Here is a 121,896-nt window from a genome sequence, read left to right as displayed (position 1 = left end):
AGATCAAATCGAGAGCTGCATGTGCACATTTGTTTAAATCCTTCACTAGTTTGAGTAATCAGCCCAGTTATAGCTAATTTCTTGTCCTTAAAGTGCAAGTGTTGTATTTTGAGACTTAGCTTAAGTACCCAATTGGCGGAGGGTAGCATGTCTGATTCGCTAATGGTATGGGAATAATGCATTTCATTTCGTAAAGTGGTTGCTTGTTTTCAAGTCTCATGGAATGTTGACCTACAGAGCATCACATTTTCTGCTACCGTTGGCTGAATGATAGAACAGCTATTTCCATGTGAAAGACCTACGTTATGATCACATAGTTTTAAGTGGCCATGTAGGCTAACTTAAAGTGGGTACAGACTCTCTTCACATTAAACGTGAGCCAGAATATACTTTTTTTTTTTTTGCACTCAGGAGATGTGAAATTTATTCAGTTTCGAAAACAATTAAAGGGAACTTTGGTCATGACTGAAGCCAAGCGTGAGCTGGCTTGGGTGTGTCCTTATCACCAAGCTGTGCCATCTGTTAAAACCTTGCCCAACAGCAGTTTCCTCCCACTTAAACTTCCTGTTGGTTGAGATGAATTACAGGAAGATGTGTGGCGAGATGCAGGTGTAAGCTTTCAAGAAGTTCCATCGTAATATGAGAATACAATTGTTGAATTTATGTAGATATTATGAACAGTTTTGATAACTTCCAAATGTAACTGGTCCATGTAGAATAAGCCCTTTACACAATACCAAATAAGTAGTGTTCTGCCAAATAAACCATTTTCACCTTGTCATTCCCAGCCTCTACTGATACTGTGCTACCTTAGCAAACATGTCAGTGGTCATACCTTCCTGTGTGGTGTCCCGTATACAACAGTAGTTCCCTGATCCTGGTGCAGAATACACAGGGTTTCAGAATACACAGGGTTTATCCCTCCAGTTTGCCAGATACAATTCAATAATAAAACACTACACGTAAAAGTTGTCTAAAAATGTTTGACACAGTGCCAGGTCTCTCTCCATTCAAAGATAACGGTATCAAGCTTGTCAGTCAGGCCACCCAGACTATTTACGTTGACCCCCCCCCTTTGTTTTTACACCGCTGTTGCTCCGTGTTTATCTATGCATAGTCACTTCACCCCTACTGTACAAACTACCTTGACTAACCTGTAGCCCCGTACATAGCCCCGACTCGGTACTGGTATATAGCTTCGTTATTGTATGTAATTTTATTGTGTTACTTTTTATTTTTACTTTAATTTATTTAGTAAATTTATTTAGTAAATATTTTCTTAACTCTATTTCTTAAACTGCATTGTTGGTTAAGGGCTTGTAAGTAAGCATTTCACGTTAAGGTGGTATTCGGCGCATGTGACAAATAAAATGTATATTCATTTGTTTTGCTTAGCTGGGTACTTAACCTACTAGTTTATCAAACCGGATATTTTTAATGCAACTTTACACATAAGACATTAGCGTTGATGAAGCCGTCAGGGCAGAAACTCAGTTAAAGCTCATTTTAGGTCTTCACTAGTTACCACAGCCTTAAAGTCATAAACCCTGCCTATTTCTACAATTTATCTTCTTAAAATGTGATTTTTAAACCTAACCACACTGCTAACCTTATTCCTAACCTTCAATGAAGACCAACAATTACGTTTTTGTTTTTGTTCATTTTTACGGTAAAGCCATTTTGACTTTGTGGCTGTTGTAACTAGTGGAAACTGTAATTCAATGCTTTACAGGTGTAGACTGGTGACGGTGTTATCATTGACTGGGTTAGACCTGGGACACCAGGTGAGTGCAATTAATTATCAGGTAGAACAAAAAAACAGCAGGCTCCGGACCTCATAGGGTAAGAGTTGAATACCCCTGTCCTAGACAATACAGAATACATTTGCTACAAACTAATTAGCAAATCCGATTTGTAACTTTGGCTAGTAAAGTTAGATACCTAGCTAAGGTTAGCTAGCCTGCAGCTAGCATTTTCAAATGACAACATTACATAACCAGAAGTATCTAGACAATACACAATAAACTTGTATAAGCTATGACCTAACTAAGTTGTAATGAGGTAGCTAGCTAGAGTTAGCTAACGACAGTGGTGGAAAAAGTACCCAATTGTCATAATTTAGTAAAAGTAAAGATAACTTAATATAAAATAACTCAAGTAAAATACTGCTTGAGTAAAAGTCTAAAAGTATTTGGTTTTAAATATATTTAAGTACCAAAAGTAAATGTAATTTCTAAAATATACTCAAGTATCAAAAATGTAAAATTACTTATATTAAGCAAACCAGGCGACACAATTTAAATAAATGTATTTATCGATAGCCAGAGAGATGCTCTAACACTCAGACGTCATTTACAAACTAAGCATTTGTGTTTAGTGAGCCCGCCAGATCAGAGGCAGTAGGGATGACCAGGGATGTTCTCTGTTTAGTGAGTCATCCAGATCAGAGATGCAGTAGGGATGACCAGGGATGTTCTCTGTTTAGTGAGTCCTCCAGATCAGAGATGCAGTAGGGATGACCAGGGATGTTCTCTGTTTAGTGAGTCCTCCAGATCAGAGATGCAGTAGGGATGACCAGGGATGTTCTCTGTTTAGTGAGCCCGCCAGATCAGAGGCAGTAGGGATGACCAGGGATGTTCTCTGTTTAATGAGTCCTCCAGATCAGAGATGCAGTAGGGATGACCAGGGATGTTCTCTGTTTAGTGAGCCCGCCAGATCAGAGGCAGTAGAGATGACCAGGGATGTTCTCTGTTTAGTGAGTCTGCCAGATCAGAGGCAGTAGGGATGACCAGGGATGTTCTGTTTAGTGAGTCATCCAGATCAGATGCAGTAGGGATGACCATGGATGTTCTCTGTTTAGTGAGTCCGCCAGATCAGAGGCAGTAGAGATGACCAGGGATGTTTTCTTGATAAGTGTGTGAATTGGACCATATTCCTGTCTTGTTAAGCATTCAAAGTGTAACGAGTACTTTTGGGTTTCAGTAAAAGTAAAATTTGTCAAATAAATAGTGAAGTAAAGTACAGATACCACAAAAAAAATGACTTAAGTAGTACTTTAAAGTATTTTACTTAATTACTTTACAATACTGGCTAGCGAAGCAGTCTAGCTAACGTTAGCTAGCGAGGTAGGCTAGCTAAGCTGTACTTTCCTTGCTAAAAATGTTATCTAGCCTGCCTCGCTAGCTAAAGTTAGCTAACCTGCCTTGCTTTATCAAAAGATAGCTACCTACATAACCAGCTAAATGTGATCTAGTGTCGTTAGCTAAATTACACAAGAGAGGTCATTATATTCCAGTATCTCTGGTTATACCCACCACCCCCGGCCATTGCACACCAAGCTAGTGTTACTGGTGCACACTTTGGGACCAACGAACTCCAACCACCTATTCCACAAACTAAGGTCCTTCAGCAGGGCATTCAAAGGATATAACTTTGGTTGTGGAGACATGGTCGCAGCAGCGCTTTTCAACCTCAGGAGGCTGAAGAAATTCGGCTTGTCACCAAAAACACTCACAAACTTTTACAGATGCACAATCGAGAGCATCCTGTCGGGCTGTATCACCGCCTGGTACGGCAACTGCTCCGCCAACAACCGTAAGGCTCTCCAGAGGGTAGTGAGGTCTGCACAACGCATCACCGGGGACAAACTACCTGCCCTCCAGGACACCTACACCACCCGATGTCACAGGAAGGACAAAAAGATCATCAAGGAGAACAACCACCCGAGCCACTGCCTGTTCACCCCGCTATCATCCAGAAGGCGAGGTCAGTACAGGTGCATCAAAGCTGGGACCGAGAGACTGAAAAACAGCTTCTATCTCAAGGCCATCAGACTGTTAAACAGTCACCACTAACATTGAGTGGCTGCTGCCAACATACTGACTCAAATCTCTAGCCACTTTAATAATAAAAAAATGGATGTAATAAATATATCACTAGTCACTTTAAACAATGCCACTTTATATAATGTTTACATATCCTACATTACTCATCTCATATGTATATACTGCACTCTATACCATCTACTGCATCTTGCCTATGCCGTTCGGCCATCGCTCATCCATATATTTATATGTACATATTCTTATTCTTTGTTGTTGTGAAATTGTTTGAATACTTGTTAGATATTACTGCATGGTCGGAACTAGAAGCACAAGCATTTGACTACACTCGCATTAACATCTGCTAACCGTGTGTATGTGACCAATGAAACTTGATTTCATTAGATTTGGTCAATCAATATAGGTCTGCCTTCCTTTGAATGCATTGGGGGCAATGACACAACAGAGCCCCCCATTCAATGAAGGGAAGCGAAGTGGGCGGAGGGGCGTTTTGAAGATGGAGTTTGTCAATATGATTTGTTAACATAATTGTAATCCAAGCCTTACTTTAATTTACTCATTGTAATGCACTGAGGTTTCAAACGTTGTTTTAGACGAGACCAAAATTGTCCTATTAACACTCTGTAGCGAATTTTTTTTGACACGAGAATACGTGTTTCTGACTCATATCGATGCCACATCAAAGGGATTAGTTGCTTTTCAGCAGCATTTACTCTTTTAAGCAAAATATTGCAAATTGCAACAGTTTTGACGCTCTTCAAGTTGTTCTTCTCCCTCAGTGTTGCCAAAATACAAATGTTTAGGCTACAGTTGAAGATCATTTATTTGCCATTTTAAAGCATGCTGACTGATAACAATAGAAAACCGAAGAATGACAAACCAATCAAAACGGTTGCTTTTATATAACTGTCAATAAGTTTAACATTTTTATTTTTTTACAAACAAAAAATATTGTAACTTTTTTTTGCAGTTTTTACTTTCCAAAAAAATAAAGATAACTATGATAAATATAAAGATTATGTTTGACTGCTGCAATGAAAAGCATTCAGCTGGATTACAGGAAACAGGACTTTGGGATTGAGGAAAGTCGTTTTAATTACTATGGTGCTCAAGCACAAAACAAGTAGTGCTGTGTGTGTACACTGATGTCTATGGCTGTACATGTAGAATGGTTATGATTTTATGGTGTATAATTTACCTATGCAATTCTCCTGATAGTTGTTGTATCCCAATTTTGTCCTGTTTCTAATGACTGTTTTACAAAATGCACCATAGAGTCTGACAGTGAACTTAAACCAGCGGAGGCTGCTGAGGGGAGCACGGCTCATAATAATGGCCAGAACGGAGCAAAATGGAATGGCATCAAACACATGGAAACCATGGAAACCACGTGTTAGATGTATTTGATACCATTCCACGGATTCCGCTCCAGTCATTACCTGGAGCCTGTCCTCACCAATTAAGGTGCCACCAACCTCCTGTGAATGAGGCCCTCTTCATTCAATGTTCTGTAATTCCATTACAGACCAAGGCACATGGTTGCTACAGAGTAAATACAGAGGCCAAAGACAAATTAACATCAAAATATGAAATGACTGATTAGACTTATAATAGAGAAGAAAACGCTAACATTTACTCATTTTTCAAATTATACATTTCTATTGCTGCTTTTCTATTTTTTTTTAACAAGAATAACTAATACTGAGTACTTAAGTGCATGGCATCTCATAAACAAGTGAGTAACAAGTCAAACAGTATCTAAATAAATTCACAACAAGTAATCTAACAAAGCAAAAGTTCAGCTACTTTTGTTTGGCATATCATATTAATACGAACAGTCAGCTGGGTTACAAAGTAATGCATCAATAGTTAAGCTCAGAGCACTGAAATGGGATCTGACGCGTTGATTTCAACATTGAGGTGTCAGACTAGCCTGATTGCCATGTTTGTTGGCGCTACCATGCCAACTCCTTGTCACTCATTGTCATGTTCTTTTTTTTTTTTTTGCTAGGGCAAGAACACAAACACATTGGCACTCTGGCTACGTTCAGACAGTCATTACGGTACAATAATCATTCAAGCAAGTCCTGTAGAATCTTCAATTTCAACAATTAACCAAGCATTACTACGCCATAGAACTACAGCAGTTAAGCAGTTGCACAAGGGCTATTATAGACATAACACAAATGTATATATTGTCATTAGGAGATGCCATAGAAATAAACATATCTAGATATCCAAGGAGCCCTTTCTCTCAATACATTTTCTAGAGAGACAGTCTGCTAATGTGCTCCTATTAATGTCTCACAATACAAAGCAATACACAATTTGGCTTTTAACATCACTGCAAAATGTCTACAATTCCAGTAGTTTGGTATACGATTTAAATGTTTATCTTTGATCCCAAAATGTTTGCCATTAGGAAGACAACCTTGCATCAAAACCTGAAGTTATGGTTTCGTCAGCAGCTATGGTAATGCAGAGATAATGTAGAGATAATATAGTGATGATAATACATTTAGATCATTCAGAACCTGATACATGAGTTAAACGTTTCAGTCCATTTTTTTCTGTCAAAAAATATCAACCAAAAAAACACGACGACATATGGACTTCCCTGTATAACAGAAATTCACATTAGTACGCACTCTATTCTATTAGTAAAAACAAAAACACTATTCTGTAAATACATTCTAAAGGGATCTGATCTTCAAATTACACATATACATTGCCTTTATTTGTTTGTTTCAGACAAGAAGCTCTCCCCCCCCCCCCCCCCCCCCCACTATAGGGCACAGGAGAATTGTCTCACGTGTCAAAAAGCCTCAGGAACAATTCAGTCAAAAAAACCTGTCCTTGTTTTACGCAGTATACAGAGCGCCATAGGTCTGTTGGCTCGTTCACAATGGCAGCAATAAGCCAATGATGTGGTATTCTTTTAATAGATCTGCCCAATACAGACCAACTGGGCACAGGAGTCTCACCTAATGAATGTACCAACTGGGCACAGGAGTCTCACCTAATGAATGTACCAACTGGGCACAGGATTCTCACCTAATGAATGTGCCAACTGGGCACAGGAGTCTCACCTAATGAATGTACCAACTGGGCACAGGCGTCTCACCTAATGAATGTGCCAACTGGGCACAGGAGTCTCACCTAATGAATGTACCAACTGGGGCACAGGAGTCTCACCTAATGAATGTACCAACTGGGGCACAGGAGTCTCACCTAATGAATGTACCAACTGGGGCACAGGAGTCTCACCTAATGAATGTACCAACTGGGGCACAGACGTCTCACCTAAGGAATGTAGGCAGATGTCACATTTGGAATATCAGATAAGTAACACTTAAAAATGCTCACTTGCAAAATGTCACCACATGCAAGTTCAAAGTGAAGGTGATCCATGAATTAGGTATGGATGGTATTGTGGATATGTTCAATAACATAAACATAGTCAGATGGCATTTTTGTTCACTAATTTGAACATATTCAACCAATCAACTAAGTTTGAAAATAAATTTAAACAGTGTATGAACAAATAAAATACGTAGAAATTTAACGATTATAGCTAATGTTACAAATATATATTTTTTTGTTGTTAGTTTTAATATGAATCCAAATTCATTAAGAAGACACACTCATTACATTAAATATTTAGCCTTCGTTGGTCAGTAGAGCATCTCACCACTTCCTTGACCTTCTTTGACACGTTACGGTTTTATAATAATAATCACTTTTGAAGCCATCTCGTGATGCACAAGGTGTGTAGTTTCTAGCATAGTGCCCCTGAGAATGGAATGATACCTGAATAATGTACACACGTCTTAAGGACACATCTTTAGGGCACATCTTTAGGGCACATCTTTAGGACACATCTTTAGGGCACATCTTTAGGACACATCTTTAGGGCACATCTTTAGGACACATCTTTAGGACACATCTTTAGGACACATTTTAAGGACACATCTTTAGGACACATCTTTAGGACACATCTTTAGGGCACATCTTTAGGACACATCTTTAGGACACATCTTTAGGACACATTTTAAGGACACATCTTTAGGACACATCTTTAGGACACATTTTAAGGACACATTTTAAGGACACATCTTTAGGGCACATCTTTAGGGCACATCTTTAGGGCACATCTTTAGGACACACACCCAGGGGTGGTTTCCCAGATACAGATTAAGGGTTCAATTCAATCAGCTCCACTTTAGGCAACATCCTAATAGCAGTTGTTTTGAGGGTGTCGGGGGTGGAACTGCATTAGATCTGTCAATCAATCAATCAATCAAATGTATTTATAAAGCCTTTTGTTTTTACAAAATGTTGAATAACAGGTATCAAACAGTTTATATTTTATAGAATGTTTGAAACAGCTGGTCAAATTGGCCATGTACTGTATGTCAACACTTCTGGAAGATTAGCCCCATTTTGTGGGTTAACAGGGACTTCGGGAAGATTAGCCCCGTTTTGTGGGTTAACAGGGACTTCGGGAAGATTAGCCCTGTTTTGTGGGTTAACAGGGACTTCGGACAGATTAGCCCCGTTTTGTGGGTTAACAGGGACTTCTGGAAGATTAGCCCCGTTTTGTGGGTTAACAGGGACTTCGGGAAGATTAGCCCCGTTTTGTGGGTTTAACAGGGACTTCGGGAAGATTAGCCCCGTTTTGTGGGTTAACAGGGACTTCGGGAAGATTAGCCCCATTTTGTGGGTAAACAGGGACTTCGGGAAGATTAGCCCCGTTTTGTGGGTTAACAGGGACTTTGGGAAGATTAGCCCCGTTTTGTGGGTTAACAGGGACTTCGGGAAGATTAGCCCCGTTTTGTGGGTTAACAGGGACTTCGGGAAGATTAGCCCCGTTTTGTGGGTTAACAGGGACTTCGGGAAGAAAAGCCCCGTTTTGTGGGTTAACAGGGACTTCTGGAAGATTAGCCCCATTTTGTGGGTTAACAGGGACTTCGGGAAGATTAGCCCCATTTTGTGGGTCAACAGGGACTTCGGGAAGATTAGCCCTGTTTTGTGGGTTAACAGGGACTTCGGGAAGAAAAGCCCCGTTTTGTGGGTTAACAGGGACTTCGGGAAGATTAGCCCCATTTTGTGGGTTAACAGGGACTTCGGGAAGATTAGCCCTGTTTTGTGGGTTGAACCAGATCCAAATAAACAAAGTAACGAAACAAAAAAACGGAGACAGATCAAAGTAGTCTAACTAGTGCCACAATGATTTACAACGATCCAGCCCTGAACAGCAACTCACACTGATATATATGATATACAGATGTAGGATCGTAATTTGATCACTCTTTTGTTTCTGAGAATTGCAAACTTGCAGTGTTTTTGACTTTTAAAAACCCTACAAAAATGTCCATTAATTATAATCCACATAATTCACATTTCCTGTTGCAGCAGGATTATTTTACTGCTGTAGCAAACTGGTTCATATTAAGATCCTACATCTGTCTCTCCATAAACCTTTTCCCATTCCCTCCTCAAGACTTGTCAATAACGGGAGTCAAGGCAACGTAGCTGCTGCCATTTTTTTCGTCACCCTCCTTGTTGCTCACGGGGGAATAAGATGTGTCTTCCTTTGTTGACTTCTATAGATGAAGACAGCGGAGGGATGGAGAGAATGGAGGATGGAGTAGAGAGCAAGAGTGGAGTGAGAGAGTAGAATGAGAGAGAGTGGAGAGAGAGAGAAGGTGGAGTGAGAGCGAGAGAGGAGAGAGTGGAGTGAGAGGGAGAGTGGAGGGAGAGAGAGAGAGTGGAGGGAGAGAAAGAGAGAGAGTGGCAAAAGATAGAGAGTGGAGAGAGAAAGGGAGAGCGATATTGGAGAAAGAGAGTGGAGGGAGAGAGAGTGGAGGGAGAAAGAGAGAGAGGAGAGAGAGAGAGAGAGAGAGAGAGAGTTTGTAGCGGGAAGGAGGGAGTGGAGTGAGAGAGTAGAGAGAGAGGGGAGAGATAGTAGAGTGAGAGAGGGATGGAGACAGTGGAGGGAGAGAGGGATGGAGACAGTGGAGGGAGAGAGGGATGGAGACAGTGGAGGGAGAGAGGGATGGAGACAGTGGAGGGAGAGAGGGATGGAGACAGTGGAGGGAGAGAGGGATGGAGACAGTGGAGGGAGGGAGAGAGGGATGGAGACAGTGGAGGGATAGAGACAGTGGAGGGAGAGAGGGATGGAGACAGTGGAGGGATAGAGACAGTGGAGGGAGAGAGGGATGGAGACAGTGGAGGGAGAGAGGGATGGAGACAGTGGAGGGAGAGAGGGATAGAGACAGTGGAGGGAGAGAGGGATGGAGACAGTGGAGGGAGACAGTGGAGTGAGACAGATGGGAGAGAGGTAGAGAGTGGTTAGTTATAGTACCAATCTAGCGAACAAAACATTGAACAGCTTGTCAGGATCATAATCTTTCAGATACAGTGTTTGTTGTACAGCCATGCATGTCCTATCAGCGGGGACATTTGGACTGTATACAGGAACAGTTGGACACAGATTCAGTTTAGTCCTGGAGAATTTCCATTGAGCATGTTTTTTTCTTTCTCTTCAGGACTAGGCTTAAAGAACACGTTAACCTTACTTCTGAACAGAAACATAAAGTGCAGACTGTTAGAATGGGTTAAAATGCACTGGTTAATACAGTCACTATATCATGGTCTTATCAGAGTTAAGAAAATAGTTAAATTACACAAACACGTCAGTACCTTGGAGTCAATTTGAGACCAAATATTAGATATGAGTTTAATGTTATGATGCAGAACCTTTATAAAAAAAAATATGTTGTGAAAGAAAGATGTTAACAACTGGTCAGAAAGAGAACAGTAAAGAACAACGTAGCCGCACCATGTTGTCTTCATGTTGTCTTCATGTTGTCACCATGTTGTCTTCATGTTGTCTTCATGTTGTCATCATGTTGTCACCATGTTGTCTTCATGTTGTCATCATGTTGTCATCATGTTGTCTTCATGTTGTCACCATGTTGTCACCATGTTGTCATCATGTTGTCTTCATGTTGTCTTCATGTTGTCACCATGTTGTCTTCATGTTGTCTTCATGTTGTCATCATGTTGTCACCATGTTGTCTTCATGTTGTCTTCATGTTGTCATCATGTTGTCTTCATGTTGTCTTCATGTTGTCATCATGTTGTCATCATGTTGTCTTCATGTTGTCATCATGTTGTCACCATGTTGTCACCATGTTGTCATCATGTTGTCACCATGTTGTCATCATGTTGTCATCATGTTGTCTTCATGTTGTCACCATGTTGTCATCATGTTGTCATCATGTTGTCACCATGTTGTCACCATGTTGTCATCATGTTGTCTTCATGTTGTCTTCATGTTGTCTTCATGTTGTCATCATGTTGACAACATGATGACAACATGATGACAACATGAAGACAACATGATGACAACATGAAGACAACATGACGATTGCGCAACCAGGGGAGGAAAGACCTTGGATCATTGTTACTCTAACTTCCGCGACGCATATAAGGCCCTGCCCCGCCCCCCTTTCGGAAAAGCTGACCACGACTCCATTTTGTTGATCCCTGCCTACAGACAGAAACTAAAACAAGAGGCTCCCACGCTGAGGTCTGTCCAACGCTGGTCCGACCAAGCTGACTCCACACTCCAAGACTGCTTCCATCACGTGGACTGGGAGATGTTTCGTATTGCGTCAGATAACAACATTGACGAATACGCTGATTCGGTGTGCGAGTTCATTAGAACGTGCGTTGAAGATGTCGTTCCCATAGCAACGATTAAAACATTCCCTAACCAGAAACCGTGGATTGATGGCAGCATTCGTGTGAAACTGAAAGCGCGAACCACTGCTTTTAATCAGGGCAAGGTGTCTGGTAACATGACCGAATACAAACAGTGCAGCTATTCCCTCCGCAAGGCTATCAAACAAGCTAAGCGCCAGTACAGAGACAAAGTAGAATCTCAATTCAACGGCTCAGACACAAGAGGCATGTGGCAGGGTCTACAGTCAATCACGGACTACAGGAAGAAATCCAGCCCAGTCACGGACCAGGATGTCTTGCTCCCAGGCAGACTAAATAACTTTTTTGCCCGCTTTGAGGACAATACAGTGCCACTGACACGGCCTGCAACGAAAACATGCGGCCTTTCCTTCACTGCAGCCGAGGTGAGTAAGACATTTAAACGTGTTAACCCTCGCAAGGCTGCAGGCCCAGACGGCATCCCCAGCCGCGCCCTCAGAGCATGCGCAGACCAGCTGGCCGGTGTGTTTACGGACATATTCAATCAATCCCTATACCAGTCTGCTGTTCCCACATGCTTCAAGAGGGCCACCATTGTTCCTGTTCCCAAGAAAGCTAAGGTAACTGAGCTAAACGACTACCGCCCCGTAGCACTCACATCCGTCATCATGAAGTGCTTTGAGAGACTAGTCAAGGACCATATCACCTCCACCCTACCTGACACCCTAGACCCACTCCAATTTGCTTACCGCCCAAATAGGTCCACAGACGATGCAATCTCAACCACACTGCACACTGCCCTAACCCATCTGGACAAGAGGAATACCTATGTGAGAATGCTGTTCATCGACTACAGCTTGGCATTCAACACCATAGTACCCTCCAAGCTCGTCATCAAGCTCGAGACCCTGGGTCTCGACCCCGCCCTGTGCAACTGGGTACTGGACTTCCTGACGGGCCGCCCCCAGGTGGTGAGGGTAGGCAACAACATCTCCTCCCCGCTGATCCTCAACACTGGGGCCCCACAAGGGTGCGTTCTGAGCCCTCTCCTGTACTCCCTGTTCACCCACGACTGCGTGGCCACGCACGCCTCCAACTCAATCATCAAGTTTGCGGACGACACAACAGTGGTAGGCTTGATTACCAACAACGACGAGACGGCCTACAGGGAGGAGGTGAGGGCCCTCGGAGTGTGGTGTCAGGAAAATAACCTCACACTCAACGTCAACAAAACTAAGGAGATGATTGTGGACTTCAGGAAACAGCAGAGGGAACACCCCCCTATCCACATCGATGGAACAGTAGTGGAGAGGGTAGCAAGTTTTAAGTTCCTCGGCATACACATCACAGACAAACTGAATTGGTCCACTCACACAGACAGCATCGTGAAGAAGGCGCAGCAGCGCCTCTCCAACCTCAGGAGGCTGAAGAAATTCGGCTTGTCACCAAAAGCACTCACAAACTTCTACAGATGCACAATCTAGAGCATCCTGGCGGGCTGTATCACCGCCTGGTATGGCAACTGCACCGCCCTCAACCGTAAGGCTCTCCAGAGGGTAGTGAGGTCTGCACAACGCATCACCGGGGGCAAACTACCTGCCCTCCAGGACACCTACACCACCCGATGTCACAGGAAGGCCATAAAGATCATCAAGGACATCAACCACCCGAGCCACTGCCTGTTCACCCCGCTATCATCCAGAAGGCGAGGTTAGTACAGGTGCATCAAAGCTGGGACCGAGAGACTGAAAAACAGCTTCTATCTCAAGGCCATCAGACTGTTAAACAGCCACCACTAACACTGAGTGGCTGCTGCCAACACACTGACACTGACTCAACTCCAGCCACTTTAATAATGGGAATTGATGGGAAATGATGTAAATATATCACTAGCCACTTTAAACAATGCTACCTTATATAAATGTTACTTACCCTACATTATTCATCTCATATGCATACGTATATACTGTACTCTATATCATCGACGGTATCCTTATGTAATACATGTATCACTAGCCACTTTATACTATGCCACTTTGTTTACATACTCATCTCATTTGTACATACTGTACTCGATACCATCTACTGTATCTTGCCTATGCTGCTCTGTACCATCACTCATTCATATATCCTTATGTACATATTCTTTATCCCCTTACACTGTGTACAAGACAGTAGTTTTGGAATTGTTAGTTAGATTACTTGTTATTACTGCATTGTCGGAACTAGAAGCACAAGCATTTCGCTACACTCGCATTAACATCTGCTAACCATGTGTATGTGACAAATAAAATTTGATTTGATTTGATGTTGTCATCATGTTGCCTTCATGTTGTCACCATGTTGTCATCATGTTGTCTTCATGTTGTCATCATGTTGTCATCATGTTGTCTTCATGTTGTCATCATGTTGTCATCATGTTGTCTTCATGTTGTCTTCATGTTGTCACCATGTTGTCATCATGTTGTCTTCATGTTGTCATCATGTTGTCATCATGTTGTCATCATGTTGTCACCATGTTGTCATCATGTTGTCATCATGTTGTCTTCATGTTGTCATCATGTTGTCTTCATGTTGTCATCATGTTGTCTTCATGTTGTCACCATGTTGTCACCATGTTGTCTTCATGTTGTCACCATGTTGTCATCATGTTGTCACCATGTTGTCTTCATGTTGTCACCATGTTGTCATCATGTTGTCACCATGTTGTCTTCATGTTGTCATCATGTTGTCTTCATGTTGTCTTCATGTTGTCTTCATGTTGTCATCATGTTGTCATCATGTTGTCATCATGTTGTCATCATGTTGTCTTCATGTTGTCACCATGTTGTCACCATGTTGTCTTCATGTTGTCACCATGTTGTCATCATGTTGTCACCATGTTGTCTTCATGTTGTCACCATGTTGTCATCATGTTGTCACCATGTTGTCTTCATGTTGTCACCATGTTGTCATCATGTTGTCATCATGTTGTCTTCATGTTGTCATCATGTTGTCATCATGTTGTCTTCATGTTGTCTTCTTGTTGTCATCATGTTGTCATCATGTTGTCTTCATGTTGTCATCATGTTGTCACCATGTTGTCATCATGTTGTCACCATGTTGCCACCATGGTGTCATCATGTTGTCACCATGGTGTCATCATGTTGTCTTCATGTTGTCATCATGTTGTCATCATGTTGTCATCATGGTGTCATCATGTTGTCATCATGTTGTCATTATGTTGTCACCATGTTGTCATCATGTTGTCATCATGTTGTCATCATGTCACCATGGTGTCATCATGTTGTCACCATGTTGTCATCATGTTGTCATCATGTTGTCATCATGTTGTCACCATGGTGTCATCATGTTGTCATCATGTTGTCATCATGTTGTCATCATGTTGTCATCATGTTGTCATGCCCTGACCTTAGTTATCTTTGTTTTCTTTATTATTTGGTTAGGTCAGGGTGTGACAAGGGTGGTGTGTTTGGTTTTTTGAATTGTCTAGGGGTTTATATGTGTCTAGGGGTTTTCTAGTGTAGGGGTTTATATATGTCTAGGGGTTTTCTAGTCTAGGGGTTTATATATGTCTATTGGTTTTCTAGTCTAGGGGTTTATATATGTCTAGTGTTTATATGTGTCTAGGGGTTTATATCTGTCTAGGGGTTTATATATGTCTAGGGGTTTATATATGTCTAGGGGTTTTCTAGTCTAGGGGTTTATATATGTCTAGGGTTTTCTAGTCTAGGGGTTTATATATGTCTAGGGGTTTATATATGTCATGGGGTTTATATATGTCTAGGGGTTTATATGTGTCTAGGGGTTTATATATGTCTAGTGTTTATATGTGTCTAGGGGTTTATATATGTCTAGGGGTTTATATATGTCTAGGGGTTTTCTAGTCTAGGGGGTTATATATGTCTAGTGTTTATATGTGTCTAAGAGGTTTTCTAGTCTAGGGGTTATATGTGTCTAGGGGTTTATATATGTCTAGGGGGTTATATATGTCTAGGGGGTTTTCTAGTCTAGGGGTTTTTCTAGTCTAGGGGTTTATATGTCTATGGTTGCCTAGATTGGTTCTCAATCAGAGGCAGCTGTTTATCGTTGTCTCTGATTGGGGACCATATTTAGGTAGCCATATTCCTTGGGTATTTTGTGGGTTAGTGTCTATGTAAAGTTGCCTGTGTCAGCACCAGTGGTTATAGCGTCTCAGTCGTTTTGTTAGTTTGTTTCAGTGGTCTTCCTTTAACAAAGAGGAAATTATTCTCATCACGCTGCGCCTTGGTCTCCTCGTTACAACGAACGTGACGCATGTTGAGAGAAGAAGTGTCTTGTGACCAACCAAACCACAGCCTTAATGTCACACCCTGACCATAGTTTGCTTTGTATGTTTCTATGTTTTGTTTGGTCAGGGTGTGATCTGAGTGGGCATTCTATGTTGTGTGTCTAGTTTGTCTGTTTCTATGTTTGGCCTGATATGGTTCTCAATCAGAGGCAGGTGTTAGTAATTGTCTCTGATTGGGAACCATATTTAGGTAGCCTGTTTGGTGTTGGGGTTTGTTGGGTGATTGTTCCTGTCTTTGTGTTTGTTACACCAGATAGGGCTGTTTTCGGTTTTTCACGTTTTTGTATATTGTTCTATTTTCATCTTTATTAAAGATGTATCTAAATAACCACGCTGCGTTTTGGTCCGCCTCTCCTTCAACAGAAGAATCCCGTTACACTTAAGTTCTACAGTATTCTCTATTCTTCTGTGTCTCCTCATAGAAAAAGATATAGGAACACTGGAATGGACATGGGGTAACCTAGTAACAGCCATCTTTTACGGTTAATGACCTAGCCTCGTCTTTTAATAGGATCTCTATACATTTAGTTGGCGTACCTATTCTGTCTACAACATGACTTTTAGGTTCCCCATTTGTGACATTTCTTGCTGCCTTTTTAAAGTACTTTATAGTTGAGGGCCAGGCCAGGACTTATTCTTGACTTGACCAGGAACCGCTCTGGGCTCTAACTATAGTTTATTGAAAAAGAGAAAAACACTGTTGTCCTGCTCCTCCCTGACACAGGCCCTCAACACTCTATCTTCCCAGAGAAACACAGGTCAGTATCCTGGGGAGGTCTAATCCACTGCCAACAGAATATATCTGCCTGTGTGAGCGTGGGTTTGATTAAGTCCCACTGTTATTCTAACACACCCGCTCCCCTCCCTGCCGAACTTTCCCACCAGTCTTTCACTGTTCTATATAAACAAAATATATATATATACAAAAGCAAGGGGAACTAAGAAAAGGGTGGCAGGTAGTCTAGTGGTTAGAGTGTAGAGGTGGCAGGTAGCCTAGTGGTTAGAGTGTAGAGGTGGCAGGGTAGCCTAGTGGTTAGAGTGTAGAGGTGGCAGGGTAGCCTAGTGGTTAGAGTGTAGAGGCGGCAGGTAGCCTAGTGGTTAGAGTGTAGAGGTGGCAGGGTAGACTAGTGGTTAGAGTGTAGAGGAGGCAGGTAGACTAGTGGTTAGAGTGTAGAGGTGGTAGGTAGCCTAGTGGTTAGAGTGTAGAGGTGGTAGGTAGCCTAGTGGTTAGAGTGTAGAGGTGGCAGGGTAGCCTAGTGGTTAGAGTGTAGAGGCGGCAGGTAGACTAGTGGTTAGAGTGTAGAGGCGGCAGGTAGCCTAGTGGTTAGAGTGTAGAGGCGGCAGGTAGCCTAGTGGTTAGAGTGTAGAGGCGGCAGGTAGCCTAGTGGTTAGAGTGTAGAGGTGGCAGGTAGCCTAGTTGTTAGAGTGTAGAGGTGGCAGGGTAGACTAGTGGTTAGAGTGTAGAGGTGGTAGGTAGCCTAGTGGTTAGAGTGTAGAGGTGGTAGGTAGCCTAGTGGTTAGAGTGTAGAGGTGGCAGGTAGACTAGTGGTTAGAGTGTAGAGGCGGCAGGTAGCCTAGTGGTTAGAGTGTAGAGGAGGCAGGTAGTCTAGTGGTTAGAGTGTAGAGGAGGCAGGGTAGACTAGTGGTTAGAGTGTAGAGGCGGCAGGTAGCCTAGTGGTTAGAGTGTAGAGGAGGCAGGTAGTCTAGTGGTTAGAGCGTAGAGGTGGCAGGTAGACTAGTGGTTAGAGTGTAGAGGCGGCAGGGTAGACTAGTGGTTAGAGTGTAGAGGAGGCAGGTAGTCTAGTGGTTAGAGCGTAGAGGTGGCAGGTAGACTAGTGGTTAGAGTGTAGAGGCGGCAGGTAGCCTAGTGGTTAGAGTGTAGAGGTGGCAGGTAGACTAGTGGTTAGAGTGTAGAGGTGGCAGGGTAGACTAGTGGTTAGAGTGTAGAGGAGGCAGGTAGTCTAGTGGTTAGAGTGTAGAGGTGGCAGGTAGTCTAGTGGTTAGAGTGTAGAGGAGGCAGGTAGACTAGTGGTTAGAGTGTAGAGGAGGCAGGTAGTCTAGTGGTTAGAGTGTAGAGGCGGCAGGTAGACTAGTGGTTAGAGTGTAGAGGCGGCAGGTAAGCTAGTGGTTAGAGTGTAGAGGCGGCAGGTAGTCTAGTGGTTAGAGTGTAGAGGCGGCAGGTAGACTAGTGGTTAGAGTGTAGAGGCGGCAGGTAGCCTAGTGGTTAGAGTGTAGAGGCGGCAGGTAGCCTAGTGGTTAGAGTGTAGAGGCGGCAGGTAGCCTAGTGGTTAGAGTGTAGAGGTGGCAGGTAGCCTAGTGGTTAGAGTGTAGAGGTGGCAGGGTAGACTAGTTGTTAGAGTGTAGAGGCGGCAGGTAGCCTAGTGGTTAGAGTGTAGAGGCGGCAGGTAGACTAGTGGTTAGAGTGTAGAGGCGGCAGGTAGCCTAGTGGTTAGAGTGTAGAGGCGGCAGGTAGTCTAGTGGTTAGAGTGTAGAGGCGGCAGGTAGACTAGTGGTTAGAGTGTAGAGGCGGCAGGTAGTCTAGTGGTTAGAGTGTAGAGGCGGCAGGTAGACTAGTGGTTAGAGTGTAGAGGCGGCAGGTAGACTAGTGGTTAGAGTGTAGAGGCGGCAGGTAGCCTAGTGGTTAGAGTGTAGAGGCGGCAGGTAGTCTAGTGGTTAGAGTGTAGAGGCGGCAGGTAGTCTAGTGGTTAGAGTGTAGAGGCGGCAGGTAGCCTAGTGGTTAGAGTGTAGAGGCGGCAGGTAGCCTAGTGGTTAGAGTGTAGAGGCGGCAGGTAGTCTAGTGGTTAGAGTGTAGAGGCGGCAGGGTAGCCTAGTGGTTAGAGTGTAGAGGCGGCAGGGTAGCCTAGTGGTTAGAGTGTAGAGGCGGCAGGGTAGCCTAGTGGTTAGAGTGTAGAGGTGGCAGGTAGTCTAGTGGTTAGAGTGTAGAGGCGGCAGGTAGCCTAGTGGTTAGAGTGTAGAGGCGGCAGGGTAGCCTAGTGGTTAGAGTGTAGAGGCGGCAGGGTAGCCTAGTGGTTAGAGTGTAGAGGCGGCAGGGTAGCCTAGTGGTTAGAGTGTAGAGGCGGCAGGGTAGCCTAGTGGTTAGAGTGTAGAGGCGGCAGGTAACCTAGTAGTTAGAGTGTAGAGGCGGCAGGGTAGCCTAGTGGTTAGCGTGTAGGACCAGTAACCGAAAGGTTGCTAGATCGAATCCCCGAGCTGACAAGGTACAAATCTGTCGTTCTGCCCCCTGAACAAGGCAGTTAACCCACTGTTACTAGGATGTAATTGTAAATAAGAATTTGTTCTTAACTGACTTGCCTAGTTAAATAAAGGTAAAATAAAAACGGGAAGAAACATGGTCGTGGTCTTACCTTCTGTTTGTATTCGCAGACGATGAGGCCGATGAACACCGGCAGCAGGATGGCCCCCAGACCAACCAGGACGAGAGGGGCGTTGGACACCAGCATCACCATCAGCAACAGTTTGTGGAGCTTCGCTGCCGACACATCGTCGATCACTACCGTCTGAACAAAACACACGCTCGGATTTAAATGAACATTTTCTGAATTGAAATGTCATATTCTACAAAAGTTGTATATTTTTGTGGAGTCAAATGAAATGGTGATTATCTCACCTCATTGATAAACATGACAGGGAAGATAGTCTCGTTCAGGGATTTGGTTTTCCTGTGAAGGAAAATAGATTGTAAGAAAATCATTAAACAATGGAAGGAAATAATATAGATATCATAAAGATTATGAGCTTTATTATTGCTACTTGAACTTGGGTGTTGGTTGTGAGACGGAAATAATTGAACAAAAGAAGGAAATCATTCAGAAACAGAAACTATATGTCTTTAGCTAGCTGGACTTGAGTGGTGGTTGTGAGATGGAAATCATTCAGAAACGGAAACTATATGTCTTTAGCTAGCTGGACTTGAGTGGTGGTTGTGAGATGGAAATCATTCAGAAACGGAAACTATATGTCTTTAGCTAGCTGAACTTGAGTGGTGGTTGTGAGATGGAAATCATTCAGAAACAATAGACTGTATGTACTCACGGAAAGCCACCGATTCTGTTGATGAGGATGTTGATCTGAGCTCTCTTACTGGCCCGGATAGGAACACCAGTGGTCTGGAAGTGTAGAACAACACAGGCACAGTTTTGATGAGCCATGTGAACTGCAGGTGTAACGCTCAATGTACTGGATATTTGATTCATGTCTAGGTTAAACATCTATAATTATAACCTGGTAATGTCTAGGTTAAACATCTATAATTATAACCTGGTAATGTCTAGGTTAAACATCTATAACTATAACCTGGTAATGTCTAGGTTAAACATCTATAATTATAACCTGGTAATGTCTAGGTTAAACATCAATAACTATAACCTGGTAATGTCTAGGTTAAACATCAATAACTATAACCTGGTAATGTCTAGGTTAAACATCTATAACTATAACCTGGTAATGTCTAGGTTAAACATCTATAACTATAACCTGGTAATGTCTAGGTTAAACATCTATAACTATAACCTGGTAATGTCTAGGCTAAACATCTATAACTATAACCTGGTAATGTCTAGGTTAAACATCAATAACTATAACCTGGTAATGTCTAGGTTAAACATCAATAATTATAACCTGGTAATGTCTAGGTTAAACATCTATAATTATAACCTGGTAATGTCTAGGTTAAACATCTATAACTATAACCTGGTAATGTCTAGGTTAAACATCTATAACTATAACCTGGTAATGTCTAGGTTAAACATCTATAACTATAACCTGGTAATGTCTAGGTTAAACATCAATAACTATAACCTGGTAATGTCTAGGTTAAACATCTATAACTATAACCTGGTAATGTCTAGGTTAAACATCTATAATTATAACCTGGTAATGTCTAGGTTAAACATCAATAACTATAACCTGGTAATGTCTAGGTTAAACATCAATAATTATAACCTGGTAATGTCTAGGTTAAACATCAATAATTATAACCTGGTAATGTCTAGGTTAAACATCTATAACTATAACCTGGTAATGTCTAGGTTAAACATCAATAATTATAACCTGGTAATTGTAATTATAATCCTTCGCAGTTGGTGCAATTCCCATTTACACAAATGTAACACTATTGGAATATTAAAGTGGATGATCTATTGGGCCGGAGAAGTGAACACTACAGGGTTGGGTACCGGGTTCAGGTCCAGGTAGGTCTGGTGATGCTCTCTGACAGGATCCAGTCCTTCAATGGCGTTAGAGTACTTCTCATCTCCCAGGTAGAAATGAGGAAAGGACGTCACGACTGGAGCACCTGGAGAGACAGGGAGGAGAAGTGAATGTGACTGGAACTCTGTGAAGACGGGGAAAGACGAGAGGCTAAGGGATTTGAACTCTGTTCAAAGCTAAGAGAGGAAGAAATGGATTGTGATTGGATGATCTTGTTTGCAAAATATGAGCTGAGTATGTCAAATGTGAACGGGCAGAAACAGAAAGGAACAACCCCTTGAGGATTAGCTAATACTACAAGAACACACCGGTGACTCCTGGGTAGTTCTCAGCAAATGGTAGAACACTATAATCACAGCAGTGTTGATTCACTAGAGGTACTCACAGCAGTGTTTATTCACTAGAGGTACTCACAGCAGTGTTGGTTCACTAGAGGTACCCACAGCAGTGTTGATTCACTAGAGGTACCCACAGCAGTGTTGATTCACTAGAGGTACTCACAGCAGTGTTGATTCACTAGAGGTACTCACAGCAGTGTTGATTCACTAGAGGTACTCACAGCAGTGTTGATTCACTAGAGGTACTCACAGCAGTGTTTATTCACTAGAGGTACTCACAGCAGTGTTGATTCACTAGAGGTACTCACAACAGTGTTGATTCACTAGAGGTACTCACAGCAGTGTTGGTTCACTAGAGGTACCCACAGCAGTGTTGATTCACTAGAGGTACCCACAGCAGTGTTGATTCACTAGAGGTACTCACAGCAGTGTTGATTCACTAGAGGTACCCACAGCAGTGTTGATTCACTAGAGGTACTCACAGCAGTGTTTATTCACTAGAGGTACTCACAGCAGTGTTGATTCACTAGAGGTACTCACAACAGTGTTGATTCACTAGAGGTACCCACAGCAGTGTTGGTTCACTAGAGGTACCCACAGCAGTGTTGATTCACTAGAGGTACCCACAGCAGTGTTGATTCACTAGAGGTACTCACAGCAGTGTTGGTTCACTAGAGGTACCCACAGCAGTGTTGATTCACTAGAGGTACCCACAGCAGTGTTGATTCACTAGAGGTACCCACAGCAGTGTTGATTCACTAGAGGTACTCACAGCAGTGTTGATTCACTAGAGGTACTCACAGCAGTGTTGATTCACTAGAGGTACCCACAGCAGTGTTGATTCACTAGAGGTACCCACAGCAATGTTGATTCACTAGAGGTACTCACAGCAGTGTTGGTTCACTAGAGGTACCCACAGCAGTGTTGATTCACTAGAGGTACCCACAGCAATGTTGATTCACTAGAGGTACTCACAGCAGTGTTGGTTCACTAGAGGTACCCACAGCAGTGTTGATTCACTAGAGGTACCCACAGCAATGTTGATTCACTAGAGGTACCCACAGCAGTGTTGGTTCACTAGAGGTACCCACAGCAGTGTTGATTCACTAGAGGTACCCACAGCAATGTTGATTCACTAGAGGTACCCACAGCAGTGTTGGTTCACTAGAGGTACTCACAGCAGTGTTGATTCACTAGAGGTACTCACAGCAGTGTTGATTCACTAGAGGTACCCACAGCAGTGTTGATTCACTAGAGGTACTCACAGCAGTGTTGGTTCACTAGAGGTACCCACAGCAGTGTTGATTCACTAGAGGTACTCACAGCAGTGTTGATTCACTAGAGGTACTCACAGCAGTGTTGATTCACTAGAGGTACCCACAGCAGTGTTGATTCACTAGAGGTACTCACAGCAGTGTTGATTCACTAGAGGTACCCACAGCAGTGTTGATTCACTAGAGGTACCCACAGCAGTGTTGATTCACTAGAGGTGAAGGATTGATTGAATATGTCCGTAAACACACCAGCCAGATGGTCTGCGCATGCTCTGAGGACGCGGCTGGGGATGCCGTCTGGGCCTGCAGCCTTGCGAGGGTTAACACGTTTAAATGTGAAGGACAGCCCGCAGGTTTTGGTAGCGGGCCGTGTCAGTGGCACTGTATTGTCCTCAAAGCGAGCAAAGAAGTTGTTTAGTCTGTCTGGGAGCAAGACATCCTGGTCCGCGATGGGGCTGGTTTTCTTTTTGTAATCCGTGATTGACTGTAGACCCTGCCACATACCTCTTGTGTCTGAGCCATTGAATTGCGACTCTACTTTGTCTCTATACTGACGCTTAGCTTGTTTGATTGCTTTGCAGAGGGAATGGCTACACTGTTTGTATTCGGTCATGTTTCCGGTCACCTTGCCCTGATTAAAAGCAGTGGTTTGCGCTTTCAGTTTCGTGCGAATGCTGCCATCAGTCCACGGTTTCTGGTTTGGAAATGTTTTAATCGTTGCTGTGGGTACGACATCGCTGATGCACTTGCTAATAAACTCGCTCACCGAATCAGCGTATTTGTCAATGTTGTTGTTTGACGCAGTGCGGAACATATCCCAATCCACGTGATCGAAACAGTCTTGAAGCGTGGAATCAGATTGGTCGGACCAGCGTTGAACAGACCTGAGCGCGCGAGCTTCCTGTTTTAGTCTTAGCGAGCAACAAAATGGAGTCATGGTCAGCTTTTCCAAAAGGAGGGCAGGGGAGGGCCTTATATGCGTTGTGGAAGTTAGAATAACAATGATCCAGGGTTTTACCAGCCCTGGCAGCACAATCAATATGCTGATAGAATTTAGGGAGTCTTGTTTTCAGATTAGCCTTGTTAAAATCCCCAGCTACAATGAATGCAGCCTCAGGATATGTGGTTTCCAGTTTACATAGAGTCAAATAAAGTTCGTTCAGGGCCGTCGATATGTCTGCTTGGGGGGGAATATATGCGGCTATGATTATAATCGGAGATAATTCTCTTGGTAGATAATGCAGTCAGCATTTGATTGTGAGGAATTATAAGTCAGGTGAACAGAATGACTTGAGTTCCTGTATGTTGTTATGATCACACCACGTCTCGTTAATCATAAGGCATACCCCCCCGCCTCTTCTTACCAGAAAGATGCATGTTTCTGTCGGCGCGATGTGTGAAGAAAGCAGCTGGCTGTACCGACTCCGATAGTGAGTCTCGAGTGAGCCATGTTTCCGTGAAGTAAAGAACGTTACAGTCTCTTATGTCTCTCTGGAATGCTACCCTTGCTCGGATTTCATCAAACTTGTTGTCAAGAGACTGGACATTGGCGAGTAGTATGCTCAGGAGCGGTGTGCTATGTGCCCGTCTACGGAGCCTGACCAGAAGACCGCTTCGTCTGCCCATTTTACGGCAACTTTGTTTTGGTTTGCCGGCTGGGATCCGATCCATTGTCCTGGGTGGTGGATCAAACACAGGATCCGCTTCGGGAAAGTCGTATTCCTGGTCGTAATGATGGTAATGTTGACGTTGCTCTTATATTCAGTAGTTCCTCCCGACTGTATGTAATGAAACCTAAGATTACCTGGGGTACCAATGTAAGAAACACGTAAAAAAACCAAATACTGCATAGTTTCCTAGGAACGCGAAGAGAGGCGGCCATCTCTGTCGGCGCCGGAAGTTATAATCCCTATGCCCTCAGAGGACTAGTCCCTCTCCCCTCAGAAGACAGCTAGTCCCTCTCCCCTCAGAAGACAGCTAGTCCCTCTCCCCTCAGAAGACAGCTAGTCCCTCTCCCCTCAGAAGACAGCTAGTCCCTCTCCCCTCAGAAGACAGCTAGTCCCTCTCCCCTCAGAAGACAGCTAGTCCCTCTCCCCTCAGAGGACAGCTAGTCCCTCTCCCCTCAGAAGACAGCTAGTCCCTCTCCCCTCAGAAGACAGCTAGTCCCTCTCCCCTCAGAAGACAGCTAGTCCCTCTCCCCTCAGGGGACAGCTAGTTCCTCTAGTCTACTTTCCCTCCAATGAGTCCACTGTGTGGTACTATAGGACTGCCTCCCAAATGGCACCCTATTCCCTATATAGTGTACTACTTTAGACCACAGCCCTATGGAACCCTATTCCCTATATAGTGCACTACTTTTAACCAGAGTCCTATGCCACAATATAGGGAATAGGAGGCCACTTGTAGAGTCCAGGTGGATTGTGTGTTTACGTTACAGTACGTGTGGGGGAAGTAGAACAAAGTTGATGTTTTGGTAAGCTGTGGCAACAGTCACCTGACGGAGATGGCATTAGCACAGCAACACACATTCAACCTCATAATACAACCTGGGTCCCAAATGACACTCTATTCAACTTTATAGTGCACGACGTTGTACCAGAGCCCTATGGGTGGTGGTCAAAAGTAGTGCACTACATACAGAATAGGGTGCCATTTGGGACGCAGCCAAGGTCAAATACCTATGCCCCCCTCACTTCCCCTGTCCTTGCCCGGTGATCATGATATGAACTAAACACAAGTAGGGGAAAGCTGACAGACTTGGTGGACAGACCTGGGTTCAAATACGGTTTGAAATCGTTCAAATACTTGACCGTTCGCTCTAGCTTGCCTGATCAGCAATTGAGACTATTCTATTGGTCCCATTAAAGAGATACTTCGGGATTTTGCCAACGAGGCCCATTATCTACTTACCCAGAGTCAGATGAAATTGTAGATACCCTTTTCATGTCTCTGAAGGAAGTTGCTAGCAAATTCCATAGACTTCCAGTCAGTGCTCTAACGCTAGTTAGCATTGACTCGCAAAACTACCTTCAACTTCCTTTATTTATTTTTATTTTTTACCTTTATTTAACTAGTTAAAAACAAATTCTTATTTTTAATGACGGCCTAGGAACAGTGGGTTAACTGCCTTGTTCAGGGGCAGAACGACAGATTTTTCCCTTGTCAGCTCGGGGATTTGAACTTGCAACCTTTCGGTTACTAGTCCAACACTCCAACCACTAGGCTATGCTGCCGCTCCTTCAAATTCCATGCAGTGACATAAAAATTGTAACCACGAGTTCATCTGACTCTGGGGAAGTAGATCAAATCTGAGGTGTCCCTTTAAGCCAGGCAAGCTCAATCAAGCTCAGATAAAGTATTTAGAAATGTTTGAACCCAGGCCTGATGGTGAACGGACGCCGATCCACACACGGCTCAATTAAAGGATATGCTCTCTTAAACGTGGATGAGTGAGTGAGTGTGTTTGTTTCCTTTGGCATGTTAACCTTGGCAACGCACTAATGCATCCAGTCAATCACCTGCGAGACACTTACTGGGCAGACATAACCGTGGACACGAGGCCTGTGTCTGACACCCTAGTCCCTACATAGTGCACTACTATTGGCTCTGATCTAAAGTAATGCATTATATAGGGAATAGGGTTCCATTGGGCTCTGGTCTAAAGTAGTGCACCCTAGGAGATTAGAAGGGCTAACTGCTCCTTCCCGAACCACAGTCAGGTGACAGGACTTACCGCCGTCCCGCCCAGCAACCAGCCTACTCAGTTAGTGGGTCAGGCCTGGTCAGGTGGTTTTGGGGGGGTAGAGTCAGAGGGGAGCTGAATCACGTGTGTGTGTGTGTGTGTGTGTGTGTGTGTGTGTGTGTGTGTGTGTGTGTGTGTGTGTGTGTGTGTGTGTGTGTGTGTGTGTTCTGGGGTTTGGGAGGACAACAGAAGACATTGGGGGAGATATGAGTGAGATTGTAATGTTACATCATATTTATACGTATGAAATATTAAACCAATCCATTTATTGATCATATTTAAATTTGTCTCCTGAACTGACCTGGAGTAAAATGAAAAGGCCCTACTACACCTGGTGGAGAGGAGAGGAGAGGAGAGGAGAGGGGGGAAGAGGAGAGGAGGACCCTACTACACCTGGATGAGAGGAGAGGAGGACCCTACTACACCTGGAGGAGAGGAGAGAGGAGGAGGTAGACCCTACTACACCTGGTGGAGAGGAGAGGAGAGGAGAGGGGGGAAGAGGAGAGGAGGACCCTACTACACCTGGATGAGAGGAGAGGAGAGGAGAGGAGAGGAGAGGAGAGGAGAGGAGAGGAGGACCCTACTACACCTGGAGGAGAGGAGAGAGGAGGAGGTAGACCCTATGGCTCAGAACAGGGCAGCACGGCTGGTTCAGAACAGGGCAGCACGGCTGGCTCAGAACAGGGCAGCACGGCTGGCTCAGAACAGGGCAGCACGGCTGGCTCAGAACAGGGCAGCACGGCTGGCTCAGAACAGGGCAGCACGGCTGGCTCAGAACAGGGCAGCACGGCTGGTTCAGAACAGGGCAGCACGGCTGGCTCAGAACAGGGCAGCACGGCTGGCTCAGAACAGGGCAGCACGGCTGGCTCAGAACAGGGCAGCATGGCTGGCTCAGAACAGGGCACCACGGCTGGCTCAGAACAGGGCAGCACGGCTGGCTCAGAACAGGGCAGCACGGCTGGCTCAGAACAGGGCACCACGGCTGGCTCAGAACAGGGCAGCACGGCTGGCTCAGAACAGGGCAGCACGGCTGGCTCAGAACAGGGCAGCACGGCTGGTTCAGAACAGGGCAGCACGGCTGGTTCAGAACAGGGCAGCACTGCTGGTTCAGAACAGGGCAGCACGGCTGGCCCTCGGATGTACACAGACAGCTAACATTAATAATATGCATATCAACGTCTCCTGGCTCAAAGTGGAGGAGAGATTAACTTCATCACTACTTGTATTTATGAGAGGTATTGACATGTTGAATACGCCGAGCTGTCTTGTCTAAACTACTGGCACACAGCTCAGACACCAATGCATACCCCACAAGACATGCCACAAGAGGTCTCTTCCCAGTCCCCAAGTCCAGAACAGACTGTGGGAAGCATACAGTACTACATAGAGCCATGACTACATGGAACTCTATTCCACAGTACTACACAGAGCCATGACTACATGGAACTCTATTCCACAGTACTACATAGAGCCATGACTACATGGAACTCTATTCCACAGTACTACACAGAGCCATGACTACATACATGGAACTCTATTTCCACATCAAGTGACTGATGCAGCAGTCAAATTTGATTTAAAAAAACAGATTAAAAAAAACCTTATGGAACAGTGGGGACTGTGAAGCAACACCAACATTGGCACAGACACACACACACACACACACACACACACACACACACACACGGATTTAGCACTGTAGATATGTGGTAGTGGTGGAGTAGGGGCCTGAGGGCAAACAGTGTGTTGTGAAATCTGTGAATGTATTGTAACGTTTTTAAACTGTATAAACTGCCTTTATTTTGATGGACCCCAGGAAGAGTAGCTGCTGCTTTGTCAGGAACTAATGGGGATCCATAATAAATACAAATACACCTGGAGGAGAGGAGAGGAGAGGAGAGGAGAGGAGAGGAGGAGGTAGACCCTACTACCCCTGGAGGAGAGGAGAGGAGGAGGTAGACCTTACTACCCCTGGAGGAGAGGAGAGGAGGAGGTAGACCTTACTACCCCTGGAGGAGAGGAGAGGAGGAGGTAGACCTTACTACCCCTGGAGGAGAGGAGCGAGGAGGAGGTAGACCTTACTACCCCTGGATGAGAGGAGAGAGGAGGAGGTAGACCTTACTACCCCTGGAGGAGAGGAGAGAGGAGGAGGTAGACCTTACTACCCCTGGAGGAGAGGAGGATGTAGACCCTACTACACCTGGAGGAGAGGAGAGAGGAGGAGGTAGACCCTACTACCCCTGGAGGAGAGGGGAGAGGAGGTAGACCCTACTACACTTGGAGGAGAGGAGAGAGGAGGAGGTAGACCCTAATACCCCTGGAGGAGAGGAGAGAGGAGGTATACCCTACTACACCTGGAGGAGAGGAGAGAGGAGGTAGACCCTACTACACCTGGAGGAGAAGAGAGAGGAGGAGGTAGACCCTACTACACCTGGAGGAGAGGAGAGAGGAGGAGGTAGACCCTACTACCCCTGGAGGGGAGGAGAGAGGAGGTAGACCCTACTACCCCTGGAGGGGAGGAGAGAGGAGGAGGTAGACCCTACTACACCTGGAGGAGAGGAGAGAGGAGGAGGTAGACCCTACTACCCCTGGAGGAGAGGAGAGAGGAGGAGGTAGACCCTACTACACCTGGAGGTAGGCAGTTAGATAGGGGTGTAGTGGAGGTGCACCTACCTTTTCGGCATACGCTGACTTTGAGCAAGCCGGTGCCCAGGCACTCTTTGGGGGAGACACAGAATCCTTCGTTGGCTGGGTTCTCCTCCTTGCTTGCCAGGACATCACGAGGAGGGGTGAAACGATACGCTGGGAGCCCCTTCACCTTCACATCTTTCTCAAACTCCATGAAGATGGACCTGAGGATCACAACAAACAATCAATTAAATAATCCACCAACCAACCAATTAACCAAACCATGATGTTACTGTCTGAAAAGAAACAAAGAACGGAGAAATATTACAGTTTTTAGATTCATATTTCACATACTTTATACAGTTCCTACTTCTTTGCATTTCAATTCAGGAAGGACACTGAAATTCTGAATGGAACTGACCCAAACCCTGCTGGTACCTCCAGTTGATCATTATGTCATTTCACAACCCATAATCTCCTAATCTCACAACCCAGAATCCCCTAATCTCACAACCCAGAATCCCCTAATCTCACAACCCAGAATCCCCTATTCTCACAACCCAGAATCCCCTATTCTCACAACCCAGAATCCCCTGTTCTCACAACCCGGAATCCCCTATTCTCACAAGCCGGAATCCCTTATTCTCACAACCCAGAATCCCCTAATCTCACAACCCAGAATCCCCTATTCTCACAACCCAGAATCCCCTAATCTCACCACCCAGAATCCCCTAATCTCACCACCCACCATCTCAAATTGTGCACTAGCTAGCTATTTAAGTAAATTGACATATGTTTACACCTTTTTCATGAGATTAACATTCCCCCAGTGGAACATAGTGCATACATTTTGGAAGTTAAGTGAAATTGCAAAAGGAATTGACACCAAAACTGGTACCTCCAGTTGACTTGCCCCTTGGATCATTGCCAAAGGTCTTTCTGCCGATGTGCATCAGCTCTTCTGTAATACTCAAAACAATGTATGTATAAACAACGTATGTATAAACAATGTGCGTATAAACAATGTGTGTATAAAGGTTGTTGGACATGAATAATGACTGGAACAACAACTTCCTATTTTAAATATGATACAAAGAACAGGAAGTGGGCTGGGAGCCGTGGGCTGGGAGCCGTGGGCTGGGAGCCGTGGGCTGCTTCCCAAAGGTCAAATAGTGCACTATGTAGGAAATAGGATACCATTTTGGATGTAACCAGTGGAAGGTGGGATGTCCCCTTCGGCTACAATAACACAGATGACCAGTCGTTCGGTCACTGCTACTTATGTGTGTGTAAGAAGGTGAAAGTTTTTTTTCCAAACATTCCATTGGATGTTTTGACGAGTTAAACCTGTTGCTCCTGATGAAAATGGCAGATGCACATGCCAATCTAGCAGATTATTTCCGCCTGTCCTGAACAAAGGGGGGAGGAAGTTCGCAAGTAGTCACCATGTCCCTGTTTTTTTAGGTCAAGGTTCCCAGCTAAAATAGACCGACCCCCCCCCCCCCCCACCCACCCACATACTCCACCAATCAACAACAAGGGGAGAGTCTCATATATTTAGGTGAAAAGTCATATAGAGATACAAAGAGGTTAATTGGGTGTGTCAAAATACACTCAGGGATGGTAGATGGTAAATACAGATCAAAAATACCATAAAGATCAATGTATCAAAATAATATTAATTAAATAATATATTGAATTAAAATACACGTATTTTGTATTTTAAAATACAAAAAATACATTTGTAAGTAGCTGGCCCAACAGCGTTCTCAGTAACAGTTACAGAAACATTTGACTTGCTGTGACTGTGATATGTTGTTGTTTAACACCTTAGTTGATGCAAGTCACTCTGGATAAGAATGTCTACTAAATTAACAAAATAGTAGATGTGAAATGGAACAGAGCTCACTAGAATAAATACTCATCCTACAAATTTATATTAGACCATAGTGAGGTAAAGTTTAGCTGGACGAGGGCCGTAGGGAGGTAATGCTAGCTGGACGAGGGCCCGTAGGGAGGTAATGCTAGCTGGACGAGGGCCCGTAGGGAGGTAATGCTAGCTGGACGAGGGTTGTAGGGAGGTAATGCTAGCTAGACGAGGGCCCGTAGGGAGGTAATGCTAGCTGGACGAGGGCCCGTAGGGAGGTAATGCTAGCTGGACGAGGGTTGTAGGGAGGTAATGCTAGCTGGACGAGGGCCCGTAGGGAGGTAATGCTAGCTGGATGTGGGCCGTAGGGAGATAATGCTAGCTGAACGAGGGCCGTAGGGAGGTAAAGCTAGCTGGACGAGGGCCGTAGGGAGGTAAAGCTAGCTGGACGAGGGCTGTAAGGGAGGTAATGCTAGCTGGATGTGGGCCGTAGGGAGATAATGCTAGCTGAACGAGGGCCGTAGGGAGGTAAAGCTAGCTGGACGAGGGCCGTAGGGAGGTAATGCTAGCTGGACGAGGACCATAGGTAGGTAAAGTTTAGCTGGACGAGGGCCATAGGTAGGTACAGTTTAGCTGGACGAGGGCCGTAGGGAGGTAAAGCTAGCTGGATGAGGGCCATAGGTAGGTAATGCTAGATGGACGAGGGCCGTAGGGAGGTAATGCTAGCCTTTACGAGGGCCATAGGTAGGTAAAGTTTAGCTGGACGAAGGCCAAAGGGAGGTAAAGATAGCTGTAGCAGTGTGCAAGTTACCAGGATGTTATGATGATAACCATCTCACAAGATCCCTGTCATGTGAGACACATTATTCCCCTGACACTAATAAAATATTACTTCCCCTTATGCTGAGGCGAGGTTGTAGGGGCCCAGAATAACCCGCTACCTCATCAGCACTCGCATCCTAACTATGTGAAAGGTCAGAAGAACACAGGCCATTTGCTCAATATGAAACGTCGCTGTTCTAGAGATCCTTTTAACACAGCGAAACTGTACTGAACAGGAAACTTAAAAGTGGTACATTTGTTTTCAGTGGTCTTTGGTATTCAGTTGTTTTGGGGTCAATAACATTTCAATGAATGAAGTATAAGCTTTTGATTGTTTTTATTCAATCGGGAAATTTGAATTTATCCAAATCCTAACGTTTAAGGAAAGCATCTGTTCTTGTTCAGACATAATCTGAATTGTGTACTTTGTACTGTTCCTGCAGAGGTAAGTGGTGAAGACTCGTTCCCTCTTGGAACAGCAGGAGATGGAAGGCACTGGTTACTCTGCTCTGATGTCCCACTAACCTTATCAGCACTCACATCCTCCTAACCAGCTGAAAAGTCAACCATGAGAAGAGTCTCTATCAGGCCATTGGACTGAGAGACAACATTCATCGTGGGATCCTTCTACCACAGGGAGACTGTGTGTCGTGGAAGTTCCAGTGACCTATGATATTATTTAGCAGAGTTTGGGGGGGGGGGGGGGGCAATTCTACTTCCTTGTATCAAAGCAGTATTTCCTGTATTGACTTGAATTGAAATGGAATCGACTCCCAAAAACTGGAATCGACTCCTGTTTTAAAAGGGTGCGTTTTAGTGACCTTTCACATAGTGTTTTCACCTGTTTCGTTCTGACATGATGCGTACTCAGTTTTCTGCGCTGTAGCCTACCTGCACAGGTCAGGACTGAAGATGTACAGTCTCTCCGTCTTGGACAACAGGGGGTGGAAGGCACTGCCGTCTGTGCCGTTGATCATGTTACTCTGCTCAGACGTCCACAGGCTCAGTTTACTGAAACACAATATTTATTTCTAAATGTTACTCAATTAAAGGAAGAATCTAATGCCGTCTAAGCACCGTCTAGCCCCATGTTTGATTGTTTAGGTTTATGTGACTTATCCAACAATGTATTGAATCAAATCAAATGTTATTGGTCACATACACATATTTATCAGATGTTATTGCAGGTGTAGCGAAATGCTTGTGTTCCTAGCTCCAACAGTGCAGTAATATCTAACAATACACAACAATACACACAAATCTAAAAGTAAAAGAATGAAATATAATAAATATATAAATATTAAGACGAACAATGTCGGAGTGGCATTACAGGCACACAGTAGAATATAATACAGTATATACATATGAAATGAGTAAAGCAGTATATGTAAACATTGTTAAAGTGACTAGTGTTCCCATTATTAAAGTGGCCAGTGTTTCCATGTCTATGTATATAGGGCAGCAGCCTCTGAGTAGCTGGGTGGTAGTCGGCTAGCGATGGCTATGGAACAGTCTGATGGCTATTGAACAGTCTGATGGCTATGGAACAGTCTGATGGCTATGGAACAGTCTGATGGCTGTTGAACAGTCCGATGGCTATTGAACAGTCTGATGGCTATTGAACAGTCTGATGGCTATTGAACAGTCTGATGGCTATTGAACAGTCTGATGGCTATGGAACAGTCTGATGGCTATTGAACAGTCTGATGGCTATGGAACAGTCTGATGGCTATTGAACAGTCTGATGGCTATGGAACAGTCCGATGGCTATTGAACAGTCTGATGGCTATTGAACAGTCTGATGGCTATGGAACAGTCTGATGGCTATTGAACAGTCAGTCTGATGGCTATTGAACAGTCAGTCTGATGGCTATTGAACAGTCTGATGGCTATGGAACAGTCTGATGGCTATTGAACAGTCAGTCTTTATGGCTATTGAACAGTCTGATGGCTATTGAACAGTCAGTCTTTATGGCTATTGAACAGTCAGTCTGATGGCTATTGAACAGTCAGTCTGATGGCTATTGAACAGTCTGATGGCTATTGAACAGTCTGATGGCTATTGAACAGTCCGATGGCTATTGAACAGTCCGATGGCTATTGAACAGTCTGATGGCTATTGAACAGTCTGATGGCTATTGAACAGTCCGATGGCTATTGAACAGTCTGATGGCTATTGAACAGTCTGATGGCTATTGAACAGTCTGATGGCTATTGAACAGTCCGATGGCTATTGAACAGTCCGATGGCTATTGAACAGTCAGTCTGATGGCTATTGAACAGTCTGATGGCTATTGAACAGTCTGATGGCTATTGAACAGTCTGATGGCTATTGAACAGTCTGATGGCTATTGAACAGTCTGATGGCTATTGAACAGTCTGATGGCTATTGAACAGTCTGATGGCTATTGAACAGTCTGATGGCTATTGAACAGTCTGATGGCTATTGAACAGTCTGATGGCTATTGAACAGTCCGATGGCTATTGAACAGTCTGATGGCTATTGAACAGTCTGATGGCTATTGAACAGTCCGATGGCTATTGAACAGTCTGATGGCTATTGAACAGTCTGATGGCTATTGAACAGTCTGATGGCTATTGAACAGTCCGATGGCTATTGAACAGTCCGATGGCTATTGAACAGTCAGTCTGATGGCTATTGAACAGTCTGATGGCTATTGAACAGTCTGATGGCTATTGAACAGTCTGATGGCTATTGAACAGTCTGATGGCTATTGAACAGTCTGATGGCTATTGAACAGTCTGATGGCTATTGAACAGTCTGATGGCTATTGAACAGTCTGATGGCTATTGAACAGTCTGATGGCTATTGAACAGTCTGATGGCTATTGAACAGTCTGATGGCCTTGAGATAGAATGTTAATACGCATTTGTGCTTTATCTTGTTAGTTTTTTAAAACTCTGTAATAGAAACGGTCAACTAGGGAAAGCTTGAACCAAGTTTATTCACCCAATGGGTCAGACAGCTGAACAGACAAAGACATGTTTCCACCAGCACAACTATATATACCCCACTTTAGGTGTGGTATATATAGGCAGGATGTTAAGTGATGTGAACTATTCCTTCTCTCTTAATGTGACCTGACCTGACCTGACCTGACCTGACCTGACCTCGTGCCTCATTCCTCACTACTCCACAGCTCTCCACCATTATCGGTGGCCGCAACCATGCGACCTGACCTGACCTCGTGCCTCATTCCTCACTACTCCACAGCTCTCCACCATTATCGGTGGCCGCAACCATGTGACCTGACCTGACCTCGTGCCTCACTACTCTACAGCTCTCCACCATTATCGGTGACCGCAACCATGTGACCTGACCTGACCTCGTGCCTCACTACTCTACAGCTCTCCACCATTATCGGTGACCGCAACCATGTGACCTGACCTGACCTCGTGCCTCACTACTCTACAGCTCTCCACCATTATCGGTGGCCGCAACCATGTGACCTGACCTGACCTGACCTAGTGCCTCACTACTCTACAGCTCTCCACCATTATCAGTGACCGCAACCATGTGACCTGACCTGACCTCGTGCCTCATTCCTCACTACTCCACAGCTCTCCACCATTATGAGTGGCCGCAACCATGTGACCTGACCTGACCTCGTGCCTCATTCCTCACTACTCCACAGCTCTCCACCATTATCGGTGGCCGCAACCATGTGACCTGACCTGACCTCGTGCCTCATTCCTCACTACTCCACAGCTCTCCACCATTATGAGTGGCCGCAACCATGTGACCTGACCTGACCTCGTGCCTCATTCCTCACTACTCCACAGCTCTCCACCATTATGAGTGGCCGCAACCATGTGAATGCTTTTCCTTTACTCAGTACATTCCCTTGGTTCATATCCAACCTGAATTGACCTCACGATATACAAACATCCTACAGATAGTCTGGTTTCTACACCAGAAGTTAATCGCTGTGTTCCCTTTTTCCTTTCCATACGATACCCGATGTCTAACAATAACATGTTCCGACAGAGTGTAAAAGTTCTGCATTCCCTTCTCTCTCTCTCTCCCTCCGTACCATGAACAAGGATATTTCACATTTCAAGTTTAGAAGTCTGAAGCCAACAATCTAATCAAAGGCGAGGTATGGAAAAGATGCTGCCTGCGTAGATACGGACACTCTAGCAGGACGTGAGAAGATAGCTAACGAGGAGTTCTCATTGAGTCTTTTCTAACGGGGGGCCAAATATCAGAATGTGGCAGTCACATGGCTCTGTGTTCTGGCTAGGGGCCTCTGGGGAGTCTCTCTCTCTCTCTCTCTCTCTGGTGCTGCAGACTCCTGGTCCACATTCCAAATGGAACCCAATTTCCTATACAGGGCACTACTTTGAACCAGGGCCAATAGGGGGCTCCGGTCAAAAGTAGTGCACTACATAGAGAATAGGGTGCCATTTGGGATGCAAGCCCTGTCCTCTGTTACTCTCTCGCAGTATGTAGAAGGTCTTAGGAAACCGGTGGACTGTTCTGTTCCAGTCTTTTACACAAGAGGGTTACTCAATCATGGGTTTCTCATCATCAAATACAAGTGTTAATCTAGGGTGTGTTCTGGTGTGCAGGTACAGTATGTAATGTAGCAGACAGTTAGTGCTGTGTTGTAACCTGCACATCCTCTATCTTTTGGAGTCACTTCCTTAAGAGGATCCAGCTCTCCACTTTTTTTTAAAGAATGATCTGTGAGTGAGCGTCACGTTGTCTATTATCTAAGTTACAACACAGAAACGTGTGTGTCATCGTGGGCCAATATATTCCGGTACCTTTCTCCTTTAAACGTGGCTACCCTGCCGTAGTTCATGAAGTCCTCCTCCCCGGTATGATAAACAAATTCACCATCATTGCTTCCATTTTTCTGCAGAGTGGGAAAAGAATGGAAATCCTTTTAAAGCGCATATTTTATTTTCTCAAATTATTATTTAATCACCACACAGAACTTTATGTGGCCATGGCAACCCCCAGCAGACACAACAGGTTGCAGTGACCATTGACAATATATCATGTTCTGTAAGTCCAACAACTCCTTTTTATTTGACCTTTATTTAACCAGGTAAGAACAGATTCTTATTTTCAATGACGGCCTAGGAACTGAACTGTCTGTTCAGGGGCAGAACGACAGATTTGTACCTTGTCAGTTTGGGTGTTTGAACTTGCAACCTTCTGGTTACTGGTCCAACGCTCTAACCACTAGGCTACCCTGCCGCCCCAAGGCTACAGTAGGTGAAAACTTAACCAAAAACTTATTTACAGACCTTAGTGAGGAACTGAGTAGGTCAAATTCTTCATTTTGTATTGACTCCGTGGACACCTACCTTGTACATGAGGCCAAAGTACTCGTCGATCTCTGGGTTCATGGGATGGATGCGGGACAGCAGAGGGTCCTTGAAGCCCCACAGCAGCTCGTTGACGGAGCGCGTCATGAACATGCCGACATGAAGTGAATTCATCCAGATAGATACCATCGAACTCTTCCAAAAACTATCCTTCACCTTGTTCATCACCGCCTGAGGGAGGGAGAGGGGGGGGAGATTTGAACCTGAAAACCCTGTTTACTCAGCACAACGTGAAAACACTGAAAACCCGGTTACTCACCACAGCTGGGATATTGATGGTTGTGATCATGTCATCATCAGGATCACCTACAGAGCGCTCTGGCAGGAACACAAATGTCTTGGGTTGGTAGGCAGACACTCTGGTCCCATTATCTACAAACGTCACATTTTCTTTGGGCCTGTACTCCCTGGAACAGAGCAGAAAAGAGCAGACAAGAGGAAAGTCAGTCTCTACGAACGTCACATTTTCTTTGGGCCTGTACTCCCTGGAACAGAGCAGACAAGAGCAGACAAGGGGAAAGTCAGTCTCTACAAACGTCACATTTTCTTTGGGCCTGGACAATTTGACAAAGCAACTGCCAAATTTACCCAACATCCACTTTTTGCAATATAATGCTTACTTATTTCAACATATTCCATCACAAATCGAATAAACCAGACTAGGTAATTAGGTTAGGTTAAGAACCCAGATTATCCTGACTAGGTAATTAGGTTAGGTTAAGAACCCAGATTATCCTGACTAGGTAATTAGGTTAGGTTAAGAACCCAGATTATCCTGACTAGGTAATTAGGTTAGGTTAAGAACCCAGATTATCCTGACTAGGTAATTAGGTTAGGTTAAGAAGCCAGATTATCCTGACTAGGTAATTAGGTTAGGTTAAGAACCCAGATTATCCTGACTAGGCAATTAGGTTAGGTTAAGAACCCAGATGATCCTGACCAGGTAATTAGGTTAGGTTAAGAACCCAGATTATCCAGACTAGGTAATTAGGTTAGGTTAAGAAGCCAGATTATCCAGACTAGGTAATTAGGTTAGGTTAAGAACCCAGATTATCCAGACTAGGTAATTAGGTTAGGTTAAGAACCCAGATTATCCAGACTAGGTCATTAGGTTAGGTTAAGAACCCAGATTATCCTGACTAGGTAATTAGGTTAGGTTAAGAACCCAGATTATCCAGACTAGGTAATTAGGTTAGGTTAAGAAACCAGATTATCCAGACTAGGTAATTAGGTTAGGTTAAGAAGCCAGATTATCCAGACTAGGTAATTAGGTTAGGTTAAGAACCCAGATTATCCAGACTAGGTAATTAGGTTAGGTTAAGAAGCCAGATTATCCTGACTAGGTAATTAGGTTAGGTTAAGAAGCCAGATTATCCAGACTAGGTAATTAGGTTAGGTTAAGAAGCCAGATTATCCAGACTAGGTAATTAGGTTAGGTTAAGAACCCAGATTATCCAGACTAGGTAATTAGGTTAGGTTAAGAACCCAGATTATCCAGACTAGGTAATTAGGTTAGGTTAAGAAGCCAGATTATCCAGACTAGGTAATTAGGTTAGGTTAAGAAGCCAGATTATCCAGACTAGGTAATTAGGTTAGGTTAAGAAGCCAGATTATCCTGACTAGGTAATTAGGTTAGCTTAAGAACCCAGATTATCCAGACTAGGTAATTAGGTTAGGTTAAGAAACCAGATTATCCAGACTAGGTAATTAGGTTAGGTTAAGAAGCCAGATTATCCTGACTAGGTAATTAGGTTAGGTTAAGAACCCAGATTTTCCTGACCAGGTAATTAGGTTAGGTTAAGAACCCAGATTATCCAGACTAGGTAATTAGGTTAGGTTAAGAACCCAGATTATCCAGACTAGGTAATTAGGTTAGGTCAAGAAGACAGATTATCCTGACTAGGTAATTAGGTTAGGTTAAGAAACCAGATTATCCTGAAATCAAGTGTGCCTGCTGTAAAACTGATGTTTTTTGCTCTAGCCATGGACGTTGGCATTTGTTTAAGAGAGCGTCCTTTGGTGCATTAACAGCAGTAACCCACTTCTCTCATCATTGACGATGAAATGGCGATCTACTTTAAAAAATGGACTAAATAGAGACTATTGTGTTATGGGTTAGATGGAATGCTATATGTGCAAATGTATTTGTAGCAGGAGACGAGGTACATACGAGGCCTGTCTTTGAGACAGAATGTTTACATAAGACTCATAAATTAAGGTTGGGGTGATAGTCTCTGGGGGATGATAGTCTCTGGGGGATGATACCTCTGGGGGACCTCTCTGGGGGACACCTACAACACCCGATGTCACAGGTAGGAAAAAAGATCAATAACCACCCGAGCCACTGCCTGTTCACCCCTCTTCCATCCAGAAGGCGAGGTCAGTACAGGTGCATCAAAGCTGGGACAGAGAGATTGAAAAACAGCTTCTATCTCAAGGCCATCAGATTGTTATACAGCCATCACTAGCACAGAGAGGCGGCTGCCTATCTACAGACTTGATATCATCGGCCACTTTAATAAATGGAACACTAGTCACTTTAATAATGCCACTTTAAGAATGTTTGCATATCTTGCATTACTCATCTCATATGTATGTACTGTATACTGTATCCTCCACTATCTATTCTTTACTATTGCATCTTAGCCGCTCTGTCACTGCTCATCCATATATTTTATACTTATATATTCTTATCGCATTCCTTTACTAGATTGTGTGTATTAGGTTTTGTTGTGTAATTGTTAGATATTAGGTTTTGTTGTGGATTTGTTAGATATTACCTGTTAGATAATGCTACACTGTTAGATCTAGAAGCTACACTCGCAATAACATCTGCTAACCATGTGTATGTGTCACGCCCTGGCCATAGAGAGGCTTTTATTCTCTATTTTGGTTAGGCCAGGGTGTGACTAGGGTGGGCGTTCTATGTTATTTTTTCTATGTTTTTGTATTTCTTTGTTTTTGGCCGGGTATGGTTCTCAATCAGGGACAGCTGTCTATCATTGTCTCTGATTGAGAACCATACTTAGGTAGCTTTTCCCCACAGGGTTTTTGTGGGTAGTTGCTTTCTGTTTTTGTGTCTGCACTAGACAGAACTGTTTTGGTTGTTCTCTTTGTTATTCAGTGTTCAGTTCGACTAATAAATCATGAACACTTACCACGCTGCACCTTGGTCCTCACCTTCTTCCACCAACAGCCGTTACCAATAAAATGACCAATAAAATTGGATTTGATGATACCATTCCTCTATGTACAGTGGGGCAAAAAAGTATTTAGTCAGCCACCAATTGTGCAAGTTCTCCCACTTAAAATGATGAGAGAGGCCCGTAATTTTCATCATAGGTACACTTCAACTATGACAGACAAAATGAGAAAAAAAAATCCAGAAAATCACATTGTAGGATTTTTTTGCACAATTGGTGGCTGACTAAATACTTTTTTGCCCCACTGTATATTTTTACAGGAGATAGCTTGTAGGAGAGGGAGGACAGCTAACTGTGCACAATATAGAGACTATTATGAACGTTACGTTGAACGTTAACACAGGCCCAGATCATGGTGAGAGAGATAGAGAGAGATAGGGTTGGCATAGCAGATACTAATGTCAACTTTCAAGAAACCTGTGACTCAAGAGTTTTATTCGATTGGATACTCTTGGCAACAATGCAAAACGTTATGTTTGGCGTAAAAGCAACACAGCTGAACACACCATCCCCACTGTCAAACATGGTGGTGGCAGCATCATGGTTTGGGCCTGCTTTTCTTCAGCAGGGACAGGGAAGATGGTTACAATTGATGGGAAGATGGATGGAGCCAAATACAGGACCATTCTGGAAGAAAACCTGATGGAGTCTGCAAAAGACCTGAGACTGGGACGGAGATTTGTCTTCCAACAAGACAATGATCCAAAACATAAAGCAAAATCTACAATGGAATGGTTCAAAAATAAACATATCCAGGTGTTAGAATGGCCAAGTCAAAGACCAGACCTGAATCCAATCGAGAATCTGTGGAAAGAACTGAAAACTGCTGTTCACAAATGTTCTCCATCCAACCTCACTGAGCTCGAGCTGTTTTGCAAGGAGGAATGGGAAAAAATGTCAGTCTCTCGATGTGCAAAACTGATAGAGACATACCCCAAGCGACTTACAGCTGTAATCGCAGCAAAAGGTGGCGCTACAAAGTATTAACTTAAGGGGGCTGAATAATTTTGCACGCCCAATTTTTCAGTTTTTGATTTGTTAAAAAAGTTTGAAATATCCAATAAATGTCGTTCCACTTCATGATTGTGTCCCACTTGTTGTTGATTCTTCACAAAAAAATACAGTTTTATATCTTTATGTTTGAAGCCTGAAATGTGTCAAAAGGTCGCAAAGGTCGCAAAGGTCGCAAAGGTTCGCAAGACACTGTAGACAATCACCCACAAACCAACAGTGAAACCCAGGCTACCTAAGTATGATTCTCAATCAGAGACAACTAATGACACCTGCCTCTGATTGAGAACCATACGAGGCCGAAACATAGAAATACTCATCAGTTACAGTAGAGGCATGAGAAGTGCATTAGTCTGGTTTAATGGGAGGAATGTCCATTGGCAAGGAAAAGTATGTGGACCCTTTGGAATGACCTGTGAGTCCTGCATAAATTGGTCATCGTATTTGATCTGATCTTCATCTAAGTCACAACAATAGACACTTCCGCCGAACGTCGGTCCCTCTCCTTGTTCGGGCGGCGTTTGGCCTTCGGCGTTCGGCGGTCGACGGTCGTTGACCTTCTAGCCATCGCCCGATCCACTTTTCATTTTCCATTGGTTTTTGTCTTGTCTTCCATCACAACCTGGTTCCAATTCCATCAATTACACGTTGTGTATTTAACCCTCTGTCCCCCCCCCATGTCCTTGGCCGTAATTGTTTGTTGTAGTGCTTGTGCACGGTATGCTGGTATTTACTGGCTTTTATTTGACCCGTTTATTGTATTGATTCTGTTGACGGTGGTTTATGGATATTAAACACAGCGGTTGTAAATTAGTTTCTGCTCTCCTTCGCCTGACTTCTCTGCCACCAGTAGCATCGCATTACAGACACAGTCGGCTTAAACTAATAACACACAAACAATTATCCGTTTTCATGTCTTTATTGAACACACCGTGTAAACAATCACAGTGCGGGGTGGGAAAAGTATGTGAACCCTTGGATTTAATAACTGGTCGACCCTCCTTTGGCAGTAAGTAATAACCTCAACCAAACGTTTTCTGTAGTTACGGATCAGGCCATTAGATTTGCAATAACGCCTGGGAAAGGAACGCCTGGGGAAGGAACGCCTGGGGAAGGAACGCCTGGGGAAGGAACCAAAGGGAGTGACAAACTCAGAAAAAAAAGAAATGTCCCTTTTTCAGGACCCTGTCTTTCAAAGATAATTCGTAAAAATCCAAACAACTTCACAGACCTTCATTGTAAAGGGTGTGAACACTGTTTCCCATGCTTGTTCAATGAACCATAAAGAATGAATTAACATGCATCTGTGGAACGGTCGTTAAGACACTAACAGCTTACAGACGGTAGGTAATTAAGGTCACAGTTATGAAAACTTAGGACACTAAAGAGGCCTTTCTACTGACTCTGAAAAACACCAAAAGAAAGGTGCCCAGGGTCCCTGCTCATCTGCGTGATCGTGCCTTAGGCATGCTGCAAGGAGGCATGAGGACTGCAGATGTGGCCAGGGCAATAAATTGCAATGTCCGTACTGTGAGACGCCTAAGACAGCGCTAGAGGGAGACAGGACGGACAGCTGATCATCCTCGCAGTGGCAGACCACGTGTAACAACACCTGCACAGGATCGGTACATCCGAACATCACACCTGCAGGACAGGAACAGGATGGCAACAACAACAGCCCGAGTTACACCAGGAATGCACAATCCCTCCATCAGTGCTCAGACTGTCCGCAATAGGCTGAGAGAGGCTGGACTGAGGGCTTGGAGGCCTGTTGTAAGGCAGGTCCTCACCAGACATCACCGGCAACAACATCGCCTATGGGCACAAACCCACCGTCGCTGGACCAGACAGGACTGGCAAAAAGTGCTCTTCACTGACGAGTCGCGGTTTTGTCTCACCAGGGGTGATGGTCAGATTCGCGTTTATCGTCGAAGGAATGAGCGTTACACCGAGGCCTGTACTCTGCATCGGGATCGATATGGAGGTTCCGTCATGGTCTGGGGCGGTGTGTCACAGCATCATCGGGCTGAGCTTGTTGTCATTGCAGGCAATCTCAACGCTGTGCGTTACAGGGACGACATCCTCCTCCCTCATGTGGTACCCTTCCTGCAGGCTCATCCTGATATGACCCTCCAGCATGACAATGCCACCAGCCATACTGCTCGTTCTGTGTGTGATTTCCTGCAAGACAGGAATGTCAGTGTTCTGCCATGGCCAGCGAAGAGCCCAGATCTCAATCCCATTGAGCACGTCTGGGACCTGTTGGATCGGAGGGTACCCAGAAATGTCCGGGAACTTGCAGGTGCCTTGGTGGAAGAGTTGGGTAACATCTCACAGCAAGAACTGGAAAATCTGATGCAGTCAATGAGGAGGAGATGCACTGCAGTACTTAATGCAGCTGGTGGCCACACCAGATACTGACTGTTACTTTTGATTTTGACCAGGGACACATTTTTCCATTTCTGTTAGTCACATGTCTGTGGAACTTGTTCAGTTTATGTCTCAGTTGTTGAATCTTGTTATGTTCATACAAATATTTACACATGTTAAGTTTGCGGAAAATAAACACAGTTGACAGTGAGAGGACGTTTCTTTTTTTGCTGAGTTTACATAGGGCAGGTAATCAAGAAGGTGATGGAGTCCAGGTTAGTGTCATAATGCGCTGATGCGCGTAACGATGGTGACAGGTGTGCGCCATAACGAGCAGCCTGGTGACCTAGAGGGAACACACGTGACACATAGGCCTCACTCCCCCCTGTCTGAGATATCTACTGCAGCCCTCATCCTCCACATACAACACCCATTCTGCCAGTCACATTCTGTTGAAGGTCCACAAAGCACACACATCCCTGGGTCGCTCCTCTTTTCAGTTAGGTCGGGTCACCCAAAAAATGACATATTGCAGCTTAAAAGGAATTTGAAAGGATTTACTTTTACTTTTGATACTTAAGTATATTTAAAAACAGGTAGAGAGTAAAAGTAGTATTTCACTTTTACTTGAGTCATTTTCTATTAAGGCATCTTTACTTTTACTCAAGTATGACAATTGGGTACTATTTTCACCTGATATGACAGGCTTGGCTCCATCCAGGAACTACCTGTTAGGTGCGTAGTCCTACCTGTATGTGTAAGGGCCGACCTGAGAGACGACAGGCTTGGCTCCATCCAGGAACTACCTGTTAGGTGCGTAGTCCTACCTGTATGTGTAAGGGCCGACCTGAGAGACGACAGGCTTGGCTCCATCCAGGAACTACCTGTTAGGTGCGTAGTCCTACCTGTATGTGTAAGGGCCGACCTGAGAGACGACAGGCTTGGCTCCATCCAGGAACTCATCTGGGTTGGTGACGTTGAAGAAGAAGTATTGCATGAAGACGGGAGGAGGAGGGTTTTTCCACGTCTCAAACACACGACTACCCTCTGTCAGAGTTATCTCCTAGAAACAGAACCACATCAGTTAGTATTCTCTTCACCTTGCCCCCCCCCCCCCCCCCCCCCCCCCCCCCCAAATCTATAGACAGATGCTGGACAGAGAGAGACGGCTGGTGGACGACATTAGTGTTCTTTATGATATCATTCAGGTTGATTAGAATTGTTTGGTTGATCAGGTTTCTGTTCTAAATTCCATTTCTCTTGATCTCGGACACCAGAACCAAATCTTGTGTGTGCTCGGCATTTACAAGAGACATTCACTCAAAAAGAATACTATAGAAAATAGTGAATGAGGGTTTAGGATTGCATGCAATTAATTCTCACAGGAGAACAAAAACATGCTTGCCTGGGGAGTTGGGGATGTGGGATGGAGGGGGGGGGGGGATGGATAGAGGGAGAGGGAAGGATGGGGGGGGCTACCATAAGGCGTAGATGAATAGGAAAGACCCTCTCTTTGTCTATGGCAAGGCTCTCCAACCCTGTTGAGACAATAACAGTGTGTGTGTGTGTGTGTGTGTGTGTGTGTGTGTGTGTGTGTGTGTGTGTGTGTGTGTGTGTGTGTGTGTGTGTGTGTGTGTGTGTGTGTGTGTGTTTGTGTGTGTGTGTGTGTGTGTGTAGAGACTGATCATGTGATTGATTAGTGAGTTTATTGGCCACCCCGTTATTCATGGCACTGATCTTCATGATCAGAACACATTCCTCAGGGCTGAGCACATAGAGAGAGGGGAGAGAGAGAGAGAGCTAGCGAGAGAGCGAGAGAGAGAGAGAGAGAGAGAGAGAGAGAGAGAGAGAGAGAGAGAGAGAGAGAGAGAGAGAAGGGGTGGGGAGAAAGAGGGACAAAGACCCCAGCACAGGGACAAAGACCCAAGCCACCAGGGGGCCTGAGGAAGGGGTGGCGTGTGAGGGGTTAAGAGATCAGTCTCTCAGCCTCTCCAACGACAAAATGTCCAGCTGAGTAGCTTGGGACAATGTGCCTGTCATCTTAAATAGAAGGAGAACAGAGACTGGAGGCTTCCAGCGTGGAAGATGAGAAGTTAACTCTCCACCTATAGCATACCAGTATGCTTACAGTTTTGTTATTTCTAAGCCACTTTCCACAACAACAAAGACACAGCATTTGCTGGGGCAGGAGGAAACATGTAGGCGTTGATGTTTTCATTAGCGAGGACATACAGCGAGGACATACTTATTCTACACAGGCATGTTGCTAGAGGTGGAAACCAAGGTTGTTCATATCATACGCCAGTCCTGCTGCTACACAGCCGTCTCTAAAGTGTTGGAAGGCATTGTTCTGGTCTGGCCAAGGTCACCTGTGGTGACCCTCTACTACAGTGACCCAGATAGAAGCTGTGGAGTTGCAAAACACTTCAGGCCTGCATTCCAAATGGATCCCTATTCCCTATATAGTACATTACTTTTGACCAGATGCCCTATGGACCACTGGTTCCTATGAGCGACGGTCAAAAGTAATGTACTACATAGGGAATAGGGATCCATTTGGAATGCAGACCAGCTCTCGCTGTTACCCAATAAGCCTGCCTGCCATGCTCAGAGGCTTACCACACAAAGAGGGCCTGCTGCTGAGTTCTGTGGTTTCAGTAATGAGCTTGAATCTGTCCCAAATGGCAAACTATTCCCTTGACAGTGGGCTATGGTCAAATGTAGTACACTATACAGTATAAGGGATAGGAGGCCATTTGAGAGACAACCCTCTGTCCTGCCATGAGGTGATGTGAGGAATGGTCTGACTCTGCTATGCCGAGAGGTCAGAGACAATAACAAAAGTGTGTGTGTGTGTGTGTGTGTGTGTGTGTGTGTGTGTGTGTGTGTGTGTGTGTGTGTGTGTGTGTGTGTGTGTGTGTGTGTGTGTGTGTGTGTGTGTGCGCACCTGTTGAATGTTTTCCAGCATGTTGTCATGGCTATCACTCGCCTTATCTTAACCCACACCAACAGATAAAGAGGATGAAATGGCGGCAAGTTAAAACCAAGTTACTACCTGGCTACTACCTGGTTACAACCAAGTTAGTACCTGGTTACTACCTGGTTACAACCAAGTTACTACCTGGTTACAACCAAGTTACTACCTGGTTACTACCTGGTTACAACCTGGTTACAACCAAGTTACTACCTGGTTTCTACCTGGTTACTACCTGGTTACTACCTGGTTACAACCAAGTTACTACCCGGTTACTACCTGGTTACAACCAAGTTACTACCTGGTTACTACCTGGTTACAACCAAGTTACTACCTGGTTACTACCTGGTTACTACCTGGTTACAACCAAGTTACTACCCGGTTACTACCTGGTTACAACCAAGTTACTACCTGGTTACAACCAAGTTACTACCTGGTTACTACCAAGTTACTACCTGGTTACTACCTGGTTACAACCAAGTTACTACCTGGTTACTACCTGGTTACAACCAAGTTACTACCTGGTTACAACCAAGTTACTACCCGGTTACTACCTGGTTACAACCAAGTTACTACCTGGTTACAACCAAGTTACTACCTGGTTACTACCTGGTTACAACCAAGTTACTACCTGGTCACTACCTGGTTACAACCAAGTTACTACCTGGTTACTACCAGCTCTGGTTGTAAACTAACTGGTTTTAATGATGTTTCCACCAGTTTTGCACGCTGAGAATAATCTTGTGTTAATCTATATTCTACACATTTAGGGCCAGTTTCCCGGAACACACACTAAGCCTAGTCCAGGACCACAAAGCAAGCTCAACAGAGAATCTCCATTGAAAGTCCTTTTTAGTCCAAAACTATGCTTATCTGTGTCCAGGAAACTGGCCCTGAAAGTTGGTATTACTATATGATTAACAACTATCTATATATATATATATATATATACAGTTGAAGTCTGAAGTTTACATCCACCTTAGGCAAGTACATTTAAACTCAGTTTTTCACAATTCCTGACATTTAATCCTAGTAAAAAATCCCTTTCTTATTTTATTTATTTAATTTCACCTTTATTTAACCAGTCTTAGGTCAGTTAGGATCACCACTTTATTTTCAGAATGTGAAATGTCAGAATAATAGTAGAGAGAATGATTTATTTCAGCTTTTATTTCTTTCATCACATTCCCAGTGGATCAGAAGTTTACACACACTCAATTAGTATTTGGTAGCATTGCCTTTAAATGGTTGAATTTGGGTCAAACGTTTCGGGTAGCCTTCCACAAGTATCCCACAATAAGTTGGGTGAATTTTGGGCCATTCCTCCTGACAGAGCTGGTATAACTGAGTCAGGTTTGTAGGCCTCCTTGCTTGCACACGCTTTTTCAGTTCTGCCCACACATTTTCTATAGGTTTGAGGTCAGGGCTTTGTGATGGCCACTCCAATTCTTTGACTTTGTTGTCCTTAAGCCATTTTGCCACAACTTTGGAAGTATGCTTGGGGTCAATGTCCATTTGGAAGACCCATTTGCGACCAAGCTTAACTTCCTGACTGATGTCTTGAAATGTTGCTTCAATATATCCACATAATTTTCCGTCCTCATGATGCCATCAGGGGTTTGGAAATTGCTCAAAATGATGAACCAGACTTGTGGAGGTTTATAATTTTGTTGGCTGATTTCTTGTCATTTTCCCATGATGTCAAGCAAGCAAAGAGGCACTGAGTTTGAAGGTAGGCCTTGAAATACATCCACAGGTACACCGCCAATTGACTCAAATTATGTCAATTAGCCTATCAGAAGCTTCTAAAGCCATGACATCATTTTCTGGAATTTTCTAAGGTGTTTAAAAACACAGTCAGCTTAGTGTATGTAAACTTCTGACCCACTGGAATTGTGATACAGTGAATTATAAGTGAAATAATCTGTCTGGAAACAATTGTTGGAAATATTATATATTTGTGTCATGCACAAAGTAGATGTCCTAACCGACTTGCCAAAACTATAGTTTGTTAACAAGAAATGTGTGGAGTGGTTGAAAAACGTTTTAATGACTCCAACCTAAGTGTATGTAAACTTCCGACTTAAACTGTATATCTATCTATCTATCTATCTATCTATCTATCTATATATATATATATATATATATATATATATATATATCTACATCTATCTATATCTATATATTTAAATATACAGTAAAAAAAAGCATTTAGTCAGCCACCAATTGTGCAAGTTCTCCCACTTAAAAAGATGAGAGAGGCCTGTCATTTTCATCATAGGTACCCTTCAACTATGACAGACAAAATGAGAAATAAAATCCAGAAAATCACTTTGTAGGATTTTTAATGAATTTATTTGCAAATTATGGTGGAAAGCAAACTTTGCATGTCCACTCTTCTTCAAGTCAATGTGTCTTTATAACATTTTCTGTGTAAATAGTTGAAAGTAGTCATTGTGCATAGAGTTGTACCGTTTGTTTAACTTTGCGATAATTGTTTTTTTTGTTGGTTTGACAGACATTTTAAAGCGAGAGATATGAGTCTCAGTGTCATTCTGTTACCATGGAATTGCCCGCTTCACTTTATGGCCACATTAACCCTGATGCGAGGCCTTGTCACCGTAATGGCAGACAACTCATTCAAATCAAGTTGACTCAGGGTCTTTCATCAGTTCAAACCCCATGTTAGGTAATACATGTCCAACAAATGGGACAAGGGGGCCCCACAGTTACAAGATACACTGACTGCATTCCAAATGGTACCCTATTCCCTTTATAGTGCACTTTTAGTGCATAAACACAGGGCTCTGGTCAAAAGTAGTGTGCTATATAGGGAATAGGGTGCCATTTGGGATGAAACCGCGTTTAATAAGTAACCTAATTAAACAAATACTAAAACTAGGCTAAATAAAGATCAGTTGTTTCAACATCTATATTTTGTAAGATACTGTCATGACATATAAGTCCTGATTTGTGTGTTATATTTTTGGACTGGGTCAGTCACATCAGGATTGTCTGTGTGTGTGTGTGTGTGTGTGTCTCTATGTACAGTGCCTTGCGAAAGTATTCGCCCCCCTTGAACTTTGCGACCTTTTGCCACATTTCAGGCTTCAAACATAAAGATATAAAACTGTGAAGTGGAACGACATTTATTGGATATTTCAAACTTTTTTAACAAATCAAAAACTGAAAAATTGGGCGTGCAAAATTATTCAGCCCCCTTAAGTTAATACTTTGTAGCGCCACCTTTTGCTGCGATTACAGCTGTAAGTCGCTTGGGGTATGTCTCTATCAGTTTTGCACATCGAGAGACTGACATTTTTTCCCATTCCTCCTTGCAAAACAGCTCGAGCTCAGTGAGGTTGGATGGAGAGCATTTGTGAACAGCAGTTTTCAGTTCTTTCCACAGATTCTCGATTGGATTCAGGTCTGGACTTTGACTTGGCCATTCTAACACCTGGATATGTTTATTTTTGAACCATTCCATTGTAGATTTTGCTTTATGTTTTGGATCATTGTCTTGTTGGAAGACAAATCTCCGTCCCAGTCTCAGGTCTTTTGCAGACTCCATCAGGTTTTCTTCCAGAATGGTCCTGTATTTGGCTCCATCCATCTTCCCATCAATTTTAACCATCTTCCCTGTCCCTGCTGAAGAAAAGCAGGCCCAAACCATGATGCTGCCACCACCATGTTTGACAGTGGGCATGGTGTGTTCAGGGTGATGAGCTGTGTTGCTTTTACGCCAAACATAACGTTTTGCATTGTTGCCAAAAAGTTCAATTTTGGTTTCATCTGACCAGAGCACCTTCTTCCACATGTTTGGTGTGTCTCCCAGGTGGCTTGTGGCAAACTTTAAATGACACTTTTTATGGATATCTTTAAGAAATGGCTTTCTTCTTGCCACTCTTCCATAAAGGCCAGATTTGTGCAATATACGACTGATTGTTGTCCTATGGACAGAGTCTCCCACCTCAGCTGTAGATCTCTGCAGTTCATCCAGAGTGATCATGGGCCTCTTGGCTGCATCTCTGATCAGTCTTCTCCTTGTATGAGCTGAAAGTTTAGAGGGACGGCCAGGTCTTGGTAGATTTGCAGTGGTCTGATACTCCTTCCATTTCAATATTATCGCTTGCACAGTGCTCCTTGGGATGTTTAAAGCTTGGGAAATCTTTTTGTATCCAAATCCGGCTTTAAACTTCTTCACAACAGTATCTCGGACCTGCCTGGTGTGTTCCTTGTTCTTCATGATGCTCTCTGCACTTTTAACGGACCTCTGAGACTATCACAGTGCAGGTGCATTTATACGGAGACTTGATTACACACAGGTGGATTGTATTTATCATCATTAGTCATTTAGGTCAACATTGGATCATTCAGAGATCCTCACTGAACTTCTGGAGAGAGTTTGCTGCACTGAAAGTGAAGGGGCTGAATCATTTTGCACGCCCAATTTTTCAGTTTTTGATTTGTTAAAAAAGTTTGAAATATCCAATAAATGTCGTTCCACTTTATGATTGTGTCCCACTTGCTGTTGATTCTTCACAAAAAAATACAGTTTAATATCTTTATGTTTGAAGCCTGAAATGTGGTAAAAGGTTGCAAAGTTCAAGGGGGCCGAATACTTTCGCAAGGCACTGTATGTATGTGTGTGTGTGTGTCTCTCTGTGTATGTGTGTGTGTGTGTGTGTATGTGTGTGTGTGTGTCTCTATGTATGTATGTGTGTGTGTGTGTGTATGTGTGTGTGTGTGTGTGTGTGTGTGTGTGTGTGTGTGTGTGTGTGTGTGTGTGTGTGTGTGTGTGTGTCTATGTGTGTGCGTGTGTGTGTGTGTGTTTGTGTCTCTATGTGTGTGTGTCTCTATGTATGTGTGTGTCTCTATGTATGTGTGTGTGTGTGTGTGTGTGTGTGTGTGTGTGTGTGTGTGTGTGCGCGTGTGTGTGTCTCTATGTATGTATGTGTGTGTGTGTGTGTGTGTGTGTGTGTGTGTGTGTGTGTGTGTGTGTGTGTATGTGTGTGTGTGTGTGTGTGTGTGTGTGTGTGTGTGTGTGTGTGTGTGTGGGGGGGGGGGGGGTGTGGGTGTGTGTGTGTGTGTGTGTGTGTGTGTGGGTGTGTGTGTGTGTGTGTTTCTGTGTCTCACAGCAGGATAGTGAGGGAAGGACCTTTGTTTGCCTGGCTGGCATTTATTCTTAGTTATCAATATTTATATAGTTACTAGCTAAAGCGTTTGTATAGGGAGCCATGGGAGAACATGTAACCCCGAGGAAGACTAAACACTACTGTCTCGGTCTGCTCAGAAGACAGTTTGGCAATACTGTTTCCCAAATAGCACCCTATTCCCTACATAGTTCACTACTTTTGACCAGGGTTCCATAGGGAATAGGGTGCCATTTGGGAAATATCCCAAGCAGTGATGGAAATAGTTTTTACTCATACTAGAGTAAAAGTAAAGATACCTTAATAGAAAATGACTCAAGTAAAAGTAAAAGTCACCCGGTAAAATTATACTTGAGTATAAGTCTAAAAGTATTTGGTTTAAAATATACTTAAGTATCAAAAGTAAAAGTATAAATAATTTCAAATTCCTTATATTAAGTGTGTGAATTTGACTATTTTCTGTCCTGCTAAGCATTCAAAATGTAATGAGTACTTTTGGGTGTCAAGGAAAATGTATGGAGTAATAAGTACAATATTTTATTTAGGAATGTAGTGAAGTAAAAGTAAAAGTAGTAAAAAAAATATAAATAGTAAAGTAAAGTACAGATACCTAAAAAAATTACTTAAGTAGTACTTTAAAATATTTTACTGAAGTACTTTACACCACTGATCCCAAGTCTGTTCTACTGGTGTGTTTATGGAAAGACAGATGCACCTAGGATGGCATGTCATGATGTCAGGGTGGCACAACCGTTACCAGTTAGTCACATCTGGTTTATTTCATGCTTGTCTCGCAATCGGCGGACTACTAAGTCCTTAGAACCCTTGTCTGTGGCCTCATTGGCTGACTCCTGAGATCTAGAACCCTTGTCTGTGGCCTCATTGGCTGACTCCTGAGATCTAGAACCCTGGGGAGCACTACTTCATCACCACTCCAGATAATGTGGGTTATGGGTCGGTTTGTTCGAGCAACTTGGCCTAGGTCGTTGAAAGAGCTCGCGGAACATGGGGTGAGAGGTCAGGTTACTTTGAGTGGAAGCATGTCAGGCCACCTAATACAGGACTGTATTAGCTGACTGTATTGTGGACTGTATTATCTGACTGTATTCTGGACTGTATTCTGGACTGTATTAACTGACTGTATTTTGGACTGTGTTATCTGACTGTATTCTGGACTGTACTGGCTGACTGTATTATCTGACTGTATTAACTGACTTTATTCTGTACTGTATTATCTGACTGTATTCTGGACTGTATTCTGGATTGTATTAACTGACTGTATTCTGGACTGTATTATCTGACTGTATTCTGGACTGTATTAGCTGACTGTATTCTGGACTGTATTCTGACTCTATTCTGGACTGTATTAGCTGACTTTATTCTGGACTGTATTCTGGACTGTATTGTCTGACTGTATTCTGGACCGTATTAGCTGACTGCATTCTGGACTGTGTTCTGACTCTATTCTGGACTGTATTATCTGACTGTATTCTGGACTGTATTAACTGACTGTATTCTGGACTGTATTGTGGACTGTATTGTGGATTGTATTAGCTGACTGTATTCTGGACTGTATTAACTGACTGTATTATCTGACTGTATTCTGGACTGTATTCTGCACTGTATTCTGGACTGTATTCGCTGACTGTATTCTGGACTGTATTAGCTGACTGTATTGTGGACTGCATTATCTGACTGTATTCTGGACTGTATTAACTGACTGTATTCTGGACTGTATTATCTGACTGTATTCTGGACTGTATTAACTGACTGTATTGTGGACTGCATTATCTGACTGTATTCTGGACTGTATTAGCTGACTGTATTCTGGACTGTATTGTCTGACTGTATTCTGGACTGTATTAACTGACTGTATTCTGGACTGTGTTATCTGACTCTATTCTGGACTGTATTGTCAGACTGTATTCTCGACTGTATTAACTGACTGTATTCTGGACTGTATTATCTGACTGTATTATGGACTGTATTCTTGACTGTGTTATCTGACTCTATTCTGGACTGTATTGTCTGACTGTATTCTGGACTGTATTAGCTGACTGCATTCTGGACTGTATTATCTGACTGTATTCTGGACTGTATTAGCTGACTGTATTGTGGACTGTATTAACTGACTCTATTCTGGACTGTATTAACTGACTCTATTCTGGGCTGTATTATCTGACTGTATTCTGGACTGTATTAGCTGACTGTATTCTGGACTGTATTGTCTGACTGTATTCTGGACTGTATTCTGGACTGTTATCTGACTGTATTGTGGACTGTATTAGCTGACTCTATTCTGGACTGTATTAGCTTTCTCTCTTCTGGACTGTATTAGCTGACTCTATTCTGGACTGTATTAGCTGACTGTATTCTGGACTGTATGAACTGACTCTATTCTGGACTGTATTCTGGACTGTATTAACTGACTCTATTCTGGGCTGTATTATCTGACTGTATTCTGGACTGTATTCTGGACTGTATTAGCTGACTGTATTCTGGACTGTATTGTCTGACTGTATTCTGGACTGTATTCTGGACTGTATTCTGGATTGTTTTATCTGACTGTATTGTGGACTGTATTAACTGACTGTATTCTGGATTGTATTATCTGACTGTATTCTGGACTGTGTTAGCTGATTGTCACAATGTGGCTCTGCTCAGGTGGCATGAGGCAATCCTTATGGTCAATCTAAAAGCTCAATCTCAAAGGTGACCTTTGACATTATTTATTTTTTTAAATTATTTTTTTTTTTTTTACCCCGTTTTCTCCCCAATTTCGTGGTATCCAATTGTTAGTAGTTACTATCTTGTCTCATCGCTACAACTCCCGTACGGGCTCGGGAGAGACGAAGGTCGAAAGCCATGCGTCCTCCGATACACCACCCAACCAAGCCGCACTGCTTCTTAACACAGCGCACGTCCAACCCGGAAGCCAGCCGCACCAATGTGTTGGAGGAAACACCGTGCACCTGGCAACCTTGGTTAGCGTGCACTGCACCCGGCCCGCCACAGGAGGCGCTGATGCGCGATGAGACAAGGACATCCCTACCGGACAAACCCTCCCTATAGGTTTATAGTTGAGGAGTTTTTAAAATATTTTGACAGAAAGCACAAGCGGATAACGCCAAATTACAGAAGGACTAATTACCCATCAGGGAAACAGCAAGAGAAAGTTGTTGTTTCTGAGATCTTTGCAACCACAGCCCATTTAATCACATGTCCAGTGGGAGTATACCAAACACAGATGACCCATTATGCGCTCAAAGATACACCAAGCACCACTCAGGTGGTGCACCCCTTCTAAGCTTTATCGTCGTACTGTTGTCTATACTGCCATTGAGTGTTGTCAGTGTCAGAAGTTTACATACACTAAATTGACTGTGCCTTTACATAGTGTAGATTTATTCCAGAAAATGATGTCATGGCTTTAGAAGCTTCTGATAGGCTAATTGACATCGTTTGAGTCAATTGGAGGTGTGCCCGGTGGATGTGTTTTCAAGGCCTACCTTCAAACTCAGTGCAGCTTTGCTTGACATCATGGGAAAATCAAAAGAAATTAGCCAAGACCTCAGAAAAAAAATTGGTCTGGTTCATCCTTGGGAGCATTTTCCAAACGCCTGAAGGTACCACGTTCATCTGTACGAATAATAGTATAGTGTGAACACCATGGGACCACGCAGCCGTCATACTGCTCAGGAAGGAGACGCATTCTGTCTCCTAGAGATTAACTTACTTTGGTACGAAAAGCGCAAATCAATCCCAGAACAACTGCAAAGGACCTTGTGAAGATGCTGGAGGAAACATATACAAAAGTATCTATATCCACAGTCAAACAAGTCCTATTTCGACATAACCTGAAAGGCCGCTCAGCAAGGAAGAAGACACTGATCCAAAACCGGCATAAAAAAGCCAGACTACGGTTTGCAACTGCACATGGGGACAAAGATCGTACTTTTTGGAGAAATGTCCTCTGGTCTGATGAAACAAAAATTCACCCAATTTATTGTGGGAAGCTTGTGGAAGGCTACCCAAAACGTTTGACCCAAGTTAAACAATTTAAAGGCAAGGCTACCAAATACTAATTGAGTGTATGTAAACGTCTGACCCACTGGGAATGCGATGAAAGAAATAAAAGCTGAAATAAATCATTCTCTCTACTATTATTCTGACATTTCACATTCTTAAAATAAAGTGGTGATCCTAACTGGCCTAAAACAGGGAATTTTTTACTAGGATTAAATGTCAGGAATTGTGAAAACTGAGTTTAAATGTATTTGGCTAAGGTATATGTAAACTTCAGACTTCAAGTGTATATCAATGTCAACCATCAGACAGGGCCAGCATCTGCATATTGAACGTAGTTTGTTTGAGATGGACACTCCATGTGACTTTAATAAATCATAAAGGACTTGGGTTGATGTATCTGAATATTAGGAGCATACCTCCTAAACTGGACTACATCAAGAGCTAGACTATGCAGAGGAATCTGGACATTCTGGACTCGGATATTGAGGGTTATAATGTATTCAGAGCTGATAAACAAGGTAGAGGTGGTGGAGCTAACAGATTAGTACTGCTGGACAGCTAACAGATTAGTACTGCTGGACACAACAGATTAGTACTGCTGGACACATAACAGATTAGTACTGCTGTACACATAACAGATTAGTACTGCTGGACACATAACAGATTAGTACTGCTGGACACATAACAGATTAGTACTGCTGGACACATAACAGATTAGTACTGCTGGACAGCTAACAGATTAGTACTGCTGGACACAACAGATTAGTACTGCTGGACACATAACAGATTAGTACTGCTGGACACATAACAGATTAGTACTGCTGGACACATAACAGATTAGTACTGCTGGACACATAACAGATTAGTACTGCTGTACACATAACAGATTAGTACTGCTGGACACATAACAGATTAGTACTGTTGGACACATAACAGATTAGTACTGCTGGACAGCTAACAGATTAGTACTGCTGGACAGCTAACAGATTAGTACTGCTGGACAGCTAACAGATTAGTACTGCTGGACAGCTAACAGATTAGTACTGCTGGACAGCTAACAGATTAGTACTGCTGGACAGCTAACAGATTAGTACTGCTGGACAGCCAACAGATTAGTACTGCTGGACACAACAGATTAGTCCTGCTGGACACATAACAGATTAGTACTGCTGGACACATACCAGATTAGTACTGCTGGACACATACCAGATTAGTACTGCTGGACACATAACAGATTAGTACTGCTGGACACATAACAGATTAGTACTGCTGGACACATAACAGATTAGTACTGCTGGACACATAACAGATTAGTACTGCTGGACAGCTGACAGATTAGTACTGCTGGACACATAACAGATTAGTACTGCTGGACACATAACAGATTAGTACTGCTGGACAGCTAACAGATTAGTACTGCTGGACACAACAGATTAGTACTGCTGGACACATAACAGATTAGTACTGCTGGACACATAACAGATTAGTACTGCTGGACACATAACAGATTAGTACTGCTGGACACATAACAGATTAGTACTGCTGGACACATAACAGATTAGTATTGCTGGACAGCTAACAGATTAGTACTGCTGGACACATAACAGATTAGTACTGCTGGACACATAACAGATTAGTACTGCTGGACAGCTAACAGATTAGTACTGCTGTACACATAACAGATTAGTACTGCTGGACAGCTAACAGATTAGTACTGCTGGACACATAACAGATTAGTACTGCTGGACACATAACAGATTAGTACTGCTGGACACATTACAGATTAGTACTGCTGGACACAACAGATTAGTACTGCTGGACACATAACAGATTAGTACTGCTGGACACATTACAGATTAGTACTGCTGGACACATAACAGATTAGTACTGCTGGACACATAACAGATTAGTACTGCTGGACACATAACAGATTAGTACTGCTGGACACATAACAGATTAGTACTGCTGGACACATAACAGATTAGTACTGCTGGACACATAACAGATTAGTACTGCTGGACACATAACAGATTAGTACTGCTGGACACATAACAGATTAGTACTGCTGGACACATAACAGATTAGTACTGCTGGACACATAACAGATTAGTACTGCTGGACACATAACAGATTAGTACTGCTGGACACATAACAGATTAGTACTGCTGGACACATAACAGATTAGTACTGCTGGACAGCTAACAGATTAGTACTGCTGGACACATAACAGATTAGTACTGCTGGACAGCTAACAGATTAGTACTGCTGGACACATAACAGATTAGTACTGCTGGACACATAACAGATTAGTACTGCTGGACACATAACAGATTAGTACTGCTGGACACATAACAGATTAGTACTGATGGACAGCTAACAGATTAGTACTGCTGGACACATAACAGTATTTAATCCTTTAATACAGTATATTCTATTCATATTGTGTTAAATTCTCAGGATCTCTCCCTCTCTGTCTTTCTTTCTCACTCTTTCTCCATATATGGAAGGCACAGTACTAGACAGTTTAAATGGGATGAAATTCCATTCGGTGGGAGAATTGTGGCAATGTGGATTGTTACACACTGCATGTGACCATAACCACAGCCTTGAGTGCGATCTCAATGTGAGAAAGGCAACAAAGTAGTTATCTTATGATGCAGGTTAGAACCGTGCCATGAAGATAGAACACCACTGTGAATGGAATCTCAAGGGGTTCTCACACCAACAAACACTGTCAAAAATGATCTGGTTGATTCAACTAAGTATTACTTAGTAATGGGTTCCACGGGCATTTTTTTGTTTGTTTTAAATGTTTAGTTGGCACAAATTTAGCTCCAACTTGAGAAAATGTAGTTAAAAATGTTGTGAGTAGCACCCACACACTGCTTTTAAACATACAATATTTTCAAACTACATACACAAGATTACCAAAAGTGTGTGGATACTTGCTCGTCAAACATCTCATTCCAAAATCATGGGCATTAATATGGAGTTGGTCCCCCCCTTTGCTGCTATAACAGCATCGACTCTTCTGGGAAGGCTTTCCACTAGATGCTGGAACATTGCTGTGAAGACTTGCTTCCATTCAGCCACAAGAGCATAAAGTGAGGTCGGGCACTGATGTTGGGCGATTAGTCCTGGCTCGCAGTCGGTGTTCCAATTCATCCTAAAGGTGTTCAATGCGGTTGAGGTCAGGGCTCTGTGCAGGCCAGTCAAGTTCTTCCACATCAATCTCGACAAACCATTTCTGTATAGACCTTGCTTTGTGCACGGGGGAATTGTCATGCTGAAACAGGAAAAGGCCTTCCCCAAAATGTTGCCACAATGTTGGAATCATCTAGAATGTCATTGTATGCTGTAGGGTTAAGATTTCCCTTCACTGGAACTAAGGGGCCTAGCCCAAACCTAAAAAAAACAACCCCAGACCATTATTCCTCCTCCACCAAACTTTACAGTTGCCACTATGGATTGGGGCAGGAAGCGTTCTCCTGGCATCCGCCAAACCCAGGTTAGTCTGTCGAGCTGCCAGGTAGTGAAGCGTGATTCATCACTCCAGGGAACGCGTTTCCACTGATCAAATCAAATCAATTGATCACATACACGTGTTTAGCAGATGTTATTGCGGGTGTAGCAAAATGCTTGCTCCCAGAGTCCAATGGCGGCAAGCTTTGGACTCTACACCACTCCAGCCAAGCTCTTGGCATTGCGTATGGTAATCTTAGGCTGCATTTCATGAAGCTCCCGACTAACAGTTATTTTGTTGACGTTGCTTCCAGAGGCAGTTTGGAACTGAGGAAACTGTCAGAATAACTGATAACTGACACGGGCATGGTGGCGTAGCAGGAGGATCGGAATGCCGTAAACCAAGTGGTTGTGAGTTCAAATCCCAGGTAAGGGTGTGCAGAATGATATTTACTTTATAAATGAATGTGCACAGCATCAATGTGTGTCAAATATGTATAATGAAAACATTGTATGTTAAAAGCACTGTGTTTTCTGAAGTCATGGGCTTCTAACACCAACAAACAGAGATGTCCTGAAGATCGAACGTTACTGGAAACAGAATTTCCTGGGCTTCTAACACCAACAAACAGAGATGCCCTGAAGATCGAACGTTACTGGAAACATAATTTCCTGGGCTTCTAACACCAACAAACAGAGATGCCCTGAAGAGAGAACGTTACTGGAAAAAGAATTTCCTGGGCTTCTAACACCAACAAACAGAGATGTCCTGAAGAGAGAACGTTACTGGAAACAGAATTTCCTGGGCTTCTAACACCAACAAACAGAGATGCCCTGAAGAGAGAACGTTACTGGAAACAGAATTTCCTGGGCTTCTAACACCAACAAACAGAGATGTCCTGAAGAGAGAACGTTACTGGAAACAGAATTTCCTGGGCTTCTAACACCAACAAACAGAGATGCCCTGAAGAGAGAACGTTACTGGAAACAGAATTTCCTGGGCTTCTAACACCAACAAACAGAGATGTCCTGAAGAGAGAACGTTACTGGAAACAGAATTTCCTGGGCTTCTAACACCAACAAACAGAGATGCCCTGAAGAGAGAACGTTACTGGAAAAAGAATTTCCTGGGCTTCTAACACCAACAAACAGAGATGCCCTGAAGATCGAACGTTACTGTAAACAGAATTTCCTGGGCTTCTAACACCAACAAACAGAGATGCCCTGAAGAGAGAACGTTACTGGAAACAGAATTTCCTGGGCTTCTAACACCAACAAACAGAGATGTCCTGAAGAGAGAACGTTACTGGAAACAGAATTTCCTGGGCTTCTAACACCAACAAACAGAGATGCCCTGAAGAGAGAACGTTACTGGAAACAGAATTTCCTGGGCTTCTAACACCAACAAACAGAGATGTCCTGAAGAGAGAACGTTACTGGAAACAGAATTTCCTGGGCTTCTAACACCAACAAACAGAGATGCCCTGAAGAGAGAACGTTACTGGAAACAGAATTTCCTGGGCTTCTAACACCAACAAACAGAGATGTCCTGAAGAGAGAACGTTACTGGAAACAGAATTTCCTGGGCTTCTAACACCAACAAACAGAGATGCCCTGAAGAGAGAACGTTACTGGAAAAAGAATTTCCTGGGCTTCTAACACCAACAAACAGAGATGCCCTGAAGATCGAACGTTACTGTAAACAGAATTTCCTGGGCTTCTAACACCAACAAACAGAGATGCCCTGAAGAGAGAACGTTACTGGAAACAGAATTTCCTGGGCTTCTAACACCAACAAACAGAGATGTCCTGAAGAGAGAACGTTACTGGAAACAGAATTTCCTGGGCTTCTAACACCAACAAACAGAGATGCCCTGAAGAGAGAACGTTACTGGAAACAGAATTTCCTGGGCTTCTAACACCAACAAACAGAGATGCCCTGAAGAGAGAACGTTACTGTATTTATCTTACTGTGATTAATGATGACAGTTGTTTATGAAGGTACTCTGTACAGTAAAAAAACAAATAGTTTAGGCTAAACCGTTCTGTACCATATATACAGTAGAGTATATTTCAATAGATTAGGTGTGCAGACATTAGTGGAATATGTTACAATTTAACCTCTGAATTCAATTATTTATTAAACCTGTCCTACACGCCAGTTTTCACCCAAAGATTTTCCAGGAACCTTTCCTCACTTGCTTACTAACCGTTACAAATGACTTGTCACATCCAGCTGGTTTGGCACTTAAAGGAGTGAGAAGGTCATTATGTATGTGAGTAAAGCACAAAAAGTTATACTCATATTAATTTATTTATGTACAGTTAAAAGCTATCTTTGACCTTGCACATCCACTGTTTTACAACTGTGACTTACTTATGACTTCTGTAACAAGGCCAAGAAATCCCCCAGGGGTCGGTAACAGGTGGGTCCGTGGGCCAAAACTGCCCCGCGAGGGATTGTTTTTGCCCCCTACCCCAAAATTTGTCATCTATTTTTTATTTTTTTATTATAGTTTTTGGCAAAAAAAAAAAAAAAAAAGCATAAAATCACTAGGGATTCAGCAAAAAAAATCAAAATAATTTAGGAAACCTGTTGTCCGGGTTTGGCCGGGGTAGGCTGCCATTGTAAATAAGAATGAGCTTTTAACTGACATGCCCAGTTAAATAAATACAAATAAAATAAAAAGAGATGTGATCGTGTCTCAATGTAATCAAGGTGTGAAATTAGTGTTATTTTCTAATACAATCTAAGTTGCGGTCAATTTGCAGTGTATAAATTATTACAATTATTTTCCAGTCCGGCGGACTATTTGTTCCAACAAAAATCACGGCCCGTGTCTGAATCTAGTCGCCTACCCACACACCCCAATCCACAAAACCAGGCAGGAAGTCTGTGTGGAATCTGAACCCAGATGGAGAGGATTTTTAAACATCAGTCACACTATGCATTTTGTGTCCCAAATGGAGCCCTATTCCCTATATAGTGCACTACTTTTAAACAGGACCCCATAGGGCTCTGGTCTAAAGTAGTGCACTATAGTATATAGGAAATAGGCTCTCCATTTGAGATGTACCCATAGTTCCATGAACCTAGCTTCAGTCACACTATCTATCCTGTTCTTCCCGCCATTGAACCCACAGGCTGTGTAGCATCTTGATTCAATCAACAGCTGCTTAACCCACGGGGTATATTACCCCCTTTTATCGCTCCCTCTGCCTCCCTCTGCCTCCCACTGCCTCCCTCTGCCTCCCACTGCCTCCCTCCCTCCCACTGCCTCCCACTGCCTCCCTCTGCCTCCCTCTGTCTCCCTCTGCCTCCCTCTGCCTCCCACTGCCTCCCTCTGCCTCCCACTGCCTCCCACTGCCTCCCTCTGCCTCCCACTGCCTCCCTCTGCCTCCTACTGCCTCCCACTGCCTCCCTCTGCCTCCCACTGCATCCCTCTGACTCCCTCTGACTCCCTCTGCCTCCCACTGCCTCCCTCTGCCTCCCTCTGCCTCTCTCTGCCTCCCTCTGCCTCCCACTGCCTCCCTCTGCCTGCCTCTGCCTCTCTCTGCCTCCCACTGCCTCCCTCTGCCTCCCACTGCCTCCCACTGCCTCCCTCTGCCTAAAAGTAATTTGTTTGGGCAGTGGCCTAGCTCTGGGTTGGAGCACCAGAGGGTTGTCTGCATGGGCTAAGGCACGGTTAGTTATTCTTAGCTGTGGAATCCATCCTTTGCAACCAACTGCAAGGAACCTCCTCTGACACATGGGGAAAGTTGTATGAACAGATTTAAACTAAATCACCTTAGAATCATAAATAATTGGAACACAGAACTGTTCACTCTCATTCTCTACATCCCGTACTAAAAACTGTAAAATGGTTTTAATAAAAAGCATTACTGTAAACATATTCTAAGTTATATGAAATGTTGTCATTGTATAGTTATTCAACTACAAGAGGTTGAATTGTGAAAAGGAACATGCAGTATTATGTGATTGACCACACACACACACACGCACACACACACGCACGCACGCACGCACAACAGGTGGACAATTGTACATATAATGCAATGCAGTTTTCCACATGTGAGACAGATCTGCCTCCCAAATGGCACCCTATTCCCTACATAGTGTACTACTTTTAAACAGGACCCCATTGGGCTCTGGTCTAAAGTAGTGTACTATATAGGGAATAGGGTGCCATAGGGCTCTGGTCAAAAGTAGTGCACTATATAGGGAATAGGGTGCCATTGGGGATGCACAGAGAAGATGCCTCGTCCTTATCCAGCTCAGGAAAACGCTTCTGACTGAGGTTCTTCAATGAGAGCATGGAAAATGCATATTAGTGGCATTTGTCACACCCTGATCTGTTTCACCTGTCTTTGTGATTGTCTCCACCCCCCTCCAGGTGTCGCCCATCTTCCCCATTATCCCATGTGTATTTATACATGTGTTCTCTGTTTGTCTGTTGCCAGTTAGTTTTGTTTCGTCAAGCCTAACAGCGTTTTTCCCTCTGTTCCTGTCTCTCGATTGTTCCTGTTTTCCCGGTGTCGACCATATCTGCCTGCCCTGACCCTGAGCCTGCCCTGACCCTGACCCTGAGACTGCCCTGACCCTGCCCTGACCCTGAGCCTGCCCTGAACCTGCCCTGACCCTGCCCGCCGTCCTGTACCTTTGCCCCACCTATCTGGATTACTGACCCCTGCCTGCCCTTGACCTGTCTTGTGCATGCCCTTGTGGGATTAGTAAACTGTTGATACTTCGACATTGTCTGCATCTGGGTCTTGAAACGTGATAGCATTGAACAGTAGCACTAATCACAACAACAACAACAACAACAACAACAAAGTGATGATATATCATGTAATCTTATAGGGGTTTACAATGTTTATCATATCAATAGGGACTGAATGCTATTGTAAACAAAGGACTCAAATCTGTATTATTGAATTAGACAAGTCAATGTTTTGCTTGTTAGGCTTCCTGGATAGTTTAATTAGATAAGTCGATGTTTTGCTTGTTAGGCTTCCTGGATAGTTTAATTAGACAAGTCAATGTTTTGCTTGTTAGGCTTCCTGGATAGTTTAATTAGACAAGTCAATGTTTTGCTTGTTAGGCTTCCTGGATAGTTTAGTGTGTCAAATTATACACCCTTTGTGACAAGATTGACTGAAAACTGGGACAATGTAATGATGATAAAGGGTATATAATACATATTCACATGCATGTACCTAGCTACCCTCTTGTTCAACAACAAGGTGCCCTCCATGATGTCTAAAATCATAGTAGTTGTCAACATACAGTATAATTTCAACATCATCTGTGTAAATAATAGTATAGGTTACAGCTCCTTCCCTGCAGAGATAAATGTTGACGCCTATTTTTCGCTCTTCAGTACAGAGCTGATGTACCATAGCTACCCTGGGCTGATATATGAGAGAGAGGCAGACCCTAGTGCATGCAGAAGCCGTGTGAACAGCAACACTTTCATCAATGTTTTTACTCTGACCAGAGGCTTTTCAGTCTCTACAAATATTATTTCCACTCAAGCTGTAGGCCTATGAATGAAAACATCTCGTGACTTAAACCATTGTTATAACACTATAAAATATAACATACAAATGACTTAACTTTTGTATAATAAATACATTTACCTTTTTTAACCGGTTATGGATCAAAGTTTGAAATACTTGAGTCACAACCAAGCCAATCCCGATGATGAGTAGACTGGCGCAAACAATCCCGACTCCATATATCGCACAAGATCTTCGCGTCATGATAAAGGTGACTCCGAGACAACAGTGCGTAAAAGTTCGACCACTGCGTAGAAGAAGCGGAGGATGATGCCGTTGAAACGTGGCTACTGAGCCTGCTGTGTTTTTATCTGCAAGTTCCCTTCACTGTGCAAACGGTAACAAAGAAACTTATTCAAAGTTGACCTTGTTGACTGATCTTAGTGATCCGTTTTTTCGATGGTTTCTGCAAGATGTGACAGAACTTCTATTCTGCAGGAGCGACCGTTTTTTAGTCGACAAAATGAATAATAACGGTAATCGTTTCTTTATACTTCTTAGTTTATAGGCGGTCCAAGAAAGGGGAATTAAGCTAACTTTAATTAACCATCCGCTTTCTGGTTAATAATGTAAAATATATTTCACAGCAAAAGGAGTTGGGCTGCTGTCCGGGGTGGTGAAGGTGTAGTAAGCTGTATAAAACATGCCAGTGGATATTTGTAGCGTCCTACAAGGTCACACTTGTGCCCTCCGTGCGTTAGCGAATGTTGATTGGTTACAACTTAACGGCTGTTGTCTCCCCTCAACACGTGTGTCAGTGCTGTTACAGGCTGGGGCTGTGGTCTCAGAGCATGTCGTATTATTCTGTACATACATCCGAGACACTCCATTTACTATGACGTTTCCTATGGGATGTATTACTTTGTGGATGTCCATCACCCATTTCATATATGTTACGAATTTGGCTACAATACGTAATATATAATACAAATTGTACCCTAATTATATTTTATGAATTTGCTAAACTGAGGCTGTGGTCGTATTATGTAAATCCAAGTCACTCCATTCAGTATATGTTACGTTTTGAATGGAATGTATTCATTTGTGGATGTCATCACCCATTTCGTATAATATGTTACGAATTAGAAAAACATACAATATGTTACGCATTTTCTAAACATTCTATACGTTACGAATTCTAGCTAGGTGTCTAGGTAGCTAATGTTAGCTAGGCTAGTGGTTAGGGTTAAGTTTAAGAGTTAGGTTAAAGGGTTAAAGTTAGGGGAATGGCTTAGCTAAAAGGGTTACTGTTAGGGTTAGGGCAAGGTGTAGCTAACATGCTAAGTAGCTATTTGTAAAGTAGCTAAAAAAAAAAACTAGTATGAAGTTTAAGGAAAATGAATTGGCTAAAATTGTCATGGATGAGATTCGAACTCACAACCTTTGGGTTGTTCTATGAGTTAATCTTCATCCATTTATGTGAATTCTGAAGAATTTGAGTCATAATAAAATCACATAAAAAAAAACAGAAATGCTTCATAATTCATATAGATCAAAAATAAATGTATCAACTCACTACTTTTACTGTAAGTCGCTCTGGATAAGAGCGTCTGCTAAATGACTCAAATGTAGGTAAAGGTTGTGTTAACTGAGTGCTATTATTTCATAGAACAAAACTTATAAGATCTCCTAAGCCTGTGTTAACCTCAGATCTTATTTTCTGTGTTCTTTCCAAAACCCTATTCTTTCCCCATACATTTTTCGCAAAGGGATGGCTGGACGAACCAGACTACAAGCTAATGAGCTCTATAGAAATCCCAGATGACACTTGTAGGTGATGTCATGGCGACATTGGCTAGTTTAGCAGATGTGTAGAAATAAGTAATCGGAGTCTAACTGTCATCTAGTGCCGAACTGCGCATGTGCAGGCCGTCAAACAAACGCACTACTTTCGATATAAAGTTGTTTTTGACTCAAATTAAGGTTAGGCTTTCTGGTAGGGACATCCCAAGGATTCCGGATGCCCAGGCTCAATGGCAAAAACGTGCTCACAAACTGTTCACATGAAAAAATATACTTTAAATTGTTAAATACATTTACGATGTATTTGACAATGGATCAATTACATTAACCATCCATTCAAAAAATATTGACACGTAAAAAAGTGATGGTAAAAATTGTGAGATAGTCATTAGTGCTTGCCAAATTCTAATAAGAATGAAAGATTGCTGTGAAAGAAACAGTCTTGTAGGTCAAAAACTTCAACACAGGAGAGGGAAAGTAAGTTTTCCATGCAATTTTATTATCTTTTTTTTGGGATACATGAACTCTGCTTGACGATTTAGCATTGGTAGTTAACTAGCCTAGTGTTCGCTAGCTGGCTAACTGTAGGTAGCAAACGTTAGCTGGCCTACAGTACCAACTAGGTACTTCATAGTCTTCATAGTCATAAATCCTGTGCAACAAGTAGTGACAACCTTGTACTTATGCAGATATTACAAATATGTACTCTGTGGTGTATTACTGTGTTTATGGCTCTGTTTTTGGCGGCAGGTAGCCTAGTGCCTAGAGTGTAGAGGCGGCAAGTAGCCTAGTGGGTAGAGTGTAGAGGCGGCAGGTAGCTTAGTGGGTAGAGTGTAGACGCGGCAAGTAGCCTAGTGGGTAGAGTGTAGAGGCGGCAGGTAGCCTAGTGGGTAGAGTGTAGACGCGTCAAGTAGCCTAGTGGGTAGAGTGTAGAGGCGGCAGGGTAGCCTAGTGGGTAGAGTGTAGAGGCGGCAGGGTAGCCTAGTGGTTAGAGTGTAGACGCGGCAAGTAGCCTAGTGGGTAGAGTGTAGAGGCGGCAGGGTAGCCTAGTGGGTAGAGTGTAGAGGCGGCAAGTAGCCTAGTGGGTAGAGTGTAGAGGCGGCAGGTAGCCTAGTGAGTAGAGTGTAGAGGCGGCAAGTAGCCTAGTGGGTAGAGTGTAGCGGCGGCAGGGTAGCCGAGCGGGTAGAGTGTAGAGGCGGCAGGTAGTCTAGTGGTTAGAGTGTAGAGGCGGCAGGTAGCCTAGTGGTTTGAGTGTAGAGGCGGCAGGTAGCCTAGTGGTTAGAGTGTAGAGGCGGCAGGTAGCCTAGTGGTTTGAGTGTAGTGGCGGCAGGGTAGCCTAGTGGTTAGAGTGTAGAGGCGACAGGTAGCCTAGTGGTTAGAGTGTAGAGGCGGCAGGTAGCCTAGTGGTTTGAGTGTAGTGGCGGCAGGTAGCCTAGTGGTTAGAGTGTTGGGCCAGTAACCGAAAGGTTGCTGGATAGAATGTCCAAGTTGACAAGGTAAAAATCTGTCGTTCTGCCCCTGAGCTAGGCAGTTAACCCACTGTTCCCCATGCACTGAAGACATGAATGTCGATTAAGGAAGCCCCCCCTCACCTCTCTGATTCAGAGGGGTTGGGTTAAATGTGGAAGACACATTTCAGTTGAAGACATTCAGTTGTACAACTGACTAGGTATCCCCCTTTTCCTTTAGAAACAGATGATAAGATTGTCAGAATGGGTAACGTACTTTGTAGGTACACAATAATTACAAGTAAGTACACCTCAAGATACATTTAATTTTAACCAGCTAAATCCTGTGTAACACCTAGTAATTTTTTGTTTATTTATTTTATTTCACCTTTATTTAACCATGTAGGCAAGTTGAGAACAAGTTCTCATTTACAATTGCGACCTGGCCAAGATAAAGCAAAGCAGTTCGACACATACAACGACACAGAGTTACACATGGAGTAAAACAAACATACAGTCAATAATACAGTATAAACAAGTCTATATACAATGTGAGCAAATGAGGTGAGATAAGGGAGGTAAAGGCAAAAAGGCCATGGTGGCAAAGTAAATACAAATAGCAAGTAAAACACTGGAATGGTAGATTTGCAGTGGAAGAATGTGCAAAGTAGAAATAAAAATAATGGGGTGCAAAGGAGCAAAATAAATAAATAAAATAAATACAGTAGGGAAAGAGGTAGTTGTTTGGGCTAAATTATAGGTGGGCTATGTACAGGTGCAGTAATCTGTGAGCTGCTCTGACAGTTGGTGCTTAAAGCTAGTGAGGGAGAAGTGTTTCCAGTTTCAGAGATGTTTGTAGTTTGTTCCAGTCATTGGCAGCAGAGAACTGGAAGGAGAGGCAGCCAAAGAAAGATTTGGTTTTGGGGGTGACTAGAGAGATATACCTGCTGGAGCGTGTGCTACAGGTGGGAGATGCTATGGTGACCAGCGAGCTGAGATAAGGGGGGACTTTACCTAGCAGGGTCTTGTAGATGACATGGAGCCAGTGGGTTTGGCGACGAGTATGAAGCGAGGGCCAGCCAACGAGAGCGTACAGGTCGCAATGGTGGGTAGTATATGGGGCTTTGGTGACAAAACGGATTGCACTGTGATAGACTGCATCCAATTTGTTGAGTAGGGTATTAGAGGCTATTTTGTAAATGACATCGCCAAAGTCGAGGATTGGTAGGATGGTCAGTTTTACAAGGGTATGTTTGGCAGCATGAGTGAAGGATGCTTTGTTGCGAAATAGGAAGCCAATTCTAGATTTAACTTTGGATTGGAGATGTTTGATATGGGTCTGGAAGGAGAGTTTACAGTCTAACCAGACACCTAAGTATTTGTAGTTGTCCACGTATTCTAAGTTAGAGCCGTCCAGAGTAGTGATGTTGGACAGGCGGGTGGGTGCAGGTAGCGATCGGTTGAAGAGCATGCATTTAGTTTTACTTGTATTTAAGAGCAATTGGAGGCCACGGAAGGAGAGTTGTATGGCATTGAAGCTTGCCTGGAGGGTTGTTAACACAGTGTCCAAAGAAGGGCCAGAAGTATACAGAATGGTGTCGTCTGCGTAGAGGTGGATCGGAGGCTGACCAGCAGCAAGAGCTACCTCATTGATGTATACAGAGAAGAGAGTCGGTCCAAGAATTGAACCCTATGGTACCCCCATAGAGACTGCCAGAGGTCCGGACAACAGGCCCTCCGATTTGACACACTGAACTCTATCAGAGAACAGAGAAGTAGTTGGTGAACCAGGCGAGGCAATCATTTGAGAAACCAAGGCTGTCGAGTCTGCCGATGAGGATGTGGTGATTGACAGAGTCGAAAGCCTTGGCCAGATCAATGAATACGGCTGCACAGTAATGTTTCTTATTGATGGCGGTTAAGATATCGTTTAGGACCTTGAGCGTGGCTGAGGTGCACCCATGACCAGCTCTGAAACCAGATTGCATAGCAGAGAAGGTATGGTGAGATTCGAAATGGTCGGTAATCTGTTTGTTGACTTGGCTTTCGAAGACCTTAGAAAGGCATGGTAGGATAGATATAGGTCTGTAGCAGTTTGGGTCAAGAGTGTCCCCCCCTTTGAAGAGGGGGATGACCGCAGCTGCTTTCCAATCTTTGGGAATCTCAGACGACACGAAAGAGAGGTTGAACAGGCTAGTAATAGGGGTGGCAACAATTTCGGCAGATAATTTTAGAAAGAAAGGGTCCAGACCCCTGTCAGTGAGGTCAACCTATATCTGATCTGTTTTTGTCAATTAAACCAGGTTAACCTATATCTGATCTGTTTTTGTCAATTAAACCAGGTTAACCTATATCTGATCTGTTTTTGTCAATTAAACCAGGTTAACCTATATCTGATCTGTTTTTGTCAACTAAACCAGGTTAAGCTATATCTGATCTGTTTTTGTCAACTAAACCAGGTTAACCTATATCTGATCTGTTTTTGTCAATTAAACCAGGTTAACCTATATCTGATCTGTTTTTGTCAACTAAACCAGGTTAACCTATATCTGATCTGTTTTTGTCAACTAAACCAGGTTAACCTATATCTGATCTGTTTTTGTCAATTAAACCAGGTTAACCTATATCTGATCTGTTTTTTCAATTAAACCAGGTTAACCTATATCTGATCTGTTTTTGTCAACTAAACCAGGTTAACCTATATCTGATCTGTTTTTGTCAATTAAACCAGGTTAACCCAGGTGGAATACTTTTTTTCTCCACTCAACAACATTGAGTGGAGATTATGAAGAGTGGGCATTCACGGCAATTAGATCCTTTTGAGCCTCTAAACTTTAATCTCGGACACCCAGCAAATCTGTCCACAAGACATTACAACCTTGTGACAGTTATTACTAAATCGGATGCAGCTGAGAAGAAACTAAACACTAAATTGGACGACCTATGCTTGTTACCATGCTCGTCATCAACGGGCAAGTTTCCACTGAATTCATTCCACTGCAATAAAGATGTCTTAAAATGAAGTGTTAACGATCAAACTATAGGGAAAATTTAGGGTTGGAACTGGGAACTCTTATAAATGTCAAATTAGCCTCGTGGTTAGTGAGAGTATCAGCACAAAGGGTTAATCGATATGGACCCCATCCCTTAACACTGCTAACAGGAGCCTCTGATCTGTCCTGGCCAATAGTGCTGCTAACAGGAGCCTCTGATCTGTCCTGGCCAATAGTGCTGCTAACAGGAGCCTCTGATCTGTCCTGGCCAATAGTGCTGCTAACAGGAGCCTCTGATCTGTCCTGGCCAATAGTGCTGCTAACAGGAGCCTCTGATCTGTCCTGGCCAATAGTGCTGCTAACAGGAGCCTCTGATCTGTCCTGGCCAATAGTGCTGCTAACAGGAGCCTCTGATCTGTCCTGGCCAATAGTGCTGCTAACAGGAGCCTCTGATCTGTCCTGGTCAATAGTGCTGCTAACAGGAGCCTCTGATCTGTCCTGGCCAATAGTGCTGCTAACAGGAGCCTCTGATCTGTCCTGGCCAATAGTGCTGCTAACAGGAGCCTCTGATCTGTCCTGGCCAATAGTGCTGCTAACAGGAGCCTCTGATCTGTCCTGGCCAATAGTGCTGCTAACAGGAGCCTCTGATCTGTCCTGGCCAATAGTGCTGCTAACAGGAGCCTCTGATCTGTCCTGGCCAATAGTGCTGCTAACAGGAGCCTCTGATCTGTCCTGGCCAATAGTGCTGCTAACAGGAGCCTCTGATCTGTCCTGGCCAATAGTGCTGCTAACAGGAGCCTCTCATCTGTCCTGGCCAATAGTGCTGCTAACAGGAGCCTCTGATCTGTCCTGGCCAATAGTGCTGCTAACAGGAGCCTCTGATCTGTCCTGGCCAATAGTGCTGCTAACAGGAGCCTCTGATCTGTCCTGGCCAATAGTGCTGCTAACAGGAGCCTCTGATCTGTCCTGGCCAATAGTGCTGCTAACAGGAGCCTCTGATCTGTCCTGGCCAATAGTGCTGCTAACAGGAGCCTCTGATCTGTCCGCCAATAGTGCTGCTAACAGGAGCCTCTGATCTGTCCTGGCCAATAGTGCTGCTAACAGGAGCCTCTGATCTGTCCTGGCCAATAGGGTAAGATGTGTTCTTCCCACCGCTGCTGTGTGGAGCAACACGTCTGGTCAGTGAGACTACAGTAACAAGGTAAACGCCATCTAGTGGACTGCACAACACATGACAGTCTTCTGACGAAAAGAGGTACATGTTGCACACTACAGTAGCTAGTGATGCCTACTGTGTATCAAAACAGGGCAGGTGTGAAACTGCTGGTATCACCACATATCTGCTGCTGACCTTTCTTTCCGGATTACATTTTTTTTGCACAATTTCTTAAATTGATTGATTTGTATCCTGACCATAACAAAATCAGCCAAAGTATGTAGGGGTGGCAGGTAGCCTAGAGGTTAGGTCGTTGGGCCAGTTACCAAAAGGTTGCTGGATTGAATCCCAGAGCTGACAGGGTAAAAAAAAAAATCTGTTGTTCTGACCCTGAACAAGGCAGTTAACCCACTGTTCCCCGGTAGGACTACATATGCATCCTCGTGTGGTTTTTGGAACATGGCTAAAAGAAGTCTGGAGCTGTTGTTATTACAGGTCCCTAACCACCCTGCTATCTCTGTCAACAACCACTCTCGGTGTCCCAAATGGCACCCTATTCCCTATATAGTGCACTACTTTTGACCAGAGCCCCGTGGGCCTTAGTGAAAGTAGTGCACTACATAGGGAATAGTTTGTCATTTGGAACAGAACCACTGTCCTATCTCCCCCGACAACGATGGAACTCCAAACACACATGCTGTATAGTGTCTTTCAGACCCCTTGACTGTCCCACATTGTGTTACATCACAGCCTTATTCTAAAATTGATTTTTTTTTTATCCTCAGAAATTTACACACAATATCCCATAACGACAAAGTGAAAACAGGTTTTTAGACATGTCTGAAAATGAATAAATAACATAAATACCTTATTTACATAAGTATTAAGACCCTTTGCTATGAGACTCAAAAATGAGCTCAGGTGCATCCTGTTTCCATGGATCATCCTTGAGATGTTTCTACAACTTGATTGGAGTCCACCTGTGGTAAATTCAATTGATTGGACATGATTTGGAAAGACACACACCTGTTTATATAAGGTCCCACAGTTGTCAGAGCAAAAACCAAGCAATGAGGTCAAAGGATGTGTCTGTACCGCGCCGAGACAGGATTGTGTCGAGGCACAGATCTGGGGGAGGGTACAATTGATTTATTTTTTTGCCAGGCTATTTAGAGTTTTCCAAAAGTCACCTAAAGGACTATCAGACCATGAGAAACAAGATTCTCTGGTCTGATGAAACCAAGATTGAACTCTTTGGCCTGAATGCCAAGTGTCACTTCTAGAGGAAACCTGGCACCATACCTACAGGGAAGCATGGTGGTGGCAGCATCATGCTGTGGAGAGGTTTTTCAGCGGAAGGGACTGAGAGACTAGTCAGGATCGAGGCAAAGATGAACATAGCAAAGTACAGAGAGATCCTTGATGAAAACCTGCTCAGGACCTCAGACTGGGGAAAAGGTTCACCTTCCAACAGGACAACAACCCTAAGCACACAGCCAAGACAACGCAGGAGTTGCTCTGGGACAAGTCTCTGATTGTCCTTGAGTGGCCCAGCCAGAGCCTGGACTTGAACCTGATTTAACATCTCTAGATAGACCTGATAATAGCTGTGCAGCGACTCTCCCCATCATTCTGACAGAGCTTGAGAGGATCTGCAGAGTCAAATGGGAGAAGCTCAATTGAATCCATTTTAGAATAAGGCTGTAATATAACTAAATGTGAAAAAAATTCTAGGGGTCTGAATACTTTCCGAATGCACCGCACCGTATGTCACAAATGGTGTGATTAACAAAAGACGAGGTTGGGGGTGATGGTTTTCCCACAGTGTTGAGGAATGCTCCATTCACTAGTTCATATTGTTTGTCAGACCCCAAGCTCCAAGTCTTGGCTCACCTTCTGTGGCTGACACGGATGACTACTCACCAGGCCGCCATGTTTGGCAGCGATGACAAAATGACAGCGATGGAGTTGGCAAGAGCACCACTCAGGCTTAGGACCAGGCTAGATGACCGCATAGGTTGGTTTACTGTACTGTATGTGAATAACAGGATGGGGATGATGAGAGAGAACTAGAGCTGTTGCACCAGACCATGACCCCCCCGTCTTGACCCCTAATCTATTATACTGCAACAGAAGGTGTTGAGGAGCTTGTTGATTCAGGGACTTCAACTCCAGGGGCGGCAGGATAGCCCAGTGGTTAGAGCGTTGGACTAGTAACCGGAAGGTTGCAAGTTCAAATCCCCGAGCTGACAAGGTACAAATCTGTCGTTCTGCGACCTGAACAGGAAGTTAACCCACTGTTCCTAGGCCGTTATTGAAAATAAGAGTTTGTTCTTAACTGACTTGCCTAGTTAAATAAAAAATACCACTCAAATCCGTCCGTGATTGGAAGTCCTATAGGGCGACAGATAATTGGCCCAGGTTTGGCCAGGGTAGGCAGTCATTGTAAATAAGAATTGGTTATTTAACTAACTTGCCTAGGTTACATTTAAAAAAATATATATATAAAAAAAAAATCCTCCTACACTTGTAGGATTGTCTGCTAAAATCACACCAATGGACGAAGCTAGTACAAGAATGGAATATAGTCTGTGTTTGGCAGAACCCCTATGGACCATGGACTTTTATCTGGGACTGACCATAATCATATATCTCTGGATCTTCCACTAACACACCAGAATATAAACTGAACCACCCCCAATATACAGTGCTGCTGCTGAATTCATGTGAGACCACTGTGCTCCTGAACTCTGCATATGTGAGACCACTGTGCTCCTGAACATGTGAGACCACTGTGCTCCTGAGCCCTGCATATGTGAGACCACTGTGCTCCTGAACTCTGCATATGTGAGACCACTGTGCTCCTGAACTCTGCATATGTGAGACCACTGTGCTCCTGAACTCTGAATATGTGAGACCACTGTGCTCCTGAGCCCTGCATATGTGAGACCACTGTGCTCCTGAACTCTGCATATGTGAGACCACTGTGCTCCTGAGCCCTGCATATGTGAGACCACTGTGCTCCTGAACTCTGCATATGTGAGACCACTGTGCTCCTGAACTCTGAATATGTGAGACCACTGTGCTCCTGAGCCCTGCAAATGTGAGACCACTGTGCTCCTGAACTCTGCATATGTGAGACCACTGTGCTCCTGAGCCCTGCATATGTGAGACCACTGTGCTCCTGAACTCTGCATATGTGAGACCACTGTGCTCTTGAACTCTGCATATGTGAGACCACTGTGCTCCTGAACTCTGAATATGTGAGACCACTGTGCTCCTGAAGCCTGCATATGTGAGACCACTGTGCTCCTGAACTCTGAATATGTGAGACCACTGTGCTCCTGAACTCTGCATATGTGAGACCACTGTGCTCCTGAACTCTGAATATGTGAGACCACTGTGCTCCTGAGCCCTGCAAATGTGAGACCACTGTGCTCCTGAACTCTGCATATGTGAGACCACTGTGCTCCTGAACATGTGAGACCACTGTGCTCCTGAGCCCTGCATATGTGAGACCACTGTGCTCCTGAACTCTGCATATGTGAGACCACTGTGCTCCTGAACTCTGCATATGTGAGACCACTGTGCTCCTGAACTCTGAATATGTGAGACCACTGTGCTCCTGAGCCCTGCATATGTGAGACCACTGTGCTCCTGAACTCTGCATATGTGAGACCACTGTGCTCCTGAGCCCTGCATATGTGAGACCACTGTGCTCCTGAACTCTGCATATGTGAGACCACTGTGCTCCTGAACTCTGAATATGTGAGACCACTGTGCTCCTGAGCCCTGCAAATGTGAGACCACTGTGCTCCTGAACTCTGCATATGTGAGACCACTGTGCTCCTGAGCCCTGCATATGTGAGACCACTGTGCTCCTGAACTCTGCATATGTGAGACCACTGTGCTCTTGAACTCTGCATATGTGAGACCACTGTGCTCCTGAACTCTGAATATGTGAGACCACTGTGCTCCTGAAGCCTGCATATGTGAGACCACTGTGCTCCTGAACTCTGAATATGTGAGACCACTGTGCTCCTGAACCCTGAATATGTGAGACCACTGTGCTCCTGAACCCTGCATATGTGAGACCACTGTGCTCCTGAACTCTGCATATGTGAGACCACTGTGCTCCTGAACGCTGAATATGTGAGACCACTGTGCTCCTGAACTCTGAATATGTGAGACCACTGTGCTCCTGAACTCTGCATATGTGAGACCACTGTGCTCCTGAACTCTGCATATGTGAGACCACTGTGCTCCTGAACTCTGAATATGTGAGACCACTGTGCTCCTGAACTCTGCATATGTGAGACCACTGTGCTCCTGAACTCTGAATATGTGAGACCACTGTGCTCCTGAACTCTGCATATGTGAGACCACTGTGCTCCTGAACTCTGCATATGTGAGACCACTGTGCTCCTGAACTCTGAATATGTGAGACCACTGTGCTCCTGAACTCTGAATATGTGAGACCACTGTGCTCCTGAACCCTGCATATGTGAGACCACTGTGCTCCTGAACTCTGCATATGTGAGACCACTGTGCTCCTGAACGCTGAATATGTGAGACCACTGTGCTCCTGAACTCTGAATATGTGAGACCACTGTGCTCCTGAACTCTGCATATGTGAGACCACTGTGCTCCTGAACTCTGAATATGTGAGACCACTGTGCTCCTGAACTCTGCATATGTGAGACCACTGTGCTCCTGAACTCTAAATATGTGAGACCACTGTGCTCCTGAACTCTGAATATGTGAGACTGCTTCTCTGTCCACACCAGTTCTGGTTTCAAATAGTAATTGATTTGTTACAAATAATCTAGCTACTATTGAAGGAGGTTGTCTGGTGCAATGGAATAGTCTAGTCCTAAAAGTACAAACACTATCTGGAACTCCAGGCAGACTCAATAAAGCAACAAATTCGATGGGAAAAAAAACCTCCAAATACTATTTGAACCGAAGTCTGACCCACCCAACTCCGAGAGGATAGGAGCCATAGCATGGTAAAAAAGGTGTCAGTGACCTACCCTGCAGACGTGGAGATGCCCTCATTTTGACCCCGGGTAAAGTGTTCTTAGAACACGCCCCCCCCCCCACCGATGATCGTTGCCCTTGGCAACCCTTATCAGATAGATTAGCACCTCTAATAAAAGTGGCCGGTCGAAGCTCCTCTAGTCTCATTTACACAGAATTCAGGAGTCTAGTCTCTGCTCTCTTCAACATGAGGACAGCACAGTACATTGCCCTCTTCATGTTCCTGACTCTGCTCTGCCCAATCCAGGTAGGATGCTAAGTCTTTGATCTTGTCCACCAGCCGGTTCACTCTATGCAATACACAATGGAGCCTGGGAAGAGGTTAGCCTATATCTGATCTGATGCTATATCAGCTTGGCATTAACATGAAGTTTATTTAGTCCTCATTCGCTCTCCCTGGAATTTTGCCTTTTGGATCAAGGTCTAAAATTGTATTGGGAAATTTGCTAGCATTGCTGCAGGTTCAGATTACTGCAGGTTGTAACTTCAGTGTCTGTCTGTGTTGTAACAGACTATCTACAGAATGACTTCCGTCAGGCTGTTTCAGTCAACAAACCATGTTTCAATGAGACTTAAAATAAAATCCTGCACACTGCATTTGTTTATAAAGGAGAATGACGTTACGCCTTCCTCCACCTTCCTAAGGTGCAGACCGCTCCTGTGCCTGAGGATTGGACGGGCCTGATCACCCGAGCCAAGCGCTCTCTCCTTTGGCGATGGAATACTCTGAAGCCCGTTGGCACAAGCTGCAGAGAGCACGACGAGTGCGGGACCAAATACTGCAGGTACTGGATTTGAATAGGGAGAGCTATAAATCAAACCATAACACTAGCTTATACTAATTTCCAGTGCTATGCTCCTATTCAAAACAATTCTTTCCATTTTTAACACATTTTCTAATCTTTGGATATTTTTGTCCCATTTCATTACAGGAAAAAGATCTGTTCGTTCCAGGTTTTTATATCTTGAACTGAAATATATAACTCTGGACACGGCCAGAACAACAATCAATGGAGAAGCAACAATCAATGGAGCCTGTCAATGGAATGCCTAACTGTACAAACTGATGACACAGGATTTGAATTGGCTCGCCAAATATTTGGTAAAAACAGCTAACCAACTCATTTGAACAGCTCGATAATCACTTCCTAACTGATAAAAAAAAAATATATATATATGTACCAGGTACAGTCTAACAGTAAGTAAGCTGTAAATGTTGTAAAGTTACATGAACCCTGTGTCAGTATGTCCAATCAGATAATAGCATTCCCATTGGAGATACTTCATCTATCCAATCAACAAAATGTTTTAAAACAAAATACAGAAAATGCACTCAAACCAACATGAAGCAGTTTATTGACAAGAAATAATAATGTCTGTGGAAGATACGTTCAAAACTGTGACGATGCCATGGAGCCATTATTTATTTGTAAATTATTTATTTGTAAATATTGTCAAGATTGTACACACACACCACACACACACAATGTAAATAATGTTAATATATATTATTGGAATTTTTTTGTGACATGGTAGTGGAAGTATTTTATTGTTTCTTAAAACAACAACAACCAAAAAAGCCCATGCAGGTTCTCTCTCTCTCTCATAGAGCAAAAATAATAACACACATGTCCAATAACAAGTATAACTCGTACTAGTTCAGATGAAGGACAGAAAAATGAATATGAAAAAAGTAGTCTGCATGCCAGTGATCGGAACGTAGAGTTGTGAACATTACTTGGACGCTCCACAGATGGTCATACTATCAACAAACTACCTGTTGATATACCATCTGTTGATAAGCAACTGCTTGCTAAAGGTTATAACTGCTTGCTAAAGGTTATAACTGTTTGCTAAAGGTTATAACTGCTTGCTAAGGTTATAACTGTTTGCTAAGGTTAGTGTTAACTAACTAGGTTTAGACTAAGAGTTTAGGGTTAGGATAAAGTTTAGGGTTAGTAGATTGCTAGTTGAATGTTACCGATACTCTTTTATCACGCTAAAATAGACAAGTATACACATGCCTGTCCGTTGTGAAACTGGTTCATCACAAAAATAAAGAAATTGGAAACGACGTTTTAAAATGCAGATTTCCGGAAGCAGGAATATCAGTATATGACTTGCCACTTCTCTCAGTGATCACAAGCCCAGCCAGCAGAACATTGTTGCCATGCAAATATCCAGTATTTTCTCATGCGTCTATACTCTTACTTAGTACTGTTTTGACACGGTATCAATTAGCAAATGATATATTTAACAGTGGATTCCAATGCCTGCTGACTAAATACATTTCCTAATGTATGTACAGATTCACTGATCTGTTTGATAAAATGTTAACATCCCCCTTATACGTATGTAGGTATGTAGTTATAATCAGAAGTGGTGAAAAACATTTTAAATTAATGTAGTATGACCTCATCAGGTGTTCGGTTCAATTCCATTTCAATTCAGTCAATCCAGGATTTTTTTTAAATGTCAGTTAACCACCTGAATTTAAATGGAATTGACCCGTACCCTGTAGCTCTTATTTCACACAAACCAGACAGATCATTCCTCATAGGCCGACCAGACAGATCATTCCTCATAGGCCGACCAGACAGCTCATTCCTCATAGGCCGACCAGACAGATCATTCCTCATAGGCCGACCAGACAGATCATTCCTCATAGGCCGACCAGACAGATCATTCCTCATAGGCCGACCAGACAGATCATTCCTCATAGGCCGACCAGACAGATCAGTCCTCATAGGCCGACCAGACAGCTCATTCCTCATAGGCCGACCAGACAGATCAGTCCTCATAGGCCGACCAGACAGCTCATTCCTCATAGGCCGACCAGACAGATCAGTCCTCATAGGCCGACCAGACAGATCAGTCCTCATAGGCCGACCAGACAGATCATTCCTCATAGGCCGACCAGACAGCTCATTCCTCATAGGCCGACCAGACAGATCAGTCCTCATAGGCCGACCAGACAGATCAGTCCTCATAGGCCGACCAGACAGATCATTCCTCATAGGCCGACCAGACAGATCCTTCCTCATAGGCCGACAAGCAGTATAAAAACATATATAAAAGTGACAATGTCACCGGGGTGTGTAATATAAGAACAACTTCCCTGCGCTAACGCCAGCAGTCCAAATGGGGGATGTTTTGATACTGTAAAACTTCAATTAAAAGTCTCAAATAGCCACCTGTCCCTTTTAATAGCCAGGCGACGGCACATATTTCAGCAAATAAACGCCTGGGCTCTAAATTAATTATTTTACGAGGTTGACATTAATTGTTTACGAGGTTTGACTTGTTACATTAAACAATTCGGTAACGACTCAAATTATAGCAATCATCCGTTTTTAATCGGGCATTAAGAAACCTCTAGCATTTGGCTGCTAACAGCTGAGAACGGCTAACTAACTGGCAAGCACAAAAACAGTCAACAACTTCGGGAGTACAGACCCCCGGTCAGATCGCCCTCTAGTTAGTGGTGAAAGTAAGAACTTCCGAAAATGCACAGTCAAAGAAGAGAATCATTATTCTGTCAAGGAAACATTTTTTTTTTCTAAATAAAAGGCATACTAACAGAAAATAAACTTGACAATATGTAAATGATTAGAATGCTGGAAGTGAATTCTGGAATTAAACAATTAACTATGGAAATTAACAAAAGTTGTGTGCATTAAGGAAATAGACGCCTGGCTCAAATAGAAGCCTGTCTCTAATATACATCTGTTGTGTTAAGTGATTTAAACAAATAAACACCCAGGCTATTAATTGAAGTTTTACAACATTCCGAATCCTAATAATGACAGCGATAGATTATAATAATATTGCAATTCTTTTCAACAGCCTCTCAATGGCTGACATGATCTTGGCAATCTGCCCGAGCTTCTATCCTCTCCCATTCCCTACTATCAGTGTTCCATCTCTCTGGGTGACCCTAAAACACAACATTTAAAAGCAAGAAAAAAATCTTAAATAAAATGTACAGTCAGCTTCCGTGTAACTCATGTTAAAAAACAAACCATTTTGGATAAAAATAAAAAACAGATTAAAAAGTCAGACTTTAGAAATTATTTTAACTATTCATTTTCAAAGATTAAAAAACATTCTCAATCTGGTTCCTGATCTAGCCTTACAGTAGAGTCAATAGTGAGGTTATGGTTAACAGGGTAGAAGCTGATTAAATCTGGTAAAGTGGAGATAGTACACAGTCAGAACCCTTGATATTGTTAACAAAACATGGATGGCAATCCTAATCCTGTCCTCCCAGGATACCACTTCCGGTGGAGCGAATTCTACTCCTTGAGGGACTAGGACTTCAGAAGGGGCTGGCGTTCGGCAGAAGAGCTCTGAGGAGAACATTTTAAGAAAAAAATAAAAATAATCAATATTTAGTCCGATCTGATTTCAGATCTGTTTTCAGATAACGAGCCTTACATTTTGTGTACCCCAGGACTCAAGTATAAAGTATAAAAGGACTTGGCTCGAGAAAAAAGGACTTGAGTATGAAGGGCTGAGTTTTAGGCAAGGGTCTAGGGACTCAACTCTGACTTAGAAGTTTGACCGACGAGACCTACATGTGTTCTTGATGGTTGATTTCGCCCTTGTACATCGTTAGATAAGAAAACAGACCAACAGCCAGCCAGCTATACCTAGTAATGACTCTCTTTAAGCACATATTGTTTTGATAACATCCTGAGTGGGGAACATGCATCCATCATAGAAAGCTGTGTGGGAGTTCTCCGGATGCTGCCAAGGTTACTTTTAAATTTTTTTTTATACCAAAACATTATTGAATACTGGATTCTGATTGGCTGAATACAGTTCTTTGTGGGAACAGCCCCTGATAACGTGTCGGGAGCCTTCTCTTCCTCCAGTTTCCTGGTATTATTACACTAACATGTAGCTACAGGGTGGAGTTGTTTATGACTTACATAACTACTCCCAAAATGGAACAGATGACATCTTCATGAAGTCATAGGTTTCCCAAACTCTGTCCTGGGGCCCCCTCCCGGGGCCACGTTTTGGTTTTTGCCGTAGCACTACACAGCTGATTCAAATAATGAACCTTGATAAGGAGTTGGTTACTGGAATCAGCTGTGTAGTGCTAGGGCAAAACCAAAACGTGGCCCCGGGGGGGGGGGGGGGGGGGGGGGGGGCCCAGGACAGAGTTTGGGAAACCTTGACGTAGCCTATGACTTCATGAAGATGTCACCTGTGGGCCGTTAACCCACTGTTCCTAGGCCGTCATTATGAATAAGAATTTGTTCTTAACTGACTTACCTTGTTAAAATAAAGGGTAAATAAAAAAATTTAAAAGTGCACTACTTTGGACCTGAGCCCTACGACCTCTCACCTCTGGGATCCGTTGACGACACTGGGCCACCATGAAAATCACGCCCAGGAGGATGCCTAAGCCAATCAGCATAAAGGGTATGTTGACCACTACGTTGCCCTCCGCCACGATCACCTGCAGCTGTTTGGCCGATACCTCATCGATCACAACACTCTGTGGGGAGAAGAGAAGACATAAGGGGGTCATACATGCTTATGTCAAGTCATACCATGCATTATAACTGGATCGTAAGAGGTAACAGGTAAAGAGTTAAATAGCTGAGGAACGCTCAACTCTGTTCTCTTATATTGAGGCAGAGTTGAGTTATAACTGGTCAGGCGATGTGCTAACAACAACATAAGCAAGTGTGTCTGTGTGCAAGATAACCTGTGATGTTCTGTTGACAAAACCACAGAGATCGTGGTGACAAAGTCACGACTTCCGGACTTGTCTCTGTGCTGCTAAGGCTGTTTGTTGATACTTGCCAACTTTTTAAAATATTTTTTTTAACTTTTAATAAAAATATAGATTTAACACATTTACCACATCGAGTAATTGTCTCTGGCCCCCTTCCAGTTAAGGAGAGTGATGAGCTCTACAGCAGTTTCACAACTCAATCGCTGCTTGAAAACTGTTCTGCCCCTCCCTCAATATAGCACTTGAAGATAATTGGCCCTCTTTCTGGGACTCACCCGCAAACAGGACCAAGCCTGGCCTGCTGAGGAGTGACAGACTCCGTCCTAGCTGGAGTGGTGCTCTCATTTAATCAACATAGACAGGGCTCAAATTCCTCTACCACCACAACGAGACAGCCAGTGAAGTCTGTCACTAGCACAGTCAGTGAGGTCAGCTCAGCTATCCCCATTGAGACTGTCTGCGCCTTAATCTAGGTCGAGCAAAACTAAACATGACGCTGTTCGCCGTAGCAATCTCACTGGAATAAAGATTCCTGTCATTATTGAAAGAGATTGTGATCTCTCACATCTAAAAAAAAAAAAAGGCCCCTTACTGTTAGATCCCTCACTTCAAAGGCAGTTATAGTCAATGAACTAATCACTGATCATAATCTTGATGTGATTGGCCTGACTGAAACATGGCTCAAGCCTGATGAATTTACTGTGTTTAAATGAGGCCTCTCCTCCTGTTTACACTAGTTACTATATCCCCTGTACTTACCGCAAAAACAGCGGTGTTGCTAACATTTACGATAGCAATTTCAATTTAGCCCCCCCCCCACAAAATGACTGCTTTTTCATATTTTCAGCTTCTAGTCATGAAATCTATGCAGCATACTCAAACACTTTTCATAGCTACTGTTTACAGGACTCCTGGGCCATATACAGCCTTCCTCACAGAGTTCCCTGAATTCCTATCGGACCTTGTAGTCATGGCAGATAATACTCTAATTTTTGGTGTTTCAATATTCACATGGAAAAGTCCACAGACCCACTCCAAAAGGATTTTGGAACAATCATTGACTCAGTGGGTTTTGTCTAACATGTCTCCGGACCAAGTCATTGCCACAGTCATACCCTGGATCTAGTTTTTACCCGTGGAATAAATATTGTGGATCTGTGTGTTTCTCATCATAATCCTAGACTATTGGACCACCATCTTATTACTTTTGCAATCACAACAAATAATCTGATCAGACCTAGGATCTAAATTTAACCTTGCGTAAGTAATACCCTAGATGCAGTCGCACCTCTAAAAATAAAAAACATTTTCCACAAAAAATTAGCTCCCTGGTATATAGAAAATACACAAGCCATGAAGCAAGCTTCCAGAAAATTGGAAAGACAGTACCGTGTGATATGGAAGAGCTGAACACTGAAGCTCGATCATCTTATTTTTCCAACCTAATTGAGGAGAATAAGAACAATCCAAAACTTATTTTTGATACTGTCGCAAAGCTAACTAAAAAGCTGCATTCCCCCAAGAGAGGATTACTCACTTCAGCAGTGAATTCATGAACATCTTCGATGAAAATATAATTAGAAAGCAAATTACGGACTCCTCTTTGAATCTGCATATTCCTCCAAAGCTCAGTTGTCCTGAGGCAGCACAACACTGCCAGGATTTAGGATTAATGGAGACACTCAAGTTTTATAATCCTGTATTTATTGACACATTGATGGAAATAGTCTTGGCCTCTGAACCTTCAAGCTGCCTACCGGACCCTATTCCAACTAAACCTCTGAAAGAGCTGCTTCCTGTGCCTGGCCCTCCTATGGTGAACATAATAAACGGCTCTCTATCCACCGGATGTGTACCAAACTCACTAACAGGGGCAGTAATAAAGCCTCTCTTGAAAAAGACAAACCTTGACATATTTAACATTTTTCTTGACCCTGAAAATGTATAACAAAAAACTAAAAAGGAGATGTTTTAAGTCTTTATTGAACTCATCTCTTCAGTGGGTCCTATGATTGAGTCTAGTCTGGCCCAGGTGTGCGAAGGTGAATGGCAAGGCACTGGAGCGAAAAACCCGCCCTTGCTGTCTCTGCCTGGCCGGCTCTCCTCTCTCCACTGGGATTCTCTAACCCTATTACGGGGGGCTGAGTCACTGGCTTACTAGTGCTCTCCCATGCCGTCCCTAGGGGGGGGGTGTCACTTGAGTGGGTTGAGTCACTGACTTGATCTTCCTGTCCGGTTTTGTGCCCCCTCAGGCTTGTGCGGTGAAATAGATCGTTGTGGGCTATACTCAGCCTTGTCTCAGGGTAGTAAGTTGGTGGTCTGTTGATATCCCTCTAGTGGTGTTGGGGCTGTGCATTGGCAAAGTGGGTGGGGTTATATCATGCCTGGTTTGCCCAGTCTGTTATATCTGGTGTAATTCTCCTGTCTTATCTGGCGTATCCATCTATCTCCCTCTTAATTCTCTCTCTCCCTCCCCTCCTGGAGGATCTGAGCCCTAGGACCATGCCTCAGGACTACCTGGCCTGATGACTCCTTGCTGTCCCCAGTCCACCTGGTCGTGCTGCTGCTCCAGTTTCAACTGTTCTGCCTGCGGCTATGGAACCCTGACCTGTTCACCGGACGTGCTACCTTGTCCTGCAGTTTTCGACTCTCACGCTCTGTAAAAATGGCCACTTGTCCTGCGGTTTTCGACTCTCACTCTCTGTAAAAATGGCCAGCTCATCTCCTTTCCAAGACCCCAAATTTGTTTTGGTTTTCCTCGTGTTCTGAACGGACACCGTGTGGTGGTTGCTACCGGCCTAAAAATCCAGACCCTTCGTTTTTTTAAACTTATTGTGTAGTGGAAGATAGAAACAACTGTATGTCTATGGATGTGTAGCTAGCTACAGTATGAAGCCAGCCGATCTGTGTATGGACCCTGAAACGTTTGGTATGAATATTAGTTCAGAACCTATCTATGAACTTCAGCTATCATAGTTCTTGTATCAACTTCAAGTCTGAATGGCATTAATGAAGCCTATGGATAGAGTAGAATATAATAACCTTAATTGTGCTAAGGATACAAGTCCTATATACACATGTACTGTAGGTATTACCACACATGAGATCCCCCACATTGTAGCCTGTACATTGAATATATTCACTGACCATGTACTCTTCCTTGGCAAATAAAGGTGTGGTTCAGGTATGAATCTCTGTGAGACATTCTTCTTCAGTCATATCCAATACCAGGAGTATCAAACTCCATTCTTTGAATGAGGCTATGTGTGCATGTATGTATTATAATTATACACTGCTCCTGGGACATCAATGATTACACATTGTAACTACGCAACAAACTAGTGAAGAGGCGACTCCGGGATGCTGGCCTTCTAGGCAGAGTTCCTCTGTCCAGTGTCTGTGTTCTTTTGCCCATTCTTAAGCTTGAATTTTTATTGGCCAGTCTGAGATATGGCTTTTTCTTTGCAACTCTGCCTAAAAGGCCAGTATCCCGGAGTCGCCTCTTCACTGTTTACGTTGAGACTGGTGTTTGCGGGTACTATTTATTGAAGCTGCCAGTTGAGGACTTGTAAGGCATCTGTTTCTCAAACTAGACACTAATGTACTTGTCCTCTTGCTCAGTTATGCACCTCCCACTCCTCTTTCTATTGTGGGTAGAGACAGTTTGCGCTGTTCTGTGAAGGGAGTAGTACACAGCGTTGTATGAGATCTTCAGTTTCTTGGCAATTTCTCACATGGAATAACCTTCATTTCTCAGAACAAGAATAGACTGATGAGTTTCAGAAGAAAGGACTTTGATTCTGGCCATTTTGAGCCTGTAATTGAACCCACAAATGCTGATGCTCCAGATACTCAACTAGTCTAAAGAAGGACAGTTTTATTGCATCTTTAATCAGGACAACAGTTTTCAGCTATGCTAACATAATTGCAAACAGGTTTTCTAATGATCAATTAGCCTTTAAAAATGATAAACTTGGATTAGCTAACAATGTTCCATTGGAACACAGGAGTGATGGTTGCTGATAATGGGCCTCTGTACTCCTATGTAGCTATTCCATTAAAAACATCTGCCGTTTCCAGCTAGAATAGTCACTTACAACAGTAACAATGTCGACAATGTATTTCTGATCAATTTTAAATGTGCTTTTCTTTAAAAAAAAACAAGGACATTTCTAAGTGACCCCAAACTTACGTACGTTTGACTAATCTGGGCTTGGTGGATGCCAGGAGAACGCTACCTGCCCCAATGCATAGTGCCAACTGTTAAGTTTGGTGGAGAAGGAATAATGGTCTGGGGCTTTATTACATTGTTCGGGCTAGGCCCCTTGTTCCAGTGAAGGGAAATCTTAACACTACAGCATACAATAACATTCTAGATGATTCTGTGCTTCCAACTTTGTGGCAACAGTTTGGGGAAGGCCCTTTCCTGTTTCAGCATGACAATGCACCAAGCGAGGTCCATGCAGAAATGGTTTGTCGAGATCATTGTGGAAGAACTTGACTGGCCAAACAGAGCCCTGATTTCAACCCCATCGAACACCTTTGGGATAAATTGTAACACCGACTAATCACCCACAAGTCCCTGCAGCAAAGTTCCAACATCTAGTGGAAAGCCTTCCCAGAAAAGTAGAGGCTGTTATAGCAGCAAAGGGGGTAACCAACTTCATATTACTGCCCATTATTTTGGAATGAGATGTTTGACAAACATACTTTTGGTAATCTAGCGTATCTACATAAATTCAGCAACTGCACTCTTCTCATATTACTCTGTAGGCTACTGACCTATTCAAAGCTTCCTCCTAAAACCCCCTCTGTTCAAATATGTTTCTTAGCCCTGATGAGACAGCACGAATGGTGAACCTTCTTAGTTCCCTAAAGTGACAGAGTGTCTAAGGCCTACATAAGGTGGTCATAACAAATGTTATGAAGCCTGATGCAGGAGTGGTCTGCTATTCAGTTACCTTTGCTCCAGATAACTGGCGTAAGACTTAAGGACATTCCTGGCTGAGCATGTATCATGTTTTCTCATCTAAAATGTTCAGCATTGTTGTGAGCCATGTGTCATTCTATTTATGTTTTTGGATCAGGATTTTTTCAACTTTGACCGAGTGGGGAACAATCGCTTATTCAGATAATTAGTTAAATCACATGCCAAACTAAAAAGAACATCAATACATTATACGAACGTGGACACCGCAAAACATATTCGAAAACAACAGCAGAAGGAAAACTGAACTAAATGAAGCTATATGCTGGGCCATCAGAGGTGTTGTCAATCTGCCAGTAGGCACAATGAAGATGTATGTAAAGAGTAGATGCATTGCGTGAAATAATGACCACGCCCAGCTTACCTCATTGAGATAGAGTACAGGAAACACCAGAGTCCTGATATCACCTGTTTGGCTGCAAAGAGAATGGAGGACAAAATGTTAGAACAACTTTAGAATCTAAAGCCATTGTTTGATCCTGGTGAGAAAAAAGGGAAGTGACTTACAGACATTCCGACATCAAAACCTAAACCTGCACTGTTGGAGCTAGGAACACAAGTATTTCGCTACACCCGCAATAACATCTGCTAAATGTGTGTAAGTGATCAATAACATCTGCTAAATGTGTGTAAGTGATCAATAACATCTGCTAAATGTGTGTAAGTGATCAATAACATCTGCTAAATGTGTGTAAGTGATCAATAACATTGGATTTGATTTGAAACGGACCTTAACCCCAACCTGAACTTTAACCCCTAACATTGACCTAATTTTAAGCAATTGAGAAATTCAACTTTAGTAACGTCCCCTTAATTTTTCCCTGTATGATCATTGCATGAAATCACTTTAAGAATGGACTTATATTCCCGCACTATACAAATCTATTTTCAGAATGCATTTTCTCTGTTGTAATTTTAGAACCTGCTTGTTACTAGGTTTGGGCGTTATACCGTGGTACTTGGGAAAAGCCACAGGATGGTTTTTCAATACCCTCAAAACTTTTTGAAGATTTTCAAAACAATTTGAAGATTTGTAGCGAGTTAAACCTGCAGTCAACTTGTGTAATACCTTTAGGAGAAAAAGCAGATTGCGTACCTTCACCAGTCACATTATGAAGTTCCCCCCCAGTAAAGTTGAGCCAGTCACGTGTTAGTTAGTAAATAGTACAATGGTAGAAAGAGGGAGCTGGTGAATCCATAGAGTTCTATATCTATCGGAGAGTCTCTGTGGTGCAGCACACGAGGTGATGAAACTACACATATGCAACTTACTACTAAATGTTGGGCCGTGGACATTTACAAGTGAAAGAGAACAAGGTAAATTGTGCAAATGAAAGTTGTGATGCATGATTTTCTGAAGGAAGAGCAGCATGTGTTCGGGGCGGCAGGGTAGCCTAGTGGTTAGAGCGTTGGACTAGTAACTGGAAGGTTGCAAGTTCAAACCCCCGAGCTGACAAGGTACAAATCTGTCGTTCTGCCCCTGAACAGGCAGTTAACCCACTGTTCCTAGGCCGTCATTGAAAATAAGAATTTGTTCTTAACTGACTTGCCTAGTTAATTAAATAAAGGTAAAATAAAAATAAAAATAAATAAATGTGTACGCGGAGCAGAAGAGAGAAGAAGGGAGGAGAAGAAAACACCTAGTCGGGACAAAAATGGTAACTGTAAAGATATCTGCCAGAAGTCAAATAGCTCTGGATAAGTTATCACTGAAAATAACATCCGGTAGCCACTGGCTATGCTTGTATAACTTGATGAGCTGGATTTGCCAGTCTTCGCAATTAGTTTGTTCATTTTCACTCGTTAGCATTTAGCTAACAGTGTCTATGTGATTTCGCTATTATTAGTTTGTGCTAATTTTGGTAATAGAGGCCCAGTGGGCTTTTCTTATGATTTTAGCACCCCCTTGTGTATTATGCCGGTAATATCGTAAATCCCGGGATGAGAGAAGGATGAAAAATGAAAATCTAGATACCGCCCAAACCTACTTGTTAGCCATTTACATTTTAAACTTAATACACTACTATAGTAAGGTGTGTTTGTCAGTGCTCTGAACAAGATGAAGCCTGCCAACATCACAATCATCAGCAAGCCATTCCATACCCCATTTTCCATGTGCCGACCAGTAGATGAGTAGCACTATGTATGTGACACCACTGAAACTGATCCACACACACCTGAACTAACCTGTAAATGCTTCTACACCTGCATTGCTTGCTGTTTGGGGTTTTAGGCTGGGTTTCTGTACAGCACTTTGAGATATCAGCTGATGTACGAAGGGCTATATAAATACATTTGATTTGATTTTGATTTGATTTAAATCTGGTGGTAGTTAGACCAGCAGGACTAACTCGATGAATTTAACCTGAACTAACCTGTAAATCTGGTGGTAGTTAGACCAGCAGGACTAACTCGATGAATTTAACCTGAACTAACCTGTAAATCTGGTGGTAGTTAGACCAGCAGGACTAACGCGATGAATTTAACCTGAACTAACCTGTAAATCTGGTGGTAGTTCGACCAGCAGGACTAACTCGATGAATTTAACCTGAACTAACCTGTAAATCTGGTGGTAGTTAGACCAGCAGGACTAACTCGATGAATTTAACCTGAACTAACCTGTAAATCTGGTGGTAGTTAGACCAGCAGGACTAACTCGATGAATTTAACCTGAACTAACCTGTAAATCTGGTGGTAGTTAGACCAGCAGGACTAACTCGATGAATTTAACCTGAACTAACCTGTAAATCTGGTGGTAGTTAGACCAGCAGGACTAACTCGATGAATTTAACCTGAACTAACCTGTAAATCTGGTGGTAGTTAGACCAGCAGGACTAACTCGATGAATTTAACCTGAACTAACCTGTAAATCTGGTGGTAGTTAGACCAGCAGGACTAACTCGATGAATTTAACCTGAACTAACCTGTAAATCTGGTGGTAGTTAGACCAGCAGGACTAACTCGATGAATTTAACCTGAACTAACCTGTAAATCTGGTGGTAGTTAGACCAGCAGGACTAACTCGATGAATTTAACCTGAACTAACCTGTAAATCTGGTGGTAGTTAGACCAGCAGGACTAACTCGATCAATTTAACCTGAACTAACCTGTAAATCTGGTGGTAGTTAGACCAGCAGGACTAACTCGATGAATTTAACCTGAACTAACCTGTAAATCTGGTGGTAGTTAGACCAGCAGGACTAACTCGATGAATTTAACCTGAACTAACCTGTAAATCTGGTGGTAGTTAGACCAGCAGGACTAACTCGATGAATTTAACCTGAACTAACCTGTAAATCTGGTGGTAGTTAGACCAGCAGGACTAACTCGATGAATTTAACCTGAACTAACCTGTAAATCTGGTGGTAGTTAGACCAGCAGGACTAACTCGATGAATTTAACCTGAACTAACCTGTAAATCTGGTGGTAGTTAGACCAGCAGGACTAACTCGATGAATTTAACCTGAACTAACCTGTAAATCTGGTGGTAGTTAGACCAGCAGGACTAACTGGATGAATTTAACCTGAACTAACCTGTAAATCTGGTGGTAGTTAGACCAGCAGGACTAACTCGATTAATTTAACCTGAACTAACCTGTAAATCTGGTGGTAGTTAGACCAGCAGGACTAACTCGATGAATTTAACCTGAACTAACCTGTAAATCTGGTGGTAGTTAGACCAGCAGGATTAACGCAATGAATTTAACCTGAACTAACCTGTAAATCTGGTGGTAGTTCGACCAGCAGGACTAACTCGATGAATTTAACCTGAACTAACCTGTAAATCTGGTGGTAGTTAGACCAGCAGGACTAACTCAAAGAATTTAACCTGAACTAACCTGTAAATCTGGTGGTAGTTAGACCAGCAGGACTAACTCGATGATTTTAACCTGAACTAACCTGTAAATCTGGTGGTAGTTAGACCAGCAGGACTAACTCGATGAATTTAACCTGAACTAACCTGTAAATCTGGTGGTAGTTAGACCAGCAGGACTAACTCAATGAATTTAACCTGAACTAACCTGTAAATCTGGTGGTAGTTAGACCAGCAGGACTAACTCGATGAATTTAACCTGAACTAACCTGTAAATCTGGTGGTAGTTAGACCAGCAGGACTAACTCGATGAATTTAACCTGAACTAACCTGTAAATCTGGTGGTAGTTAGACCAGCAGGACTAACTCGATGAATTTAACCTGAACTAACCTGTAAATCTGGTGGTAGTTAGACCAGCAGGACTAACTCGATGAATTTAACCTGAACTAACCTGTAAATCTGGTGGTAGTTAGACCAGCAGGACTAACTCGATGAATTTAACCTGAACTAACCTGTAAATCTGGTGGTAGTTAGACCAGCAGGACTAACTCGATGAATTTAACCTGAACTAACCTGTAAATCTGGTGGTAGTTAGACCAGCAGGACTAACTTGATGAATTTAACCTGAACTAACCTGTAAATCTGGTGGTAGTTAGACCAGCAGGACTAACTCGATGAATTTAACCTGAACTAACCTGTAAATCTGGTGGTAGTTAGACCAGCAGGACTAACTGGATTAATTTAACCTGAACTAACCTGTAAATCTGGTGGTAGTTAGACCAGCAGGACTAACTCGATGAATTTAACCTGAACTAACCTGTAAATCTGGTGGTAGTTAGACCAGCAGGACTAACTCGATGAATTTAACCTGAACTAACCTGTAAATCTGGTGGTAGTTAGACCAGCAGGACTAACTCGATGAATTTAACCTGAACTAACCTGTAAATCTGGTGGTAGTTAGACCAGCAGGACTAACTCGATGAATTTAACCTGAACTAACCTGTAAATCTGGTGGTAGTTAGACCAGCAGGACTAACTCTATGAATTTAACCTGAACTAACCTGTAAATCTGGTGGTAGTTAGACCAGCAGGACTAACTCGATGAATTTAACCTGAACTAACCTGTAAATCTGGTGGTAGTTAGACCAGCAGGACTAACTCGATGAATTTAACCTGAACTAACCTGTAAATCTGGTGGTAGTTAGACCAGCAGGACTAACTCGATGAATTTAACCTGAACTAACCTGTAAATCTGGTGGTAGTTAGACCAGCAGGACTAACTCGATGAATTTAACCTGAACTAACCTGTAAATCTGGTGGTAGTTAGACCAGCAGGACTAACTCGATGAATTTAACCTGAACTAACCTGTAAATCTGGTGGTAGTTAGACCAGCAGAACTAACTGGAAACAACAAACTGATGTTTTGTTTTTATAACAAACCATCATGGAAACTCAATTAACTCAGTCTTAAAATATATATATATTTTTTAGCTACTTACTTAATTTAGTGACGAACAAATGAGAAAAATACAAGTAAAGTAGGGGTTACGATAAGGTCAGATGAGTGCATGGTGGACACCAGACCTGGGTTCAAATACTATTTGAAATCCTTTCCAATCCTTTTACTAGCTTGGCTTGATTGAGCTTGCCTGGTGCAATGGAACCAATAGAATAGTTCATAAACCATGTCCACCTGGCACTCCAGGCTGACTAAAACAAAAGCTAAATGCTAAAAGATGTTTTTTTTTTAATTATTTTTTTTAAATGTAATTGAACCCAGGTCTGATGGACCATCAGAGCTAACAAGGATCCACACGATGATACAACCAGTACGTGCATATCAAATCCTCATCACAATCAATGATGTGAGGAAAGAGCACCTGTACGGGTGTACAGGGCAGAGTCAGAGTGCACTTCAGACTTACAAATACTGTTGTTCACACCCTGGTGACCATGTCAGATGTTGATGAGTTTTGACTGACCGAAGGTCACCAATGGAGTAATGATAACAGCGTAATTAACAATTCTTCAGGAAGTCTTGGCACAGTCCGTCTCTACTAAAGGCTATACGTTGTAGTCTGATGACTGTCGGCATTGATATTGTGGTTGGAGAAAATCACTTTAATTGATTGGTAATTTAGTTTTTTGTAAAAAAAATTTAAAAAACAGGTCAGACTGGTCGGAAGAGACGACCTACAGGAAGCTTGTGTAATGAGCATGCTGGGGGTGTCCTGCCGGGAGGCCTAGCGATTAGAGTGTTGAGCCAGTAAACTGAAAGGTGGCGAATTCAAACCCCAGAGCCGCCAAGATGAGAAATCTGTCGGGTAAGGAACTGCTCCAAGGTCGCCGTTGATAATGACTGACCCTGGCCGTGACCCCACTCGCCGAGGGTGTTTCACGGGGACTTGGTGTATATATATATATATATATATATATATATATATATATATATATATATATATACACATTCTGACCCCATACCTTGTTAAATGTTGGGTATGCTTTCTGGTATGCATACATGACTTATCTATAGAGTCAATAGGTGGGTGGGGTTGTTAGCTCACACTCAGTGAAAACGCCAAATGACTAAAAAGGCAATTTGGTTTACTCACGTCCCCTTAGTGCAATCTCAACCACAGACCTACCAGTAATGCTCATGGTTAAATTCAAGTAAGTACAGGATACACATGGTATACATCGTCCAATGAAATGCTTCCTTGCAGGTTCCTTTGAGGTCTTTCTGGGGTCATTTTGTTCCTCTACTAATATGGCATTTATAATATCCTACATGTTGTTTATTGTACATTGGGGGGGGGCTGGAGTCATTAGTTTCCAACACTGTTCTGTAATCGGGGATATATTTAGTGGGATATATTTACTTCCTCCCCCTCTCCTCTGTCAAAAGTCCATCTGTTGCAGAAACTGCACTTGGCAAGGACACACAACACACTGCACACATACACACAATGCTTGTTCACACACAGGATCTGCTGTAACTAGCTAACTAGTGTGTTTAAACAGTGTAACTGATCACTAAATTGGGCCACAGCAGATGAGGACGTCTGACATACAAGTTTCACTTCTCTCTCCACAAAGATTTATACAAAATAAATACACTTTTTTATTTATTTTTTTTAAAGCTGAGAAATAGATTAGGAAAACTTTATATTTAAAGAGATTCTCTGCTACTTTTGTTTACTTTTCAGCCAGTAGTTCTGAAAGTAGCAAAAAGCGGTCCCCGAAAATGGCCTCCTATGTCACGTCTCTCTCTCCCCCTCTGTTGGGCCTGCCCTGTAACCTCATTGGATAACGCTGGCCAGGCCTTTTGCTGTCACTCAAATTAGAGGGACTGAAGTTCATTGGCTAGAACTCAAGATTACTAGGGGGCTGTAGAGAAAATGGTACATCTTCAAGAAAACAGACTCTTTCAAAACAGGGATTTAGTGGCTAATCGAGGCAAGCCAGTAATTCTGCTCATAGATTACGCACGTACGAAATACACAGACACATACAGCCAAACGCAGGAGGTTTAATAAAAAAAAATATATATATATATTTATTATAATAATAAAACTTAGTCACGAAAGTACCGGACCATGTCATTAAACTGTTTATCATATCTTACAGGCGATTATATCTGAGAAACAGGAGGGATCACAAAACACAATTTAGAACACTGAGATAGGAGATAGCAGGCTTCTAGGGGGGTGTTCGGTACCAGACCTCTGTTCCGTCCTCACTGTGAACCCCATTGAATACATAAAAAAAAAAGTTGAACAAAATATTAAAAAATCTAGCCCTATAGCCTATGCCTACACTGCATTGAGGGCCTATGCCCTTTTGAGTAAATCTGAGCTCAGCTATTCTGTTAAAACAACTACATCCGGGTTCCCCAACTAGCGACCCGCGGGTGATTTTATTTAACAAAATCTATATCTTTATTTTTTTAATTTGTTGGATATAAAAGATTGTAAAAACACCAGCAAATCAGCTCCAAGTGATTTTACATTTTGGAAATATGTTCCAAAGTAATCCCACACATGAGAGACAGAGAGAGATATACTGTATGTGATCGTATACAAAAAAGGTAAGCAAGGTTTGACATTGTGTTTTAAGTAAAAATATATCCGTTTGGGCTTCTTGCGGTAGATTTGCCGTCTACAAATGATTTGTAATTATGTTCAGACACCACCCCCCCCCCCATCAATAATAATAGCTCCGCTGCTGAATCTAGTAGATCCCTGAACTAGAGCCTATGCTCACGTTGTAATCAAAAATTAAAATCTTAAACTGGTGCGTTTTAAACTGTTATACATTTATACAAATCCTGTTTTTGCTTTGTCATCATGGGTTATTGTGTGTAGATTGATTAGGGGGGGGGGAAACTATTTAATCAATTTTAGAATAAGGCTGTAACGTAACAAAATGTGGGGAAAAAAAATCAAGGGGTCTGAATACTTTCCGAATGCGCTGTATGTGTTCACCTGCCTGGGAACTGCAGACGGAAATTAGCTGTTGGCTAACTATCGTACAAATATATTTTACCAAGTGTACTGAGACTTATGATTTTGGTGCACATTGTACCTGTTCAAATTAAAGTGTGTGAGTAAAATGTGAAGATATAACCGTTAGGGAATGGTTTGGTTTGAGATAGTCTTTGCTTACCTAAACACAGGAATCTTCTCCACGAACACATTCACTTGAAGTCTCTTAGCAGCCTGAAGTACGATGCCTGTAAGCTGTGGAAACAAATCAGGGTTATGAATTAATACTACTTCTCAGGTTGCCTTTTCTATTAGACCACTGAACGCAAACAGTCAGTATCTGAATAACGTGTGTGAAATGCTCGATAATGTATGTGATGTCGACAGAGGTATATTTTCTGGGTGACCTAACTATTGACTGGTCGAGCATATCAAGCTGTCCAATCAAGAAGCTTCAAACTGTAACCAGTTCAGTTTGAAATCCCCCGGTTCAGGTTATCAGTCAACCTACCAGTGTATTTACAAACAGCACATGAATGAAATCATCCACATGTATTGATCACATATTTACTAATGCTGCAGAAATGTCCTCTAAAGCAGTATCAACACCCATCGGATCTAGTGATCATAACATGGTAGCAATATGTATGAAAACCAAAGTTCCAAAGGTTGGGCCTAATATAGTGTAAGAGATCATATCAGAGGTTCTGTAGTGATTCATGTGAGAAGCAACCATATGGCACATTTATGGCACATTTTTCTTCCAGTTATTGATAAGCATGCACCTGTTAAGAAACTGTCTGTTAGAACTGCTAAATCCCTGTGGATTTATGACGAGGGACGAGGAAAAAGGAATGACAAATAAGTCTGGAGGCACAGACTTCTGACAAACATACTGTAAATTGAGAACTTATGTGAATGAACCAAAGAAGAAACAGTCAAATTACATTCAAGACGATTCCGTACTTCCAACTTTGTGGCAACAGACCCTTTCCTGATTTAGCATGGCAATGCCCCCGTGCACAAAGCGAGGTCCATGCAGAAATGGTTTGTCCAGATCAGTGTGGAAGAACTTGACTGGCCTGCACAGAGTCCTGACCCCAACCCCATCGAACACCTTTGGGATTAATTGGAACACCGACTGCAAGCCAGGCCTAATCGCCCAACATCAGTGCCCGACCTCACTAATGCTCGTGGCTGAACGGAAGCAAGTCCCCGCAGTAAAGTTCCAACCTAGAAGAGTGTAGGCTGTTATAGCAGCAAAGGGGGGGACCAACTCCATATTAATACCCATGATTTTGGAATGAGATGTTCAACGAGCTGGTGTCCAAATACTTTTGGTCATGTAATGTATTTCAAAACTATAAGCATTATATTTGGGAGAAAAATAAAAATCACTCACTAAACCCCATCTAAATGTTGTAATGAATAATGTGGCAGTTAAGCATGTTGAGGGGACTAAACTTGGTAAATCTAGATTGGAAACTAACATGGTCAAAACATGACGCAACGGCTGCTAAGATGGGGATAGGTCCGACCTGCTAAGATGGGGATAGGTCCGACCTGCTAAGATGGGGATAGGTCCGACCTGCTAAGATGGGGATAGGTTCGACCTGCTAAGATGGGGATAGGTCCGATCGTGATAAAGCGCTGCTCTGCTTTCTCGACATCACAATCAACTAAACAAGTCCTACAGGCCCTAGTTTTATCACACCTGGACTACTGCCCAGTTATATGGTCAAGTGCTGCAAAGAGGGAAATACACAACAAATTCCAGTTGGCCCAGAACAGAGCAGTACGGCTGGCCATTAAATATACAAGGAGGGCTAATATCAATAACATATAAACTCAGCAACAAAATAAACATCCCCTTTTTCAGAACCCTGTCTTTCAAAGATAATTCCCCCCAATAATATCCAAATAACTTCACAGACCTTCATTGTAAAGGGTGTGAACACTGTTTCCCATGCTTGTTCAATGAACCATAAACAATTAATGAACATGCACCTGTGGAATGGTCGTTAAGACACTAACAGCTTACAGACGGTAGGCAATTATGGTCACAGTTATGAAAACTTAGGACACTAAAGAGTCCTTTCTACTGAAAAACACCAAAAGAAAGATGCCCAGAGTCCCTGCTCATCTGCGTGAACGTGCCTTAGGCATGCTGCAAGGAGGCATGAGGACTGCAGATGTGGCCAAGACAATAAATTGCTATGTCTGTACTGTAAGACGCCTAAGACAGCGCTACAGGGAGACAGGACGGACAGCTGATCGTCTTCGAAGTGGCAGACCACGTGTAACAACACCTGCACAGGATCAGTACACCCGAAATTCACAAATGCGGGACAGGTACAGGATGGCAACAACAACTGCCCGAGTTACACCAGGAACGCGCAATCCCTCCATCAATGCTCAGACTGTCCGCAATAGGCTGAGAGAGGCTGGACTGAGGGCTTGTAGGCCTGTTGTAAGGCAGGTCCTCACCAGACATCACCGGCAACAACGTCGCCTATGGGCACAAACCCACCGTCGCTGGACCAGACAGGACTGGCAAAAAGTGCTCTTCACTGATGAGACGCGGTTTTGTCTCACCAGGGGTGATGGTCGGATTCGCATTTATTGTCGAAGGAATGAGCGTTACACCGAGGCCTGTACTCTGGAGCGGGATCAATCTGGAGGTGGAGGGTCCGTCATGGTCTGGGGCGGTGTGTCATAGCATCATCGGACTGAGCTTGCTGTCAATCTCAACGCTGTGCGTTACAGGGACGACATCCTCCTCCCTCATGTGGTACCCTTCCTGCAGGCTCATCCTGACATGACCCTCCAGCATGAAGATGCCACCAGCCATACTGCTCGTTCTGTGCGTGATTTCCTGCAAGACAGGAATGTCAGTGTTCTGCCATGGCCAGCGAAGAGCCCGGATCTCAATCCCATTGAGCACGTCTGGGACCTGCTGGATCGGAGGGTGAGGGCTAGGACCATTCCCCCCAGAAATGTCCAGGAACTTGCAGGTACCTTGGTGGAAGAGTGGGGTAACATCTCACAGCAAGAACTGGCAAATCCGGTGCAGTCCATGAGGAGGAGATGCACTGCGGTACTTAATGCAGCTGGTGGCCACACCAGATACTGACTGTTACTTTTGATTTTGACCACCCCCTTTGTTCAGGGACAAATTATTCCATTTCTGTTAGTCACATGTCTGTGGAAGTTGTTCAGTTTGTGCCTCAAATTGTTGAATCTTGTTATGTTCATACAAATATTTACACATGTTAAGTTTGCTGAAAATAAACGCAGTTAACAGTGAGAGGACGTTTCTTTTTTTGCTGAGTTTCTGTTAATCTCTCCTGGCTCAAAGTAGAGGACAGATTGACTGCAACACTATTTGTCTTTGTGAGAGGTATTGACGTGTTGAAAGCACAGAACTGTCTGTTCAAACAGCTAACATACAGCTACATACCCTCCACAAGACATTCCACCAGGGGTCTCTTCACAGTTCCTAAGTCCATAACAGAGGCTCGGAAACACACAGAAATATACACGGAACTCTTCCAAATCAGGTAACTCAAGCTAGCAAAATGTTATTTAAAGATAGGGTTAGGTACTTGGGTTAGCAGTATGGTTAGGGTTCAAATCTGATGTTATGTCTCTGTGACCACTCTGCAGAACAAGAGTCATGACGAAAAATGCTTACCTGCGTTAAAATGGTTAATGACTACTGCTCTCCCAGACTATCCACACTGACTTTATGCCCATCCACAGGTCTCTACCTACTCACACAATAATCATTGATTAGATGTATTACTCCATCACACTGCTGTCCATTGATTATTGATTGCCACTACCATTAGTATTCATCTGGGCTCCTGAGTGGCACAGCGGTCTAAGGCACTGCATCTCAGTGCTAGAGGCGTCATTACAGACCCTGGTTCAATTCCAGGCCGTATCACTGCTCGTGATTGGGAGTCCCATTGGACAGTGCACAATTGGCCCAGCGTTGTCAGGGTTTGGTCGAGGTAGGCCGTCATTGTAAATAAGAATTTGTTCTTAATTGACTTACCTAGTAAAATAAAAGGTTAAATACAATTTGAAAAAAACTGCTACTTGTCACTATTACTCCTGTTTAGATGTATATATTACCATAAGTATTTATAAATTACTGTTTACATGTATATATTACCATAAGTATTTATAAATTACTGTTTACATGTATATATTACCATAAGTATTTATAAATTCCTAGTACCAGTCACTTTATATGTATAAACCAGCATCGACCAATTTAGTACAACACATTGTGTACTATACAAATGTACACTATAAAATGTACAATATGTGTGTGTGTGTGTGTGTGTTTCAAAGTTTATTTGCCACGTACACAGGATACAACAGGTGTAAAACAGCACAGTGAAATTATCACCTTGAGAGCTCTTTCCAGACAAAACAATAATGATGATAATAATGATAATAGAATAACACATTTAATGAAGAATTAAAACCATCACAAGAACTACGATGCATTTCAAATTGTACCCCATTCCTTATATAAGGCCCATAGAGCACTGGTCTAAAGTAGTGTATTACATAAGGATAGGGTTCCATAGGGCTCTGGTTAAAAGTAGTGCACTACATAGGGAATAGGGTTCCATAGGGCTCTGGTTAAAAGTAGTGCACTACATAGGGAATAGGGTTCCATAGGGCTCTGGTCTAAAGTAGTGCACTACATATGGAATAGGGTTCCATAGGGCTCTGGTCTAAAGTAGTGCACTATATAGGGAATATGGTGCCATTTTGGGACACAACCCTAGTCTCTTATCTTTAGTGTCTCTACGCCTGGTACTAAGCCACTCCAACTGCACCACAAACAGCTCTATAAACAACAGCTTATCAACAGGAAGGACTTTATACACACTGCCTCTGACTGGCCTTGGCTCAGGAAGAGCACTGGGTCGTGTTCATTAGTGCACATCGTTGCAAAACATTTTGCAATGAAAAACCAAGCTTTTCTTACTGGCTAGATTTAGGTAGTTACTGTAATTTGTCTCCTGAGCATCATAGTATGTGTGTGTGTCCCCTTTGTGTGAATTAGTGAGATTATCCTTCTGTAGTAAAAAATAAAATAAAATAAAAAATGATCCTTGTATCACCCAGAATAAAATGCTCTGAAAATTATGACCTGTTCTACTGAAGTGGTAATAGTGTTCCCTCTAGTGGTCAAACTGAAAACATGCAGATGCCAGAGGTAAGGTACTTTTGGCAAAAGGTTATACACTGAACAAAAATATAAAAGGCAATATGTAAAGTGTTGGTCCCGTGTTTCATGAGCTGAAATAAAAGATCCCAGAAATGTTCCATACGCACAAAAGGCTTATTTCTCTCAAATTCTGTGCACAAATGTGTTTACATCCCTGTTCGTGAGTATTTGTCCTTTGCCAAGATAATCCATCCACCTGACAGGTGTGGCATATGAAGCTGATTAAACAGCATTACACAGGTGCACCTTGCGCCGGGGACAATAAAAGGCCACTAAAATGTGCAGTTGTGTCACAACGCAATGTCACAGATGTCTCAAGTTTTGAGGGAGAGCGCAAATGGCATGCAGACTGCAGGAATGTCCACCAGAGCTGTTGCCAGAGAACGTTCATTTCTCTACCATAAGCCACCTCCAACATTATTTTAGACAATTTGGCAGCACATCCAACTGGCCTCACACACAGATCACGTGTAACCACGTCAGCCCAGGTCCTCCCCACATCCGGCTTCTTCTCCTACGGGATTGTCTGAGTCCAGCCATCCGGACATCTGATGAAACTGTGGGTTTGCACAAGCAAAGAATTTCTGCACAGAAAACGTCTCAGGGAAGCTCATCTGTGTGCTCGTCATCCTCACCAGGGTCTTGACCTGACTGGTGTCTTAACCAACTTCAGTGGTCAAATGCTCACATTCCCTTGGCCACTGGCACGCTGGAGAACTGTGCTCTTCACAGATGAATCCAGGTTTCAACTGTACGGGCAGATGACAGACGTGTGGGTGAGCGGTTTGCCGATGTCAACGTTGTGAACAGAGTGCCCCATGGTGGCGGTGGGGTTATGGTATGGGGCAGGCATAAGCTACGGACAACAAACACAATGGCAATTTCAATGTACAGATATACCGTGACCAGATCCTGAGGCCCATTGTCGTGCTATTCATCCGCCACCTCATGTTTCATCATGATAATGCACAGCCCTGTTGTAAGGATCTGTACACATTTCCTGGAAGCGGAAAATGTCCCAGTTCTCCACTGGCCTGAATACTCACCAGACATGTCACCCATTGAGCATGTTTGGGATGCTCTGGATCGACGTGTATGACAGTGTGTTCCAGTTCTCGTCAATATCCAGCAACTTCGCACACCCACTGAAGAGGAGTGTGACAACATTCCACAGGCCACAATCAACAGCCTGATCAACTCTATGTAAAGGAGATGTTTCACGCTGCATGAAGCAAAATGGTGGTCACACCAGATACTGACTGGTTTTCTGATCCACACCCCTATTTTTTTATTAAGGTACTGTATCTGTGACCAACAGATGCATATCTGTATTCCCATTTGTGTGATAATCCATAGATTAGGGCCTAACGAAATTATTTAAATTGACTGATTTCCTTATATGAACTGTAACTCAGTAAAAATCTTTTAAAAATTGTTACATGTTGCATTTATATTTCTGTTCAGTTTACATACCGGGTTGATATCTATGATGGTTTCGTGTTGCTCCTTGTTTGGTTTCATCCCGAAGATGTCTTTGACAAACTTCTCATCTGCCTGGTAGAAGTGTGGAGAAGACATGACGATCGGAGCATCTAGGATGGGAAATATGATACAACATTGAGATGACGTTTTTTTCCCCCCCGAAACCTCATTGGGTTAATAATGGACCTCAGACAGATGATGTTTTGAATCCATATGGTTACAGTCCTGACTAGGAGTGGCTCAGTTGATAAGAGTGTGGCATTGACTAGTACCGACAAGGTTGCGGGTTCAACCCCCGTAGGGATCACATAAAAAACATATGCCCTCAATGTATAAAATTGACGGGCCAAGTGGCACAGAAAAGACATTGTATATTATTACCTTGTTTGCAGGCACTGACTTGGAGCACGCCAGAGCCCAGACAGTTCCCTGGTGGGGAACAGAAACCAGCGTTCTCTGTTGTGTTGGCAAATACCTTGCTGGGTGGAGAGAACCTGTAGCCTGGGACGCCCATCACACTGCTCTCCTCCTCATAGATGGCATAGATAGATCTGACAAAGAGGACAATGAACAGAGCACAGATTAATCTACTGTGAAAGAGGAGATACATAAATGTTTACAAACACATGGAGTAGCAAGCTAGCCAACTCATGCAAGATTTTGTTCTGGGTTCAGTAATTACAGGAGTGTTAGTGGAATGTAAACATCATTAAAAGCATTCTGAAACATGAAAGCTATTGAGAGAAGTAACTTTGTTGGGACAACTCTGTACAGACTGTCCTGTAAAACCAGAACTTGATTAAAAAATGTATATTTTTACCAGGCAAGAACAAATTCTTATTTTACAATGACGGCCTACCGAGGAACAGTGGGTTAACTGGTCTAGGAACAGTGGGTTAACTGGTCTAGGAACAGTGGGTTAACTGGTCTAGGAACAGTGGGTTAACTGCCTTGTTCAGGGGAAGAACGACAGATTTTTAACCTTTCAGTTACTAGTCCAACGCTCTAACCACTAGACTACCTGCCGCGTCTACGCTCTAACCACTAGACTACCTGCCGCCTCTACGCTCTAACCACTAGACTACCTGCCGCCTCTACGCTCTAACCACTAGACTACCTGCCGCCTCTACGCTCTAACCACTAGACTACCTGCCGCCTCTACGCTCTAACCACTAGACTACCTGCCGCCTCTACGCTCTAACCACTAGACTACCTGCCGCCTCTACGCTCTAACCACTAGACTACCTGCCGCCTCTACGCTCTAACCACTAGACTACCTGCCGCCTCTACGCTCTAACCACTAGACTACCTGCCGCCTCTACGCTCTAACCACTAGACTACCTGCCGCCTCTACGCTCTAACCACTAGACTACCTGCCGCCTCTACGCTCTAACCACTAGACTACCTGCCGCCTCTACGCTCTAACCACTAGACTACCTGCCGCCTCTACGCTCTAACCACTAGACTACCTGCCGCCTCTACGCTCTAACCACTAGACTACCTGCCGCCTCTACGCTCTAACCACTAGACTACCTGCCGCCTCTACGCTCTAACCACTAGACTACCTGCCGCCTCTACGCTCTAACCACTAGACTACCTGCCGCCTCTACGCTCTAACCACTAGACTACCTGCCGCCTCTACACTCTAACCACTAGACTACCTGCCGCCTCCACACTCTAACCACTACACTACCTGCCGCCTCTACACTCTAACCACTACACTACCTGCCGCCTCTACACTCTAACCACTAGACTACCTGCCGCCTCTACACTCTAACCACTAGACTACCTGCCGCCTCTACGCTCTAACCACTAGACTACCTGCCGCCTCTACACTCTAACCACTACACTACCTGCCGCCTCTACACTCTAACCACTAGACTACCTGCCGCCTCATGCATTCAGTTTGACTTCATCACACCCTATTAACCTGTATATTTTTAACTACTGTTCTGTCTTTTTGCAATGACTTGTATCCTTGTGAATAGTCCATTAGGGCTGTGGCAGTCATGAAATTGTCAGCCGGTGATTGTCAAGCAAATAACTGCCCGGTCTCAAGGACCCAAAACACAAACACATTTAACATCTCCTGGCTTCCACGAATAGCTTACATGCCCCTGACGCAGACATTTAGAACATCTACATTTTAAAAAGTGGAACATGCGAACGTCACAAAATACATTTAGAAATCCATGTTATTCAATTATTGCACCCATAGTGCTCACGCGCGCCAAAGAGCGTCTGCGATGCCAAGGGCTAAAATAGAACTCCTTTCTATTTCTGACGCAGATCGCGCTGAAAGTCCTGCCTCTCCCGTCTCCTCATTGGTTTATAGAAGGAGGTACCCACGTGCCATCTCCTCATTGGTTATACCCACGTGCGTGATCGAAAGACGAACTGTTTTGCCAGTTGTCGTGGTAAAAGTGTAGATGCCGATCACCATATAAGTTCAAAGATGAAAAAGCCTGGTAGGAGGAGAGATGACTAGAAACGATTTGGTTGGCCGTTTTATGTGTGGATTAATTATCGGAGTAGAGGACCTTGTGCATTTCAGGTAAAATAACTCAATGTTTATATCCCAGGACAAACTAGCTAGCAACAGCAAGCTAGCTAAATAGGACAAATTAGCTAGCAAGTGCAAGCTAACTAGCTAAATTGCCATACATGTTTAATGCTTTTCGATCTGTCCCCAAATTAATATAATTGGTTCAGAGTTTAAAAAAATATTTTAACCTGCGTGTCGTGATCGCGTTTGGCGTAGGGGGACAAAATAAATGTACGCACGATGGCGCACGCGCGCAGCAGGTTTGGGTTCCGTGTAATAAATCCATGTAATACAGCCCACACCATCACAATAAATCCATGATTTATTTTAGACAGGTCTAAAGGAACATGATATGAAGAAAATGTAGTCTATTTCAGAAGAACAGAATACTCTGAGTTGTCCTTATGTTAGGCCCTGATCTGGCTATGCCATATGGCTGTGAGCTATATTATACCCTGACGAAGACAGCTCGTCTGTTGAAACGTTGGTTATTAGGTTATTATTGCATCTGAGCTCCTAGAGTGGGCGGCTCTGCTTTTCTTTTTAATGTGGGATACACTAGTTCATTTAACAGACAAGACTTGCTTAGAAATCCGTGGTATTATTTTATAGTATAAATAAAAACAATTTTCTCCAAACCATTTGAGGGAGTGCGTACATGTGGCTATTCTGTATTGAGGGTTAACAAAGGAATAGGTGCCCCTATATGCTTAATTTCGAGTTATTTATGCAACTTTAGTTGTGATACAAACGTTGGGCTATTATGTTTTGATATTTGTTTTCTCTCTCTCCAATTTCGATCTTGTCTCATCGCTGCAACTCACCAACGGGCTCGGGAGAGGCGAAAGGTTGAGTCATGCGTCCTCCCAAACGTGACCCGCCAAACCGCGCTTCTTAACACCCGTCCACTTAACCTGGACGCCAGCCTACACCAATGTGTCAGAGGAAACACCGTTCAACTGACGACTGAGGTCAGCCTGCAGGCGCCCGGCCCGCCACAAGGAGTCACTAGAGAGCGATGAGTCAAGTAAAGCCCCCCCCCCCGGCCAAACTTTCCCCTCACCCGGACGACGCTGGGCCAATTGTGCACTGCCCTATGGGACTCCCGATCACGGCCGGTTGTGATGCAGCCCGGGATCGCACCAAGGTCTGTAGTGACACCTCTAGCACTGCGTTGCAGTGCTTTAGACCGCTGCGCCACTCGGGAGACCCATAATACATTCTAAGGCTGTATGATGCGACTAATTATCTTTTTTTTTTTTTTTAAGTTGCATGAAAAGGCAAAGCTCTGTTTTGTTTTTTGTGCCGGCTGTACGCGCTTCAGTCTCTCATTCACAATTTGACAAGCACTTGATAATGCCTCCAATTACCCGGCGACATGCTCTTTGTGGGGCTGTAATGCCCTTTTGCGGCCAGTGGTCGTTGTGGCCTTAGGCTGAATTTAATAATTATAATTCCCTTACATTTACATTTTAGTCAGTTAGCAGACGGTCTTATCCAGAGCAACTTACAGTAGTGAGTGCATATATATTCATATATGTTTTCGCACTGGTCCCCCGTGGGAATTGAACTCACAACACTGCCGTTGCAAGTGCCATGCTCTACCAACTGAGACACACGGGACTGCGTGCTCCGGCGGACATCTCACCTCACATGGCTCTCTCAGGAACTCATATTAGCCTTCAAGTGATCAGGTCTTTCTCACAGGTTACAAGTGAAGACAGACATGTCGGAGACGCAACCTTATTGAATTCCGGGGTGCATATTGATGTTAGAGGAACCGGCATGCGCCGTTTCCTGCCTTACTGCACACAAGCTGGGCATCGTTCAAAAGCGATAATATATCATTCACAAGTGATAGGCTAATATTGTCACCCACCCTACGATTCTTGATTTCATCTTGTCTATACATATACTACTATATGTGTGAATTTGTATTGATTTGGAATGGACCATTATCATGCACCTTCCTCGAAACAGGGGCAAAAAAATACATGTAATCTATGCACTTAAATAGCCCGTGGTTAATTTTAATGCCAGTCAGGTAGGCTATACTCCTGTTGTAAAGAGAAGCAATGTGCTAAATATTAGGAAAGTTGAGAAATAGAAATAGTCGGCCTAGCCTATAGAAAGCTGATAGGAGCCTCTTCTTGTTAATAGAGGCCATCAAAACTGGATTCTCACTCAATTGCATAGCCTATAGAAATGTTGCGCAACATGAGCTGTCCGAGTGATTAGAGGGACAATAGTGTGCTGACTACCAGGTAGTTTGCTAGTTTGGTAGACTACTAATGACCGTCAGCAGCAGGCCTATACGCAACTCATGCATTTTAGTTAAATGTATTTAATTTGCAAACAGGCTGAATAATAGTAACTTGTGATGACAAACTCTGAAAATAATGTAAACGTAGAGGAAGCACCCATGACAGAGACATGAGAGTTCAGACCCAAAACCAACCTGCAGAGATCAGAGGAAAACATGTAGAGGGTCTCGTTCTTGGTGATGATTGGATGAAAGGAGGCCCCATTGGTCCCATTGATCATGTTACACTCATCTGTGGTCCACCAATTCAGAGAGCTGCACGCAGAGAGAACACATGGTCATCACGGTTATCACTTCAAATGGATTCTGACTGTATTCGCCTCCTGTGAAATCTAGATCACATACACTCTAACCACTAGGCTACCTGCCGCCTCTACACTCTAACCACTAGGCTACTTGCCGCCCTAGGTAGTGGTCAATGAGTTCAGGTCTACACTACCAGACAATAGTTTTAGAACACCTACTCATTCAAGGGTTTTTCTTTATTTTGACAATTTTCTACATTGTAGAATAGTAGTGAAGACATCAAAACAATGAAATAACAGCTATGGAATCATGTAGTAACCAAAAAAAAAAGTTAAATCAAAATGTTACATTTGAGATTCTTCAAATAGCCACCCTTTGTCTTGATGTGACAGCTTTGCACACCCATGGCATTCTCTCAACCAGCTTCATGAGGTAGTCACCTGGAATGCATTTCAATTAACACGTGTACCTCGTTAATTTGCGTAATTTCTTTACTCCTTAATGTGTTTGAGCCAATCAGTTGAGTGGTGACAAGGTGGGGGTGGTATACAGAAGATGGTATTTTACCAAATAGAAGTCCGTATTATGTCAAGAACAGCTCAAATAAGTAAAGAGAAACGACAGTCCATCATAACTTTAAGACATGAAGGTCAGTCAATCCGGAAAAATTCAAGAACTTTTAAAGTTTCTTCAAGTGCAGTCGCAAAACCCATCAATCGCTATGATGAAACTGGCTCTCATGAGGACCGCCACAGGAAAGGAAGACCCAGAGCTTTCGCTGCTGCAGAGGACAAGTTCATTAGAGATTCCAGCCTCAGAAATTGCAGCCCAAATAAATGCTTTAGAGTTCAAGTAACAGACACATCTCAACATCAACTGTTCAGAGGGGACTGTGTGAATCAGGCCTTCATGGTCGAATTGCTGCAAAGAAACCACTACTAAAGGACACCAATAAGAAGAGACTTGCTTGGGCCAAGAAACACGAGCAATGGACATCAGACCAGTGGAAATCTGTCGTTTGGACTCCAGAGCAAATTGGAGATTTTTGGTCCCAATTGCCATGTATTTGTGAGACTCGGTGTGGGTGAGCGGATGATCTCCACATGTGTATTTCCCACAGTAAAGCATGGAAGTGGAGGTGTGATGGTGTGTGGGTGGTTTGCTGGTGACGCTGTCTGTGAATGATTTACAATTCATGGCACACTTAACCAACATGATTACCACAGCATTCTGCAGTAATACGCCATCCCATCTGGTTTGGGCTTAGTGGGACTATAATTTGTTGTTCAACAGGACAATGACCCAACACACCTCCAGGCTGTGTAAGGGCTATTTGACCAATAAGGAGAGTGATGGAGTGCTGCATCAGATGACCTGGCATCCACAATCCCCTGACCTCAACCAAATTGAGATGGTTTGGGATCAGTTGTACCAAAAGAGTGAAGGAAAAGCAGCCAAGAAGTGCACAGCATATGTGGGAAGTCCTTCAAGACAGTTGGAAAAGCATTCCAGGTCAAGCTGGTTGAGAGAATACCAAGAGTGTGCAAAGCTGTCATCAAGGCAAAGGGTGGCTATTTGAAGAATCTCAAATATATTTTGATTTGTTTTAACACTTTTTTGGTTACTACATGATTCCATATGTGTTATTTCATAGTTTTGATGTCTTCACTATTATTCTACAAAGTAGAAAATAGTACAAAAAAGAAACACTTGAATGAGTAGGTGTTCTAAAACTTTTGACCAGTAGTGTATATGTTTAGGCAGCAGCCACTCTGTGCTAGTGATGGCTATTTAACAGGTGGCTATTTAATAAGGTATCCTTTTTTTGTTTTTAAAAATCCCAAAAAACTGTTTGTGCTGTCATTATGGGATATTGTGTGTAGATTGTTGAGGGGAGAAAAAAAAATCATATTTAATCCATTTTAGAATAAGGCTGTAACGTAACAAAATGTGGAAAAAGTCAAGGGGTCTGATCACAAACTGAACAATTAGATTACAGGTGAAATGAGTTTGTGTTTATGGTCATCCTTGACAATAGGAGGCCTAATACCTTCGTATTTATATGTTTATAAAATAGTACGGGTGTGGAATGTTCTATAGAAGGCTTACTTTTGACCCTTCCACTGATCTATAACGGCAAAGTCCTTATAACTCTGCTGACCGGTCAGAAACACATACTCTCCGTCATCTGTAGCATTTTGCTGAAATACAAAAACAGAACCACCATGAAACACCCACCTCCTTCGTGAGTTCATAAAAACAGAATACTGATCTAGAGACTCAAAATCGTTGACATGTAAAACAGTGTGTTGAATCTGAAACAATGTTTTCTATAGACATTTACATGACAAGGCTTTCATAGATCTAATTCTATACTTGCTTTACGGAAGTGACTATTTACAAAACATTATTACCACAGCACTTAAATAACCAACCACTTTTTTTTTTTTAAACACACAAATACAAATATCTAACATCAATCAACATATTACAACCAAACATACAGTCCATATTGAGTAGAGAGTGAGAATCAAACCTTGTAGAAGAGTCCAAACACATCATCTAATGTAGGGTCCACTACTTTCAGAGCTTTGAGAAGGCCATCCTTGTAGCCCCAAAGCAGTTCTCCCACAGTTTGTGTAGTGAACAGGTCTTCATTCACCGACTTCATGTAAGATGAGATGATATTGGCAATAAATGACGTATCCTTAAATTTTTCCATCACCGTCTGGGAACAGAGAAAGAAAGAGAATAGTCAGAACTGAATGATTCATCATTCACAAGCTAACCCCCGGATGATGCTGGGCCAATTGTGCACCGCCCTATGGGACTCCCAATCACGACCGGATGTGATACAGCCTAGAATCGAACCAGGGACTGTAGTGACGCCTCTTGCACTGAGAAACAGTGCCTTAGAACGCTGTGCCACTCTGGAGCCCTGTATATACAGTTGAAGTGCCACTCTGGAGCCCTGTATGTACAGTTGAAGTCGGAAGTTTACATACACCTTAGCTAACTCAGTTTTTCACAATTCCTGACATTTAATTTTAGTAAAAATTTCCCTGCCTTAGGTAAGTTAGGATCATCACTTTATTTTCAGAATGTGAAATGTCAGAATAACAGTAGAGAAGGAATTATTTCAACTTTTCTTTCTTTCTTTCGCATTCCCAGTGGGTCAAAAGTTTACATAGACTCAATTAGTATTTGGTAGCATCGCCTTTAAAATGTTGGGTCCAATGTTTCAGTTTCCACAAGCTTCCCACAATAAGTTGGGTGAATTTTGGCCCATTCCTCCTGACAGAGCTGGTGTAACTGAGTCAGGTTTGTAGACCTCCATGCTCGCACACACTTTTTCAGTTCTGCCCACAAATGTTCTATAGGATTGAGGTCAGGGCTTTGTGATGGCCACTCCAATACCTTGACTTTGTTGTCCTTAAGCCATTTTGTCACAACTTTGGAAGTATGCTTTGGGTCATTGTCCATTTGGAAGACCCATTTGCGACCAAGCTTTAACTTCCTGACTGAGGTCTTGAGATGTTGCGTCAATATATCCACATCATTTTCCTCCTCACGATGCCATCTATTTGTGAAGTGCACCAGTCCCTCCTGCAGCAAAGCACCCCTACCACATGATGCTGCCAACCCCGTGCTTCACGGTTGGGATGGTGTGCTTCACGGTTGGGATGGTGCTCTTCGGCTTGCAAGACTCCCCCTTTTTCCTCCAAACATAACGAAGGTCATTATGGCCAAACAGTTCTATTTTTGTTTCATCAGACCAGAGGACATTTCTCCAAAAAGTACGATCTTTGTCCCCATGTGCAGTTTCAAACCGTAGTCTGGCTTTTTTATGGCGGTTTTGGAGCAGTTTCTTCTTCCTTGCAGAGCGGCCTTTCAGGTTATGTCGATATAGGACTCGTTTCACTGTGGATATAGATACTTTGTACCCGTTTCCTCCAACATCTTCACAAGGTCCTTTGCTGTTGTTCAGGGATTGATTTGCACTTCTCGCACCAAAGTATGTTAATCTCTTGGAGACAGAAAGTGTCTCCTTCCTGAGCTGTATGACGGCTGCGTGGTCCCATGGTGTTTATACTTGCGTACTATTGTTTGTACAGATGAACGTGGTATCTTCAGTCGTTTGGAAATTGCTCCCAAGGATGAACCAGACTTGTGGAGGTCTTGGCTGGTTTCTTTTGGTTTTCCCATGATGTCAAGCAAAGAGGCACTGAGTTTGAAGGTAGGCCTTGAAACACATCCACAGGTACACCTCCAATTGAGTCAAATGATGTCAATTAGTCTATCAGAAGCTTCTAAAGCCATGACATTTTCTGGACTTTTCAAGCTGTTTAAAGGCACAGTCAACTTTGTGTATGTAAACTTCTGACCCACTGGAATTGTGATACAGTGAATTATAAGTGAAATAATCTGTCTGTAAACAATTGCTGGAAAAATTACTTCTGTCATGCACAGAGTAGATGTCCTAACCGACTTGCCAAAACTATAGTTTGTTAAAACAAGAAATTAGTGGAGTGGTTGATAAACAAGTTTTAATGACTCCAACCTAAGTGTCTGTAAACTTCCGATATATATATATGTGTGTGTATATATCTATCTATATCTATATATTTAAATATACAGTAAAAACGTATTTAGTCATGTATATATTTTTTATAATGTCATTATATTCGGGGCTCTAAATAAAAAAAAATCATGTGCTACCAATTGAAAACGGATAGCTTTTTCGGCAGATACATGCATGAATGAATGAAGGAAGACGTTTTTGCTGTAGTCATGGTGCAACCATGACGATAACTAATATGCACTCACTTGTTTCTCTGGGGCAACGAAGCCTTATCATTACAACAATTATGATCTGGAAGATTTTTGTCATAAATCGACAAGTGCTCCCAAAATAAAATTCCTGGTCGTACAGTGAAATACTTTGTCGCTCTTTAGAGCCCTGGTTATACTATGCTTACAGTGCCTTGCGAAAGTATTCGGCCCCCTTGAACTTTGCGACCTTTTGCCACATTTCAAGCTTCAAACATAAAGATATAAAACTGTATTTTTTTGTGAAGAATCAACAACAAGTGGGACACAATCATGAAGTGGAACAACATTTATTGGATATTTCAAACTTTTTTAACAAATCAAATACTGAAAAATTGGGCGTGCAAAATTATTCAGCCCCTTTACTTTCAGTGCAGCAAACTCTCTCCAGAAGTTCAGTGAGGATCTCTGAATGATCCAATGTTGACCTAAATGACTAATGATGATAAATACAATCCACCTGTGTGTAATCAAGTCTCCGTATAAATGCACCTGCACTGTGATAGTCTCAGAGGTCCGTTAAAAGTGCAGAGAGCATCATGAAGAACAAAGAACACACCAGGCAGGTCCGAGATACTGTTGTGAAGAAGTTTAAAGCCGGATTTGGATACAAAAAGATTTCCCAAGCTTTAAACATCCCAAGGAGCACTGTGCAAGCGATAATATTGAAATGGAAGGAGTATCAGACCACTGCAAATCTACCAAGACCTGGCCGTCCCTCTAAACCTTCAGCTCATACAAGGAGAAGACTGATCAGAGATGCAGCCAAGAGGCCCATGATCACTCTGGATGAACTGCAGAGATCTACAGCTGAGGTGGGAGACTCTGTCCATAGGACAACAATCAGTCGTATATTGCACAAATCTGGCCTTTATGGAAGAGTGGCAAGAAGAAAGCCATTTCTTAAAGATATCCATAAAAAGTGTTGTTTAAAGTTTGCCACAAGCCACCTGGGAGACACACCAAACATGTGGAAGAAGGTGCTCTGGTCAGATGAAACCAAAATTGAACTTTTTGGCAACAATGCAAAATGTTATGTTTGACGTAAAAGCAACACAGCTGTCAAACATGGTGGTGGCAGCATCATGGTTTGGGCCTGCTTTTCTTCAGCAGGGACAGGGAAGATGGTTAAAATTGATGGGAAGATGGATGGAGCCAAATACAGGACCATTCTGGAAGAAAACCTGATGGAGTCTGCAAAAGACCTGAGACTGGGACGGAGATTTGTCTTCCAACAAGACAATGATCCAAAACATAAAGCAAAATCTACAATGGAATGGTTCAAAAATAAACATATCCAGGTGTTAGAATGGCCAAGTCAAAGTCCAGACCTGAATCCAATCGAGAATCTGTGGAAAGAACTGAAAACTGCTGTTCACAAATGCTCTCCATCCAACCTCACTGAGCTCGAGCTGTTTTGCAAGGAGGAATGGGAAAAAGTTTCAGTCTCTCGATGTGCAAAACTGATAGAGACATACTCCAAGCGACTTACAGCTGTAATCGCAGCAAAAGGTGGCGCTACAAAGTATTAACTTAAGGGGGCTGAATAATTTTGCACGCCCAATTTTTCAGTTTTTGATTTGTTAAAAAAGTTTGAAATATCCAATAAATGTCGTTCCACTTCATGATTGTGTCCCACTTGTTGTTGATTCTTCACAAAAAAATAGTTTTATATCTTTATGTTTGAAGCCTGAAATGTGGCAAAAGGTCGCAAAGTTCAAGGGGGCCGAATACTTTCGCAAGGCACTGTATATTGATTACTGGGTAGCGCATTCAAGTTAAGCAGTTGAGCTTTACTGGCTACACTGGAATCTTTACGGTAAATTTGAGCTAAGCCCACAAACCCTCTCTCAGCGCATGACATTCCGTTGGAATATTTACAGTAAATTTGAGCTAAGCCCACGAACCCTCTCTCAGCGCATGACATTCCGTTGGAATCTTTACAGTAAATTTGAGCTAAGCCCACAAACCCTCTCTCAGCGCATGACATTCCGTTGGAATCTTTACGGTAAATTTGAGCTAAGCCCACAAACCCTCTCTCAGCGCATGACATTCCGTTGCTAATGTAAATTGAAACGTTGATGTATATACTGTACTATGTAAATCTCGTCGTGGTGCCTCTGCTACAACTCTCTTCAATCAGAACACTCTCTCTAAGTTCCATACACAAAAGAGGCAGTTTGATTTATTATAGCTAACCTTACCACAGCCAGGGCCTTGATTTTTCTGATTAGGGAAGTGTGTTTGTGTTGTAGCCTACCATAGCTGGGATGTTGACTGTTCTGATCAGGTCACTCTCTGGTCCTTTGGACATGTCAGACTGAAACACATAGGTCTTAGTGTTGACAGCTGACACTTTGGTTCCATTCTCCAGGAAATTCACTCGCTCCATTGGACGAAACTCCCTGAGCAAGGAAACATTACAAAACACAGTGAGTGATGGCAAGAGCCGTGAAGAATGTGCTGAAGACAAAGATATGTCTGGTGAGGGCAAGCCAGATAAGATGTTACGATAAAAGTGTAAGGAAACATTAGCCTGGTCCTAGATCTGTTTGTGTTATCATGCCAGTTGTTGGAAAAATATCTAATCTGACTGGTCAAAAAGACAAATAACAGGGTAATAGATCAGAATTGGGCTGCCTGTGTAAACGCAGCCATAGAGACCAAGGCCTAGTGCTGACTCGATTGCCTCAGTAATAACCGTCTTATCGGGGCTAGGGTTCAATGCTGCCAAGAGAGAGGCCAACAAAGCCTCCTATCCGAAGCTGGGTTCATTCACAGAGGAACACATTTAGCACAAAACCCCCTGATCCTGTTAAGTTAGGACAGGACATGATGTCACCAGTTACGGCAACATCAGCTGAGTTCCTTCCTATTTATTGACAAGGACTATCACATGACAATAGTCAGAGAAGATTTTTTTTTTTTCTTAAAAAAAAAAAAGACTTAGGATGTGGTCATCTTTTCCTCCGACTGCATCTCATCTAATAGCCTGTGACAGTTTTACTCGTTGTCGATGAATTGCTCCACATCTCACCTGTACGTGTAAGGTCCGACCTCGAGAACAGCAGGCCGCTCTCCCTTCAGTACCTCTGCCGGGTTGGTCACGTTAAAGAAGTAGAACTGCATGTAGACTGGAGGAGGTGGGTTTTCCCACACATCAAATGCATGTGTGCCATTCCTGAGCACAATCTCCTGAAGGGTTCAACGTGCACTGGTTAGTAAACACATAGCTAGATCAAGTACTTGTGACCACAAAAGCCAATATGAAAGCTTGAATCCCATGACAGATGATTGAACCAGGTAGCTACCGTGAACAGTAGTAGTAGCCAACTTAAAACATTTGTTTGTCCGCCTAACTACAACATAGCATACAGTACCAGTCAAAAGCTTGGACACCTACTCATTCAAGGGTTTTTCTTAATTTTTTACTATTTTCTACATTGCAGAGCAATAGTGAAGACTATGAAATAACACATATGGAATCATGTAGTAACCAACAAAAATGTTTTTCTAAAATAAAGCGTTAAATAAAAATATATTTTATATTTGAGATTCTTCAAAGTTACCACCCTTTGCCTTGATGACAGCTTTGCACACTCTTGGTATTTTCTCAACCAGCTTCACCTGAAACGCTTTTACAACAGTCTTAAAGGAGTTCCCACATATGCTGAGCACTTGTTGGCTGCTTTTCCTTCACTTTGCGGTCCAACTCATGACAAAACATCTCATTTAGGTTGAGGTTGGGATGATTGTGGAGGCCAGGTCATCTGATGCAGCACTCCATTACTCTCTTTCTCGGTCAAATAGCCCTTACACAGCCTGGAGGTGTGTTGGGTCATTGTCCTGTTGAAAAACAAGTGATAGTCCCACTAAGCCCAAACCAGACAGGATGGCGTATCACTGCAGAATGCTGTGTGAATTGAATTCTAAACTAATCACAGACAGTGTCACCAGCAAAGCACCCCCACACCATCACATCTCCTCCTCCATGCTTCACGGTGAGAACCACATATGCAGAGATCATCCGTTCACCTAGCAGTTGGATCCAAAAATCTCCAATTTGGGCTCCAGAGCAAAGGACAACATTTCCACCAGTCTAATGTTCGTTGCTTGTGTTTCTTTGCCCACACAAGTCTCTTCTTATTGGTGTCCTTTAGTAGTGGTTTCTTTGCAGCAATTCAACCATGAAGGCCTGATTCACACAGTCTCCTCTGAACAGTTGATGTTGAGATGTGTCTGTTACTTGAACTCTAAAGCATTTATTTGGGCTGCAATTTCTGAGTCTGGTGACTCTAATGAATTTATAATCTGCAGCAGAGTTAACTCTGGGTCTCCCATTTCTGTGGCTCAAACACATTGGCTCAAACACATTAAGGCGTAAAGAAATTAATTCCAGGTGACTGGCTCATGAAGCTGGTTGAGAGAATGCCATTGGTGTGCAAAGCTGTCCTCAAGACAAAGGGTGGCTACTGTGAAGAATCTCAGATATTAAATATATTTTGATTTTTTTTTTTAACACTTTGTTGGTTACTTCTTGATTCCATATGTATTATTTCATAGTTTTGATGTCTTCACTATTATTCTACAATGTAGAAAATAGTACAAATAAAGGGAAAACCCTGGAATGAGTAGGTGTGTCCAAAATGTTGACTGGTACTGTATATTGAAACAACATTCATATTTTGACTGGATATGTATGTCAATGCATTCAATTCAGACAAAAATAATAGCTTGTTACGTTCACAGTGACTAAAAAACAATAAAAAAAAAAACAATCGGCCTAAGCTTATGGTACACAAAGTATTATAACGACCCAGGGTTACCCAGGGTCGTTACAGTATTTTAACGTTAGTAGGCTACAACGAGATAACTAGCAAGCAAGCTTAAACTGCCAAACTACGGTACTGTTAGCTGCATTAGATTAGATTACTGGACATTAAAATTAAAATACAATTAGCCTCTGTTTAGTTAGTTGGTTGGTTGGACAACCAAGTTGGCCTGCTAACTAGCTTGCCGCTGGCTAGCATTAACGTTACCTTTTTTATCTTCGCGTTGACGATATTTTGAAACACCTGCGAAAGCACCAGAACTATGCCTGCTATTAAAGTTAGAATAGAAATCACTCCCGTACTGTAAATACAACACGATTTCACTGACATGATTGATCAACTTCAAGTGTTACCGATATGTCCAACGCTAGCCAGATATCTTTCTCTTGCTAACCACTTCTTCTTCTTCTTTAACTGTGTATTGTCGAATTGCAACCAACTGAAAGGTGGATATACCACCACCTACTGTACTGGAGTGTGTGGCTCCCCCTTTTAATCTATTTCTCTTATCTCGTCCAGTGTTTCTGCCTACTGTACTGGAGTGTGTGGCTCCCCCTTTTAATCTATTTCTCTTATCTCGTCCAGTGTTTCTGCCTACTGTACTGGAGTGTGAGGCTCCCCCTTTTAATCTATTTCTCTTATCTCGTCCAGTGTTTCTGCCTACTGTACTGGAGTGTGAGGCCCCCCCTTTTAATCTATTTCTCTTATCTCGTCCAGTGTTTCTGCCTACTGTACTGGAGTGTGAGGCTCCCCCTTTTAATATATTTCTCTTATCTCGTCCAGTGTTTCTGCCTACTGTACTGGAGTGTGAGGCTCCCCCTTTTAATCTATTTCTCTTATCTCGTCCAGTGTTTCTGCCTACTGTACTGGAGTGTGAGGCTCCCCCTTTTAATCTATTTCTCTTATCTCGTCCAGTGTTTCTGCCTACCGTTCTGGAATGTGAATTCATTACACCAGTAGTTCCCAACCAGGGGTACGCAGACCACTGGGGGTGCCGGGCATATCCACAGGGGTACTTGAGAAGACATGAGTTTATAAGCCTACTGGTAAAATGCACAGACAAATTCAGTTGGTGGTACAGTAACCGAAAAAGGTTTGCAACCACTGCCTATGGGTTTGTAGCTTTAACCCCCGCATCACACACACACACCAACTGATTAATGGACTGCTGAACGCATATATGTTTTTATCTGGCTTTTGTTTGCTCTTTTCTATATGTTGTCTGTCTCTGAGAAGCTACCGAGGAACCGGATGAAAATAGCCCATATTAATATATGTAGCCTTGGAAATAAGGTCAATGAAATCTACAACTTGCTAAAACATAAGATAACATTAATACATTAGCCATTTCTGAATCTCACCTAGATAATTACTTTGCTACAGCAGAAGCAATACAAGGTTATAACATCTATAGAAGAGACAGGAACGTTTATGGGGGAGGTGTTGCTGTATACTGTAGATTGAGTGGTTGTAAAGATGAGGAGAGGTCCGTCTGTAACAAAGAGATGTTCTGCTTTTTTGACACCACACTCCACAAAGCAAGTCCTGCAGGCTCTAGTTTTATCTTATCTTGATTATTGTCCAGCCAGGTGGTGAAGTGCTGCAAAGAAAGCCTTAGTTAAGCTGCAGCTGGCCCAGAACAGAGTGACACATCTTGCTCTTCATTGTAATCAGAGGGCTAACATTAATACTACGCGTGCCAGTCTCCCTTGGCCAAGAGTTGAGGAAAGACTGACTGAGTCACTTCTTGTTTTTGTGTGTTTTTTTTAAACATTGTGTTGAAAATTCCACATTTTTTGCGTAGTCAACTCTTTTCACAGTCCCCAGGTCCAGAACAAATTCAAGGAAGTGTACAGTATTATTCAGAGTCATGAGTGCATGGAACTCCCTTCCCTCTTACATAGTGCAAGTGAACAGCAAACCTGCTATCAAAAAACAAATAAAGCAACACCTCACGGCACACCGCCTGTCCTCTATGTGACCTACTTGTTGTGTGTATGTACTGATATATGCACACACACACACACACACACACACACACACACACGCATGCATGCACACACACACACACACACATTCATGTTTTTAAATGTTTGTAAATTCTTTGCCACATCTTCTTTTCACATCGTCTTTTTTGTTATGTGTCGACCCCAGGAAAGACTAGCTGTTGCCATGGGGAAGTGCGTGAAGTGGAGGTTTCAGACCAGAACCAACACCCGCACTCGCTTAAAGGAGCATGTGACCGTTCAGGCACGGTCTCCAGTGCGCATTCACAGCCCGGTGCGCTCGGTGCCATCTCCCCGCACTTGCCGTGCGAAAATCAAATCAAATCAAATTGTATCAAATTTTATTTGTCACATACACATGGTTAGCAGATGTTAATGCGAGTGTAGCGAAATGCTGAGCATCCAGCCAGGACCAGGATATTCTGTGCTGGCTCTACGCACTGTGTTTCCAGTGCATCCCCCCAGCCTTGTACGCCCTGTGCCAGCGCCCTGCACTTGTCAGGCTAAAGTGAGCATCCAGCCAGGACGGGTTGTGCCAGCTCTACGCTCCAGACCTCCAGTGCGCCCCCACGGCCCAATATATCCTTTGCCAGCTCCACGCACCAGGCCTCCAGTGCGTGAAGTGATATTTGGCTGTAAAGGCTAGCATGAGGGACAAGAAGTAGCTAGCCACAATGAGGTTTGTTTTAAGAAAAGTCAGCTAACGTTCTAAGCTGCCTAGGTACAACTAATTAGCTAGTCACTAACTAGTTCACTTTCTCTCACGATTATAAAGCCAACCATTTTTTAAAATAAAAACGGACTATTATTGACCTAAAAAGGTTAGCTGTGTTAGCTCAGTCGCTAACTTATCCAGGGTCAGCGATCCTGTACATAGAGCAACCAAGTACTGTTTATCTATGGGAAAAACTACAATCATTTTGCAAGCAACATAGCTAAAATGAATGAAATTAAATGAACCTCTAAATGTTACCTGTTATGATCATCTCCTGTAGCCTAAATGTTACCTGTAATTATCATCTCTTGTAGCCTAAATGTTACCTGTAATGATCATCTCCTGTAGCCTAAATGTTACCTGTAATGATCATCTCCTGTAGCCTAAATGTTACCTGTAATGATCATCTCCTGTAGCCTAAATGTTACCTGTAATGATCATCTCCTGTAGCCTAAATGTTACCTATAATGATCATCTCCTGTAACTTAATTGTCATCTCCTTATTTTCATAGCCCATCTGTAATTAGCCCACCCAATCTACCTACCTCATCCCCATATTGTTTTTATTTACTTTTCTGCTCTTTTGCACACCAGTATTTCTACTTGCACATCACCATCTGCTCATCTGGGGTGGCAGGGTAGTCTAGTGGTTAGAGCGTTGGACTAGTAACTGGAAGGTTGCAAGTTCAAACCCCTGAGCTGACAAGGTACAAATCTGTCGTTCTGCCCCTGAACAGGTCACTGGCAGGCCAACAACCCACTGTTCCTAGGCTGTCATTGAAAATAAGAATTTGTTCTTAACTGACTTGCCTAGTTAAATAAAGGTAAAAAATAAAATCTATCACTCCAGTGTTAAATTGTAATTACTTCGCTACTATGGCATATTTATTTGCCTTACCTCCTCATTCCATTTGCACACACTGTATACACAATTTTCCCTATTGTGTTATTGACTATGCTTGTTTACTCCATGTGTAACTCTGTGTTGTTGTTTGTGTCGCACTGCTTTGCTTTATCTTGGCCAGGTCGCAGTTGTAAATGAGAACTTGTTCTCAACTAGCCTAAATAAAGGTGTTCTCAACTAGCCTACCTGGTTAAATAAAGGTGTTCTCAACTAGCTTACCTGGTTAAATAAAAGTTAAATAAAATGTTTTAAAAATACAGTAGCTAAATTACAAGGGCTGGATTTGCATGAAACAATTTGACATGTCAACACTTAAAATGCATGTACAACATCTGGTAAATGGATTGCCTCATATACATTGTCTACAAGTATTATTTTAAATTGTGAACATACACTGAGTGTACAAAACATTAAG

General features: G+C 43.1%; 3 protein-coding genes across 4 annotated transcripts; 1 reads left to right on the top strand and 2 right to left on the bottom strand.

The window, feature by feature from the left end:
• Positions 1 to 5,834: 5,834 nt before the first annotated feature.
• LOC110536907 (lysosome membrane protein 2) lies at positions 5,835 to 65,575 on the bottom strand. Of its 2 annotated transcripts, XR_005034852.1 has the most exons (13): positions 65,007 to 65,575; positions 44,654 to 44,811; positions 37,424 to 37,571; positions 37,144 to 37,335; positions 36,595 to 36,686; positions 32,695 to 32,814; positions 29,160 to 29,338; positions 21,099 to 21,217; positions 19,957 to 20,030; positions 19,532 to 19,583; positions 19,269 to 19,421; positions 7,146 to 9,448; positions 5,835 to 7,109 (listed from the first exon to the last, which is right to left on the bottom strand). XR_005034852.1 is itself a non-coding variant. In XM_036936807.1 (12 exons), the coding sequence occupies exons 1-12, from the start codon at positions 65,127 to 65,129 to the stop codon at positions 9,341 to 9,343; spliced, it is 1,518 nt and encodes a 505-aa protein (XP_036792702.1). In that variant the 5' UTR covers positions 65,130 to 65,575; the 3' UTR covers positions 5,835 to 9,340. The 2 variants fall into 2 exon arrangements, 1 of the variants encoding a protein (XP_036792702.1); XM_036936807.1 differs by having other exon boundaries at positions 5,835 to 9,448.
• An 11,840-nt stretch (positions 65,576 to 77,415) lies between these two features.
• Positions 77,416 to 78,705, top strand: LOC101268972 (liver-expressed antimicrobial peptide 2). The gene is made up of 3 exons (XM_021622583.2): positions 77,416 to 77,552; positions 77,951 to 78,090; positions 78,238 to 78,705. Exons 1-3 carry the CDS (start codon positions 77,493 to 77,495, stop codon positions 78,272 to 78,274), a joined length of 237 nt encoding a protein of 78 aa, XP_021478258.2. The 5' UTR covers positions 77,416 to 77,492; the 3' UTR covers positions 78,275 to 78,705.
• Positions 78,706 to 78,731: 26 nt separating this feature from the next.
• On the bottom strand, positions 78,732 to 118,293 carry scarb2c (scavenger receptor class B, member 2c). Its single transcript, XM_021622581.2, has 12 exons — positions 118,064 to 118,293; positions 116,062 to 116,219; positions 115,285 to 115,429; positions 110,731 to 110,922; positions 110,304 to 110,395; positions 108,084 to 108,203; positions 103,462 to 103,631; positions 103,072 to 103,190; positions 96,526 to 96,599; positions 88,409 to 88,460; positions 82,662 to 82,814; positions 78,732 to 81,654 (listed from the first exon to the last, which is right to left on the bottom strand). Exons 1-12 carry the CDS (start codon positions 118,184 to 118,186, stop codon positions 81,616 to 81,618), a joined length of 1,437 nt encoding a protein of 478 aa, XP_021478256.2. The 5' UTR covers positions 118,187 to 118,293; the 3' UTR covers positions 78,732 to 81,615.
• Positions 118,294 to 121,896: the final 3,603 nt, after the last annotated feature.

The sequence above is a fragment of the Oncorhynchus mykiss genome, chromosome 12, assembly GCF_013265735.2.
Source record: "Oncorhynchus mykiss isolate Arlee chromosome 12, USDA_OmykA_1.1, whole genome shotgun sequence".
Taxonomy (NCBI): domain Eukaryota; kingdom Metazoa; phylum Chordata; class Actinopteri; order Salmoniformes; family Salmonidae; genus Oncorhynchus; species Oncorhynchus mykiss.
Note: the sequence above shows the minus strand (reverse complement) of the source record. Positions and strands in the feature narration are given on the sequence as shown.

Excerpts from the sequence above, each read along its gene's own strand:
- LOC110536907 (XM_036936807.1), bottom strand. The coding sequence starts at position 65,129 with ATGACGCGAAGATCTTGTGCGATATATGGAGTCGGGATTGTTTGCGCC. Across the intron at positions 37,572-44,653 it reads GTCGGCCCTTACACATACAG|GGAGTACAGGCCCAAAGAAA; the intron begins GTAGGACTACGC and ends GCTCTGTTCCAG. Across the intron at positions 19,584-19,956 it reads AACAGAATCGGTGGCTTTCC|GAAAACCAAATCCCTGAACG; the intron begins GTGAGTACATAC and ends TTTCCTTCACAG.
- LOC101268972 (XM_021622583.2), top strand. The coding sequence starts at position 77,493 with ATGAGGACAGCACAGTACATTGCCCTCTTCATGTTCCTGACTCTGCTC. Across the intron at positions 77,553-77,950 it reads CTCTGCTCTGCCCAATCCAG|GTGCAGACCGCTCCTGTGCC; the intron begins GTAGGATGCTAA and ends CACCTTCCTAAG. Across the intron at positions 78,091-78,237 it reads TGCGGGACCAAATACTGCAG|GAAAAAGATCTGTTCGTTCC; the intron begins GTACTGGATTTG and ends ATTTCATTACAG.
- scarb2c (XM_021622581.2), bottom strand. The coding sequence starts at position 118,186 with ATGTCAGTGAAATCGTGTTGTATTTACAGTACGGGAGTGATTTCTATT. Across the intron at positions 115,430-116,061 it reads GTCGGACCTTACACGTACAG|GGAGTTTCGTCCAATGGAGC; the intron begins GTGAGATGTGGA and ends TTCCTTGCTCAG. Across the intron at positions 110,396-110,730 it reads TGTTTGGACTCTTCTACAAG|CAAAATGCTACAGATGACGG; the intron begins GTTTGATTCTCA and ends TTTGTATTTCAG.